Source organism: Lissotriton helveticus, chromosome 4_1, assembly GCF_964261635.1.
Source record: "Lissotriton helveticus chromosome 4_1, aLisHel1.1, whole genome shotgun sequence".
In the NCBI taxonomy this organism is placed as follows: domain Eukaryota; kingdom Metazoa; phylum Chordata; class Amphibia; order Caudata; family Salamandridae; genus Lissotriton; species Lissotriton helveticus.
Genome location: NC_136063.1, coordinates 1,570,608,335 through 1,570,752,513, shown reverse-complemented (window position 1 = coordinate 1,570,752,513; position 144,179 = coordinate 1,570,608,335). Strand labels below are relative to the sequence as shown.

The following is a 144,179-nucleotide window of genomic DNA, read 5'->3' as shown; positions in this document are numbered from 1 at the left end:
TTGTTGTTAATTCGTTCAATGTTTATGGCTGGTCACTCAGAGGAGTCCTGGTCAGGGAGGTGGGGTTACAAATCTTGTGTTTTCTTTTGACACAGAGATGAAGTTTCCTATATATAATTCAGTGGTATGGCCCTGTACTGTACTGGTCTCCTGATTGTCGATGGGGCATTTGTCGGGACCCGCACACTGGAGTTGTGGGAAATGGGAATCATGCAATACGATGCAGAACTACTTACCACCATACCCGATGGGCACACCTACAGGCCATATGACCGCACACTATATCTTGCTGAACTGGAATGTGAAGGGCATGGCCACTACCACAGAGATGTACTGGGTGCATACATATCTTAAGCGGTGTTGCACACATATAGCTTTTTGCCGGAGATGCATTCGACACAGGCAGACTTATAAAAAGTCCATGCAAAATGGAGGGGGCAGGTGTATAGCACTACGGCATCCCATACGCAAAGGGGTTCATGAGATAGATTGCCCCGGGGGTACCAATTGTGAAAAACATGCACAGAGTTGACACTGAGGATAGGTAGTAGGTGGTGGAAGGACAAATGGATGGTGCTCCCCTCATGCTGGTGGTTGTTTATGCCCCAACACTATTCACTCTACTTTTTTAGGGCTCTTCACCCCAGCTATTTTCCGGGACCCACACAATCCAAACACATCAGGCAGCAACTTTAATTGTGTTCCAGATGTTGCCCAGGGCTGCTCCACCCCTTCGCTGAGCGGCACTATGTGTGTCAGAGTGCCACAATACTTTCAGGACTCGATGGTTAACAAGAGCGTGTTCGATATGTGGCGCTTGCACCATCTGGACACCAGTGGCTTGTTTTATTGCCTGGTCCATGACCTCCAAACTAAACTTGATCTTTTTCTCTGCAACGAACCATTGGGCACGAAGATAACTGTGATGGAGTCCTTGGTGCGCACCCTCTCAGATCACTGCCCACTGCTGATGACATTACAGCTCTGGGTATTCGAGACCAAGGTACTTCAGAAGCCCCCTTCAGGGAGGCCCTTTCAATACTAATTACACAATATTTCGAACTTAACACAGGCACCACCCTCTCCAGGGTGCTGAAGTGGGATTTCCACAAGGTGGTCATCAGAAGGCAATGCATTGCCACTACGTCAGGGGGTACGTAAGGCCCTGCACACGAAGCTTCTGGACATGGAGCGGGAGTTGACACTACTTGAGACCAAGGTGTCATGGTGGGCCGATAGAACGGAAAGACACAAGCAGCTGAGAAAGAGTCACAGGGATCTAGATGCGCAGTAGGGGAAACATGACTATTGCCCTTCTCCATGCGAAAGGGAGCGTTCGGACAGGCAATTGGCATGGCTTGTTAAGAGTGCCAGGCATACCCATCAGTAGGAGCAATCAAGTTGGGGGGGGGGGTGGCATGGTGGTTAATACACAAGTGGCCATTATTGCCGCTTTTGCAAAGTACTATCACTCCCTGTATGCAGCTGTAGACAGCCCTCGTTAACCGAATGAAAGGGTTTCTTCATGGGCTACTGTTACCCTGATTGATTACACTCTAATGAGCTGAACTGGATGAACCCCTTCAGATTTATATGATACGGGTGGCTATAACCCAAATTGCATGAAATAAAACTCTATGTACGGATGGAGTTACGCTAGAATATTATGCCACCTTCAGTGCACACCTTTCCCAAATTCTCTTTGAAGTTTTTGAATAAGCTAGAAAGAAGGGTCAGCTCCCAGACTCGCTCCGTAAGGTGCTGATAGAAGTGTCAAAACCAGTCCAGGATCCCCCCCCCCCGAAGTCCCCTGATATTGGCCGTTCTCCCTATTAAATGTAGACTATAAGATATTAGGGAAGGGCCTTGCTAATTGGCTGTTTCTAACACCCTAGCGTAAGTAGATCAATGTGGGTTTATTCCAGAATGCAATTCTTTTCGCAACATACGATGACCACTTCATCTGATGAAATCTGCCTTAAGTGAGACGGGGGAATAGTTGGTGGTGTCGCTTGACTTAGATAAGGAGTATGACATACTGGGGTGGGATTACCTTCTGGCAACTCTGGAGGAAATCGGCTTCAGGTCGGTGTACCTTAATTAGATATGCACCCTCTATAAGAACCCGATAGTACAGTTGATATCTGACAGCTTTGACATACATAGCTGCACCAGTGAGGGTTGCCACCTATCCCTGTTGATTGATTTGTGTCCTGACCATGGAGCCCCAGGCCTGCTGCTAGAGCTTGCAAGTGCAGCTTTGGGGTCTCCAAGTACGTGACAAGCACCATCTCATCTCTTTATAAGCACATGATGACCCTATCTATCTGTATGATGCCACTGTCACACTTACAGCCCTCATGGAGACCCTGGAGGAATTTGGAATAGTATCAGGCTTAAGATTGCATTGGTCTAAGTCTTGCCTGTTCCGCCTCTCTCCAGTTCATGAGTATAACAGGAAGGCCCTGCTACGGTTTGGGCTGGAATAGCACCTTGACATGCTGAAGTACTTAGGTGTACAGATCTACCATTTGGATAATGACTTGTGGAGGGCAACGTTAACATGGGTAGGGTCCCAAACTACATCTGTAAATCCCTCCCTTATGGTTGTCCTTGCAGCTGTCCCCGCTGGGCTGGCGGGTAATCGTCAAAATGCTTATCTTATCATGACTCCTGTATTCTTTGCAGCGTTACCACTTTCCCTCACCAAGCGCTTCATTCAGGACCTCCATGGTCTCCTGCTGGAGCTGATATGGAGCTCAGGCAGGAGACAGGTGGTGCTCTTCATACTCTAGTGCCTGCTTCATGAGGGTGGTTTAAATTATGAGTTGTACTATGCAGCAGCTCAACTGCAGTGGCCGATGTGCTGGCTGGGCACAGCCCCTTGACCGGAGAGAGCAACTATTTACAGGCTCCTTAGTTGGACACATATATATGTGGCTGTTGGACCCCAGGGCTCGCCCACCACATGAGACGCATCAAATAAAGATAGGCCATTTGTGCTGGCATGCATACGAGCAAGGCAACGGGTCCCATCCTCCATACTCCCCACTGATCCCACTTTGACAGTTGTTGGCGCTCCAGGAGGTGACCCAACAACACCACCACATGTCGCCTTGGAGAGAGGCAGAGATTGACCAAATGGGTGACTTTTTCATTGTGACTGCACTAATCCCCTTTTGGAGATTATGGACACGTATGGCATTGTGGCAGGCCATTTCCTGATATATCATGGCAGACAGCATGCGATCACTACACTACACCAACACTGCACCGAATCCTGTCCCAAAGAAAAATATTATGGCAATTATTGTTGCATTGCACTCGTCCCATTGTGAGTCGTATGACAGGGCTAAAGACCGATGAATGGCGGACCTCGAGATGCAATTCACAGACAGTCTCTGGACCCAGGTGTTACAACATGTAAAGGGGGTTTCACGTAATCCACACTTCTATTACACACAATTTAACTATTTGCATCAGGGACACCTCACACCGAAACGCATCAAGCACCTGTTTCCTGCAGCATCCTCTGCATGCCCTAGATGTAGAGCAGATGAGGAAGGTTTTTGACCACATGGTCTGGGAGCACCGGGTGATGGAGCGGCCCTGGAGAGAAGTCACAGAATTACTTCCACTTTGCTAGAGCACTTGGTCCTGCTGATCCTGGAATCATGCCTACTAGATCTTAGACCCAAGACTAAGAGAGATAAGTACTTTCATTGATTCCTTGACCTAGCCATAATACTCTTCAAACGGCAAATCATCATGTCCTGGAAGGCTCATACAGCCACCGATACACCCTGTTGGCTCTCCACATTGCTCAAATGGGCAAAAGCTGACCTGGATGTCCTTACATTGGCACGTAGACATGGAGGGGGGATTCTAGAGATGGGTGCTGGGATACCTATATCAGAAACTTAGAGGCAAAAAAGTACGCACGTCCACCCTGAACCCTGACCACTACCCTAGGTCCTTCTGTCCCATCCTACAACTCATACGATGAGCCATGCCAGCACATGAGATAGCGGGACCATGCCCCTATAAGGACTCCGCATAGGTAATACAGCCACACCAACACTGCCCCTTACAACCGTGGGTGTGGTTCTCAGGCCCCCCAGAATTGTTGTCCTGGCTCGGAGTGACCACTGGCACTGGCCTGCAGGATCTTATATCTCCATGTGTGGATTATCCTGTACTGGCGCGTGAACGTTCCTGGGTGTCCTTCCAAATCATGTTGTACCCCCAGGGACTATTGCCACGATACACCATACTGCCACCCATGTCAATACAGGGGCCTTCTTCATTATGACATGCTACCACACCTGAGATTGGAGGTGTGACATGTCTAGGCTAATCTGACAAACACAAGGAAATGACTAATGAGCATGGAACATTTTCAGACACTCACTCCCAGTCACAGATCTGGGTTGAATTCATCATCGTTCTTTAGCTCATTTTCCCACCTCAGTTCAGACCCAGGCATGTGCAAATCAGTCTTGACCCTGTTCCTCCTGGGAACAGTCCAGCCCAAGCTGCCAAGCCGGGTCTTCCCTGGACCGTAAGCAAGCATCCTGGGACTGGTTTTGTGGTAGGAACTGGGGTGGCGAAGTTAGCTAAAGAACGATGATAGATTCAACCCAGATCTGTGACTGGGAGTGAGTGTCTGAAAAGGTTCAGCGCTCAGTCTATCATCTCCTTATGTTTGCTTTAGGCTATTGTGACTCCACCGTTTACATTTGTTAATTTTGTTTGATGTGATATCGTTTGTGAGTGGCACTTTGGAATTGTCACCATTATGGTTTTTTGTTTCTTTTTCTACTTGTGCTAAGACCAATAAAGAAATTTGTAAAAACAAAAAAAAGGTTATGTTCTCAGTGAGTCCTTGAAGTCCCACAATCTTGCCACTGGGTGGATCAGTCCTTAAAGAGGACCATCAAATCACTTCAATAACTTAAGTCTTGTTTCCATTTTTTAGGTGTAGGTGTAGGTGTTGGACCTTTCATCCATCACACTGCAGTTTCACACTTTGCCAGCACTCAACTGGGTGTTCTACCTTTCTCCAGTCTATTGCCCTGAGTTTGGGGAGTGTGCTGTATCCTAAAACCTCACACTACAAAAACACTCCCACTGATTGTGTGGATCTGGAATGCTGTTCAAATGCAGCTAATCTCATTTATATGCCTAACGTCATTGCAGTGAAGGCTCTCTTTAATAGAACAATACATAGTAATAGGCAAAATACATAAAAGAACAAGTTCCAAATATGCAGGAAAATCAGTAAGAACTCAGACAGCATCACTAGTAGCATAGGAAAGACTTCTGACTCACCCCCAAAATCGGGCATTTATGTATGAAATCGCCTGATGGAACAGTATGAAAACTGCTGAATCATGGTGCGAGGAAGACAATACACGTTCAACAAATCAGAATACAGGCTTTAAAAACATCGTACAGCCTGACTACCTAAGCACTAACCTACTATGTGAATAATGAATACTACCTAACCCTGCCTATTGTCATCCGGAGGTGTCAGAACAAACTAGTTACTGAAACAACAGTAACCATTGTGAATAAATGCAAGCTAGTATTGAAAATCAATTGAGGCCTAGTTAGCCCGGATGCCACACTCTAACAGGTCATATCAAATCGTTTCAAATGCAATAGCATCAGGTCAGTGTAAATGTGTACATTTGAGTGCTGATTAAGATTATCCAGATTGTTAATAATGCACAATTATTTATTAATACACGATTCCTCAGCTTGCTTGCTAAGAATCTCCTTTCGTGCTCTGCAACCTCCATGTAATTGCTTAATGGTTCATTCAATCAGTAAAGTGTGGCATAATTATGATCCTGTGTTTAATCTTTTCCAGCTACCTATGATAATTTTTAAGTCATGTTAATCATTATCACAGCAATTTCAATGTCTTCGCTTCCTTTGCTAAGCCCTTACCTACAACATACACTTTAAAGGCCTACCAAAATGTAGTTATCCGCAGCACAGAGACCAGGTTGAGGTCCGAGTGTTCAGTGATTGCTTTATGCTGTTCATTTCTGAAAGAGACATCTAATTAGAATTCCTGTTTAGATCTCCATGTTCCAGTATGTCAGGTACCTTGCTTACAGTCCTGTAATTAGGGAGTTTTCTGATAAGGATCTGCGTGGAATGCAAGGGTGCCCAATCTAGGACATCAGGCCCATAAACACCAGCCGATAGTCTATTTTTCAGTTTGCATCGTGCACTGTAGGTTAATAATTATATTGTACTGTGGTTGGATGCTGTGGTAACTAGAGATCCAAAAAGTCACTGTGTTAGACCTTGCATCTTTTGGCGTGTTTCCCCAGGGTTTTTGCTTTCTGACCTCCCGGTTTTGACTCTGTTTTTGCTGGTTTTATGTCTCTGGGCACTTTCTCCCTTCTGTTCAGTGTTAAAGTGCAATTGCTCCTGTTGTAAAATGTGTTATATATTGGTGTTTCCATGATTGGCATATTTTGTTCACTAGTATGTCCGTAGTAAAGTGTACTAAGAGTACCAAGGCCTGTAAATCAAATGCTGCTAGTGGGCCTGCAGCACTGATTGTGCCACCCACCGAAGCAGCCCTGAAAGGGGGTCTCAGACCTGCCACTCAGTTGTCTGCACGCTGTTTTTAACTGATATGTTGACATGGCAAGTGCACCAACTTGCCAGGCCCTAATCTTCCCTTTTCATACATGTATGTCACCCCTAAGGTAGGCCCAAGGTACCCCTGTGAGGAGGGTGCTGTGTATGTTAAAGGTAGGTCATGTACTGGTGTGTGTGACATGTCCTGGTGGTGGATTACAGTGTGTTTCGTTTTTCCCCGCTGCAAGGCTATCTGTCCCATAGGAAAGAATGGGAGTTTTACTTATAACATCCTATAAGCATAACTTGCCATTAAGAAAAGATAGGGAAATGGAGTTTAGTATGCCTGGACTCAGAGTGTAAAAACACATCTTTTAGTAAAGATTTTTATGTTCTGTGTTTGAAACTACCACTTTTAGAAAGTAAGTATTTTCTTACTTAGCCATCATATGTGCCTCTGCTGGGTTAGTGGATTGACTGTCTGGCTTTGGAGTGACAGGGGCTGGGGATGTGCATTCTCCTCAGACAGCTACTGGGGAGTCAAGGGGTGTCCTGCCTTTCCTGGATGAGTTTGGGCTGGGCTGAATAGACCTGGGCTGCTTTTAAAGTAGTGGGAAGAGATTCCCTTGCACCTCAGTGGGCCTGGTCTGCTTTAGACAATGCTGTCTACGCCTCCTGATGGGAAGCTGGGCCAGAGAGGACCAAACTGGTTTGGACTAGGCCCAGATACTCTCTGCCTGAGAGAGCAAAGGAATTTTGAGTACAAATACTGGGGCCCAGACTTTAGAACTCACTGGAATCAAGGAGCCTGCCAGGAAGAAGAGCTGGAAGAGCTGCCACGAGGAGTACTGCCTCTTTGCAGTGTTGTTGCTTTGTTGGGTTGGCCTGCAGTTGCTGCCTCTGCCTTGGGCAGTGAAAGGACTGGACAGAACTTTCTTTACTTGTGCTCAGTATCTCCAAGGGCTTGAAGTAGAGCTTGCCTTCTGTTCTGAAGTCTCAGGGACTGCAAAGACTTCACCGACCTTGGGGTACCGCTTCTGTACCAGTTGACACAGAGAAGGGAAAAGCAACTCACTCCATCGCTGGCTCCGTGTCCTTAAAGCACTACAGAAGGCACTGCCGCATCTCGCACCGCAACACTGGTCTTACTGAGGATTCCCCCACCAAGCTGCTCCTTTCACCATGAATTGTGGGCACCGCCCTCCACACCGCCTCACTTTACTTCGCCGCCCTTGCTGCCTCCTGACTTCTAAACCGTGAATGTATCGTGGCTGGGGGCACCGCTCGTAAAAAGTAGACTCATTATTGTTTTTTCAGTGTCACGATGTCAGAACTGAAGCATTTGCAATGTTATCTACAACGAAGGTGTAGTTGGTGCTTATTTATCATATGCAAATAAGAACCATTGACAAAGTCAAACGTCCTGGCTTGTTGTAGGTGTAATGTTACTTGTTGTATTAGAGGGATCTGAATTTTCTCTAGTGGAAGTTTGAAGGTGGCGCAAAGGGTAATATGCCTGCTGCATAGAATGTGTACCATGCAGATCACAAAGTGCATAGAATGAAAATTGGTTAGCTGGTTACTACTTTTGTCAGAGAGGTAATTTTGTTACTTGCAGTTTATACATTAAAATCCTTATATAGTACAGTAAACTATTAACTGTCATCAAAGAACTTCATGCACAATGCAAGGTATAGATTATAGCGCTATGATTTTTTTCCCCAGCCATTCATTATCCTAATGTTGGAAATAGGGTTAATTTGGGTATAAAGCAATTCTTATTAAAGAGAAATCCTAACCATGATGTTACATTTTAAATTTTGGGCTTGTGCTTCTCCAGACAAAGCACTCTTAAACTATGCTGCCTATGAGTATGAATGACATGTTACTCCTATACCTGGCAGTCCTCAGTCATATGTAACATTTATTATACACTGATTTGGAGACCTATGATTCATTGTCTCTGTTCAATATGTGTGCAATGTAAAGTACACCCTACACTGGTATGAGAGGCGCTATAAATCAAATTAAATACATCTCAGAGAGAGTGGTAATGAAGACCTTGAGGGACACTGTTAAGGAGTAATTGTGAGGGAATCACTGGCAGGGTTGCCATTCGGGGCGCCAACAAACATTGTCACACGGGGCACCAGCAGCGCTAAGGTTGGGTTACTGGTGCACATAGCCTTTTCTGCAGCACACAGAGACCTTACAGTGCCACACACAGAGGAAAAAAGTTAGAGGGAACATTGATTGCAAGATGTAGTTTCTGTGGCCGTTACATATCAAAGTGGTCCCTTGAATTACCTGGTTCATTTACTGATGGGATGGCTGGCAATCTGAAAGAGCTTTTACTCAAGGTTGTCGAGTTCCTTCTTAATTCAAGGTTGACAACATTACTTAGGTAGATCCTGTCAATCAGTTTTTCACTTATATTTTTAGATTAAGTGTCATACTCCAAGGAACTTAAATTACTCCTATTCCACAGAAATTGGCCCACTGGTAGATTTTTGCAAGTGCCCAAGGATGGAAAGAGAGACAGTAAAGTAAGAAATTTCCTGAATTTTTGAAATGTAAAGTGGTTTGCAAGACTCAATCTTCTGGTTTGATTACTAGGTCAATAAGTGTTGCATATGTGTTACTGTGCGACACTGTAAAGTTTAAGTCTCTTGAGGACAGGAATTTATCTGGTCTGGTTTCATGCAAGAACTCCTCTGATTTTTTTATGACACCTTTGGGGGAGTTTAGAAGTTTTTCAAACCGTTTTCTCTGAGCAGGCAGACTGAACAAGTGGAATACTTATGTTCACAAATTGGCTACATTTTTGCTCACCCCCAGTCATGGTACCAGTAGCCATATCCACCCAACTGGATATTTCCAGGGAGCAGGGACTACCCTAGCAAGTAAGGCTAAGAGCAGCAGATGCACTTTATAAACTGTCTCTATGTGTAGCTCCTGCTTTGTTCTTTGATGGGATGCCACACAAACAAAAAGCATTTTACTTCAGCATAGTGGATTGTTGATTAGTGGGTTAAACCCGAATCAAAGATCCCAGGTCTACGTTTTTCATAATAGCATGCACCATTAAACATAGTATGTGCTATGTGCATCAGCAAGCTCTTCCCTGACTTTGTGTGACTTAGCATATTTCAGCCTCTTTCTCACCACCGAGGCCCACGTTGCCACATGAGGACCTTGTTTTACATCAACAGCATCACTGATAGACCCACTCTATCACTGTGTCAGGAGGTGCCGGCAAGCACAACTTGGTTGTCTCAACCTCAGTCCTTTGTACCACATCCTTGCTTGCTGTTCCACCTACTGGAATCTAGAATTTCTTTTCCACACACAATTTGTTTGAAAGTCAATAGAAAACTTCACAAAGTTGCACAATTGGATGCTTTCTAGAGGTTTGCATGCAAAATCTGTTATGGTATGTGGATTTGTATGGTGCAACTAATCACTCATGAGGGTCTCCAGGTGCTTGAGCAGGCATGTAGGCATTAGACTAATGGTGTTGGGTGTTCGGCCCACAGAATTTGTTGATGAGTCAGGCTTCATGTGTAATTCAAGGAGCTCCTAATGTTTTAAGGGAGATCCTGAATGCGATATAGTAAAATGCTCGGCCTCCTGTTCTGCTTTTGTTGATGTGGGGTATGTGTGTGAGTTAGAGTGATGCTAAGCATATGTGTCTGGTGTTTTGGTGGAAATAAATGTGGTTGTTCAGGTATGTTAGTCTAGTGTTGTGCAGTGCCTTGTATGCCTGCATGAGAAGTTTGAAATGACTGCATATGCGGCTGGAGAGCCAGTGGAGCCCTCCAAGATGTGGTGAAATGTGGATGTGTCGTGGGAGGTCAATAATGAGTCTTGTTGCAGTGTTCTAGATAGTCTAGAGTCAGTGGAGGAGATTGTTAGAGAGCCTGGTGTAGAGTGCATTGCTGTAGTCTAATCTGCTTGTCATGAGGGCTTGCGTGACGGTGTGTTTGGTATGCAGGGCCATTTGGAGATCTTGTGGAGCATGTGGAGAATAAGGAAGAAGGAGCTGACTGTGTTGGCATGTGCTGTCATGTTGAGCTTGTTGTACAGATAAATTCCCAAGTTTCTGGTGTGGTAGGTTGGTGCAGGTCTGAGCTGTGATGGGTACCAGGTGGAGTCTCAAGGAGAGTTTTTGTTTCAGTAGTTCAGCACTTCCGTCTTATCGCAGTTGAGTTTCAGGCAGTTGGATGCCACCTAGTGTGCTACGTTGATCACGCAGTAGGAGATGTTGGCTCTGATGGACTTTTCTGTCAGAGAAAGGATGAGTTGGGTGTCATCAGTGTAGGATATGAGGGAGATGCCTTGTGATCTGATGATGTTGGAGAGTGGTGTCATGTAGATTTTCAACAGGGTTGGGCTAAGGGATGAGCCCTGATGGTGCAGATCAGGTTCTTGGATTCTGATGTGTAGGGTGGTAGTCTGACCCACTATATTCTTCTAGTGAGGAAAGAGCTTATCCAGTTGGGGGCCGGTCATTTTTGCCTCCATTGTGCGGTTTTCTGATGAAGGTATGGTGGGACACTGTATCAAAGGCAGCAGATGGGTTGAGTAAGATGAGGGCTGTGGTCACTCCATTGTCCAGTGTGATGCAAATCTGGCCTGTAGCCATGATGAGTGGCATTCCTGTGCTGTGGTTGCTACAGAATGCTGATTGGGTGTGGTCCAGTAGGTCGTGGAGTTCAAGATAGTTGGCCAATGGTTTTTTGAGGAGGGCTTGGCCGCCCAATGTTTCCAGTCTTCTGGGAAGGTGGCAATTTGATGGAGGTGTTGATGATGTGGGTGAGGGTGTTGATGATTGGGGGTCCTCCCACGCTGTAGATGTGATGGGAGTATGGGTCCGTTGGGGCACCTCAGTGTACTTTTTTTATGATCGCTGTGGTATCTTCTTCAGTGATTGTTTTCCATTCATTCAGGTGTTTGTCTCAGTTGGTGGTTTCCGGTTGACAATGAGATCTTTGAGGTCTGATTGTTGTTCAAAGTTGCTGTAGATCTTTTCTATTTTGCTGTAGAAGAAGTTCAAATGGTTGTTGCAGTATTTCTTTGATGTTGTGATGGTGTGGGCTATGACCAGGGCGGTGGTGAATTCTTTGACAATCGAGAAGATCTCCTTTCAACTGTTGGGGCTAGCCTCTATGCAAATCAAATCAAATCAGTCTTTATTTCGATTTTTTCATTCATTAAAGACACAACAAATCAGTACAGTGCAAACCTACACAAATGCATATAATATATTTGCAAAGTGCTAAAAAGTACTTTTTTTAAGTTCATAAATTGCTAAAATATTAAAACCAGTAACAAAGGATAGATTAAAAATGTTTTAATTATGGTTGTGTGTCACAGACTTTTCCACAGTGATATATTGTGAGTGACCTGGGTGATACACATTTCCAAATGCTCATTTCCATGATTGAGTGAACTAGAAGACGGCATCTTTTCCAACAATGCCGGTTTGGATATGCTGGAAGTGCTACCCCTCTCATGGTCTGATCATGCGGCCATTCTTTTCTCTCTCCGCCTAGGATCCGGGAATCCTGCTGCAGTTGTACCAAGGGAAAAGATTGCTGTCAGGGTCTGGAAAAATATAAATGGGGAGGAGATAGGGAAGTTCTTGACATCAAATGTGCCCAAATTTTCAGCAAATGTTGATAAGGCAGAGGAATTGTACACAAGGTGGATTGAGAATGCCTGTGATAAATTTGCGCCGATAAAATCTTTTACTCCCAGGAGAGCGTAGCCATTGGCACCTTGGTATTCCGACCTTCTGCAAAAACATGAAACAGAGTATAAGAGGCTTGAGAGGATCTGGAGAAGGGGTTATTGTCCAACCAACAAAGAAAAATACAAAGGAAGTCTTATTCTCTATAAGCAACAGATTCTGGAGGCAAAAAGGCCTATTTTGTTGAGCAAATGAGAGGGCGAATTCCTCTTCTAGAGAACTCTTCAGGACCATTACCAGACTGACAATTCCAACTAAGCCCTGCACGCATAGCAGTGCAGCTCTGTGTGAGTCTCTGGCCTCGTCCTTCAGGAATAAGGTTGAAGGGATTTTCTCCTCCTTTTCCAAAACCCACGGAGAGGCGGTGGTAGCAGCAACCAGTATTGGACAAAAAACTAGGGAGCTCCAGGATAGTCTAGATCGGTTTAATCCTTTACAATGCTCAGAGGTTTTAAACCTACTGTGTACAGTTCGGTCTGGCTCTCCCAATGATCCTTGTCCACCTGCAGTTCTTAAAATCTGCCCCGAGGTTATCACCTCCACTCTTATACCCATGCTCAACATGATCATGGACTTGAGTGAGTACCCCAGGAAGTGGAAATCCGCTTCGATACTCCCCCTTTTAAAAAAAAAACAGCCTGGATGCTAAGGATCCCAATAGTTATAGACCAATATCCCGTCTTCCATTTACGGTTAAGATACTAGAGAAGGCCATCAATCAACAACTTAGCTTGTTCTTTCAGAAGACCAATGCCCTAGACCCTACGCAATTTGGGTTTCGTGCAGGTCACAGCACGGAACTAGCCCTTATCAAGGCCACGGAAAAGGTCAGAGCAGCACTGGACCAGGGAGGGGCTGCTGTGCTGATTCTGTTGGATTTGTCGGCAGCCTTCGACACGGTCCATCATGTAGTGTTGATGGACCGGTTGGCGGGGCAGGGCTTGGAGTCTCCTTAAGTCCTTTTTGACCGACAGAACTCAGACAGTAGACCTGGGGGTGGATAAATCAAAGCCTTTTGCCCTTCCCTGTGGTGTGCCGCAGGGGTCCTCCCTGAGCCCCACGCTCTTTAATATTTATGTCAGCCCTCTGGCGGCCTTGATAAGATCTTTCGGTCTGCAACTTACATCGTATGCAGACGATACTCAAATTGTGTTATCACTACAACGAGGGTCTCGAGTGGATATGACAGCGAGATGCCATGACAGTCTAAAGTGCGTGGCGGAATGGATGGCTTCCAACTGTCTTAATTTAAACGCCGGGAAGACTGAGGTTATTTTGTTCAGAAACAATCCCAACATTTGGACCCCTGATATGTGACCAGAGGCACTGGGAAGTCCACCTATCCCTACTGGGAAGGCCAGAAATCTGGGTGTGATTATTGACTAAAATTTGGATTATGGAGACCAGGTTAGTGGAGTAGTGCCGTCCTGTTTTCATATCCTTAGGATATTAAAGAAAAGAAAATGCTTCTTTCCAGTGGAGGGATTCAGGACGGCTGTCACTGCCCTTACACTGTCGCGTTTGGACTACTGTAATAGTCTGTATCTTAATTTGAGAAAGAAGCATGAATACAGATTGCAGTTGGTTCAAAATGCGGCAGCAAGACTTCTGCTCTGGATCCCCAGATATGTTTCAGTACGTGAGGGGCTTAGGCAACTACACTGGCTGCCGGTACCAAGGCGTGCTCAGTTCAAGGCTCTGTGCACAGTCTTTAAAGTGTTGCAGGGCACAGGCCTAGAGTTTTTGAGCAGTGGTATAAAATGGTATGTGCCGGGCAGAGCGCTTCAATCAGCCGACGGCAGATTGGTTGCGGTGCCACGTGTAATAAGGGCCAGATGGGGAGGATACAGTTTCCTCCTCAGTGCTGCAAAAGCCTGGAACAACTTGCTGGGACATCTCAGAAATGCCTCAGAGCAACTTTCATTCCGAAAGGGGCTTAAGACCTGGTTATTTATGGAATAGTCCCCCCCGTTATAGCTCCGGAGTCAGTAGGCAGCGCCAGGACGCCTTTGGGCATAAGTGCGCTTTATAAGCTCATAAATAAATATATAAATAAATAGAACACATCCCTATTACACATCAACAGATAACCATAAAATGGTATAAGTTGTATGCATAAAACATTTCTGTTATGTGTGATTGCCACTCGTTGCACCTTGTTTCTTCAAATTGTTTGATTGTGTCCCCCACGCCCAGCTCAGGAACTTGCCTGTAGCTATTACTATGTGTTCATGCGTGTTGGTCATGAGAATACGAAATGCATGTATGCTGGATCTACTGCCCAGGTTTTGGCAGATCGGCTTAAGCCATTTGTCTCTAGGGCATTTGTACGCTGGACATGTGAACAGGATATGAGGGATTGACTCAACAGGCATTTGACATGATGGACATATAATATCCGTTGTGTTTTGCCATTTTGTAGTAAATGGTTTTATTGCAAGCAAGCCAACCCTAAACTGATTGCACAATTTCCTGTCACATGGTTTGGTTATAAAGTTCCAGTAGGCCTTGAACTGAGTGCTATGCTTATGCTTCAAGAATGTTTGCGAGAGGGAAGTATTCTGGACGGGTAACATACACTTTAATTTAGCCATATTCCTATAGATCTCCTTAAAGGTTTTTTTTTATGGAAATGTGCTGCCTCCTGGATCCTCCCACAAGTGGCTGAACCCCATGTCCACCAATGTACCCTTGATTTTGTGTAGCCATGTAATTTTACAAGATGTGTTGGCTTCTCTTACATGGTTTAATTCATTTGCATAGGGTAACAGCTCCGGAGTAGTCCAGAGCCTTCTCCAGTATGCTATGGGCCGGCAGGGACTGTGGTTCAGTGTTGCCCCTGAGGTAATCAGTTTCAGGGACAGTTCTGTTTACATTTCACGTTTAACTAAATATTGTATTACCTTGAATGCGGACAGCAGCTTTCACGTGGGCTGGGCTTCGGTCTGGCACTTAAAGCAACATTAGCTTTACACAAAAGGAGTATTCCCGCCCATTGCCCAAAGCTCTAATAAATGACACTAAATATAGAAAAGAGTAATGACAAACTCAGACAAGCATCAGTCGAAGAGAGGTGAGGCGCGAGAGTGTAAATATGGGAACAAGGCTAGTGATCCTTACTTCCTACAGTGTTTATTATTTTATTTACCCCAACAAACACGACTGAAGGAACTATGAATGATGTCACTATAACACGTAAGGTTGGCATTTAAACTGCGGGAACGTTCTTGTTTAGGTTATCGAGGGCTGTATTGTGATAACTTACACCAGTGCAAAAACAACACAGTGTAGGAGAGTAGGATATGCTCACTATGGTTACCCCCACTTTTTGCTGGTGTTTCACTGTTTTTTTTAATTTAATCTGGCTGAGGCCCTGCTAACCAGGACCCCAGCCTAGCAGCTTCCTCTCTAAAGTGATTACATGTACATTAGGTACACTGCAGATTGGTTACTGGGTTACCCTTGTGAGTCCCGAGTATATGGTATCTTAGGTACCAAGGGCATAGGTACCCCAGAGGCCACCAGGGGCTGAAGCATGTATTATGCCACCCCTGGGAAGTCTTCCAAAATGGCACCATAGGTCTGCTACTACAGCCTGGGTAAGGTGGTGCATGCACCCCTTATTAATATATAGGTTACCTGTATCTACCTTTAATCACTGACACATACAAACCTATAAGTCACTCCTATGGCAGGCCTTATCATTCCTGAAGGCAGAGTGCTTGGTTTTGTGTGAGAGGGTGCCCATGCATGAGCAGGACCCCTCTGCAACTTTCGGAATCTATTCTCTGAGGCTGTTCTGTGATGCAGCCAGACCATATACTCTTAAGTGCATTATAACCTCCCAGACAGGCTTTCGCGTGGAGGGAAAAGACACGTATACTCTTACCTAACCGGTAATAGTTTAAAAGAGCCCCAGCATCACAAAATGGATGCTGCAGCCACAGACATAAGGCTGACCTCCTGCTGCTGGACGAAACTCCGGCAGGGGAGGCCTGAACAATAGGTTTCCTGTCACAGGGAGGTGTAACCACCTCCCAGACAGGCTTTAGTGTATTGGGGCTGGGTGGGTGCCTTCATAGAATGCTTTTCAGACAGTGCTGGGGCACACTTGGTGTCCCTGTGCATACCCCAGTTCAAACCAGTTGTAGGGGCACTCAGCCCATGCTCGGGCATGAAACTGGACAAAGGGAAAGGGGTGTAACTACCCCCCTCCCTGGAACCTCCCATAGGTGGGTCCCTAGAGTATGTCCAACCCCCTAACTTAGTATAAGTATGGGATCCCAGTCCTTAGGACAAAACTCTGCAACATATATCCTGGAACTTTGACATTCTACATCGACTAAAAGATGGAAAAATCTCCCTTGGGGTCAAGGAGTGACTCCCCTGTTCACACAGGCACCAAAGAAGCATCTTGCCAGTCTGCATTTCCAAGGCTTCTGCCAGAACCCGATGGATTTGCGACTCAGGACATAGACTTCCAGACTTCTCAGAGGCTGACACGAGATCCCAGCAAAGCTGAGACCCACTGCCCTCAAGAGTGACGTGGGACTGGAACTCCTGGACCGGTGCATATTTGCAAGTGCATCAACTTCCCAAGCTTTCCAGAAGCAGTGCATTGGACTACTTGTAGTCCAAGCCCCGAGCACCATTTGCACCAAAGATTGTAGGTCTACACTCCACAAGTCTTCCACGAGCCTGCTTCTAGCATTTCTGCTTGAGGCCCCTTCGCGATCCCTGGTCCTTCGACTGGTTGGTCCCCAGGAAGGTAGCTCTTCTGTTTCTTTGGCTTCCCTGGTTTCTTCAGATGTTCCCTGACTCCCCTCCAACGGGTGAGTCCTTCAGACCTTGGTGGTCTGCACCGAAGCCAATCTTTGCTTTCTGCATGGGTTGCTGTTGCCAAGGCTTGTTGGGTCTAATCCGGAAACCGATTCTGCAGCACTCAACATCCTTTGTGGTACAGCTCGAATCCAGCTCCTGGTTGTCCTCGACGCCTCCTGGTCCTCGTGGATGAAGAGTCAAGCTTCACCTTCTTCACCTGACATCACCCGACATCGGTGGGCATCTGTTCATCGCCTTCCTGGTCACTGGCTAGTGACTCAGACTCTGTCCCCTCTGCTTCCAGCTTCCGGTGCTCCCGTGGGTGTTGACTTTAGAACCTCCTAGTTCTAAAGGGGTTTGCTCCAAGTCCTCTTCTAAGTGTTCTTAATCTGTAATTTCACAACCGCGACTTTCCCCCTAGAAGTTAATGGTGATTCGTGGCTGTGTTTAGACACTACACGCGTCCCCCGTGGGTCCCCTGTGTTACTACCTTGGGTGGTTCCTGGTGGCCCCAGCGGTTCTCAAGGCCTTGTATCTATGTCAGTCGTGGTTCTTATACCACTTTCTTAGTATATTTTGCTATTTTAAAAATAACTTTAAAATTTTGTGCTCTACTGCGCGCTCGCGCTGATATGATATATCTAGCGCTAGGCGCATTTCTTCGTTCCAGCCTGTTCTGGGGGGTTACTCTCAGCATAGTTTCTTACCTGTACTATAATTGTGTCCCCATCCCCACTTGAGGGAATTAGAGCGCTTCAGGGGCTTCTTGGGCTCTTGGGGAGGTCGCGCTGCGGTGTTTGGAGCCGCCATTTTGGGTGAGGGTACCAGGGTGTGCCGAATAGCAGGCGCCATCTTGGTTGGGGGGCTAGTGGTTTGACTGCAAGACTCGTGTGCCTGGAAAGGGCATAAAAACGGAACTTCCTTCACTATCAGGTCAGACTTACTTGACCTTCGCGCGCTGAGGCATTTGCTGCTCTATTTTGCTATTTTAAAAATAACTTTTAAATCTTGTGCTCTACTGCGCGCTCACGCTGATAAATCTAGCGCTAGGCGCATTTCTTCGTTCCAGCCTGTTCTGGGGGGTTACTCTCAGCATAGTTTCTTACCTGCACTATAATTGTGTCCCCATCCCCACTTGAGGGAATTAGAGCGCTTCAGGGGCTTCTTGGGCTCTTGGGGAGGTCGCGCTGCGGTGTTTGGAGCCGCTATTTTGGGTGAGGGTACCAGGGTGTGCCGAATAGCAGGCGCCATCTTGGTTGGGGGGCTAGTGGTTTGACTGCAGGACTCGTGTGCCTGGAAAGGGCATAAAAACGGAACTTCCTTCACTATCAGGTCAGACTTACTTGACCTTTGCGCGCTGAGGCATTTGCTGCTCTATTTTGCTATTTTAAAAATAACTTTTAAATCTTGTGCTCTACTGCGCGCTTGCGCTGATAAATCTAGCGCTAGGCGCATTTCTTCGTTCCAGCCTGTTCTGGGGGGTTACTCTCAGCATAGTTTCTTACCTGCACTATAATTGTGTCCCCATCCCCACTTGAGGGAATTAGAGCGCTTCAGGGGCTTCTTGGGCTCTTGGGGAGGTCGCGCTGCGGTGTTTGGAGCCGCTATTTTGGGTGAGGGTACCAGGGTGTGCCGAATAGCAGGCGCCATCTTGGTTGGGGGGCTAGTGGTTTGACTGCAGGACTCGTGTGCCTGGAAAGGGCATAAAAACGGAACTTCCTTCACTATCAGGTCAGACTTACTTGACCTTTGCGCGCTGAGGCATTTGCTGCTCTATTTTGCTATTTTAAAAATAACTTTTAAATCTTGTGCTCTACTGCGCGCTCACGCTGATAAATCTAGCGCTAGGCGCATTTCTTCGTTCCAGCCTGTTCTGGGGGGTTACTCTCAGCATAGTTTCTTACCTGCACTATAATTGTGTCCCCATCCCCACTTGAGGAAATTAGAGCGCTTCAGGGGCTTCTTGGGCTCTTGGGGAGGTCGCGCTGCGGTGTTTGGAGCCGCTATTTTGGGTGAGGGTACCAGGGTGTGCCGAATAGCAGGCGCCATCTTGGTTGGGGGGCTAGTGGTTTGACTGCAGGACTCGTGTGCCTGGAAAGGGCATAAAAACGGAACTTCCTTCACTATCAGGTCAGACTTACTTGACCTTTGCGCGCTGAGGCATTTGCTGCTCTATTTTGCTATTTTAAAAATAACTTTTAAATCTTGTGCTCTACTGCGCGCTTGCGCTGATAAATCTAGCGCTAGGCGCATTTCTTCGTTCCAGCCTGTTCTGGGGGGTTACTCTCAGCATAGTTTCTTACCTGCACTATAATTGTGTCCCCATCCCCACTTGAGGGAATTAGAGCGCTTCAGGGGCTTCTTGGGCTCTTGGGGAGGTCGCGCTGCGGTGTTTGGAGCCGCCATTTTGGGTGAGGGTACCAGGGTGTGCCGAATAGCAGGCGCCATCTTGGTTGGGGGGCTAGTGGTTTGACTGCAGGACTCGTGTGCCTGGAAAGGGCATAAAAACAGAACTTCCTTCACTATCAGGTCAGACTTACTTGACCTTTGCGCGCTGAGGCATTTGCTGCTCTATTTTGCTATTTTAAAAATAACTTTTAAATCTTGTGCTCTACTGCGCGCTTGCGCTGATAAATCTAGCGCTAGGCGCATTTCTTCGTTCCAGCCTGTTCTGGGGGGTTACTCTCAGCATAGTTTCTTACCTGCACTATAATTGTGTCCCCATCCCCACTTGAGGGAATTAGAGCGCTTCAGGGGCTTCTTGGGCTCTTGGGGAGGTCGCGCTGCGGTGTTTGGAGCCGCCATTTTGGGTGAGGGTACCAGGGTGTGCCGAATAGCAGGCGCCATCTTGGTTGGGGGGCTAGTGGTTTGACTGCAAGACTCGTGTGCCTGGAAAGGGCATAAAAACGGAACTTCCTTCACTATCAGGTCAGACTTACTTGACCTTCGCGCGCTGAGGCATTTGCTGCTCTATTTTGCTATTTTAAAAATAACTTTTAAATCTTGTGCTCTACTGCGCGCTCACGCTGATAAATCTAGCGCTAGGCGCATTTCTTCGTTCCAGCCTGTTCTGGGGGGTTACTCTCAGCATAGTTTCTTACCTGCACTATAATTGTGTCCCCATCCCCACTTGAGGGAATTAGAGCGCTTCAGGGGCTTCTTGGGCTCTTGGGGAGGTCGCGCTGCGGTGTTTGGAGCCGCTTTTTTGGGTGAGGGTACCAGGGTGTGCCGAATAGCAGGCGCCATCTTGGTTGGGGGGCTAGTGGTTTGACTGCAGGACTCGTGTGCCTGGAAAGGGCATAAAAACGGAACTTCCTTCACTATCAGGTCAGACTTACTTGACCTTTGCGCGCTGAGGCATTTGCTGCTCTATTTTGCTATTTTAAAAATAACTTTTAAATCTTGTGCTCTACTGCGCGCTTGCGCTGATAAATCTAGCGCTAGGCGCATTTCTTCGTTCCAGCCTGTTCTGGGGGGTTACTCTCAGCATAGTTTCTTACCTGCACTATAATTGTGTCCCCATCCCCACTTGAGGGAATTAGAGCGCTTCAGGGGCTTCTTGGGCTCTTGGGGAGGTCGCGCTGCGGTGTTTGGAGCCGCTATTTTGGGTGAGGGTACCAGGGTGTGCCGAATAGCAGGCGCCATCTTGGTTGGGGGGCTAGTGGTTTGACTGCAGGACTCGTGTGCCTGGAAAGGGCATAAAAACGGAACTTCCTTCACTATCAGGTCAGACTTACTTGACCTTTGCGCGCTGAGGCATTTGCTGCTCTATTTTGCTATTTTAAAAATAACTTTTAAATCTTGTGCTCTACTGCGCGCTCACGCTGATAAATCTAGCGCTAGGCGCATTTCTTCGTTCCAGCCTGTTCTGGGGGGTTACTCTCAGCATAGTTTCTTACCTGCACTATAATTGTGTCCCCATCCCCACTTGAGGAAATTAGAGCGCTTCAGGGGCTTCTTGGGCTCTTGGGGAGGTCGCGCTGCGGTGTTTGGAGCCGCTATTTTGGGTGAGGGTACCAGGGTGTGCCGAATAGCAGGCGCCATCTTGGTTGGGGGGCTAGTGGTTTGACTGCAGGACTCGTGTGCCTGGAAAGGGCATAAAAACGGAACTTCCTTCACTATCAGGTCAGACTTACTTGACCTTTGCGCGCTGAGGCATTTGCTGCTCTATTTTGCTATTTTAAAAATAACTTTTAAATCTTGTGCTCTACTGCGCGCTTGCGCTGATAAATCTAGCGCTAGGCGCATTTCTTCGTTCCAGCCTGTTCTGGGGGGTTACTCTCAGCATAGTTTCTTACCTGCACTATAATTGTGTCCCCATCCCCACTTGAGGGAATTAGAGCGCTTCAGGGGCTTCTTGGGCTCTTGGGGAGGTCGCGCTGCGGTGTTTGGAGCCGCCATTTTGGGTGAGGGTACCAGGGTGTGCCGAATAGCAGGCGCCATCTTGGTTGGGGGGCTAGTGGTTTGACTGCAGGACTCGTGTGCCTGGAAAGGGCATAAAAACAGAACTTCCTTCACTATCAGGTCAGACTTACTTGACCTTTGCGCGCTGAGGCATTTGCTGCTCTATTTTGCTATTTTAAAAATAACTTTTAAATCTTGTGCTCTACTGCGCGCTTGCGCTGATAAATCTAGCGCTAGGCGCATTTCTTCGTTCCAGCCTGTTCTGGGGGGTTACTCTCAGCATAGTTTCTTACCTGCACTATAATTGTGTCCCCATCCCCACTTGAGGGAATTAGAGCGCTTCAGGGGCTTCTTGGGCTCTTGGGGAGGTCGCGCTGCGGTGTTTGGAGCCGCCATTTTGGGTGAGGGTACCAGGGTGTGCCAAATAGCAGGCGCCATCTTGGTTGGGGGGCTAGTGGTTTGACTGCAGGACTCGTGTGCTTACGGCAATTTAAGATGGTAGACTCTAAGGCGCGCAGCGTAGGCGCGCAGCGGGCTCACAGGCGGATCGCCGGAGGTTCGCCAGAGGTAAGCCCGTTTGCGCCCGTTCGCGCACAGGACGCGCCGGACGCCGGACTCTCTGCCTGCCAGGAACGTACTGCCCCATTATACTCCCGTGACGATCTCATACGCCTGAACACCGGCACTCTTTTAAACCGTGGGCATAGATCCATCGGTAGGCACCCAGATTCTATAACCTGCGGCCTGTTGAATGTGAGATCGCTCATTAAGCACTGTGAAGAGATTGCGCTACTCATAGAGACCTATGATCTAGACGCACTCTTCATGACTGAGACCTGGACCACATCGGCTAGTGCGGTGGAATTGGGAACAGCCTGTACCCCGGGTTTTAAAATAATACACAATCCCAGAGTAGGGGCTAGAGGAGGCGGAACTGGACTAATCCTTAGAGAGACATTTAACTTCTCTCAGCTCAACATCAAGGCCATCGTTGGATGTGAGGTATTCGGCCTTTCCATCAAGGGTCCAGGAGGTGTGTTATACACGGGGCTGCTATGCTACAGACCCCCAGCAGGGACGCTATCCGCTGTGCCTGAGCTTATAGATTTAATCTACGACCTGTCTCATTCCCATACTAGGCTGGTGGTGCTAGGAGATTTTAATCTTTGGCCAAATGGTCCGACTAATTCCGCCTTTGTAGAGCTGGTCCAAGCCTGTCGTAATATTGAGCTTTCACAGCTAGTACTCTCGCAAACCCACTCCAAGGGTCATATCCTTGACCTGCTTCTTGCCGACGCAGGTCAAGTGTCTGTGCAGGACGTCATACCTCAGGGCTGGACTGACCATGCTCTCGTCCTTTTCTCCCTCCCCTGTCCAGTTGTCACGGCGGCAAAGGGCAGTGTGGGTGGTACTAGAATGGGTAGACAATGGTCTAGACTTCTTACGCAGCCCGCCCTGCCTAGTCTGCTGCCTGAAGGCTTCGCATTCGGAGACACGGTGGACAGGAGTTATGAGACGTTTTGTCGGCAAATCTCGACCTCTCTGGACTCTCTGGCGCCGATGCGTAAAATCAGAGCTAGGACCAATCTGGCTATGCCATGGTACTCAGAGGAACTCCGGCAGCTCAAGCTTCAGTGTAAACAGGCTGAGCGTGCTTGGAGGAAACAGTATCTGGAACCATGTAGAGCTCGTTTTAAACAAGCTCTGGCGACCTATAAGGCCCAGATTAAGCTGGCCAAGGCCAGACACCTGGAAGAACTATTGCTGGCAGCTGCAAACAAGTCTCAGGCCCTATTTAAGATCGTAAAAGATCTGGCCCATCCAGCTTGTACTAAAAACAACATACCTGCCTCCCAAGCTCTCTGCGACTCGTTGGCACAGGCCTTTGAGGACAAGATTGTTACCATCTTAAATAATCTTGCCTTGCCATCTGGTCAGACTGTGCATTATTCCAACTGTGCTGACAGTGTGGAGGAGGGCGCCAGGCTAGCGGAAGTGAACATCCTGCCCTTACCATCGTTCGAGGATTTCTGTGCATTGGCCGACGGTATATCTTCAGGCTCACCGTCTGACCCACTCCCACCAAAATTCTGGAAGCTGTTTCGGGAAGAGCTTTTTCCACCTCTTTTTTCCATCTGCTGCCAGTCCCTTAGTTCGGCGCGGGTCCCAGATAGCTGGAAACTGGCGGTTGTCTCTCCATTACTCAAGAAGGAAAATCTGGACCCCGCCTGTCCAGCTAACTACAGACCCATTTCTCTGTTGCCATTTCCTATTAAGATTCTTGAGAAATGGGCCACTAAACACCTCTCCAACTTTCTCGAGGTTAACAACTGCTTGGATGTGGCCCAGTTTGGCTTCAGACCAGCGCACGGGACAGAAGCGGCTTTGGTGACCGTTCTTGATGACCTGCGAACGCGGGCCGACCAGGGTCGAGCAGCCTTTCTAGTGCTGCTCGGCATGTCGGCCACGTTTGACACGGTCAGCCATACAATACTGATCAGGAGACTGGCGGAGGTCGGAGTATCTGGGTTGGCCCTTGAATGGCTGGTGTCGTATCTAGATCATAGACACCAGCTAGTGGCCATACCACCCTTTAAATCAAACACCAGAAGGGTTGGTCAGGGCGTACCTCAAGGGTCAGCCATCAGTCCCATTCTTTTCAATCTCTACCTCCGCCCCCTGATCATGTTGATTAAATCCTTTGGCATAACGGTCACCAACTACGCTGACGACACCCAGCTCATCTTTTGCCTCGAGAGCAAGGATGGGGTGTCTCAGGAAGCCTTTCATCGCTGTATGAACACCACGGCTGAATGGCTGGGCAATAACTCCCTGCAGTTCAACAGCGCAAAAACTGAGGTGCTGCACTGCTCCCTGGACCGTATCCCCAGACCACTTCCCCTGGATTTCTGGCCCCCCGATTTCCGGGGCGCTAGTCTGCCCGCGGACTCGGTCCGTAATTTGGGGGTAATGTTCAGTGCTAGCCTGCAGCTTGATGCATCGGTGAATCGAACGGTGGCCACCTGTATGGCGTTGCTCTGCTCGCTGCGTAAGATTTTGCCCTTGCTCCCGGCACAGGTAAGACCAGAGGTAGTGCGGAGCATAATTTTAAGTCGCATTGACTACTGCAACACACTACTCTTGGGAGCTCCGGCTAATCTAGTCAGTAAACTACAGCGGGTGCAGAATTTTGCCGCCAAACTGGCCCTCTCACGTCGACGCCTGGATTCCTCTGCTAAGGCACTTAGAGACCTCCACTGGCTACCAGTTTCCCAGAGGATTGATTTTAAAGCACTGTGCCTGGTATTTAGGGCCCTACATGGGCAGGGTCCGCTCCCTTTGCGGGACCTCTTTTCTTGGTACACCCCTTCTAGACTGCTATGTTCAGCCTCATCTCATTTAGTGGTCGTACCTAAGATTCTGAGGTCCCGAACTGGCGGCCGGTCCTTTAGATTTACGGCTGCAAGATTGTGGAACTCCCTTCCTCTAGGTCTGAGGGGTCTGGAAAACTTTTATTCTTTTAAAAAAGCCCTGAAAACCCATTTGTTTCCTAGGGCAACGTAAATGTATCTGCTGCTGGAAAACATCATGTATGTGTAAGTGTCAGGACAGTCTAAGCGCCAGGATGCCCGTCCGGTGACAGAAATCACGCTATATAAGTACATCTATACATACATACATACATATGGTTTGGTACGCCCCTAGGGCTCCACATATATTGTGCTAATTTACTGTGTGCTAAATAAGTTTACTGAAAGTACTTTTGCCTCTAGCCTCTTAAAGAGACTAGGGGGATGTGTTTAGAATAAATACATATATTTTATATATATACCTGGTGTGGTCCTCCTTTCATTTGGCCATTCATGAGATTATAGACTGGTAAAACAAGCAGCTTTACATTCCTTCAAGACTTAGCCTGAAGGCTGCTCTCCACAGCTACCATTACGATAGCTTTCTGTATAGGTTGTCTTTAAACCTACCATCAATAAGGGTGGTTTGGACTGGTGCAAGGTGCCCACTAGAATAGTGGACAGCCTATGCCAAGCCAACTTCTCACACACGGCATATCCATTTCCACCACTGGCAAAAAGCATGTGCACGAATGCCCTTCTGGAGCTGCCATACTGCCCTAAAAGTCTGTCCGACCCTGGCACCCCAGAGAAAAGCAAAGTATTATTTGATGGCCACCACAATCTTTAATATGTTACAAGTTCAGTTTGCATATCTTACCTGCCTGTTGCAGCAAAAAATGTCTGCTTCGTATGAGTGCATGTAAATCAGAGCCACTTCTCCCAGCTTTGGACGTACAGGCAGCATTTCCTCCTCCAATCACCTTCTCTCTGTAATAGAGCAGCTTCCTACGAGCTGCTAAGCTGTATGAGCTGTGTGTTTTTTCTTGTGTACTTCGCATGTATCACTTGTGTTGCACAAAATATTACTTTTGATAAGCGGGCTGAATGTAATAATTGAGTAGACACTACTATAGTGCAATATTTTTGATAGCTTACAAAGCGATGGAAACAGAATCTAAGCAAAAAGTGACTTCTTGAACTAGCTTTGGAATAATAATGTTCACGAATTAGGTAAAAATTATTTAAAGGGGACAAAACCTTCGAGTTTGAGTAAGAATGCAAATGAACACAGGCACAGGGAATTAGTAGGTGTTTAATTGTAATGCATTTAGGGTGACAGGCCGTAGAGCCTTTGCATAATAGCTTCCACTCAGCCGTGGCCCGTGGAGGGAGTTGCGGTGGGGCAGAGAGGCGGGGCGGGGGAGGGGCAGGGTGAGGGGTGCTAAAAACCAGAATATGGATAATTGGAGGTAAGTAAACAATTTAATTAATAAAACGAATTTTGTAGCGCGCGCTGCATCGTATTTTGCGATGCAGGACACGCTACGAAATTCGTTTTATTTATTAAATTGTTTACTTACCTCCAATTATCCTTATGCCGGTTTTTAGCACCCCTCACCCTGCCACTCGGCTGCTTCAACTCAACATTCCAAACAAAAGCTGGCATACAAATTGACCTTTTAGACAATTGTGCACGACTGTGCTTATCACTCTGGTACTGTTTCTCACACAATAAAAGTTTATAATTCCCTCTTGTATGTAAGTTCTTCTTTGTGACTGTTCCTAGACCTGTGCGTTTTTGCTTGCATCACTATGCTACTATCACTGAAATTGTGATAGTTGGGTATTGTCACTGGACGTCATAATTTAATGTCTGTCAGGGGGCCGTAGAGGTTCTCGCTGCTCAAATGGGAGTAATTTCTGAAATGTACATGTTTTTCATGTCTTCATTGCTTAACTTTGCGCGCCAAAACGTGTCCCTCATTGTCATTGAAGTGCTGCTCATTAATTACACTAAAATTATGAAAATGTCACACAGCAATCTGAAACCTTGCCAGCTATGTGCTTGAACTAAAGTAAGTAGATATACAAACACAGCTCACGATGAAAGTGCCACAAAGGCATACATGGTTTTTCTCAGACACACAATAATATGCTCACATACCACAGACATATTAGCGAACATAAACTTGAAAAACATTTCAATGAAGATTTTACTGTAAATCACTTTGTAATCGTGCTTCTTAAAAAAACTCTGCATTCGGGAACGTAATAAGCAGTTGGAGATGGCCAAGAAAAGAATTGTAATACGTGCTAATTTCAACACCGTGAATTATTTCCTCTTCTGTCTCCAAGACGTAAGGGATTCAATGGCTGTATGCGTGCATTTACATCAGCAGCTCTGCTCGGCGCACTGCTCGTTTTGCCTGCCTGAGCCGAGATTGGGGTGGGCGGGGCTACTGGGGGCTCGTCCGAGCTCTCCAATAGGCAGGACGTCCGGAAACTGCCGAAGAGAAGGGGATACTCGATCCCGAGGGGATACCAGATATTACACAACACCGGTACTCAGTACGTACCCACAGTACCGGCCTATTTAAAGCACTGGGAGAAGTATCACTTAGTTCTCGACACCAGTGACCAGCCCCCTCCTCACATGGGGAAATATATTTTTAGCTGGCAGGACTGGAATCCCCTTATGCTGTAGCGATTGTGAGCATATATAAATGGAACCAATCTGCTGTTCCTTCCTACAGTGCACCGGATTGTATCGGAAGACAAAACGGAAGCGATATCACGTGACACTGACTCCAGGATATTGTCAAATGAAGTCCTTCTTCAGTTGCCACGGCGCAAGAGTCTGATTTTACTGTTGTAACCGGTTCCTGGGCCGAGTCCTCTTTTTGTGTCTACCCTGCTTGTCAGTGGCGTGGGTTGCTGTATGCATTATCCAAGGGCACACGCCGAATTCAGTCGATTGCAAGAGGATGGCTCCCATACCTTCGCTTTCGGTTTGTCTTCTCAAGGCTGCGTGGCGGGGTGCGCTGGAGGCTGAATTACGGATCTTGCAGGTTCTGGGGCTGCACCGACCACCTGGTGAGTGTGTAGTCTGTGTGATAGGCAATCATCTGGACCTAAACCGATTAACACGATTGCTCGACTTTATTGGCCACGTTGGTCGAAGTCTCTTTCAAGTTGGACTCTTCACTCTTGGGATGCCCACGATGTAAATTTTACACATAACTGCATAGCTGCCAAGGTTTCAGATTTGCTGTGAGTGACATTTTCATAATTTCAATGTAATTATGAGTGACATTTCAACGGCTATGAGTGATATTTTCTCGCAAGCAAAATCAAGCAATGAAGACAAGGGTAACAAATAACAGAAATTGCATCCATTTGAGCAACAAGAAACTCTAAGAAGAACTTAAAACCGCTGAAAAGCACCAGAAATGGAAGGGCAATGCCTGGAGACAGACTGCTGTTATAAGTTAAAGAGGGCAGGCTGGTTCTGCAGCAGGTCTGAATATGATCTAATTAATCCGGTCATTCATGACGGTGCATCAGACCATCCTTCTTTTAAGCCAGCCCGCGCCAACTGGCACCCCCCCTGGCTCCTACCCTGGCATTGGCAAACATTAATAATGGCATACTAATGCATTACAGCACTTTGAACTCGAGGCCGCTCTCTGACAATCGCGCCTCCACTCCAAGAAGTTAAAGACCCCAACTACACTGAAATCATTAAAATGTCACACAGCAATCTGAAACCTTGGCAGCCATGAACACGGTCTGATCTATTAATCACCTGCTGTCTAATTAGAGTCAGACTAAGTCAGCTGACTTACTCGGGCCGCCCAGCGCTGCATAAGGCACCGGACATTAAGCATCAGAGAATCAGTGTCAACGAGGTTAAGACACACTGATCCACACCGTCACTGAAGTACATTATACGTCACAGCTCAGGCTGGTTGTATTTAAAAAACTTCCAAGTTGTTTCCTGTTTTACAGCTCCGCTGCACGGCTCAGGCAGTCAACCAGACACTGAGGGCCGGCCATAACTGCACCAGATCACACAAGCTGCAGGCACAGTGCCGCCAGCCGCCACTTGCTCACCTCTGCTAAAGTTTAGTGACGGGTGCAAATGCATTCATTAACCAACAGCAACTGATACTAAAAGTCCTCGACACTCGCAAGACACTTACTGTTCTTAGCAGCGAGGCGAGACCAGCGGAGCAATTTGGTGAAGCCGACGCGATTTTCCTCAACTTTACAATAAAATCTATAAAGAAGTTAACTTGAAATGTGAATTTAAATGGAGGAATCACATCCAAACTAATTTTACTAGCAAGCCTTCTTACTACGAATTGGGCACATAACCATAATTTGAAAAATAACTATTCCTTGTGCTTTGTTTATTTTATGTACATATCGTAATCTGCAGTGAAATAACCCAAAACGTTGTAAAGAGAAAAGTAAATCTTATTGCAGTCAGATTTCTGCCTTACTTGACTGGAAAGTGGTGTTCAAACGGTTAATGACACTGTCTGTGCGTCCTTGGCACATGGTTTAGGCCAGTGTAGTGTACTTGACAGGCAGTCCCTTGCTTACAATCCCAGTGTGCGTCAACTCTAGACTTCTCCCCAGGGTCCGACTCTGTCCATGCAGGCCCGGTCGGTGCTACATTTCACTGCTACCCGCACCCTCCAGGGGCCTCCCGGGACTGAATTACTGTGTCTCTGCCGCTTCTGGGTTTCTAGAGTCGGGCTGCTGACCACAGCTAGAGACTGGGTTCTAGTTTCCCACAAATGAGCGAGGAGGCTGAGGGCGATGACTGTCACGATCCAAAGCCGCTTGCGACCGGGATGCATATCGGTGAGCGAAATTAAACTTCACACTGGGTCTCGGCTCCCCACCTGTAAAGCAGCCAAATAGCCTTTGTCCTCCCTATCTTGTATATAGCTGAACGCGGCATGCCAGGGGTTTTATTGCGGCACTGTGCACCCCAGACAGTGACAGCAGTGAGTGCACCCGAGACTCATTGACTCAGATAATTGAGGCCCCCGCTGCTTCTGCCTCACTGGACTTCCTCTTCCTCCGGACGGCACTAGTACGGGTCACATCAGGATTATGGCCCCCCAGGGTGTGCACCAGTAGAAATCACTGCTGAGGGCAGGCCACGTCGGTAATTGGGCGCGCCAGCAGTGTGTCAAAGCGACGTAGCGCTGCAGGCATTACATATGCAGCAGCCAGGCTGGGCAGACATGTGTTACATTGTAGCTCTCAGCCCCTCCAGAGCTGAGAGGAGACAGACTTTCACGATTTATGAATTTACTGAGCACAGCATGCAGCTGCTGACCGCACTACTCGGAGCAGCAGAGAACCGGTGCCTAGGTGCCACCGGTGGCGCGTGCTTGCGAGTGGCTTAACCCCTTCCATGCTGATGACGGCTGGGGGCCGTCATGCATCACGGTGGGCGTTTGCTGATGACGGCTGGGGGCCGTCATGATCCCGCCCACTCTTCAAAACGGCCGTGCAGCGCGAAAATTCGCCACGCATGCAAGGGGTTAAAATGCGTGACAATGCATTTCAGTGCGGTGATGCGGATCACCACACCGAAATGCGTGAGCGTCACACCTGATGCGTGATACTTGGCAGGCATGTAACTGCTTTATCAGAGTGTAGCTCAGAATCTTTTTATTCACTTCTTAACTAAGAAGTGAACGGCCGATTCCGATGGGATGTCAGCCAAGCTATAGGTAAACACAAATGAGAACAAAGTGTGCATCCAGTATTTTCCACTGACTCTAATTATGTGGTAATAAAGAGCCAAATTATACGACAGGCTAGACCAAGTTATGTTGCAAGGAAAGGCAACTTATGTGGGCATTTTTTTAGGTCTTGCCTACGCAGCGCGCATCCGCTGCATAGGAAACGACCTATAGAAATTGATTCCGTTTTGTTGCCAAAAATGTGCATGCATTGCATTGCTTTGAATGGCAACGCATGCACGTTTGGCGATTCCCTTGCGGGAGCGAGCTTTCAAACCATCTGTTTGTAATTAACAGATGGTTCCTGCTCGCTCCCGCAAGGGAAACAGGCGCAGGTCCCCTTCTCTATCCCCTCCCCCTGCAGCCACTCGTCACACTTATTTATTAACTTCGAATGCGAGGCGCGCGCGCTTGTTTCAGGGCTCGACAAATCACTCGCCCACTCGCATTTGCGAGGGAGAATGGATGAGGACCAGCTATTTGTAAGTCCTACTAGCCCTTTCTGGCGAGTAGGAAGACAAACTTACTTTTGTCCTCTGTCTTTGAAAACTGAGCAAAAGTGACAAGATAACAAGATTTAAAGGCATTTTTATTGCTCTCAAAGGGACTGAGCAATAAAGATGCCTTTAAATCTTGTTAACTTGTAACTTTTGCTCCATTTTCAGAGACGGAGGTCAAGTTGGGTCGAGGGGATTTTCCAAGTTACTAGACCTGCAGGACTAGTACAATTTTTCAGATTTGTCGAGCCCTGTTGTTTTTAAATGGTACTGGAAAATTGTGCTGCTGCGATCTATTTAATCTTGCCTTGAAAGCCTGTGCAACGTTTGGGTTTGATTTACCAACTTTCATGTGTGAAAATGTACAACGGTATTCTGCATGAATGAGGAAAAATAGTGCAGCACAATAGCAAGAGTTGCACTCTGATTAAGCTATTGGCAGCACTGGTGCTAACAAGCTATTTTCTCGCCATGATATGGCTTAAAGGTGTACCAGCACCAATTTGCACAAGACTTGCACTTGAAATACAACTTCCAGTGCAAATTTCAATGGGAGGCCAACTGTCCCAGGCTAAACCACCTAAAAAATTGTAATTTCCTTTAAGTTACATGTAGGGATATATGTTCCTTGGTTGAGCTTAGTTTCATTTGGTGCTAGGGGTTCACCAGAGCCGTGCCATGCTTGTTATGTTAGTAGCTCTGACTCTACATTAATTCCATGAGCGTTTGCGCTATTCCTGCCCCATATTTAGTGTTTTGCACTGACAGTAGGGGAGTTTGTGCTCCGTGCCGTAAAGCGACTTCGGTGAGGCGGTCACACTTAAAAGTTGAACAGCGCTAGCGCTTTTGCCACTTTGTGGCACTTGTGTAAATCTGTGCCTTAGTTTAGAGTCGTGCGATGTCCCCAAGTCACGTGCGCCCTGAAATACCAAACAACATCACTCAGAAGCACAAACACTAACCATGAATGAGGGGCGCCAAGTGTGCTTCTGCAATGAGATGCTGAGTTCGGTGCTAGGATCAGCAAACCTCTGAGAGAAAATAGAGAGAGACTATTGTAGCACAGGGTATGCAGCTGACCCCCGGGGAAGGCTTGATAAAAACAAAAGCTGAAGTGAATTCCACTAGTGAGAGAAGCAGAGCTCACCTACCTTAACAGCATCACGAGGTCCGCATCCCCTGAAAGACGCACCAAGCCTGACGTCCCTCCGAGCGGATAAACTGGATCTTATCCCTGTTGGGGGAATCAAATAGTTCCAGGATGACTTTGAGATGCAAGGCGCAGATGTACAACAGGGTGGCAGCGGGTAGGTGAAACGCAGCCCAGAGGCGTGCCCCGGTGGTCGCTGCCCCACGCTGAGCCCAGGTGAGGGGCTCACGCCTCTGCAGTAGAGGAGGCTGGACATCTCATCTGTTCTTGTGTGATCGCTTCCCCTGCCGCAGCTTCATTGATACCCGGCTGCCTCTAGTAGAGCATCTGCAAAGCCAATGAAAACCAGTGCCTGAAGTTCAAGGCAGCCGTGGCCCTGCATGCCAAGCAGCTGCAGCACTGGCCCTACGGGAAGGCATCACTATTCCAAATGTGAACTGCCCGTAGTCCTTAGTAAAGGTGTGTGGTGTTGAGCAAGTGGCAGTGTTGCAGATATCAGGTAGGGGGATGTTGCCTAAGAAAGCTATGGTTGTCCTTTGTTAGGGGTAGAGTGCACCCAGGGCAGCACAGGTAAGACCCTCTTAGCTTTGCGGTAGCAGGGTTGGATGCATTGTACTATCCATCTAGCTATGGCTGCTTTAGAGATGGGATGACCTCTGTGAGGCCTTGCAAAGAAGACAAGCTGTTCAGACTTCTGAAAGGGCTTGATCATTTCGATGTAATTCCCAAGAGCTCTTTTGACATCCAACATGTGCTGGGCTCTCTGCTACTGAATCTAGCTGCTGAATTTTTTTTATTAAAGTGACATGGTCATACTACCTTTGGGAGAAACGTACGATTGCTTCAAAGATTGGCCCTATCCTGGTGAACCTGGATGAAAGGTTCTTTGTAAGTTGAGTCCTTGTGGCTCACTAATACGTCTGAGGGAAGTAATGGCCACTTTAAGCTACCTTCCATGAAAGGGAAGGGGTTATGAGTGTTGAGGTTCAAAGGGTTGCCTCTGAAGGACTACATTGAGGTTCCACATGGGGGCAGAAGTATTCCACAAGGTATGAATCTCTTAAAACCCTCCAAGCCTAGATTAGTGGAATCCTAAATAGCGATGAAAGTTCTTTGTTTTGCACATAAAATGCAACAGCACCTAGGTTTTAGGCATATGGATGTGTAGAGAAGGCCAGACGTTCGCAGATGTAAAAGGTAGATGATGTCCTGAAAGGCCTTTGGAAATACAGTAGTGAACAATCTTTTCCCCCTTTGCAGATGAACAGGTTTGTGTACGGAGTCTACATGCTTCTCGCAAAATGGTCATGCATTTCTGGGGGAAGCAAAAACAAACACTTCAGGTGACAGATTGCTAGGTTAAGCTGTCTGGGGTGAGGGTGTCCGATTTGGCTTTGGCTCTCCATGAGAAGGTCCAGTCTGGGCAGAAGCTTCTTATGAAGGCTGATGAACGTCTCCAGGAGCATGGAGTATCATGGGTGCTGGCTCAAGTGGAAGCCACCAGGACAAAAGTTAAGGATGCCCATTGACTGTGGGTGTGGGTACCTGGAGGCACAGTTTGGGCATTTTGCATTTTTAGGTTGACAAATATGACTATTTGTTGAGTGCCCAACACTGGAAGTACCTGTGTAGGACTTGATGCATCATGCTGAACAGGTCTGCAAAGTTGCTGCCCACCCCCGTAAGGTGTCCGTTTAGGTTTATATGTTGTGGCAGATAGCCAAATGCGAAATCCCCTGCAGTAGTGTTGATAGCTGGGAAGTGTGCATGCCATCATGTTTCAGAAGTACATGGCGGTAATGTAATTCAGGTAGATGATGGCTCGACCATTGGTTTGAGGGGCCACAATCCCTATCCAGTCATGTTGTTGAGATGAGCATCCCAGCCTGAGAGAGAGGCGGCTGTGGTAATGGTCACCTGTAGAATGGGGTCTGAGAAAGGCCTGTCCTGCAAAATGTTGTTTAGGCTACTAATACAGAGAGCAGTGAGCATTGGCCTTTACCAGCACTATATCACTAGGCATGCCTCTAGACAAGGATGTCCAGCTTAGGGCCCAGATCCCTGACAGATTTTCAGCAGAACTACTGAGATGTAAATGAGATCGATTCAGTCTATGTAAATGTATCTTGCAGCGATAGCCTGAAAATCCAGGATGATCAGACCCTGCTGGGCTTGCATTAGATACCCCTGCACCAGAGAGGCAGCACTAAAAGTAACCTTGATATGTACATGTCTCAAAGTCTAGGGTGGCAGTAAAACCTGCATCCAGAGTAAGGTCAAGACTAAAGAGTTAGAAAGACATAACTTAATTTAGCCCAGAGTACCAGTTTTATGATGATATAATTTATTATAGGTCAAAGACCACATGAGCCTACAGGTTGAGAACCATTATTTTTACAGCTTTCTTTGTATGTACAAATCTAAATAGCCGAGGTGGTAAAACACTGAAACAGTCCTAGTTGGCACTTGACTAATAGGTCATTATTTCCAGTCTGCACCTTGATGAACTAGTCTCGTCGGGCTTCTGAAAGAAGTAGCTCTCCACCTGCCTGGAAATAGCTCTACTGTGCAGCACAGGCTAATACATTCGAAGATTTTGCTAGGCTGAATATGCAATCCAAAATTAAAAACTGAAAAACATTGAGGCAAAAATGTCTGCATTTCAGAATTTATATGCTGATGTTTGAAGAAAAATTGTTTGATTTGAAAAATATATTTAAAGTGGATATTTGAGTGATAAAGTGTTGGAGTTACTTAGTGTTAACGTTACTTTGACAGGAGCATTGCAGCTATGGCCGTCATGTATTAACCGCTGAGAGGCATTCAAAATCGATAAAGCCTGTTTCTTCCCATTACTGCTGGCAACCTTGAAATAATAACAGCGGTAATCTTACATGGAGTGCCCACTAATGTAATCTGGTCTGATGTGGTCACTATTACCACACTAATATTAGTAACTGTGTATGACTTCAATTGAAAACAAGTAGTTCTTATTACAGAAAAGGTTGGTAGACCCTGTATTTAGACTTTGCTTGTTCTCACAAGACAAGGAGAGCATCACATTACACGCAAACGGCAGAGTCACTGGAATGCGTAACAGTAGTGTCAGTTGGGAGTGGCAGGCACAAACAGCCTCCGTTTAGTCTGGTAATACCTGGGCAAGCTTGGAAAATTACAGAATTGCTTGCATTTTATGCCACAACTGGAGGCTTTATACTATCCAGACTACCTTCTTTGCAATTGTACCAAAACACACGTTTTACTTTGGTTAATGTTATTGTAATTCAAAATCGAACACACAATCTGAGTGGCTTTTACAATATACTGAATAGGGCTGCCTGGCTCAATTCAGCATTTGGCACTCTTAAATGATCTTTCCTAGGCTCTTGCCTGCCTCCTTCCTTTCTGCTGCTCCTGTCCGGTCATCATTTCACTGATCCTATTGATGGACTTGCCTCACAGCTGGACTGTGAACTTTTTCTGCAGTACACTTGAAGGTATACGATGAGCCTTTAGACTGCTGTAACCCAACCTACTTGCTGCGTTTTCACTACATGCACTTTAATGGATTGTTCACTGATAGGTGAGAAACAACAGGACCATTTTAGCATCCCAAACACTGCTTGAAGCCACAACTTTAATCTAATGTGATCAAAGTACTGTGCACAAATGGTGATCAGTTAAAATCAACTCTGACCCAGCCCTAAAAGGGCCACTCCAACCTGAATGAATAGGCCACACCCCATGAAAATATGATCAACCCCAGTTGCTTTTCTCTCACCAGTGAAGTGCAAGTTGAATCCCTTTAGCGTAGCTTTGCAAGAATGAAATGCATGTGCACAATACTCCAGTGTTGATTGCACATCTATAGGAATATCTAAATTTAACTATTTAGATCCAAAACAATCAAATACTTGAATAATTGTAGAAGACGATTACATATTTGTTTTGTGTGCTGTTGATCATATTGGTCCAAATTGGTTGTGGGTTAGTTAGGTAAGTCACTTGGCCACCAGATGTCAAAAGTACCTCACTACTGTGATGTGTGCAAGGCTACCCAGGTTGCAGTTACTACATCACCTTTATATTCCAAGGAAGCAATTGTTCTAACAAAATTTGAGTTAAAAAACAAGCATTGTCAACGCCAATAGGTCTCAGCAATGCAAGAGTTATTCTCTTTTGTCAATGTGTTTCAGCATTGCATGGCCAGATGGTAAGTGTTCCCCAGGTAGATGCAGCAGCCAAGCGCCTGCAGCAGAAGCACCATTAATCCGTTGTGTAACCACGGGCATAAACACTGGGGGTTGGTACCACCCCATGAGGAAATCATAGCTCGCATGCTTTGGATACCCAGCACTCCGCCTGGAGTCGTAGTGAAAGAGGCGCCGCTATGCCCATGCTGCTGTGCCCTTGAAGGCTACCATCCTGCTGTGGAATACAACGTCACCGGAATGAGACAGAAACATACTGCATGCCGCCATCTTAGAAGCTGTACGGAAGAAGCATTATTCAAGGGGCAGCCAAATGCAAAAAGCGTCACCAAAGCAATGAGAGAACACGAGAAACTAATAATAATAAAAAGCGTCAGCAAAAGCAATGGGAGAACACTAGCAAGCAATAATAAAAACAAGCATTGGCATAGCCAATAGGTCTCGCTTTTAGGACCTTACAAGTATTTAGTTATGCAGCACAATATCCGTGGTGCAACAACATCAACTGTTGCATGGCTAAACACTTATAAGATCCCAAAGGTGAGACCTCTTGGCTATGCCAATGCTTGTTTATCTTGAAACCGGATGGATTCAAGCACTGTAGAACACGAAAATGTGTCATGAGAAAGAAAACTGCACATTCAAAATGTTACTCAACAAATAATGTTTTTGCCTATCTTGGAAGCACCTGAAACACACCCTTTTTTCACTGTGCTTTCTAACTGTTGGAGTAATAATTTGTGTGTAGAGCCCATACATGTGCTGTTTATATAATTAAAAATGCACCTGCATTACTCCGTGTATTCAAAACCTCTTGTAAAGCTGATCCTGACGAACGGCTTTATTCGTTGTCCATCCTGTATGAATACAACATTTTCCAGCTATCGCCACAAGAATTTTTGAATCTATTAAGGACACTGAGGCGAGGATTATGCTTCTCAATTCTTTACTACTCAAAAAACAGCCAGTAAAAATACAGTAAACATTGTAAAAAAAAACGACATATCCCATGAACCACGCCTCCATTATCAACCAATCAAATGTGTCCTGAATACACAAAATAGAGGGGCACCATCTTTTTATTTATTATTTATTTAACTTTTAAGGCGCACAGCTACCCACACAGGGTTTCCCGATACCAAGGGATGGATTAAAAGAGTGAATAGAGAACAAAAAGCAAACTATTGCAGGAAAACCCATGTCTTGAGGTCTTTGCGAAAGTTGAGGTAGTTGGTTTCAGTTTTCAATGAAGTCGGCAGGGAATTCCAGATCTTCGCACCTAAGTGGGAGAACGAGCGACCGCCCATTCTCACCAACTTATATCTTGGAATCACAAAATCACCTTTGTAAGAGGACCTGAGAGAACGTGTGGGATGATGCATATGAATGAGTTCCTGTATATATAAAGGAGCAGTGCCCTGCTTGATCTTAAATATATCACAGAGAGCCTTAAACTTGATTCTGCTTGCAATCCTGAGCCAATGAAGGTCCAGGAGCGACTGGGAAATAGGGGCTCTACGCGGGATATGACATAGAAGTCGTGCAGCCGCATTTTGCACAACCTGAAGCTTTCTAAGAGCTTCCTGACCCAACCCTAGATAAAGAACGTTGCCATAGCCTAGGCGCGAGATAACTAAGGCCTGGACAACTGTCCTTTGTGTGGAGACAGGGAGCATCCAAAGGATTTTATGAAGCCATCTCAAGATGGTGAAACATGTGGAGGCCACCTTCACCACTTGCTGCCCCATAGAGAGGTTCTCATAGATAAGAAAACCGAGGTTGCGAACATGGGCAACAGGTTGGGGAAGAGGACCCATTTCTTGAGGCCAATGTCGGGGGCCCCATAGGTCCTTACATTTGCCCAAGATGACAACCTCAGTCTTGTCTCCATTCAGTTTCAGAAAATGATTACTCATCCATTCTGAGACTTTATACAGTCCCTGTTTAAGGGCTGAGATTTTACTGTCTTCCACAGCGGAAAGAGAAAAGATGATTTGTGTGTCATCAGCGTACGAGAATAAAGAGAGACCAGCCTCCTCCACAATGGTGGCCAGGGGTCTAACGTAGATATTAAAGAGTAAAGGACTCAAGATAGACCCCTGGGGCACTCCATACGCTGAAGAACATATTTTAGAAGGAGCTTTCGAGGAGAAGACCTGAAAAGTGCAGCCATTAAGGAAGGAGGCAAGCCAGGCCAAAGCGGGACCCTCCGCTCCCAAAGACCGAAGAGAGGCAAGGAGAATGGAATGCGACACGGTATCAGAAGCAGCACTCAGATCAAGTAATATGAGTGCAGATGACTCTCCGCGATCAATACTGTGACGCAGCCTCTCAGTGACTCCAAGAAGAGTCGTTTCTGTGGAGTGGTTGGCCCTAAAGCCGTATTGGGACGGATGCAAAAAACCCAGACTCTCCACACAATGAGTTAACTGATTGGTAATATGTCTTTCCAAGATCTTGGAAAGTACGGGAAATAGAGAGATAAGCCTGTAATTAGACCGTATCGAAGGGTCTGCTCCAACCTTTTTTAAGAGTGGAATAATCATTGCGTGTTTCCATTCAGGTGGAACAAAGGCATTTTTCAATGAAGAGTTAAGAAGCTCTTTTAAAACATTAAGGGAGTCTGGGCGGAATTGACGCAGTATTTTAATTGGCATGGGGCATCGAGGAGAACCCGATTTTAATACTTGCTAAACAGTCATAAAAAGTTTTTTCATCGAGAAGTAACCAGCTGCGAAGTTTAGCTGCAGCGTCAGGCTCACTTAAGTGAGTGGGGCCGAAAGTCAACACAGATTCAACAGAAAGAGGAGAGGAGCCCAAGATACCATAAATAAGCTCAACCTTCTCGATGAAGAAATCAGCAATTTTGTCGCATTGGGCCTCATCGAGGGTCGGTGGGGTGGGGGTGTGTGGGGGGGGAAAGAGTAGTGTCAAAGCCTGTTAGCTTTTTTACAACCCAAAAAAGAGTACACAAGCAATTTTGGGCCTGTATGACAGTATTGGCAATGTAGGTGGCTCTGACCGATTTACATGATTTGTGATACTCTTTAAGGGTTGTTTTATAATCGGCTTTGCAAGCTGGAGAGTAAAATCGCCTCCATTTTCTCTCAAGGACTTTACATTTAGATTTCATAACCTTAAGGTTCTCTGTAAACCACGGGGCAGGAGGACGATGGGGCATGGTGTGTGTGAACTCAAGAGGCAAAGATATATTTACAGCTGCAGTAAGCCAATATGATACGGCAAGATCAAGTAAAGGCAGTGGTAGAGTAGTGTCCGGCAAGTTTTTAGATAATAGAGTGTTAAAAGCCTCAACGTTTAATTTGCCCCAACGTCTAAAACTCTCATGCGAATCAGTGGAAACCCTGTTCTCAACCCCAGAAATAGTCAGGTGGAATTGAACCGCAAAATGGTCTGACCATTCCAAAGGGAGAGCAGGAGAACTACAGTCAAAAGAGAGATTAGAAAGAATAGGATCAAGCAAATGACCTGCCGTATGAGTGGGTCCTGAATTACGTAAAGTGATATTAAGGGCCTCCAAGTCAGACAGAAAAACATTGCTGACATTACATTGAGGATTTTCTAGATGTAGATTAAGATCCCCAAGAATGGTAAAATTAGCAGCTTTCAGCAAAAGGGGAGCAATGGCATCAGAAAAGGAAGCTGCCCAAGTACCTGGGTTCCCGGAGGACGATATATCAGGAGGCCAGATTGGGTCAGCTGCGGATTCACTGCAAGTTTAAACTAGGCAGCTTCACAGCCCTAAAGAGGCAGGGTTTAAAATTTGCAGCTATATATAGCTTTAAAAATTACCGCAATGACTCCTCCTTTTCCTGTGTCTCTGTCCTTCCTGACAATAACATAGTCAGGAGGGAGAGCAACAGCAACGTCTGCTCCTGAACTGACATGCAGCCAAGTTTCAGTAAGAAACAGAGCGTCCGGTTTCTCCGTGTTAAGAAAATCAAAGATATTATCTTTGTTTGGGGAGGGACCTACAATTAATGCTTCAGAAACTGAAGCAATGATGAGCAGGAGTCAGTATTTTACGACTCATTACATCCTGGGAACCTGCTTTAAATATTGTCTTGCTTTTAAGTATCCTGCCTAGTGAGAATCCGCAATAAGAGCATTTAAAACCATGCATGGGAAGGACACATATATTACACTTAGAAGAAGGTCTGTGTCTAAGTGACATTAAATCATTAACAGTGTTACTTATCAGTTTGAGGTTACTTACAGGGTTTTGTGCAAAATCTCTGGCCACTGGACGCGGCAGGACGCGGCAGGGCGCAGACGGGCTTGCCTCTGGCGCGCCCGCTGCGCGTTAGCATCTGCCTTTTTAAATAGCAGGACAGAACAACTAGCGCGAGAACAAAGATGGTGCTCGCCCGGAGCCCCCAAAAGTGAAGAGGGACTACCTGTGAAACGCGGGCCACCCGAAAACACCTAGAGGCAGCGTGTAAGTAAAATAGCAGCAATGAAGTTAAAAACACAATTAAAACAGTAGAGGAGTTATAAAACGAAAGTATCTGGCAATGTGCAAAAGGAGCAAAGTACTCCGATGATTGATTTCAAAGTGCGAGTATGCGGGTACAGGAATAAAAAACGACCTGGGCACAGCACAATCAGCAAAATAATCATTTGTGAACTCCATCTTGACTGCCTCTTTCTTTGCAATAAGCAGTCTCAAGAGTCCAGTAAACAAAATAAGCAACAATTCTGACTCAACGGAGAGCAACTTCCAACGAGTCAACTATCCACCAGGGACGCTAGCATCCTTGTTAGGAGGAAAAGCAGATTCAACTCTGTTTGGAATCCGTTCCTGAAAGTAGAAACAAGTTTGAAAAACATGGAATCACCAATATGGTATCAGGGTAGGACAAAAAACATCATACATTTAATGTATCATACACAACATGACAGTTGTAAATCTTACCTGTCCCAACGGGTGGGATAATCCTCATCTACGTGTCCTTAATAGAATCTAAAATTCTTGTCGCAATAGCTGGAAAATGTTGTATTCTATGGCAGGACCGGAGGCTTAGATTATGCTGTTTAAAGCTGACCAACAACAACAGAAGAAACATGAGTAATAGGTTTGTAATAAAATATTTTAAACCTTGAGTCCAAAGACCAATCTGCAGCTTTTAAAAAATCTTCTAAACGAGAACCCATATTAAAAGCCTTAGAGCCCATAGCAACTCTAGTGGAGTGCGCACCATACACAGAAATATCAATACCAGCTTCAGCCATCAACCACTTAACCCAACGTGCCAGAGTGGCCGCTGAGACTGGGCAAAAAGATTTCTGGATTCCCAAGAGTAACTGACGCCGAGGGTCTGATCTGTGAGCTAAAGTACGTTCTTCATACATTTTTAAGCACTTCAAAACACATAATTTCTCATTATGAGGGAAAGCTGGATACTCAACCGAACGAGACATTGTCTTAGTTATCCTGAAATGATGAAAGAAACAACTTGGGGAGAGAAAACCCTTCCTGCCAAGTCTAAAGCATGAACATCAGACACTCTTCGACAGGAAATAAGACACAACAACATAGTGAGTTGAGCAGATAATTGCTTTAAAGATAAATCTTTATTGTCCGGCCATGATTCTAACAAAGAAAGAGAACTTTTGAAATATCCCATAATGTTGTGTTTCTGAGTCAAGGCAGACGAGCGACTCTGATGCCTTTCAACAACTTACACACCATCTGGTGCATTTCCACTGGTTTTCCATCAATATGATTATGTCCGGCCGATAAAGCCGACCTGAAATTATTACAGACCTATAAGACAGACCTGATTCAGCACATTCAGACACAAAATTTAGTATTACCTTCAAATCAGATCCCATGGGATCCACCTGTCGTTGAAGGCACCAACCCATCCATGGCTTCCAGAATGCAGAATATCGCTTGCGGGTGGATGGAGCCCAAGCCTGTTGTATAAAGTGGCAGCCACCGATGAAAGACCCTTAATTCGTTCATGTCTCCGGAGAGCGTCCAATCTATGAGGGTTAACTGATTCTGGAGGACCAGAGAACGTTGCCGTTCCATGCCTCCATATGAGCTTGCCACCATTGCAGTTCCTCTTGAGCGTCTAGAGACAGAGTGATTAAATGATCGTACGAGAACCTTTTCTGTAAGTAGTGAATCTTGAGGCATTGTAGCGCCCTGTAAAGAAGAGGCCCTGGGAAGATCGCTTGAATCGAGGATGCAAGGAGACCTACAATCCTCGCCAGGGACCTCAGCGAGATCAACTGCTTCGACAGAGTTATTCGAACCTCCCTCTTTATGGATTTGATCTTGGATGCGGGGAGGAGCAACTGGACACTCACTGAGTCGATATGAAAGAATAGGAAGTCTACTAGTTGGGACGGTATAGTCATGGATTTTATGGTATTAATCACAAAACCCAATTTCTGCAATAGTGACATTGTCCATTGTAAGTGGGTGCACAACAGTCTTGGGTCTTGGGCTAGGAGAAGCCTGTTGTTGAGATAAACGATCATGCGGACGCCCATCTCTCGAAGCCTTTTGGTCACTGGCTTCAGCAGTTTGGTAAACACCCACAGTGCTGAGTAGAGGCCGAAAGGAAGGATAGGTAACGGAACCACTGTCCCTTCCACTGAAAATGGAGATATATCTGATGGGAGGGACAAATGGGGTCCGTAAGGTAAGCGTCTTTCAGATCCAGGCAGACCATCCAGTCCCCTTCGAGCAACGAATCTCTTAAAAGATGGATTCCTTCCATCTTGATATGACTGTATACCAGAAAAGGATTGAACTCCTTGAGAGTTAACACAAATCTCTGTCGCTTCCTCCCTTCTTTTGAACCAAGAAGACATTGCTGCAAAAACGTTCGGGAACAAAGAGTCCCACAGCAATAGCCTGCTTTGCCAAAAGTTCTTGAAGTTCTGAGTCTATAAAAGATTGTTAATGTAGGGAAAAATGGAGAGGAGTAGGGGGAGTTACCTGACAAGGGACATCGATTAACTCTATTTGATACCCCTGAACAGTGTGAATTATCCATGCATCTGATGTGATCTTCGTCCAATTGTACAGAAAATGCATTACTCTGCCCCCCAGAGGAGGCGTAGGAAAGAGAGGTGGAATTACCTAAGTACTGGGTATCATTTTTTCTGTATCCTCTGTTGATGCCCCTGTTGTACCGGCCCTGGAAACCCCTGGATGTGGTGGGGTAAAATCCGGCCTGGTCAGGTTCCTGGGTGTATCCCCTACGTCTAGGGGCGAAGTCACGCTGGGGACTTTGTTGACTGAAGCAGCCGGTCGAGCATCCCCTGCCATGACCAGCCCTGCCAGAAATGGGATGGAACACCCTCTTGAGAGAGGACTGTGACTTATCCAGCGACCTGAAAGTGTTGCCAAATTTGACAATGTCTTTTACAAAACGTTCTCCGAACAGTTGCCCTTCAGCTAGGGGCCTGGTTCTGCAGAAGCTAGTTCAACGAGCTGAGGGTCGATTTGCAGGAGGACTGATTTGTGTCTTGCCGAGGAAATGGCGCAGTTGGCATTGCCTAGGAGACATATTGCCCTCTGGGCCCAGCCTGCAAGCACCTCCGGGTGGATAGCTGCTCCAGTCTCCTGCGCCTGAAGCGCTAGTTCTAGAATCTTGTCCAACGGGCCAGATATGTCCAACAATTTGTCCTCACAAGCCCTAAGGGATCGGTCTACGCCCTTTTTGGGATCTTTCTTATATTTCTTTAAGAATGTGTGCATGGCTGGATCTATCTCAAGGGTCAAGGAAGTTTTATTTGCCAGGTCGGAGCGGGGACATTCAGATATCAGGCGGGCTTGCACCTCCTTATCAAAGCTCTTGCGCAGGTTAGCCTGCATGTACGCTGCCACTGCCGGGGCGGGAGCCCAATCTGAAGAGCGGGGGTGCACAATACTGGAGGGGTTAAAGGTGAAAGAAGAAGGTTGGGCAGGGTAAAGGGAGTGCTTGCGCTTCTTGGCGCATTTACGTGGGCACGATTCTTGGGAAGAATCAGTATCGTTATCAGTGTCAGTCGTGGTAACAAAAATGGAAGGGTCCGGAACAGGGGAGGGGATCAAGGGGTTCGGGCTATAATCCTGCTCTCTATCCTACTGTAGTTTGGGATAAATATGAACATGGGGCCACAGGAGACCAGGGGGAGGAATAGGGGAGGTGTTAGGACCTAGCCGGTAGCGCAAATAGCGCGCCGGTGCCTTTGACGCAACCCCTCGCAGCAGCGAGTTAAACTGGCAGCAGAAAAGTGGGAAAAAATAAAGGAAAGGGGAGAAAGCGCTGAAGAGAAAAGGGTAATTAGGAATCTGTAGCGCGCTGAGCGCAGCACGAGCTTCACACAGTACAGCAGTATCCACAAAGCAGAATGTCATGAATAACCATATAAACACGTATAAAACAGTGATTATAGATCAAGCAAAGTCTCCCAGAGTAATGTATAAGCAAAATAACGAGGCACTTATCTTGACTGCGGAGCAGCAAAGAAAGAGGCAGTCCAGGTCGTGCCTTGCTATTTTGTGTATTCAGGACACGTTTGATTGGTTGATAATGGAGGCGTGGTTCAAAGCCTCATGGGATATGTAGTTTTTTTTTTACAATGTTTACTGTGATTTTATTGGCTGCTGTTTGAGTAGTAAAGAAATTGAGAAGCATAATTTGAGCCTCCGGTCCTGCCATAGAATCTGAGAGCAACTCACCTTAACGAAATTGCCCCTCAGCGCCATAATGTACATTACACATTCATTATGCTAGCGCCTGGCTCGGAGAAAGGTACAGTCCCAAGACATTCAACCTTATAAATAGAAGTAAAATGATTGGGACTTTTCTAAATCCTGAGTGCCCTCATGAAATAACTACTTCATTGAGAGTAGCTTCTATGATCTCACATATACTTTCACAAAAATGAAACAAAAATGTTCCTGCCAAATAAGGAATTACTCATTCCTCCTGTTTGAGCTATGTTTAAATATGAAATAATGTTTTTCATGTTACAGGTAAAAGTCCTTCCTTAGCTTATCAATTGAAAGCATTAATACTAACGGAAATATTTCTGTACAACCTGTTCATCACCTGCGTAAACAATCAAAAGTTGGAAAGCACTGAGAGAATGTTGGCAGACCGTTTACTAGTTCGTTGTTCACATATTATTAATTACTTTACTAACTTTTTATTTGCTTGAACTATAAAAAATGTTTTAAATCTGTAACGTATGCAACAGATGTTGATATGTGGCAAGTGTGCATATCTGTATTTAGGTGAAAAATGCTGCTGGTACACAATTTCATAATTCCCCGCCACCTGCTCTTTGACCGTTGTGTGTCGTTTTCGATTTAAAGGTACATCTCCTGGCGAGGGATTAGCAAGTTCATCAGTAGGCATAGACCCTTTTTGAAGTGTGCTGTATCTCCGTTTGGTGCCTCAGCTGTAAGTGCTGTTTCATAGCGTAGTCACTAGTTTCTAACGGGACAATCAGTCAAGGATTTGCAAAGCGTGGCACATCACACATGAGTGTCTCAAGGCGCTGAAGTTCCTAGCTGCTTCGTGGTGATCTGTTTATTCGAACAGTCAGGCCTTGCTTTCTTTCCTGAATTCTCTGAGCGATGAGGTGGTCCTGAGGTGGAGGGGATGCTTTGGCCTCCAGGTGTGAGAAGGAGCGTCCTCCTCTGTTGCCTCGGTGGATCCGGGGGGTGTCTGCGAGTAAGTGGAGGTGGATCATAGGTGTCTGGTCGGTTGGTGGAAGGTCATGCGTTTGTTGATGTAGGCTTGTCCTTCGTTGTGCAGGACATGTACCCTTAGATCTTATTTAGGCCTTGCACTTGAGATGACTCAGGCTATTTTTTAACATCTTTTTCCTGCGATAGGCCAACATGAACGTTTTGTAGAGTTACTCGTATTGGATTCTGAAGAGCTGATACCGTCCTGTACAACTGTTACCATTGGCAATTGTTTCAGCATTCGTCAGCCCTTTTGATTCTTGAACAAGTTTCGGCTACAGTTCACCTTGGTCATGACTTTCAAGGGCACAAACCTTGATATCACAGCTCCCTTTACCACAGTAACCACATTATGAACTGTGATTATAAGTTGCGCATCCTCATCCCTTGCTGTGTCATGTCTGTGCGTCTTTAATGGCGTACTCACCCGTTACACATGCTAAAGGTTAATAGGCCATTGTCCCTTTGGAGCATTTGTGCACACAGTTGAGGTGTTTCTAAAGCTGTGGACTTATACAACCTTGAATTACTTGAACCGTCATGTAGTGAATTGCTTCCACTATAGTGAACATGCTTGCCAACTTTCTTAGCTTTTTAAAGAGACCAATGGGGTGATGTGGCTTTCTGTATGCTTGTCACAGCGTAAACTATTCATAGTTGACATCGCATTGACGATCTCCACATTGTCACTTCCTCACCTCTGTAGAATAATTATTGATTTTTCCTTTGTTGCAGAGGTGAAACCTAGGTGTGCACACACATAGGCCACAGTACAGCGGGCAGCTTGCCAAAACTAGTAACTGAGCCTTTTTTTTATGGTTCACATCTGTTTATTGTAAAGAGGTTTTTAGAACGGTCCTAGTTGCATGTTTAATGAAGCAACATAATATTTAGCGTTCAAGGCTCAAAGTCCACTCGACCGCTCGCATAGTCGAGCTAAATTTAACAAGGTCGAGCTGTTTTTAGGTCCTACTCGCCCTTTCTGGCGAGTAGGAAAACAAACCAACTTTTGTCCTCTGTCTGTGAAAACGGATCAAATGTGACAAGATAACAAGATTTAAAGGCATTTTTATTGCTCACAAAGTTAATGAGCATTAAAGATGCCTTTAAATCTTTATATCTTGTCACATTTGCCCCGCTTTCAGAGACGGAGGTCAAGTAGGTTGCAGATGGGTCGAGGACATTTTTTAAGGTACTAGTCCTGCAGGACTAGTACCATTTTGGTATTTTTCGAGCCCTGGCGTTTTTTAACTTTATAGAAACCACCGCAATGGAGCGCACACCGCTAGCCCCTCCTCCGGATCGCCCCTCGGGATTCTGGTACTTGTAGTTCAATAGTGGATCACCCAGGTGGGTGCAAGTCGGTACTTGTTGGACTGATGAATCTCTAATGGTTAGGGGTGGAGGAGAAGGCCGCCAAACAACCGTCAATGGCCTCGATGCCCGAACCGGCACGCAGGGCAGCATCCAGGAGCCCGTCGGCTCAAAGCTCAAGGGAGCCAATTAATAGAAACCACCGCAATGGAGCGCACACCGCTAGCCCCTCCTCCGGATCGCCCCTCGGGATTCTGGTACTTGTAGTTCAATAGTGGATCACCCAGGTGGGTGCAAGTCGGTACTTGTTGGACTGATGAATCTCTAATGGTTAGGGGTGGAGGAGAAGGCCGCCAAACAACCGTCAATGGCCTCGATGCCCGAACCGGCACGCAGGGCAGCATCCAGGAGCCCGTCGGCTCAAAGCTCAAGGGAGCCAATTAATAGAAACCACCGCAATGGAGCGCACACCGCTAGCCCCTCCTCCGGATCGCCCCTCGGGATTCTGGTACTTGTAGTTCAATAGTGGATCACCCAGGTGGGTGCAAGTCGGTACTTGTTGGACTGATGAATCTCTAATGGTTAGGGGTGGAGGAGAAGGCCGCCAAACAACCGTCAATGGCCTCGATGCCCGAACCGGCACGCAGGGCAGCATCCAGGAGCCCGTCGGCTCAAAGCTCAAGGGAGCCAATTAATAGAAACCACCGCAATGGAGCGCACACCGCTAGCCCCTCCTCCGGATCGCCCCTCGGGATTCTGGTACTTGTAGTTCAATAGTGGATCACCCAGGTGGGTGCAAGTAGGTACTTGTTGGACTGATGAATCTCTAATGGTTAGGGGTGGAGGAGAAGGCCGCCAAACAACCGTCAATGGCCTCGATGCCCGAACCGGCACGCAGGGCAGCATCCAGGAGCCCGTCGGCTCAAAGCTCAAGGGAGCCAATTAATAGAAACCACCGCAATGGAGCGCACACAGCTAGCCCCTCCTCCGGATCGCCCCTCAGGATTCTGGTACTTGTAGTTCAATAGTGGATCACCCAGGTGGGTGCAAGTCGGTACTTGTTGGACTGATGAATCTCTAATGGTTAGGGGTGGAGGAGAAGGCCGCCAAACAACCGTCAATGGCCTCGATGCCCGAACCGGCACGCAGGGCAGCATCCAGGAGCCCGTCGGCTCAAAGCTCAAGGGAGCCAATTAATAGAAACCACCGCAATGGAGCGCACACCGCTAGCCCCTCCTCCGGATCGCCCCTCGGGATTCTGGTACTTGTAGTTCAATAGTGGATCACCCAGGTGGGTGCAAGTCGGTACTTGTTGGACTGATGAATCTCTAATGGTTAGGGGTGGAGGAGAAGGCCGCCAAACAACCGTCAATGGCCTCGATGCCCGAACCGGCACGCAGGGCAGCATCCAGGAGCCCGTCGGCTCAAAGCTCAAGGGAGCCAATTAATAGAAACCACCGCAATGGAGCGCACACCGCTAGCTCCTCCTCCGGATCGCCCCTCGGGATTCTGGTACTTGTAGTTCAATAGTGGATCACCCAGGTGGGTGCAAGTCGGTACTTGTTGGACTGATGAATCTCTAATGGTTAGGGGTGGAGGAGAAGGCCGCCAAACAACCGTCAATGGCCTCGATGCCCGAACCGGCACGCAGGGCAGCATCCAGGAGCCCGTCGGCTCAAAGCTCAAGGGAGCCAATTAATAGAAACCACCGCAATGGAGCGCACACCGCTAGCCCCTCCTCCGGATCGCCCCTCGGGATTCTGGTACTTGTAGTTCAATAGTGGATCACCCAGGTGGGTGCAAGTCGGTACTTGTTGGACTGATGAATCTCTGGTTAGGGGTGGAGGAGAAGGCCGCCAAACAACCGTCAATGGCCTCGATGCCCGAACCGGCACGCAGGGCAGCATCCAGGAGCCCGTCGGCTCAAAGCTCAAGGGAGCCAATTAATAGAAACCACCGCAATGGAGCGCACACCGCTAGCCCCTCCTCCGGATCGCCCCTCGGGATTCTGGTACTTGTAGTTCAATAGTGGATCACCCAGGTGGGTGCAAGTCGGTACTTGTTGGACTGATGAATCTCTAATGGTTAGGGGTGGAGGAGAAGGCCGCCAAACAACCGTCAATGGCCTCGATGCCCGAACCGGCACGCAGGGCAGCATCCAGGAGCCCGTCGGCTCAAAGCTCAAGGGAGCCAATTAATAGAAACCACCGCAATGGAGCGCACACCGCTAGCCCCTCCTCCGGATCGCCCCTCGGGATTCTGGTACTTGTAGTTCAATAGTGGATCACCCAGGTGGGTGCAAGTCGGTACTTGTTGGACTGATGAATCTCTAATGGTTAGGGGTGGAGGAGAAGGCCGCCAAACAACCGTCAATGGCCTTTTAACTTTATATTTACCCCTGATGAAGGGCTGTTGAGCCCGAAAGGCATTGGGTTGATGAGAATATGACTGGCAAGGATGAACAATGTATTCCTGCTTGCTTCAAAAAAAGACCTGGATAGGCCTATCTGTAGCATTTGAAGCAATGGGAAAGCATAAATACCTTATGTGTGAATAGAGAAAGAAACAAAATATATTTGACAAGAAATGGAGTAAAATGTATTAAAATGGATTACTAAATCAAGAATGGAGTCTTGTAAATACTTTTGGATATTGCTTGTGACTGACAAGGGAGCGCAACTGCGTTCCACACCTAACAAATGGATACATTCGTGCCATTGGGGCAGAGGCACATGCCAAGTCTGCACCCAAGAGATAAATATTTGTATTTAGAGCACCTGTGAACAAATAAGTAAAAGCCAGAGTGCATTCTGTCACTTACCTGGACACATGCCTATGTGCCAAGTCACTAACCACTTCATATGATATTTGTAAGTCACCCCTACATTAGGCCTGACAACCTAAGGCAGTGTGCTTAATATTATATTTGAGGGCGTACCTGCATGAGCAGATATGCCCCGGTGCTGGACAGTTCGATTGCTGTCAGTGCAAGAGAATAGGGAAGCAATTTTAAAACATGTGCTGGGCACTGGTGAAAACGAGTTCCCCAGCTACATGATGGCTTCACTGAAAATAGGAATGTTTGATATCAAACCTCTCATATTGAGGAACCCACACTAATTCCAGTGTTTAATTTGTCAATACATGCCCCCAGAGGGCACCTCAGAGGAGCCCCCTGAAACTGTGCCAACTGTTGACTGACTGGCTTTAGCCAGCGTGACACCAGAGGTGAATTTCTGACCCCCAAGGGTGAGGGCCTTCCCTCTCAGGAGGCCAGAAACCAGGCCAGCCTTGGCAGGGGATGTTAACAACTCCCTTGCACGAGATGACCTGCAGATTAGCCTGCCATGGCAAGCTCATTGGCTACTACCTGGCACTCCCTCGAACACCACTGAATTTAGTATTTAGGGGAGACCCTGGCACCAGAGAATCAGATACTGTCGACCTAAGAATAGAGGGGACACCGAAGAGTTGCCAAAGCATGGAAGAATGAAGAAAGCACCTGACTGGGCTGCAGCACCGCCGACCTGTCTGCAACCCTCGTCGAAAGCTGTGCCAAAGTCTACTCATCCTGAAGCGGTTGACTCCAGAAACTTGGGAGGATGCCTGCCTTCGAAAAAGACTCAAAACCTCCCGTCAATAGTGAACCTGTTCTGAAGAAACTCCAAAGAAAAGACCCTGAGGTCTCCGGATCCACCAAAACCTGACACCTGAAGCAACCACTGCACCTGTCGCCTCTGGCCCAAGGTGAAATGGGCCAATGGTGCCAACAAGGTTCTCCAGCCCTCCAGAGCTAGAGTCCATTGTGGTTTCACCGCTCCTAGACTGCAAACTCCTCACGCAGAGCCCCTCTACAGTGACCGCTCCAGTAAAGGGAAAATCCCAATGCTTAAAGACTCCTCTGCACCCATCACCCCTGTGCCTTGGAGAAAAGGACCAAAAGTGTACCATTACCCATCAACCACCCACCCACCCCCTCTAGCCGTCCCCAGCATCGCAAGGCCTGAGCCCCCTCGCTGGTTCAGTCCAACTGGCTTCCTAGCCAGAGCCTGCAGCCTCTTTTTGCAGAGACCAATTCCCGTTGAAACGCATGGGGCAGTAGATGCGGTTTGCACCCTGCACCTGTCCGTCCATGTGCCTCTGGTGGAGTACTGTTGGTGCTGCCTTGACCGTGCCCGCCACTCACCTTAACTCCTGTAAGTCAATGTACTATACCTGTTTGAAGAACTTTTCTTTCCTTCCATAGGAAAATATTGCTGAACTTAGAAATTGCACTGTGTCCACAGTGAAAAAGATTTTATATTTAAAAAGATACTTACCTGAACACGTTTTCCTCTGAAGCCTAGACATATATAAAGATACTTGCTATTTTTTTCAAATTGTTGTGGATCTCCTTCTTGAGTCGTTTTATCATTTATTGACCATTGCACTCCTCTGTGTTAAGCCTAAGGCTGCTCGACCACACTACCCCCTAATAGAGCACTTTAGGATTGCATAGCAAGCCCCTGTCCACTAGTAAGGGAACCTCTAAACTCTTTACACGGTATATCAGATTATTGATATATCACATAAAGAGCCAGCTTCCTGCAGCCATGTACCAGCTACCTACCCAAGAGACGCCATCCCCCACGTCATAAGTAACAAACCGTCTTATAATCGTTTTTTCCACAGGATTGTATTTTTTGAGGAGGTTACAAGTACAGAAAACACTTCTTGTGGACCGGCTGCACATCTTTGCCAATAGTAAATTGATCAATTATTTTTTTTGTTCCGGTCATTGCAAGTACTGAGAGCATTGAATATGGTATCAAAGTGTAACCAAGGAAAGTATCCATTCGCAGATTAACTTCAAGAGCTCTTTGACCTGGGTTTCTCTGCTAGCTTTTTGTATCTGAAATACGACTATATTTTGACATCAAGAATATGTGAACTGATTTTGTGTGTGTTGTTCCTCTGAGAATTTAGATCACTTGGCTTGTCTAATGTTTAGTGTGCCCTTCGTTTAAATATGCAAAGTGTTGTGCTCTCATTTTTCTCTCACCACCGGGTGAACCAGTGCTAAAATGGGGACAATGGAAGAAAGTGTATATGCACTATTGAAATTGTGTTGTGTTGTGTAACGTTGTAGCATTTGCATATCATCCACTACCCCTATGTACCTACAAGGATAACAAACTACACGTGCAGTGTCTGTGCTTGGAAGGTAGTTGATTTTGTTTTGAGCCTATGTGAGAAGGGTTTTCAGGTTGTGCGTAATGACCTCAAAGGGACTTGTATTGTGTTAAGGGGTTCAAAGTCTGGCGGTATGTGAGAGATATACACTCCATTTATAATTGTAATAAGGACTAAAATATAACTGCAGCTACATTGCACCAGCCTGGCCATTGGTCCAGTGAGATGCTCAGTTTGTGCACTCCAAAAAGGAGAGGTGATCAGAGAAGCCCAGCTGTCTGTTTGCCAACATGTGCCAGGCAGAGATGGTGTTGAATGAGTAAAAGGATGCTAATAGAACTGGAAATGATGACATGCGCAGTTGCCATGCACAATTTTTAAAGGCAAGGATACTGCCTGCTGCTAAACAGGTATACTCCATGAACAAAGAAGGAAGTGAAAGAGCAGTCAAGGCTGACAACCTGAGCAGAAGCTGCAAAACTTTCCTAAAAGGCTCAGAATGTACCTAGGCCAAAGAAATTAAAAAATCTGAGCAGGAGGTTAGATCACCAAGCCCCTGTCAGGCTTCCAAAAGCACCCAAAGCTAGTTGGGGCATGGCTCAGACCCTAGCCAGACTGGCACTCTGCATATGCAAGGTTGAGAGACCAAATGCTTGCTCGGTTTCTGCCCTGACAGCACAAAAGCACATTGGTGTGCTTCATGTCCTCCTCTGTCCATGTGAGCCTAATAGGTTTATTAGATCCCAGAGACTCTTGCACTTTCTAGTTTACTTAAGAATGTATCCTCATCAGCTTCTAGACTCCCCCCCCCCCCCCGACCACTTCCACGATTAGTAGTGACATAAATTTCAGGTTAAAAAGAGTCAATGTGTGTTAAAACAATTTACCCTATTTCCATTGATTTGGCCTACACAGCAGCATGGAACAGGTTTTTTTACCTTCTTTTTTTTCAGCCTCTGACATGTGAGCCATGACTAACACATACGTCTCCACAAGTTAGCTTTCCTTCAGATCTCCTCTGTCTAGCCGAGGAACCTCCGAACTTTAAGTAGTGAGAGCTACTTCTGATCAGTTAAAATATTCAGGAGTTACTAAAGGCTGAACAACTTGCGCATTGTTACCAGACATACCCACGCCCAGCTTCATTGACTTTAAGGTTGATGTCCTTAGAACCAAATATTATGGTTTGAAAAAATAATAATAATTTGAATAGGGGCACTATGACAGGCCTGCCATGTGCGTCAGTGAGAGTGTGGTCTTCAGGGATGTATGAACATGTGTGCGAATGAATGGGATATATATGTGTATGAGTGACTGAGAGCCTGTGTCATATGTACTTGTGGCACAGAACATACCATTCATCATGAATGGTACTGCTACATTTATTACAAAGTATAGAACTATTTGTTAAATTATAGAAATTTGTAGTGCAGAAAAATGTTCTGCACAAATGTTCATGATATGGAAAACTTTTCTGCACTTTAAATTTCTCCAATTTAAAAAATGACTGTACTTTCAGTTCTACATATGACTCGGTGTCTATTGGCCATTAGAAGCAAGAGGACTGCTGTTTGTAAATCTGACACTTTAAATTGGGAAATATTAAAAATGAAGATTTAATCTGATCACTATGGTAACTTTTCATTTTCTCGCATTTAAAAGCATTCAGAAACAAATTAAAATTCTCATGCTCCAATATTGAGTTGACAAGGACTTTTACCTAAGAGTTAAATACTTCACTGTTTTAGTTCTTCCCCTCTGTGCCCCAGCCCGGGTCACAAGTCTGAGGCTATCTCCAGCCTGATGATTAAAATGTAAAAGAAACACAGCCTTCCCTTAACTTTAAAAGTAAAATCTGACCCTGTGCTGTATCAGAAATGAACTTAAGGCTGTGAGCTACTCTGAAGCTGATAGCTTTTGATTGACTGGTTGGAGACACCTGGGCCCGTATTATACACATAGCGCATTTTCATTGTTTGCGCCGGGCGCACTTTTTAATAGGTGGGCCCAGCGCAAGAATAAAAATGCACCGCATTATGGTGAATGCGCTGCCCCAAGGGCAGCCAGGAACTTGCGCTGCCCTCAGGTGCCATTCCTGTGAAAATCCGATTTGTGTTTTCACTTTGAAGGGGGAATAGAGATCCTCTTGCAGGTGGGTCATGATGCAGTGAGCGACTGCGCCCACCTGCAAGGGGATGTCTGGATGGTCCATGGACCCCCTTTAACCCCCACCAGAGGTCTGCCATCAAGGGCGCACGGTCAGTGCGCCTCCTAACGGCTTCTTTGCCTCTGTATCCGTGTCTGTAATACAGGCGGGCGCAGAGGCGAAGGCAAACTGTTCAACCTAAACATGATGTAATGAAGGACCGTCTCAAAATGTCGAAAAAAGATATTGTAGATGCAGTGTTCTTGGTCACATCACCAACAACAAAGAGTATCCAGCTTGGAAGGAGAAATGCACACAATGTAAATGTATTTTTTCAAAAATTTGTAAGAGTGAGCAAATATATAAATGCACAGAATGTGAAATAAAAGTTTGTCCAGGTTGTAGTTAAGAGAAAAAATGGACCACTGAACAAAGTAAAGATAGATAGAACAGCTGTAGAAATTTTCCAAATCTGGAGCTCGACTGACACTAATATCCAAATAAACGTACAAGGAGATAATTAAAGTGTAACGGTATACAAACCAGAGCGTTTACCCAGTGGATTTTGAAAATAAACTGATCAAACATCTTGGATATTTTGTAAACTTTCCAGAGAAAGGTAAACCTCCTGGAAAGTTTGTTTCAATTAGAAGTGAACTCTATCAACCCCCCTGCTATTGAAAGAAATGACAAAGGGGAGATAACTATCATGTGAGGCAAGGAATGTGGTAACATTTGAGGAGGAATTTCCGAGCTATTCATCAATCATTTGGGAAGTTTGATGGGTTACATGCATAAAGTAAGATTGAAAGGAGAAGTTCAACTAAAAGTGAGCGAGGTAAGAAATACACTTACAAGACACATGGCCTGCTGCCAAAGAATTAGAATGGCTAATTGAAGCAGGTAGAAGCCATAGAATAGTTTTGCCCCTAAGATGACAGCACGAAAGGGGGGCGAACATAAGTATGTACATTTACGCAAATTGGTAAATGGGCTGTTGTGAAGTTACTAGTTTCCTATGTAATCGGGATGATAAACATGCTAAGATGTGAAAAATGTTTGGACTATCGACTTATCACCCACCTATAGGGTGAGGCTACATGCAGAATCTAGAGACTTTAGAGCATTCATCAGTCCCAATGGCAAATAGTAAGAATTGGGAATGCTGTCACAGATCCAGTCAGTATGTAACAAGGAACAGGGGTTCACCAAGTCTTGATGTTCTCTCCTACCCATTTTAACCTCTACCATAAACCCCTTCCCATAGTCAGGAACTTATAAGTCCTGTTCCACCTATATGCTGATGACTCCCAACTCTACCGGAAGGTCTAATGCCCAAAATACTTCACCTGCCCAGCCAGCTTCTTGAAAATGATATTGGCTTGGATGGCAAACAACTACCTCAAAGTAAACCCAACGAAAACAGAATTTCTTCTAATTTCTCCAAAGAAAGATTAATTCTTCTATCCAGGACAAAGTGAAACTCCTGCCGGACATCAACCACCCCTTCATCATTCAGAATGACAAATCCCTTGGATCCACCCCAGCAGACCAGCTAACTTAACATGCAGAGCCATATCTCCTCCCTGGCTGAGAATACCCAGTTCCAGCTAAGACTGTTTTGGGGAATTGAGGAAACTCATCCTATCACAAGATCTTAAATCTGTCATCCAGGTGCTCATGCTTTCCAGGCTAGAATATGGAATTGCACTCCTTTCCGGCATTCCCAAAATCCATCAAGGTTCACTAAGATCCGTCCTATATGCAACAGCCCACTTTGTGACAAGTCGCAAGAAATTCAACCATGCCTCCCCATTTTGGGAGTTCCTTGGATGTGTGTGTGAGGAATTCAAACTGCTACTCTAAACAACTGGACACTAGACCTTATTTATTGCAGCGCTGCATCAAACAAGACGAAAGTAGTGATCTTCGGCAAGGACATCTCACCATGGGACTCTAACTGGTGGTCATCCAAACTCCGACCCATACCCAGAACCCATGCCAGGAACCTCAAAATAATCATCAACGGCAAACTGGATATGACGGTACACGTTGATGCAGTCACTGCATCCTGCTTCTACCCCCTGAAGATGCTAGGGAAGCTCTTGAAATGGCTCCCAAGCAACACAAGAAAAACTGTCACTCATGCCCTAGTCACCAGGAAGTTGCACTATGGGAAAACACTCTACGCTGGATCACCATGCATCTCACTAGAAAACTACAGATTACCCAGAACTTGGCAGCCAGACTCCTCCTCAACCTCCCACACAGAACTCTCATCACATCACACCTCAGGTAACTACACTGGCTTCCAAGACACAAATGTGCTCATTTCAAACTCCTAACTCACATGTTCAAGGCACTCCACAACTCTGGCCACACCTATCTGAACAGTTGCATCCCCTTCTACCAACCATTCAGACGCCTCCGCTCTGCAGGACTCCTACTCGCCAACATTCCACGCATACACAAAACCAGATCAGGAGGACTGGCATTCTCTTACATCACTCCTAAAGGGTGGAACAAACTCACCCTCCATATCATAGCCTCCTCTCTCTTCTTGAATTCCACAAGAAGTTGAAGACCTGACTTTTCAACTAACCAACCTACCAGAGGGAGAGGCAGAGGCAGAGGCAGAGGCAGAGGCAGAGGCAGAGGCAGAGGCAGAGGCAGAGGCAGAGGCAGAGGCAGAGGCACAAACTCACCCTCCATATCAGAGCCTCCTCTCTCTTCTTGAATTCCACAAGAAGTTGAAGACCTGACTTTTCAACTAACCAACCTACCAGAGGGAGAGGCAGAGGCAGAGGCAGAGGCAGAGAGAGAGAGACACACTTCCTTTGTGGGTTATAGTGTGCTATACAAATACACATAACATAACATTATTTGCTCCATTCAGTGGCTTTCCATAGAGGTGAGAGCTCAATTTAAATTTGCCTGCACCCCTCATAAATCTCTTCACTCCCCTTTACCCCATACCTGTCAAAGAAACTGAAAATATCAAGCTCTAACCTGTATTCTAGGGGTGGGCCGAATTTGCAAATCTCCACGAACACGCGGAATTGCTAGTTCGCGATGCTTTTGTCCTGTTTGCATTTGCGGTTTGCGTGCTCTGGGGGAATATCTGGCGAACACGCATTTTGAGAACGCGAACAAGCAAACAATTTCGCAAAGTCGCAAACGCAGAATTTTGGGCAATTTCGCGTTCTTCGCAGAACGCAAAATTACCCAAATTCCGCGACCAGAACGCAATTTACCGCCCAGGCCTACTGTATTCAAGAAATGCTCTATTATTCCTCCCTGCCGGCCTACCACCTTTTATACACAAGCGATACATGAACCAATCCTTCTCTGGAAGGTCTGCGAGAATCTGGAACTCCCTCCTGCTGATTCTCCACCTGACCACGCCATGTCACCTTAAAAAAAGACATCAAAGTTCTTCTCTTAGATCAACACTTGACCTAAACCACTCCTAGCTTCTCTTGCTACCAATCTTAACCTGCATAAACTATGTACTGTTTCACCTGCTTTTCAATGCTATGTTTTGCTATGAATGTGTCCGGTGCTCTCCCTCCCGGTAGAGGCTAGCCCAGCGTTCGCTCCACTTTAATGTGCCTGTGTATTGTTTTATTTGGTATTTATGTGGTCTGGCTTTATTGTGTAGCACTCTAATGCCTCTGGGCCACGTCTGCACTTTATGAAATCACAAATAGAAAAGTATGGCAACTAAGTGGTTATGAGATGCTACAACTGCTGAGTGCAAGAAACTCTTACTTTGCTTATTGCAGGGCATGCCGTTATCCTAGCATGCCATGACTGTTTAATCATGTTTATTCATTTGACTTGTAGTCTCAAGAAAGGACTAGCTTGGTTGTGTTGGCTAGACTCAGAGGGTACGTCTGTAGGCAAACCATTTGGTTTGATCATGAAGCCCTCACCCACCAACCTAGTTGGTGGCATGCTTCATCATCGGGCCCACCACAGTGACACCGAATGTGTCCCGGGTGTGCTGCGACTCCAGATTACTGAGGAGCTGGTATACTTACTGAGTGTGCTGTGACAAGTGGGTGTGAAAGTGATGTTTAAAAGCTAAGCAGTGGGTCCCAGTTCCCGAGGGTATAAAGATAATTTTAATGTCTGAGCCCCTGCTAGCAGATAAAAGGCTAGTGGACGTTATGGAGTGAATTATGAGCTCCTACGTCCTATTCATTTGACTTATCAATATGCAAACTCAACTAGAAAGAGACTAACCTTATTAGGAGCAAACTTGTTTTATTGTTATGTTGCCACCACAAGATTGGGCATTTCAGATTTTACAATAGAAACCATGCATCGTCACAATTTGCACCTCACTGACAGCAGTCACATTTCTATTTGTCAGAGGTCGGAAATCTACAATAGGAACTGCATGCCTCTTTGCTTCCAACTACTGGTATACCGCATAACCTCACGTTGACATTAGCTAATATTTAGACCACACCTAGTACATCTTTCTTGGTCCCCAAAGTTCATGGCTATTCCTTTGAAACATGCTCATATACCCTGTCATCTGCTATATGACCTGTATGACCACATGGAGACATTCAGACAGTGCTTTTAGAAATTAGGCAGGTTAATTCTTGATCACCTTAGTCAGCCTTTCTGAATCCATGAATGCATTCAAAAACTCTCGCAAAGATTAGCTTTGCGAAGGTACAGGTAAATATTAGGCAAACTAATAATACAGGCATAGAGTTCTTGCATGTGGTTTTGATGTTCTGCAGTTACTTTTTGCTTTAAAATTGCACAGTTTGAATGGAGCATTTTCACCACTGCTCTTAAGAGTACTTTATTGCCCAGCATCTTTATTTCCTTCTCAGACAAATTCTACTCAACATGGCCTTATTTTCTTTGTCACTGTTGGGAATGCACATCACATTGACCTCTTACTGGTCTCCATTTGCTGTTTTCTGGTTGAAACTGTACTGCAGTTAAGCATCCTGCAAAGGAAGATCAGGTGGACAGTGCACATTTCTGAAGAAGAGTCTAAGGGCCTTATTACGAGTTTGGCGGTCTTTCACTGGGACAGCCACAACGGCGATCCCAGGAAGGTCGAAAAGCCTATGGTGAACCTGCCCGCCGGACTATGAGTTAAATCCACGGTGGGCTGGCGGTGGAGATGTCATGGCGGCTGGTATGTTAGGCTCATAGGAGAGCCTGCAGCATGTATGTGCACGTTGTGGGACACACCATGTTGTGCATGCCACACAGTGCACGCACGAAGGTGCAATTGAAGGGGGGGGTGCAACCCCACTGGCACTCCCATGGCCAGGTTCGTCCTGGGGCCCTTTTAGGGCTTGCTTACCTGTATTTCCACCACCCTTTTCATGGCAGCGTGCCCGCCATAAAATGGGAGGCGGAAATACATGTCGTAATATGCTCCCCAGTGCCTGCATTGGCACCACCAGCATATTTTGAGCCTTTTGAGACTGCCGTCGCAGAGGGGGAATCCTGAATCCTAGCAGAGGCGGCAATCTTACCGCCACAATCGTAATATGGCGTTGGGACTTTGAGGGTACAGCCTAACTATGCAAATGTTGGTCAGCAAAAGGGTCCTTCTTTCATCTTCCATATTCTAGTCTAAGATGTTGCTTTATTTTGGAGTTTTCTTTGTATGAAGCTGGGTGCAACACATCTGAATTTATCCAGCCATCATCAGACCTGTGAAGTAGGGAATCCACTTTTGTTTTGGCCAGGAATTTTCTTATTTTTTTTGCCTTTCCCGGAACATATTTTTCGTTTTATCCCTCTGTGTTGTGTGACTCCACCATTCAGTGACACATGTAGAATTCCAGGAATACCATTGATATTTGCACAGAAAATGTACCACTGGCGTGAAAATTAAATGCCATATGTGGGTTACAGAGAAGAGAAAGGTGGGGAGGGTAGCTGAAGTCAGGTTGGGTGAATGCAGGGGGTAGGCACATTTAACAGCAGAATGTCCGATGGTTGCTATATAAAATAGGAGGATTATTTTCCATGGCTCACTTAATATAATTACCTCACAGAAGTGCATGTGTTAATTAAGGTGAAACTAAGTATAATTTGTAAGAAGTTACTATCATTTAAATGAGATTATTACCACACATTGTGAAATGATTTTTTAAATGTATGTTATTGACAATTTCAGTTTCCCCTGACGAAGGGCCAATCTGGGCCCGAAATGCATTGGGATATAATAAACTGCTTCTGAAGAATACAGCATTTGTACATGTTCTGAATTAGAGGTTCGGATGGCCCACTTCGAACATGAGAAGCTTAAGGAAATTGCTTTTCTTGCATGAAAGTTTGGAATCTGTGAAGAGTGAAAAAACTGAGTACGAATTGAGTAAACAGGAGTAAATTGGTTTGAACATGGAAGAAAACATAGCGCAAATGCAACTTCGGCAGTGCCAGCGGTTTGGGGTGAAAAGTCGCCCCTACATAAATGTGTTACAGTTTTCTACGTGCAGTTTGGGCTAAGCACGTCACCAATGAGCACGCAACAAATAAATCTACAGATAAACATGGGGGAATACTACGTTAACTAAAGGTGTGCAATCCAACCCCAAACATGTAATTACACAACTCACATATTTGACCAAACTGTATGACTCCAGGAAACCGTATTACACTCTCTGTGCAGTAATTTTACAACCTCTGTAGTGGCACAGTGTAAATTAAAGTGTTTTTGTATGTAGGAAACCTGCTTTTCTTGATATTAACTAATTTATCTCAAAGAGAGTGTTAAAATTCTACAGGACTGGGTGCCTCATATTTAAAAGTGGGATATACTAAAAAGAAAGGTAAAGTGTTTCACCAAAGTGAACGTTGCAAAAAGCTGTCCCTGTGAATGTAAAGTTTTTCAGGAGTAGTACTAGTTAGGATTAAAAGCCTATGTTCTATAACTTCGCGTGGGAAAAAGCCATAACTTTGACTCAAATCTACTTTTTTACTTAAAAATCAGACTCCATGGTGATACATTTAATTGAAAATAGCTTTCAAATACTGTGCTTTGTGCTGCCTGAGAGCAAACTGGTTTATGACTGGTTTGCCTTGTAGTCCTGCCTTAGCACTAAAACATTCCAGATTTGCTGATCAAACTGTCCTCCTGGAGGACAATATAACTGCCTTTGGGTGCACATAGACTAAAGTGGTGTCAACAATTACCAGATAGCAGAACTTGGTTATATGCGGGTGGCCATGAACAGTTGGCAAAACAAAGGGTAGTCTTGACAGATATTCCTTTTGTAATGTCGATACCAAATTGGATGCTGTGGGGAACTAAAACCATTGATGCCCCGAGCCACGGTCCGCTTTCTGCCTGTTGTCCCAGCAGTAATGGAAGAGGAAATACCTTATCCCCATATTGTAATGGCTAGAAGGCAGGGCAAGGCTTCTGCTGATGGAGACTTGCCAGAGTCGTTTTGTGATAGACCATGGGACGGTTTGCAGTAAATGGAGAAAAGAAGTACTGAAAAAGGAGGTTGGGGTTGGCAGTTGGCAGGAATGTTTTCAGGATTAGTTTTAGGGATTTCTCCTATCACTGGCTAGCGCACAGGATAATACTAGCACCTTACCACCAACACCCCCTCAGAACATTCTTGGTCCTGGGAAGAAACATCTAGAAGAAAAGAAGATTCTGCCTGACAGCAGACTGAAGAACTCCTGCTGGCACCCAGTCCCAGAAACAACTGTTCAAGGGTCAAGTGGTTGGCACTCTGTTGCTGCTATGTCTAATCAAAAGGCAGAAGGCTGCCTGCTTTGAAGAAGCTTCTACTGACCATTTGTAATTGAACCTTATAAAGTCTAGCTGGAAAGAAATCTAGTGACTTGAAGGCGTAGGCCTGTAAGAGAAACAAGGAGTGACTTCTCTAGAATTGGGTTTTTTGATTGTTGCATTAAGCAGCGGCAGAGCGGCCTATCCCCCACTGGAGCTGCAACTGAAGTTCCATAGAAGAATACCAAGAAGACTGAAAATCTTTAAGTTCCCCTGAGTTGGAGATTTCTGCCCCTGAATACCCAGCCCTTTTGATCACAACAGTCGCTAGTGACTTTTTGTTTGTGATGCAACAATAATCTCCTGTCAGTTTTTGGGCAGTGCACATAGACTGAAGGCGACTTGTACATAAGCATTTTTATTATTAGTGCTTTACTATTTGAAAAATGCATACTACTGACTCCCCTTTTCTGATTTTAACCATTTTTGTTTCTATTTAACTCAATACATTTTTCTTGATTATTCAAAGTTATTTTAGGAATTTAAATGTGTTGTTTTAACATTAATGTTTCCAAGTGCCACATAACTCGATACACATTTCTCTGACACAGTGCCTGCTTCCTGTGCCACAGCTGGGTTGGTATATGCAGATATTCTTACAGAATTTATTTGAGTTGGTAATCACTTAATGAACAGGGTTCGGATGTATTGGTTTTGCCAATGCTTGATTTTCAGGTGCTTGGTCAGAAGGTTGACGGTCTATAGTGTGACCACTTCTGTAATTGTTGGTTATAGCATGTGTGGTATAAAAACCTGTTCCAAACAAAGCTTTGTGTATGTATGATGGTGTTCAGAGGAGTATAAGACGGGCTGGCAGTTGGTAACTGTTTAAAATTTTTGTTGAACATATTCCATCTGGTAGGCATCATTTCATATGGAAATAGTATTTTTAATTTTCTTCCTAAAATCAAAGTAGTTGTCCTCTTTCAAATTTTCATGGTAATAAGGTGACTGGAAGTAACTAGAAACGCTGCTAATTTAGCATAGCATACTCCTGGATTTTGGACGTAAACCTAGAGTGCAACAAAAAAAATATTTTTTAATCGGTCCCTCTGTGATTCTGCTCATCAGCCATTCACCATCAAAATACAGTGAAAGTCATGTACGGTAGAAAACAATGAATGAAGGATAGCAAAGTGTACAGTACTTAAACATTGCAAATCGTGTACCCTACAAACTGTATAAAACTGCTTCATATTATCCACGAACTATTAAGTTCTATCCTATCAATTTACCTGTAAGGTAATGGTTCTTCCCTGCCAGGAGTAGAATTCTCTCATTGGTGTCCGCTTTAAAGTGAATGGTCTAGGGACACTATATTTATTTCTGATTCTCTTTTTTCTAACCCAGCTCCTGCATTAGTTTTGCAACCCCCACAATGTATTCCTTGGGAAGAAGGATCCGTTGCTAAAACAGAAGAAGACCCTAGTTTTTTAGACAGCATCTTTTGGATGGCAGCACCCAAGTCTAGACGTACAATTGAAGTCAACCGCACCAGGAGGAGAGCGCCACAAAAACTTGTGAAATTAAAGGTAAAGTTATTTTTTGGGGTATCTGCTTTTCTGTTGTTTCCTAAAATACCAACTTGTGCTTCAAAATGTAATGTTTCTTTAATATTCCTTCCGAAAGTGCAGCACATGCAGATGTTTTTCAACATAAATGTAATTTGAAACCAGCATTGGCAATGCAGATAAGTCTGGCTTATGAATGCAAGCTAGAGCTAAAAATCTATGTACATTAATGACTTCTCTCCTCGCATCTGTGCTGCTGCCAGAGAACATCACCATACATTATCTAGTTATCTAAGACTTTAGTAGCATTTCAGTGTCTGGTATGTGCCCATGAAAGTTCGAGCTCAGGCAGCTGGATAAATGAACAAAATTATCACATCTGTATGGAGGTCGAGCCTTTTTTCCCCTGTGGAAGCACACAACTCCTGCCCAATCAAAACGTACTCCTGGCTCCCAACATGTGAGCGTCGTCAAAACCCCTCTTCTTATTTTCACACAATCTTCTGGCAACAGCTGTGCTGTCAAGACAGACCATAACAAATAAACATTGTGGAAGTCTTTTTACCAAGAAGAATAGCCAAAATGTCAAACTGAATAAGTACTAAAAGCGGGTTAAAGAAATCTAAAGCTGTGTGTATAAGAGAATGAACCAAAGAAAGTGCCTGGAGGGTTTGGAGCAAAAAGAAAACTATGGACTAAATTATGAGGGAAACCTGACGAGGGAACAGTGATCAGGTAGGAGTCAGATAATGAATAGCCTTCTAATACTAACTAGAAAATTAAACTGCATGTAGGGTGGGTGCGAGCAGAGATAGCCCTGCACTTGCTTTCTGGAATGTCATAAGGTGCACACAGTTTTGTTAGGATTACAAATAAAGCGGTATTTAGGAAGTCAGACAAAGAAGACAGACTTGTTGCATTTAAATCAGAGGGCATTGGCTGTATTTTTCTGTGAGTAGGCTTCTGAGAGGTTTATTTATTTATTTATTTATTTATAGAGTTTTGTATAGCGCGGACAAGACCCGTGGGTATCAGAGCGCTTAACATGGAAGGAATTACAAGTAGACATTATAATAGCAGTAAAAAACACAAATAGTTATGAGGTAGAAGGTAATATACTGTATGGCCATGATTAGATATATAATTCTTAGTGTCTGTGCAATTAGCATTAGGTGATGAACAAGGCTTAGCTTGCATCATGGTAACAATCCAAGTTCGGTGAGGTAGGGTTATATGGCAATCAAGTGCATATCAAGGATGATATGGATAAATAGATAGGGTGAGGTAGCGGTTACATAGATTATTTCTGTGAGATATAGTTATAAGTTCACAAGCATATGAGGTAGTTATAGGTTCACAAGTATATGAGGTAGCAGTAACGTGTCTAGCCTGGCTTGACCATGGAAAACAGTTAGTTATCAGATATTGATCCTCCAATTTTCATGACGAGGACAACCCTCTGTTAGCGTCAATGATCCTCCCAGTAATTCGTCGGTTTCTCTATGTAGGGTATTTACTCATCAAGTGGGTCTTCAGTTCACGTTTGAATGTTGCAGTATTTTGAATCTTCCTGAGGTTTGGAGGGAGTGAGTTCCATATTCTGGGGGCAGCACCGGAGAATGCTCTGTTGTAGGTCTTTATCTTATGGAAATAGGCTGGTCGCAATAGTAACTCTTTTGTGCTTCTAGTTGGTCTGTTACCTCCTGATAGCTTAAGTTTCTTGGCTAGGTATCTAGGCGTGTTGTAGTGAACCGCTTTATGTGTAATACAGGCCATCTTCATTTGAATTCTGGCCTCGTAAGGTAGCCAGTTTAGTGCTTTCAGGTGAGGAGATATGTGATCGAATTTCTTCGTTCCCGTGATGAGTCTAGCCGCTGCGTTGAGGCAGGCTTTTAGAGGTGCTGTGGATGTTTTCGGAAGGCCAGATAATGTGGTGCAGCCGTATTCAATCCTCGAGATAACTAGTGATTGGATAGCCAGTTTTAGGTCCATCATTGAGATGAAGGGTTTCAGTTTTCTTAGGTAATTCAGGTGGAAGCGGGCGCTTTTGGCCATTGAGTTAATGTGTTCTTTCATGTAGAGGTTTTCATCTAGCGTGATACCTAGTGATTTAGCTGAGTTAACTAGGGTCGGGGTGCAATTTAGCGCCGTCACAAGTTTAGTCCATTCCTTAACTTCAGATTGGTTCCTTGTCGGTGAGATTAGCAGGAATTCTGTTTTCTGGGCGTTTAGTTTCAGATGGTTCATTGTTAACCATCGCAAGGCTCTCATTAGTGTCTTGTTTATTCGGTCAATGTCCTCAAGGGAGGTGATCTTCATGTATATTTGCGTGTCATCTGCATACATATGGTAGGATATCTGAGATTTTTGAAGAATCTCTGTGAGAGGTTCTACATACAAGTTGAATAGATCAGGGGATAGCGTTGAGCCTTGTGGGACCCCGATTGTATTGGGAGTCGGTGAAGATATTGCTTGGTTGACCTGGAATCGCTGAGTCCTGTTCTGTAGGAAAGAATTGAACCATTTCAGCACGTTTCCGGACAAGCCCATCCTGTCATGTAGCCTGGTCATTAGTACTTTGTGTTTTACCGTGTCAAATGCTGATGATAGGTCTAAAAGGATCAATAGGCATGTTTGATTTCGGTCTAGGGCCTGTAGGGCGTCATCGACAATATGCAGAATCGCAGTTTCAGTACTGTGCCCTGCTCTGAAGCCTGATTGGCAATCATCTAATAGCGAGAACTTAGCGATGTGTTGGCTTAGTTGGCCCTGCACACATTTCTCAATGAGTTTGGCCAGTAGAGGGATGTTAGTCACTGGTCGATAGTTATTTAGGTCTGATGCATCAGCTGTCGGTTTTTTGATGATAGGTACTACCTGCCCTGTTTTTAGGCAGTCAGGGAGGTGTTCTTAAAATTTGCATTGTGAGGATGTAAAGCGCAAAATGTTCTTGGATCCTGTGCGGTGATGAAAACCAGATTAGAAGTGAAGGATAATGGACTGAAAATAAGACATTCATGTTCAAAGTTTGGTTTAAGAAAATGAGACTCTCCATAACTCTGAACCAGCTAAAAGTTTCTGAAGTGAAAAACAAAGTGAAAAACGAAGACGATTCTATTGTTCAAATAGTGGTATAAGAAAGGCATTGTGGCACACACCTTTTTGTCTTGCAGGGAACCACCATAAGCAAGCATTGCTGCAGTGTCAGCTTGGGCAGACTCCCAGTAATCAGCTGCAACCTTGCCACAAATCTCGGCCAACAAGTTTGTGTGTGACTGCCATGCCACATAGGAAATCTGCTTTATATGAGAGGCGGGTATTTGAGTAAGATGCGGCACGCTTGCAAATCTCAGCGTGCAAATAACCGATCTGTAAAATAAATTAACCAGGATGAAGGAGGGATCCCAGGGTGCTCACGATTTGAATTTGAATATAATGGAAAATGTAAGACCGCTGAGGGAGCATTATAATAGGTGTGATAGGTACTCCTGTCAGTCACCATGACCAAGTTTACATAGAGAAGGTGACAAACCTGGTAAATTCCTTGCTTGGTTGTTTCGGAGAGAAATGAGCAGAACCCTGATCTGGGCATGGTGAAGGATTTCGACAGACATATACTAACGGTGTGTCCTACAGGTATTTGAGAAGGATGATTGGCCTACAGGAGAATCTTACTGAGGAGCGAATTGGAGAGTAGTTGATGGGCAGGATTGCCTACACAGTCAAGTAGTGATGGGACAAACTAAATAAGGACTTCAACTAAAAGAACCATTGACTGGAATGCAGGGTGCAAAACACTGGACTTGCATGGCTTCCCTCTAGGGTTTAATAGGTGCATGCCAACACTTCTGATGGAGAAATTACTGTAGGTTTGGGAGGAGGCCCAAGAACTTAAGCTATTACATGGTCTCATTCAGTAATCGCTGATAATGATGGTACCCAAGCCCAGGAAAGACCACATTAATTTTAAGGGGTTTATGCCATTATCGGTGATTAATCCATACATCAAAAACATCAGTAAAACAATAGGGTAGACTCCTGCGGGTGCTGCCAGATGTAATTCACCAAGGTTAGTCTGGTTTTGTGATAGCAAGGTACATACTACCATATTTTTGATGAGTTACCCACATAAAACATTCACTAGAACACAGTGAGGATGAATGTTTGGCATCTTCTCTTTATCTAGAGAAGGCATTTGAATATATGGGGTAGAAATTTCTTTTTGAAGTTCTGATGGCCTATAATGTTGGCCCCTGGTCCCTCGGTTGGATGTCACTGCTATACTCTGGAGTAACAGCCAAGGTCAAGACCAATGGTGTGATCTCAGGGTGCATGGGAACTGTAGGTGAGGTACTAGGCAGGGGAGGTCACTGTTGCTGGTCCTGTTTACATTGTTCTTTGAGGTAATTGCATCCATCCTTTGGAGAAAGTTATGGGATAACGCTATAAAGGTGGGCAGTACAGTGCATGCTCTCTCACTCTTCGTGGTCAACATTCCAGTATACTTGTTCTGGCACAAAATCAAGGCTGCTCCAGCTGCTAGAATAATTTTGTGATATGTCTTGGTTGAAGATCAGTTGATCGAAGTCTAGATTGTTTCCCTTGGGTGCCCTGTCTGGAAAACAGAAGGAGAACTTCTCAACCGTAGGAATGTAAAGGAAGACTAAATCTTTGAGGTCCCTGGGGGTACAGGTCGTGCACACTAGGTAGGAGGTCCGCTCTCCAAATATGAGGCATTGATGGATGGGGTGTGGAGATATAGAACACTTCTCGAACAAACTGACAGCATCACTGATGGGCAGAACAATCGTGGTAAAAATATTGGTCCTCCAGAGATACCGGTGTATTACAGAGGACTTTGCACATAATCATCCAGGAATGGATTGCTGCTATTACTGTTAGGCGGCAGTGGTAGACCCAGCATAAAACAAAAAATATATATACACCCACAAGAATAAGGAAGGCCGAAGCTGCGAGATGCTTTTGACCTTATTATAGAACATTTCAACTCCAGCACCTACCACAGTGAATGCTTCTCTCTTGCCCTGGAGCAATTCTTGCTGGCTGGTTGTCATGCGAGGTCCTCTCTGGCCATAATGATTATGAAGCCGAATGAGGCAATAACAAGAACTCTAAAATTGGTAAATTGATGTAACCGGTCTTGCAGAGGGTGGAGATAAGAAATGTTGATGGTGGTCCCCCAATTGAAACGGACACTAACATGTGTGATTTCCCACATTTTGAAATGGTACAGCATCAAGCAGGTGGAGCACAGTGGATTTATCTATGAGTCACTTTGTTGCAGGGATTCTGCGCTAGAACAGAACTCTGCTTGGGACCAGAGAACATCAATATGTAGGGACTAAGTCACCATATTACCTCAGTATCTATGATTCTGAGTCTGACTAACTATAGTGCCTCACTTGCCCTACGAACCTTACCAGAGAAACAAGTAAATTTGCACCCCAGAACACAACCCTCTCGGGGGTCGAGGTAACAGGACACACCCTTTCGCTCTCTCACTCGTACTTATCCACAATAAGATAACCGGTAGACATGAAAGAAATTTAGAATATTTATTTAAACTATTGTGCTCTGAAATGCTGTTCCACAATTGGAAAACAAATGCATAATAAAAATACTGTTAGCATGGTTAATAATCTATGTACCATGAAAAGCCTTGTCATTGTATTGGACAGTGTGGCCTAAACCCCCCTCCCCTGCTACTAAAGCAAAATGATTATATATAAAAGATCTCTGGGATAACTGGCAGACCCCGTACCTTAGCATACACCGATGGAGGTTCTACATCTCAGCAGATGCAGTGCTCTTGTCTTCGAATTCTCGTTCCATGTATACGTTTTTAGCTCATGGGCTTGTCTGTATGACAAGACATGCATGTACACAAATAGCAGCTGCACTCTTGTGTTATGTCTAGGTGCTTGAACCTGGCCAGAAAGAATAACAAGGGACATTGTTGTCTGACCTTGTCGGTGGTGTTCAGACTAAATCCCAGGAAAATAACAGAATGGGAAAACAAATGCTGGTTCCATGCGAAAGTACTACATGGCACAATGGCAAGCATGCTTATATAGTAACGTGTGCAAAGGAAAACGAGGCCTACTACGTGCACAATTAGGCTAACCTAGGGAAAATTGGCCATGGACGAAACATACAACACCCTCCCCTTGGTTAGGATAATAGCACTTGAAAAAATACAAGATCTGATAAATGTAATCAGAAAGTAACCATTCTCAAAGTTTAGTTTCAGAAATGTGAATGACTAAAAACTAAAATTAGAATTAAAAGTCAATTTGGAAAATAATCAAATTAAAATGCTTCAGAGGAATCATTGGTGTCACTCGCCATTTCATAGGCCAAAGACTCCATGAAGGAATCTAATTCTGCACATGATGATTGGTCAACAGCCCAAGCCATGAGCTCCAAGGAACAAACCTGCTCTCCGGTCAATCTGCATCCATGATTAAAGAGCCTGTCTGCTGTGATCCATGCGCTGATGCACCATCAAGGTCTGAGAATTCATCTTAATGCCAAAAAGCACTTTGTGCAGTCCCCCCTCCGCGCCCCCCCCCCCACCAAGATCTTTTAGGGATGTTATTTAATACTCATTGAACCCCATATAAAGGGTTCAACCAACCATGCCCTGTAACTAATACTCTAGCCGTTACGGACTGTTTTAAGTCACAATTCATTCTCTACACAACAGAATTACCCTTGGGTCTATATGGAGAAGAAAAATGCACTTGCACACCCATGGCCTCCATCAAATCACGGTACGCTTTAGAAGCAAATGCCGGACCTTGGTCCTAGTGGAATGCGCAACATGCATATGTCCCGATAAAGGCTTGCAAGTCTTTAATAACAGTTCAAGCGTCAGCCCAGCGCTGTGACCAAACCCAGAGGAATCTAGAGCAAGAATCAACTGCAACCAAAATATATTTAAATGCAGTATCTGAAGTCAGTGGACCACAATGATCTAGGTAAATGCAACCAAAAGGCTGGTTGGAAATAAACAGATTTGTCAGTGATGAACGAGACACAGTGGAACTTTTTGATTTGTTGACAGATGTCACAAGGTAAATCTTATTTTCTTGTTTGATGGTATAAGCCTTGCTTTCTGGTTTGTTGGTATAAGCCTAGCGTTGCTGTAAGAGCAAGATAGTGGCCACAACAGCATAAGCAGAAGCCACACCTTCGTGTGCGGCCAACATTAAATCATGTCTCCTTTGGGAATTACATGACCAACTCCAGGAATAGTTACTGAAGGAACATTTTGATCATTTAAATGAATGGAATATTTTGAAGTAAAGCCCTTCAGCAAAGGGTTGCTGCTTTTAAACGCATTCACAGCAGCCAAGATATAATTATCGATACAAGTTTTAGAGCGTGTTACTGCTGCTATTTTAGCTGTGGCTATTGCAGATTTGGCTGCTTCATTAGCTAGGGAATTCCCTGCGGCACGTGTTCCCACACATTGATGATTCAGTGTATGTATAAAATGAGTTTGTGGCAACCTATCCTTAAGATTTGACACTTTAACCGAAAGCTGTTTGTGCTTTGTGCTAACCTTGGAATCCCTAAAATCCTTTTGACTGCAAAAATGTAAATTATCTTTGAAGGACGGTACACAGTAATACGAATCACACACGGTAAGGTTAGAGAATTCTGGATCTGTATTATCAAGCTCAAGTAGTAAAGTCTTCAGTTTAGCCAACAGCGAAGTACAGTCTCCAAAGGACTGTGTGCGAGTAGTTTGCAGGTGAAAAATGCCATCCAACATAGAGCCAATAACGATGGAGAGTGCCATAGAATATTGCTTCTAAGAACTTATAGCAGGTTGAGCAGAACCATCAGTATAAATGACAGACTGATATTGACCAAGAGGCAGGATCGAAGAAGTTGAAGGATAAACCTGTTTATATTGCAAAAATTCTTGTGTTTGCAAGGAAAGGTCAAAGACTAAGTCTATATCTACGACTGTTATGGACGCAGTCCATTGTATCCATCAAGGATGGAGGGCTTTGTTGTTAGGGATACTACTTTTGATGACTGCCTGTATGACAGGCAGAGGAGAGAACGCATTAATGTGTTTGAGCAAGTGACCTTTCTTTTAGAATAGCCATCTGTACAGCCGTCAAAACAAAATTTAAGTAGAAGCAAAACGCATTTCCGCATGGGCATATAGATTCGATTCATATATAATGGATACCGTTTCACCTTCATTAAAGGTCACATATGTAAATCCATTTCCACCTGGCAAAACACGGTTAACCAAGTTAGTGGTATTAACATGTGTATGCAGGCTACATGTTTCAAGTAAATCAGACTGTAGAGTGTTTCAGTGCTTTTCACATCCAGCAGGAAGTGGAAAAATCAGGGCGTATTAAGGCATAAAAGGGTTTAATATGTTGTGCATAATAAGGTATGTATGTTCTGTCGAAATGTAAGAATCCTAGCAGAGACTGACATTTTTTAAGAGTACTTGGAGGCTGCAACTCTGAGCACACTTTTCTAGAAAATGAGGGGCAAGACTTTTACCCTCATTACCCTGCCTCTCCTCCCGCCAAGCCGGGTTCAGGCCCCTGCACTCTACGGAGAAAGTGGTGATCTCGGTGATGGACAGGCTACGGGAGGGTATTGATACCAAGATACCTCAAGCCCTGATACTTTTAGACCTATCCGCCGCTTTTGAAACGGTGGACCACTCCATCCTTCTCAGCCGTGTCAGGGCGGCGGGCATTGAGGGCTTGGCCTTCTCGTGGCTCGAGTCATTTCTTGCCGGGAGAACCCAGGCGGTCCATCTAACCGGTTTTGCTGCGGCCTCCCGTAAGGTTGAGTGTGGGGTCCCCCAGGGCTCGTCACTCTCCCCCCTTTTATTTAATTTATACATCTACCCCCTCATTTTTATGTTACAGCAGCTGGAGGTCACGGTGTTCAATTACGCCGATGACCTCCAGCTAATCTTTAATCTTTCCCACTCTCCCTCATCTGCCCAGAACGTCCAGTCGGTGATGAGATTCATCCAGGACTGGATGAACTGCAACCACCTCAAACTCAATCCAGACAAAACTGAGTTGGTCTTGACTGGAGGTGGTTGCAGTCCGTGGTCCCCCTCTTTCTGGCCCCCCTCACTTGGTGTCCCTCCATCTCCTGTACCTAAAGTCAAGACTCTTGGGATTTTTCTGTGCTCACAACTTTCTATCCACTCACACATCAGTTCAGTTGTCTCCTCTTGTTTCTTTTCTTTAAGAATAATTAGGAAAGTCTCCCGCTTCCTTTCTCTCCCTGCTTTAAAAATCATTGTGCTGGCCTTGGTACTGTCCCGTATTGATTACGGCAACGTAATTTACAACGGGGCCCCCGTTTACGCGATCCACCGCTTGCAGCTGGTACAGAACCAGGCTGCGCGCCTGATTCATGGCCTTCCCAAATACCACCGGGCCAGCCCACTACTAAAAGCTCTACACTGGCTGCCGGTGCGGGAGCGTGCCCTCTTCAAACTCGGCTGCCTCACTTTCCAGGCCAGATCAGGGACTGCCCCTAAATTTATATGCTCTGCTGTCATCCCCCATCTCCCCGGCAGAGAGCTTCGCTCCTCCCATGCGGCCCTCTTAGCCATCCCTCGATTTAAGAAACAGAGGGTGGGTGGTGCGAGGTTCGCTGTCCTGGCCCCAATTTTCTGGAACTCCCTTCCCGTTGCCCTCCGCACCTCGCCCTCCTACTCCCAGTTCCGGAAGGATCTTAAAACCTTCCTATTCACTAAAGCCTACTCTGTTTAACCTTCTCTTACTGCTGCTACCCTCCGTAACGCAATAGCGCCATGAAACCGCTAGGTATAAGTGCGCTGTACAAATGTTTTTAAATTCAAATTCAAATTAGTAAGTTCATATTCCAAGAAAAGTACACTGAGCAAAGCTATATAAGACTTTTGTAAGTTAAACTTGAAACCAAGATAGGCAAATCGCGAAAATATACGATCTACTCTTGCCAAGAGGGGTTTCATTTATCGCCTGTCAAGTAGATATCATCAACCTAGGAAAGTACATCAGGGTCGAGTTCATGAAGGATTGACACGTGTCGCAAAGCCTCCCGGGCTGGTCTTATAGCCCATAGGAAGACGGCGCCTTTGAAAACAGAGAATGTTAAACCCGGACCAGTCACGGCTCTCTGGAGCCAAATTGTGAGTGAAAAAAATGTGACTGAAAAACTATTGGAAATGCCCATGGTGGTTTTATATTTTTTTACAGGCTACATCATTAATCTGGGCCGTACTATAAGTATTTTGCGCCACAAACATGCTAGTATGACTATTCAAATGTCTATAATCTAAGACAATTTTGATAGGAATTATCAGGTTTCAGAACCGTAAAAAAGAGGATTATACATTTTTAAGACACCGGGTTCAATTACACCGTGGTACTCCTAGTTGGGAAAGAATTTCTTTAACAGGCGCCTTTGCATACTGTTTAATAGGATACTGTGGTTGTACCTGAGGTGTGGACCGCATAGGAATAATATGGTAAGGAGAATCGCTCCAGTATGGTTACTATAAAGTTGCAGGGGCCAGTGCAAGGGCCCATTCAGAGGCTTAAGCTTGTTGAACCTCGTCAGGGACAAGGTGCGAGTAAGAAGTACGAACAGCACCCTCACCTTGGGGACAAGCAAGAACAAAAGGTGGGGGCCAGTTGACCTCTGCCAAGAGAATGTCATAAGACGTAGTCAAATTGTCCCAAAATATTGCTTTAATTGTGCGTTTAACGTTGCCTTCAATTTGTATATCCAAATGATATAGTCTATCTGGAGTGGTGACATGAGTATCCACGGTTTTAACTGTAAAATATCAGTTGCTTTTGTTACCAGAAATTGGAAGAGATTCAGGCATACTATGGTGAATTCTGCCTCACTGTCAAGGAGAGTCACCGCCCAGCTCCTGCTAAGGAGTAGGGTTTTCACCATCTGTGGCATATTTAGCAGTGTATACTGCAATTTTATTTTTTTGAAAAGGGAGTTTATATGGAGAAGGTCTATCCTCCTTTTTGATCTTCATGTCAGACGAGCGTTGTGTCCCGTTTCAGTGTCACTTACTCTTCTTGTTTGCGATCAGATCACCAGTCCAGTGGGTAAGCATAGGAATAATTCTGTGCTGGTCTTGTGGTCCCGTAGGAGGCAACACAGCTTTAGGTTGTTCAATTGTTTAGGCGATCCAAAATGTTATATCTTCACGATTCGTGGGTCTTTTGCCCATAACTGAACGAACAATTACAGGACTAAACACAGGCCCTACCAGTTGTTGGGCGTGTCCTTGTATGTCAAGGCTAGCTGGACCAGCTAGCAAAGCATGGAAAATAATCACCAATGCAGGCCAGGCGGTCCCTTCAATACTAAAGGGACTCATTCTAACAGTCCCAAGGACTTGTGGGAGGGTGCCATTAAAACACATCTGGTGTCCCCGGATGGTAAGACTAGTTTCAAGACTCGCATTTGGACGATATACATTAGGTGCCTGCAGCATAGTGTATTCATGAAAAGTATTGTTATTAGCTTCCACAGCCAGAAATATGACCCAGGAATAAAAAACCTCAGATGTATGCTGGGTCTGCTTCTACAACAAAATCATAGGAGCACCCGCATTAGGGATTCCATGTTGTAACAGGTGCTGAGTAGCTGCCGGACGGCATTTAACTGGAATAACAATGGGCTGTGCAAAAACGAATTAAGGAGAGATTCAAAGTGTAGCACAAAAAGGGGCTAAAACCTTTTAACATGCAAGCTTAAAAAAACGAATTAGGTGCTCCCTAATAACTCTGGAGGAGAAATCCAGAGCACCATGGGCTTCTCCGATAAAAAGTGCCAGGATATTGTGGACAAGCACTACACTGGGTTCCCGCAAGTCAGTACCAGACCAAACGTTGGCTGCACCATGTTGCAGGAATTCTGCTCTAGAACAGAACTATGCTTGGAACCATAGAAGATCAGTATGTAGGGACTGAGTCACCATACCACTTTAGTATCTATGAGTCCGAGTTCGACTAGCTATAGTGCCCCACTTGCCCTCCTAACCTTAACAGAGAAACAAGTGAATTGGCACCCCAGAGCACAACACTCTCGACCCTCTCAGGGATCGCAGTAACAGGACTTACCCTTTCGCTCTTTCACTCGTACTTGTCCACAATAAGATAACCAGGAGACACGAAGGAAGTCTTGAATATTTATTTAAACTATTGTGCTCTAAAATGCAAGTTACGTGACACAACTGGAAAACAAATGCGTAATAAAAATACTGTTAGCATGGTTAATAATCCATGAAAATCCCTGTCATTTAATAGGACAGAGTGACCTAAACCCCCTAACCCGCTACTAAAGCTAAATCATTATATATCAAAGATCTCTGGGATAATTGGCAGGTCCCGTACCTTAGCATACACACCTTAGCATACATACCTTCTACATCTCAGCAGACGTAGTGCTCTTGTCTCAGAATTCGTATTCCAAGTGTGTATTTTAGGCTGATGGGCTTGTCTATATGAGAAGACATATATGCACATAAACAAAAGCTGCGTTCTTGTACTATGTCTAGGTGCTAGTACCTGGCCAGAAAGAATAACCAGGTACATTGTTGTTTGACTATGTCGGTGGTGTTCGGGCAAAATCCCATGAAAGAACAGAACGCAGTTCTGTGTGTAAGTACAATGTTGCACAAAGGCAACCACGTTTTAGAAAGTAACGTGTGCAAAGGAAAATGAGGCCTACACTGGCACAGTTAGACTAACATAGGGAAAACTTCAGTGGGCCATGCAAGAAACCAGACACCCAACCCTGGGTCAGGGTAATAGCACTTGGACAGATAACTAAATATGATGAATGTAATCGGAAAGTAAACCTACTCAAAGTTTTATTCCAGAAATGTGAATGACCAAAAAGTTAAATTAGAGGTAAAAGTCAGTTTGGAAAAATAATCAAATTAAAGTGCTTTGGTGGAATCCATAGTGTAATTCGCCATTTTATAGGCCAAACAATCCATGACGTAATCTGATTCTGCACATAATTATTGGTCAACAGCCCAGTTCATGAGCTCCAAGGAACAAACATGCTCTCTGATCTCAGCCAATGCTGAGACAGTTACCGGGCAACCTGCATCCGTGTTAATAGAGCCTGTCTGTTTTGATCCATGCGCTGATGCAACAAGGTGTTGTGATACCATTGGCTGACAAATGGTTATCACAACCATTAACGTAGTGCTCATGATGTCGTGTACTTTTTTTGCTCAGAGCTGGACTCTATCAGGCACTATTTTTTAATGTTCTAAAACTCCATAAAACCTATCTATAAAAGAAAAAGACCAAACTCCTTGAATCACGGGCAAATAAAAGATCTCTCTGGAAAAAATGTATTGAGCTTCTGTGATGTCAAACAGGTTCTCGGCAGATAGTTAACTTGCTTACAGGCTGTGTCCCATGCTTTTTTGTTTGCTCCACCTCCCTAATCTTGCTTTGGGACCAATAGAACCTCTATTATCCCACTTGCACCATGCCTAACATTGTTGCCACCACATCAGTTTGTGCTTTGTGCACATGTAGTAAAAAATGGACTTGCGTTTTTGTCAAAATTGTCCTGTGCTTCAGCAAATGTGAAGCTCTGTCTCTTAGATTGAGATCTCCAAGAGTTACTCATCCTTGCTCCTTTCACTTTACTATTGAGATGTCCTACTCAATGTTCGTGAATGGCCTGTATACCACAATGGTGTGCCCGTCGCGAAAGTGGGCCTTTTCATTACTACTTCGACCACTCTTTTCAGTACCTTACTTAACGGTGTTGTAAACTATTTACAAACATTTGGAATGTTCAGCCCTGTCATGAGATGATCCGGTACTGAATTCTTACAATATGTACTCCACAGCAGGCTCTTCTCCCAATTACTCTCTCATCTAGCCACCAAACTGAATGCCGTAGCTGAGATGCCATGCACTAGAGCTCATTGTCTGGCAGACCCAGTTCCCGACTTTCCCAGGGCACTTTCAGTGTGTCATGGCGGAAAGAACATTTTGTTTGAGGAAACCCTTCCCATCACTGATCGAGGATGTTTGAAAATTTAACTGAACATGTCAGTCCTTTAAGTACCACCCTTGTTAAGTGTATGCTAAGGTTCTTTGTCATGCAGTACCTGAAAGGCCCATCAGTGGAAAAACATAAATCATCCTCTTGGTTGCTATTGTTATTTAAAGCTCTTAACCCAACCAATGGAAACAGTCTACATTTGTCCCAGTTGGTACATAGGTCTGATGTCTCTTCCAAACAGTGAATTCCATCAGAAGTAATGGCACTGATCCCTCAGAGTTCCTCAAATAAAGGCTATCATCCACATAAATGGATGTAATGCGAGTCATATTTTCCACATTAATGCCCCATTTCCACAGACTACGTCTTAAATGACATATCCACAGCTCTATTGCTGTCTCAAATAGTAAGGGTGAAAGTGGACACCATTGTCTTGTTTTTAGAGCCCAGTTGTTACATATCTCATATCCTGGCTTTACACTGGCAGTCAGCTTTGAGCGCTTCAGCTTGACATATTTTAGGTATGCTGCACCAAATCACATGCTGTCTAGCATCCTCCAAATAAACTCTTCTACTTTAGTATCCGACACCCTTGCCATATCCAACACCGCCAAACCACATTTTTGTTTTCAAGATGACATGCTCTGCATAGCTTGTGTGTGTGGTGCCTCAAATTTTGCATACTGCTTTCGATGTGCTGTGAACCCACACTGGTCACTACTGACCAAATCTTCAACTACTACCTATAAGACAATTCCATAAGGCCTCGCTTGAAAGTTTCCTAACTCTGTTAAGTGTTTATAATGGAGAGTGAGTGGTAAGATCCAACATCTGTTGGATTCCTGATTGCTTTTAGAATTAATGTTAACAGTGCCTTTCTTATAGTGAGCTTCCCATTAAATCCCTCCTGATACACCTCATGTATAGTAGTCTGTCACAGAAAGTTTCTGCAATTGACCGATAAAACAGACAGTAAGCCAAGACTCCCTGTGAGTTTCTATCTCGACCGCCTTGATTGCAGCGAGGAAATCCTCCTTGATCAGTGGTGCAACAAGCATGCTGCTCTGCTCATCCATAAATGTTGGCAGGGCAGTTCCATGAAAGTAATTTTGAATTTGATGCTATTGTATTTGTACACCTCAGCAAGAATAACATGCCTTGCTAATGGCCACTTGAGTAACAATTTCCTTTGAATTCTCTTGCACATATAGTACTTGTGCCTGTGGCCTCTCCCTTTTCAGTTTTCAGACTAGAAGCTGCCCTTGCTTGTCCCCTGTGTAGGTGCTGTGTGTATGATGTGTCAGTGAACCTTTCCAGTGTGGTCCATGTATAACCACGTTGTCTCCAAAGCGCCACCATCTCCATTTTTCGGTTGGTTTTTCTGGTTTCTGGTTTGCTCGAGCAGACATTTAGTGCCACACATCTTACCCTGGCAGCCTCCACTTATGCAGCACATTGAATACTTCCCATTAATTTGCTGTACTCGCGGCTTCCCCTGCCCCTCCAAGTTATATTCAAAATATTGCTCTATGCCAGTTAGTAGTTTCCCATATTCTACCTAAAGAGGGGTGTGATCAGACAATAACATCTACAGGTACACCACACTGTTGTATTTGAATCGATTTTGTTTGCTTGTAGTCTAGTCTAGTCTGCTGAAGTATTGTCAACGTGTGGCAGGAATATACTCTTGCATTAGTTTCACACAGTCTCCAGATATCTACTATACCCACTTCAACCATAACCATTATCGAGCTGTCCTTAATCACTGCTTTGGGAATCTACCTATTTGCCTATTGAGAACACAATTTGCGTTTCCTGCCCCATATGTTTGTTCGCAATATAGGCAAATGTTACATCTAATAGTGCTGGAAAGAACTGTTTGCCATCTAGGTGTACTGTGTATATATTTATGAGTAGATATCCTACTCCTATAACATTCCATATAATAGTCGGCACCTCGCCTGAAGATCCGCTGTAGCTTATTTCTTTTGAAACATAACTCTCACATAAGTCAGCCCTCCTAGTGTATAAATAGAAATTGCTGCTGCGTACAATTTCCCTCACAATTTGCATGTAGCTTTTCAGCATCCTCTAGGGCTAGATGAATATCCTACAGCATGGCGACTGCAGTCCCACATCTTTTCAAATAAGAACTTACCCTGCACTCTTAAGCTACTAGTTGATGCCTTTACCGTTCCACATGACTCATTTTATCAGTCCTCCCATTCCCCTGCTAGTTCATTCCAATTCACTGCTGCCCTCTTATTCAGTACAACAGCAGGTTTTGTCTTGAGCGACAAATGTACCACGCCCCATCACCCCCACATCCTGTCAGCCCCATCAGTCTTTTTAAGCCTGCGTCTATCCTGATTTCTTGCACTGGAACAGTTATTCGAACAAGTTTATTCCTCTCCACCCATGTGTAGCTACCTATGAACTATAAACCTATATCCAAAATCCTGGGGAAAAAAATGGATTTCACTCTTCACAACCACATTCCTCCTGTTTCTCAATAAAAAAAACCTTTATGGCATAATACGGCCTTGAAAAATCATAAATATTTTACCAGACCTGCAGGTCTAGTGACTTACAATCTACGTGACCTAACTGTAAAGCGCTCAACCAATAAATTGGTCTCAAATTGTGTAATCTTAGGAAAATATTTTATTTCACAAAGTCACAATTTTCTTCATTGTAATATATGAGAGCACCTTCAAATATGTGGGTTTAGCATTTCTGCTGTCCCCAAAACTATTTTGTTTTAATAGATTAAACGTTTGCTCCATGTATAATACGACTTTAGCCCTCGTTTAGGGTATACATGGCCCCTGACTTGCTTCTTAGTTTACTAATAGCATTGTGTTGTAAACAAACAAGGCCCATATGTAGTCGTAGAGTAGGTTACATGAGTAGGTTCATTAAGTCACAAATACAGGATATTCAGATGGTAAATATTAGAAATTCAGCTCCACCAGGAGCAGCCTCCTTGCTGCTCAGCCCACACACTATCAACCACACCAGGCACTCCAGCATTCCATTACCTCATTAAGCACTCCAACATTCCACAACACCTCATTCATACTGGCTGAGCAGCAGGGAACAGGGAACTAAGGTAAAGGATGCATAATGAGAATTCAAGCCACAACACATCTCCTTCCCTTAGGAAACACAATTAATAATATAATTACAACAAAAGGAAAAAAACCATACAGGTCCTGTGACATTAGATACATTACAATTACAACAAGGTAGCAGAATGCAGGACTAGAAGAATGAAGAGGAATTTCTACAAGATTACAATGGCATCAATGTAGTAGAATACAGGACTAAAAGAATAAAGAGGCAGTTCTACAAGATTACAAATACATCAAGGTAGTACCATGTGACGAAATACCCTCACTCACCCCTGTCTGCACACAACAGAGGGTACCATGTACACACCATCCAGGGCATATGACCCTTCAACACAGCACTAGGGTACACAATCCTACAACACAGCACTAGGATGCATGGTCCTTCACCGCAGCACTATGGTACATGGCCCTACAACACAGTACTAGGGCACACGACCCTTCAGGTCTGTACTAGGGTACACGACCCTTCAACAAACACACAAAATATTTAAGCACACGAGACAGGCAGAGCATAAAACGACAAACTACCCCTTGCCAGAGTACAATACTATATAATCATTCAGAAAAACACTTGCCAAACACCATGACAAGACACGGGTTAAAACTCAAGATACCCTAGTGACTGCTTTGAAGAGTCGTGTACCCTACTCCCATGTTGTAGTGTCGTGTCCCACTCTTGCGCCATTGTTGTAAACAAACGAGGTCCACATGTAGTCGTGGAATAGGTTACATGAGGAGGTTTATTAAGTCTTAGTTACAAGATACTATAGAACAAAATGTATCCCTTCCAGAGTGTGACCACCTCCTTGAAAGCTTTAGTAGGACCTATGGTATACCGCGTGATGGCATACCCACTATTAGGAGTGGAAAGGGAAAGGTGACCCTTTTCCTTATATAACCCTCACTCACTCTAGTAGTGGCATGCTTCGTCATCACTCAGACTCCTAATGGTCAGGTATGAATTTCCCCAGTATAATATCTATTGGAGATGGTTTTGTTTCAGCTTCTCCATGAGTGTTAATTTCCAGTCTTTGGGCTGTCCCAGTTCCTACTTGTATCACAGTATAATAGCCAATATTATTGTTTCGGGTATTGCTTTGTGTATGCCTGCCTTTTGTGTGCTCAGGGAGCACTGTCCTACTGCTTATCAGCCCACTGTTCTCCTTCAACACCTCACTTGTGTGACAACTCACGCAAACTTCAGCATATTTGAGCTCATGAGACCTTAACTCTGCTTGTAACACTGGTCGAAGAAACTGCCTCCGCTGTGGAGTGTAAAGAGTGCAAAATAGAATAAAGTGCTTAATGCATTGGTGTGCAGAATCTTCACAAGGGCAAAGAGGATGTGATGAAAACCAGGTGCCTTGCACTGGGAATAATGCAAAAAAATATGTAGTTTGGAGGAGAAACCTGATCTGCAAAAATGTTTGCCTCCCATTTAAAATTATTTGTAAATATAGTGCAGGCTATGCACAGGACTGTTGAGGATACTCTCCCGACTCAAAGCTTCTATTCGCCATACGGGCCAAGTTTATATGTTTGTAGAAAAGGCCTTTGACTCTACCAGATGAAATGCTGCAAGCACTGCCTGGGTTGGAAAAGTATTCTGGTACACCCAGCTTAGTAAAATTGAGTTTAACAAACTTGAGCCATGCAATGTCCAAAACGTTATCCAGAGTCAATCAGTAAGTACTGGTTCGAGGCATGTGGGCTGCTGAATTCATATCTATAGCATAGATTGCCGCCTAGTGTTGGGTCCGGATGATTGCACATTGTTGTCCTTGAAGAGTCTTCGAAGTATCACGAGATAGGTGGCTCCTCCCCTGGACTACAGTGCGCATGGGCATCGACTCCATCCCCAGATTGTTTTGTTCCGCCATTGGGTTCGGATGCATATTTGATCACTCAAGTTCGGAATCGATAGAAACTTTCTTTTCGGAAAGGCCTTCCTATAGCGTCGGTATTGTCTTGCGTTCGGTGCCCAGCTCTGTTCCGGCTCAGTTCCCGAGTCGAACATCCAGAGGAGTCGCGTGGCTCTTCGGTGCTCGAGGCCCGGTCAACGCAGCCAGACTTATTCTACGACACATCATGGAACGGAGCCCCTTCAAGAGATGCCCCGTGTGCAACTCGAAGTATCCCCACATCGATGTCCACCCGATGTGCAACAAGTGCCTGTCGCCGGATCACGACGAAGCCAACTGTATGGCTTGTTCTCGTTTTTGCTCCAAGAAGACGATTCGACTTCGGCGCGTGGCGCGCCAGGAGGCCCAGCAGACGGCCCCTGACCCGGTGAACATTTTCGAGGGGGAAGAAGTAGACGAGCAAGAAGATCGAGAGCCGATTTCGACTCCAGCGGCAGAGATCGACTCCAACTACGACGCAGACGTCGAAATGCTCGACACAGAAGACGTCGTCGACGAGGTAGGAGACGACAATGAGGCCTATGGGGCCATGGAAGATAGCTCAGGTGAAGAGCTATGCCCCGTTCGAACAATAACTAAGGCTCAGGTCGAGTGATCGCCACATGGCCTTACCCAAGATCTTGCACCTGGATCCACGGTCTCGCCTCCGGGACCGGCTACGGACACTTCTACGGAGCCGCCATTGGTCAAATCGAAACCGAAAGTGAAAGCTTCGGTTTAGACAAAACAGAATGTGGTTGAGACGCCGTCGAAACCGAAAGAGTCTGTCGCCTTGGTCGGCTCCACGTCTTCACACCTGTCGGTGCAGACGAAGCCTAAGAAGGTGGTCGAACCGGTGAAGTCGCGCATGGGCGTCGAACCGAAGACTGGGCCATCAAAACCGCTTGTCAAGGTCGCCGACCCGAAACCGTCGGCGCCGAAGGCCGTCGACACTGACAAAGGCCTCGGAGCTCCGAAAGCTGTCGATCCTGCACATCGGCCCGAAAAGGCCAGAAGCACTGTCGCCCTCGAGTCTGCACGTGGTGGTGGATCGAGAACTCCTGTCGGGTCGACAAAACCGTCCGCATCCTTCACAAAGCAGGTGTCTGACTCGTTGCAACGCATCAAAGACAAGGCTTCCGCGGTCGATCCGAAGGATACTTCCGCCCCGAAGCCCGCAGCCAAGCCTCAAAAGTCGACGGCGCCGATCCAGTTCACGCTGCCACCGAAAGTGGCGCCGAAGGCGTTCGCGCCCACGACGGTCGTCGACGCGTCCATGAAGGTGTCCACGGGGCCGAAGCCTACCCCTGCAGTCGTCGGCACAAAGCACCGTCAACCTCTACTGGAGGAGCAGTCGGAACAATTTATCGACGCCGACACCGGTAAACTTTCCATCTACAAGCGAAAGATCACACCGGAACAGCCTATGGAGTCCTACACAATTCCTTTGAAGAGGAAAAAGGCTTCCACGGATTCCCCTGTTCTTGTGGAACTGATTACTCCACGTGCTCAGGACACTGCTCCAATCTCGCCCACTTACTCAGATGTGGAGGCTGGGGAGGGGGACGATGAGGAGTACAACTACCCTGCCGACACTGATCCGGAGGATCACCATGACACATGGGCAGATGCTGGGGACCCGGGGGATCCGCACACTGCCCCGGACACTCAAATATATACTATCAAAACCTCCCCTACTGAGGATTCTGCGGCATTTAATGCATTAATTGAGAGGGCAGCTAAAAATCACAACGTCCAGCTACATGCTGACCCTGTTGAAGTGGATTTTCTGTTTGATACCTTTTCCGCCTCTGAAAAGACTGTCAAGACTCTGCCAATGCTGAAGGGTGTCTTGAAACATGCTGCGGACATTTTTAAAGAACCCCCACGTGCCAGGGTTATAAACCCCAGAATTGAAAAAAAGTACAAGCCGGCACCTGGCGACCCTACCTACATCAAGGGCCAGTTGCCGTTGGTCTCCCTGGTTGTTTCGAATGCCCGGAAGAGGGCAAATTCACAGACTACTGGTGATGCTCCTCCCCCTGACAAGGAATCTAAGGTGTTCGAGGCATCAGGGAAGAGGGTGGCAGCTCAAGCGGCCAATATCTGGCGTATTTCTAACACACAGGCGCTCTTGGCCAGATATGACAGGGCACACTATGATACACTTGAGACCCTGTTACAACACTTGCCAGATGAGTATAAGGAGGCAGCAGAGATGCTCTTTCAAGAAGGGAAGCTCATCTCAAATGCTTCTATCAAGTGTGCACTGGACGCAGCGGACACCGCGGCCAGGGCCATTAACACCAGTGTAATGTTGCGGCGTCAGGCCTGGCTCAGAATCTCCGGATTCAAACCAGAGATACAGACCACCATCCTCAATCAGCCTGTAAACCCTGATCACTTATTTGGACCTGAGGTGGACACCACCCTGGAAAAAATCAAAAAAGACACAGAGACTGCGAAGTCTATGGGGGCTCTCCAGTCAAAGCAGTTCAGGGGTAGTACTTTTCGTCGCTCAGGCAATAGAGGTGTTTCCAGAGGCCACATGTCCCAGCAAACACAGTACACTAAAAGCGGTGCACAGACCTCTTACAACAAGCAGAGTAGAGGCGGTTATCGTGGCAACAGCACCAAGGGCAGAGGTCGTGGAAACAACAACTCCCGATCCTCCGCCGCCAACAAACAGTGACGCCTTGCCACTGCCCCCCGACCATACAACACCTGTCGGGGGGAGACTCCAACAGTTCCTGCCAGTCTGGAAATCCATCACCACAGACAGGTGGGTCAGAAAACGTATTCAGTACGGTTATTTTCTGGAGTTGACATCCACTCCACCCAACATCCCCCCAAAGCACCGTCCTATGTCAACAGAGCATTTGCACTTATTGCAGCAAGAGGTGCTCGTCATGCTGCAAAAAGGGGCAATCGAGCTCGTGCCAGTGGAACAAAGAGGCTCGGGAGTGTACTCCCTCTACTTCTTGATCCCACAGAAAGACGGGTCCCTGCGTCCCATACTAGACCTCAGGCCCCTAAACCAGTACATTCTCTCAGAACACTTTCATATGCTCACGTTGCAGCAGGTTCTTCCGTTGCTCAATCAGGGGGATTTCCTCGCAACATTAGATCTAAAAGACGCATATTTTCACATTCCACTACATCCGTCACACAGACAATACCTCAGGTTCACCATTCAGAATCAGCATTACCAATTTAAGGTCCTCCCTTTCGGAGTGACCACAGCGCCCAGGGTGTTCACAAAATGCCTGGCGACGGTGGCTGCGCACCTCCGGAGACGAAACGTTCACGTCTACCCTTACCTGGACGATTGGCTTCTCCAAGCAAAGTCGGCACAGCAGTGCGCTGCCAACATGTCCCACACCATTCACCTTCTTCACAATCTGGGATTCTCACTGAATTATCCGAAGTCACACCTTCAGCCCGCCCATGTGCGGCAGTATCTAGGCGCAACAATAAACACTCTGGCAGCCACAGCACAGCCAAATTCACTGAGGATCAACAGCATTCAATTGCTGATCCAGAAATTCAGACCACAACACTCGCTTCAAGCCCGGGTGTTCCTGCAGTTGATAGGCATGATGGCCTCCTGCATTTTCATAGTCCTGCACGCCAGACTATATATGTGTCCGCTTCAGGAGTGCTTAGCACGTCAGTGGACTCAGGCTCACGGACAGTTGAAAGACCTAGTGTTGGTGACCGGTCGTGCATACAACTCTCTGCATTGGTGGACTCCACACAACCTTTGCAAGGGACGACCGTTCCAGGAGCCTGTTCCACAAATCATCCTAACAACGGACGCATCTCTCCAGGGATGGGGGGCTCATGTACTCCACTACACAGTGCAGGGACTTTGGACGTCACAGCAAAAGAAGATGCACATCAACCACCTAGAGCTGATGGCAGTCTTCATGGCAATGAAGGCCTTCAAGATACATCTGTGCAACAAAGTCGTGTTGATCCGGACGGACAACATGACCGCCATGTACTACATTCAGAAGCAGGGAGGTACACACTCTCCACAGTTGTCTCATCTAGCTCAGAGCATGTGGAAGTGGGCCATTCAGAGGAACATCTTCCTCATGGCGAACACCTCCCGGGCAAAGACAATCAGATGGCGGACCTGCTCAGCAGGTACAGCCACCAGATGCGCGAGTGGGAAATACATCCATCAGTGCTCCTCCCGTACTTTCAGCAGTGGGGTCATCCAGAGATAGACCTGTTCGCCACGAGGGAAAACGCCAAATGCCAAAGCTTTGCCGCCAGGTTCCCGCACCCACAGTCGCAGGGCAATGCGATAGGGATGAACTGGTCAGGCAAATTTGCATACGCTCTTCCCCCAGCACCTCTAATACCGGTGGTGGCATGAAAGCTAAAGCAACACTCGATGACGCTCATCCTGGTTGCTCCAACGTGGGCCCGCCAACCATGGTACACCACGTTTCTAGAACTTTCCGTGGTACCGTATCAAAGGCTGCACCTCACACCCAGACTTTTGACGCAGAGCCATGGCGACATTCAGCACCCAGATCCGCAACAGCTCAACCTGGCGATCTGGCTCCTGAAGTCTTAGTTTGGCTACCTCAGCTTACCTCCGGACTGCATGGATATCATACGGGAGCCAAGAAAGCCCACCACCAGAGCATGCTACGCAGCAAAATGGAAGCGGTTTGTCCTTTATTGCGTGGACTACGACATTGACCCACTTGACGCGTCCACGCACAACATCATCTGTTATCTGTTACATCTTTACAAATGCAATCTGGCATATGCTTCCCTTCAGATACATTTATCCGCCATAGCGGCTTATCTCCAAAACAGGCAGCATCTCTCCCTTTTCCGAGTGCCTGCCATTAAAGCTTTTCTAGAGGGGCTCAAACGAGTCATTCCTCCCAGGACCCCACCTGCTCCTGAATGGAATCTTAATGTGGTACTCACCCGACTGATGGGTCCACCTTTTGAGCCCCTACATTCATGCGAAGTTCAGTTCGTAACATGGAAAGTGGCTTTCCTTATAGCCATTACGTCACTGCGACATGTTGGTGAGCTCCAGGCGCTCACTGTACAAGAACCATTCATACAGATTCACTCCAACCGGGTGGTGCTGCGCACTAACCCTAAATTTCTTCCAAAGGTTGTTTCCCAGTTCCATGTCAATCAGACTATTGAACTGCCTGTGTTCTTCCAAAATCCAGAGACGGTGGCTGAAAGAAAGCTCCACACTCTTGACGTCAAACGGGCTTTGATGTACTACATTGATAGGACCAAAGATTTTAGGAAGACTAAACAACTCTTTGTTGCCTTTTCTGCCCAGCACAAAGGCAACCCCATTTCCAAAGCAGGTATAGCCAGGTGGATCGTTAAGTGCATTCAGATTTGCTATCAAAAGGCTAAGCGCACTTTAACGATCCCCCCCAGAGCCCACTCCACCCGTAAGTTGGGGACCTCCATGGCTTTCCTTGGAAATATCCCTTTAGAAGACATTTGTAGAGCAGCCACATGGTCTACCCCACACACATTTACGAAACACTACTGTGTAGATGTGCACTCCAAGCAGCTGTAGGGCAGGCTGTTCTGAAGACATTTTTTCAAGCATCTGCAGCTGGCACAGGCGGCCGCCGCTAATGGAGGGACTGCTATATATTCTATGCTATAGATATGAATTCAGCAGCCCACATGCCTCGAACTGAATATGCTACTTACCAGTATGCATCTGTTCTTGGCATGTAGGGCTGCTGACATTCATATCGCCCACCCTCCTCCCCGGCGCCTGTAGCGGCTGCAGAATTTACACTTACTCTTAGCATGGCCATCGCTCACACTGTTACACTCCATCTTCGCCACAATGGCTAAAAACAATCTGGGGATGAAGTCGATGCCCATGCGCACTGTAGTCCAGGGGAGGAGCCACCTGTCTCGTGATACTTCGAAGACTCTTCCAGGACAACAATGTGCAATCATCCGGACCCAACACTAGGCGGCGATCTATGCTATAGATATGAATGTCAGCAGCCCTACATGCCAAGAACAGATGCATACTGGTAAGTAGCATATTCATTTTACAAAAATGAGCCTTGGTGTATTTCCATGACATCCAACTTGGACACAGCAAAGTACTGGGAGTGGGACCTTTAAAAGTTATGTGTCTTCACAGTGGCGGTATGGAGAGACATGCGATGGGCTGTGATTTCTTCCTATAAGGTTTTCTTTCACTCCATGCCGTGTGCTTGGTCTAGTTGAGTATCCTCTTTCAGAGTTTTCTTCAGTCTTTCTATATTCACCATTACTTTTGGGGTTGTAAATAGAGCTTTTCTTATGTATTCAACCAAAATTTCTCAAGAACTCTATTCAACCCGAACTGAATTGTGGGCCATTATCAGTTAAAATATAATTGCTCTCTCTTAAAGTCTACTTCTAGTAACTTAAGGATGCCAGATGATGAAACATCCAATACACAAGCAACTTCAACCCATCTACAATGTGGACCAAGAAGTACAATTGGAAATGTAGCATAGTGTATATCCATGGCAACCTCATCCCAAGGATGTTTTGGGAGTCTTCTACAAACTAAGGGCACATGTCTATGGACTCACACCTTATCCCTGGTGTTGCATTCTGTACAATGTCATACACAGCATTCAACTTCCGAGGCAACACCAGGCCACCAGAAACTGGAACACAGTTTTCACTATAACCATGGGTACCTCATGAGCTAAGGGAGTCGACCTATCACTGAGTCTTACAGGGGCAGAAGCCAGGTACCTCTCAACAAGAAAGCCATTGTCATCTTCAAATTCAGTTACAGAGTAAATTATCCCCGAGCCTTTAAGACAGCGTGATGCATAGGCAATAAGCTCTTCAATCCCATTTCTCTTTTGAAGTAATACAGCTCTAACAACCTTTGGGCTAGAGTCTGTGGCCAAAATTATTTCAACCCCAGACACAAATGCCTGCAAACTGGGTGCATGCTGTAAATCTCCTTTCAACTCCAGACATTACTTCTTACATCCTGATTTCCACTGAAACTCCACTTTTCTTTTCAGTAGTGATTTTAAACAGTTTTATCAGCATGGTTTTTGACATATTTGTTGTTGTATATAGTCATACCTAGGAATGAAGCACATTCCTCCTTGTTACATGGCTCTTTCAGATTCACAATTGTATAATCTAAATGTTTCTTCCGTCTAATGCTTGTACCATATGTTTGATGTCCTGGATAATTCAATTCATGAACACCAAATCTGCACTTGTTTTCATTAATCGTCATCCTTTCAGAAACAGGGTGTATCTTTTCATCATGTTCAGCTTGATTACTCTGTTGATGCATGGTGGCAATCTTGGTAACAACAAACACCCAACAAACCATATAAGACCTTCAAATTACTCTTAAAAAAACGAAAGTAGAAAAAACAAGCCCAGACCATATTCTCCTAAATGTATACGCCCCTATTTGGCGTTATGAAAGCAGTTAACTCTTAAAAGGCATGATCAAGTTCTATCTGATAGGTAAGCAGAAGTTTGGTCAAGAGTGAAGTCATTTGCCTCTGCAAGTGTTCTAACCAATTCGTCAATGTTAGGCAATGGAAATCTGTCAACAGTTACCTTACAAGTGAGTGCTTTTAAATCGATGCATAAATGTATCTTTCCACTTGTCTTTCTGGCTTCTGTCATGGAAGCAAGCCACTCCGTAGCTTCAACCGACTCCATGACCTTCAAATCAATTAGCTTTTGTAAGTTGGCTTTTACATACTCTTGCATACTCAAAGGGACAAGTCTCACTTTTACTGCAACAGGAATTGCATCCTTTTTAAGCCTGATGTGATGCTATAACCCTTCAAAACCCCAGTTCATGTACATTTTTGGGGGCATTTCTGCATAAAATCTGCTGCCTCCTGTTGCATCTCATGCATCCGTACGTGAGGGTTCATATTAGGATCTAGATTGACAGCTAGTAGGTTTTGATGTTGCCACCCAAACAAATTATCACCTTTGATGGAGAATTATACTTTTCGTACAATACACGGATTGCCTGTATCCAACTTGGCATCAAAATAATTTGCCATCTTGATGGAAGGTTCCCCATAGTCTTTTGGTTTAACATCTAACTTGCACAATGATGCTCTTCTTGCAAAGTTTTTTGCGAAAACATCTCTAGAAATTATGGTTAAATGCAAGCAAGAGCCCCATCTCAGAAGTACATCTGAGGAGTTTATCTTTACAATCTCAGAAGGATGTTCATGTTTAGAATTTTATTTTTTTGTACCGCTTTACCTTTGTTTTTTGAGAATTTGATTTTACAGCATTTCCCAAAATGACATTTCGTTCCACACACATTACAAATAACATGTCTTGCTGGAAAGTAACTTGTATTAGCTTTGTGCTTGTCTGCCACATCTAAACATTCTTTTAAATTTCGCCTTTTCATCCTCATCCAATTTTTTTTTTTTACCAAACACTTTCTTCAACCTTCTCTTGAGCAATAGTTTGAGTGTTGCTCAACTCTGTCACACAACTAACCATGTGCTCAGCCCTCTTAGCTATAAAGAGGACTGCTCAAATGTAACTTTGAGCCATAGTTCTTCTCTAATTGTTTGGCTAACAGAACAAATTGGTCCTGTATCCTTTCGTCCGTTCCACCAAACTTACACATGAAAGCAAGTTTCCTGAGACTAGTAATGGACTCTTCTATTGATTCGGCCTTCCCTTGCTAACCTAAGATCAAAGTGATACCTCTCTATAATCATAGGTAATGACAATCCAAAACATCATAAAACAGCTGGAGTTTTTAATCTCAGCTGTAGAAAATAGACTCACTCTAACAAAAGACCCTACCAGAGATAGCCAGCTCTTCAGGAAATGGATTAACACACTCGGCCTAGAGAACACTTACGCTGGTCCTAGGACAAGCACTAGAAAGCTTTCACAGGAAAAGAGGGCATCTGCTCCGTGGTTCTCACCGACCTTAAAAGAAGAGCAGAGGAAAGTAAGGGCCTTAGAGCGAAGATGGGGCCAAAATTACGGGGAAAATTACCGAAATAATTACAAAGCTGCGCGCCGCCAATACCATAGTATGATAAAAAATTGCAAAAAAGGAACACTATACTGAAGCTATAAATAACAGCAAAAATAAGCAGAAAGAACATTTCAAAATAGTTAGTACCTTTATGAACCCTAAAACTATGCAGAAAGACATCCCCCCTTTTCAAAGTCTATGCAATACAATAGCAAATTTTTTGGAGGAAAAAATTCACACTCTCACCAAGGAGTTCCCCCACTTACCGGCCCAAGGAGAAACATAGTTCAGTAGAGCTTACATAACCACGGCCTGCATGTCTACTTTTTGCCCGATTAGCCTAGAGGAATCCCGGACAGCAATTTTGGTAATCAAGTCAGGTTCCCCTTTTGATCCCTGTCCGCCTTTTGTCCTCCATACAATGGTGGACACGGTTAACCCCACCTTAAACAGCATTGTGAACTCCTCACTCCACCTAGCATCAGTCCCGGATGAATGGAAACTAGTAGCGGTAAAACCCCTACAGAAAAAACATCTACCAGACCCAACAACACTGGCAAATCTACGTCCTATTTCTCTGCTCCCAGCTCTCTGCAAATTGACAGAGAAAGCAGTGAACAAACAGCTCACTGCCTTTTTGGAGGCTAATAACATCTGGCAACCAAACTAAGCAGGCTTTAGGGCTCAACATTCTACGGAATCAGCCCTCATTTTTTACCTCCGAAACTCTACGAGCTGCAATGGATCAGGGAAAGAAGGCTGTCCTGGTACTCTTGGACCTGTCCGCGGCTTTTGATATGGTCTCACATACCATCTTGGTGGACCGTCTAGCCGCGGCTGGGATAGCCGGAAATGTGTTGGGCTGGATTAAAAGCTTTCTAGCAAATAAGCGACAAGTAAGGCCAGTTTAGGTCAGAAGAAAAGCGACTCAGTTCAGGAGTACGACAGGGCTCCTGTCTGAGCCCTACACTCTTCAATGTATATATGGCCCCCCTGATTGCACTTATATCATCCTTTAAAATTAATACCATCTCTTATGCGGATGATACGCAGCTCATCCTGGTACTGGATGATGTCACCAGTGCGGCTGCAATGAAGCTTAAAAACTGCCTCAAAGCTACGTTCCAATGGATGAACAACAACTATCTGAAATGCAATTCAGGGAAAACTGAGATTCTGCCATATGGGAAAGACAATTCGTTTAATCCCATCTTATGGTGGCCGGAAGATGCAGCTGCCCCCCCAAACACCGTCATGTCAGTTAGAAATCTAGGGATCCGATTTGATCCCTCCCTAGCATTTAAACAACAAGCAGTAGCTGTGGCAGGTACCTGCTTCGGTATCGTAAAAGGACTAAGAAAATGTTTCGACCTGATACCGCTTCCAGCACGAAAAATGGTGGCAGTAGCACTAATTACATCACGCCTTGACTACTGCAACAGCCTTTATGCAGGGACAAACAAGACAGTCGGCTATAAGCTACAAATGGTACAACATGCAGCTGCAAGATTGGTGCTGAGATGGAATAGGAGGTCGTCAGCCACAGCGGCAATAGACGCCCTTCACTGGCTGCCGATAAATAAAAGGGTTCTTTTTAAAATCCTCCTAATCACTTTCAGGGCTTATCACGGAAGAGGACCCAGCTACATTCAGAGCATGTTCAAACACTACACTCCCTCACGTAATCTTAGATCTGTAAAAGCCAACCTCCTTACCATCCCCTACTTCAGACTAAAAACCAAAGGAGGAAAGGCTTGGCGGTCCTGGTGTCCAAAGCCTGGAATAAATTACCCCCGCCCCTCCATCAAATCACATCGGAGATAGCATTCAGGAAGACCCTCAAAACATGGATATATAGCCTATCCGACGTCCAATGCAGAAGCCTAGCCTGAGTTGATATACCTGACCTTACCCTAAGCTGACTCAACGCGGCGGCCTGTCATCCCTGCCTAGTCTATCTAAGTGCCAAGATGCTCCCTGGAGTGAAGGCGGCGCTATACAAGAACCCTATCACATTACATTACATTACTTCAACATGCATATTTTGTATTCATTCAAATGTCTTTGCACTTCTGTACTCAGTTCAGACAAAGTTTCTAGCACCTCTTGAACTTCTCCTTCCAGACAGTGCAATAAAAAAAGAGTACTCGCACTCTGTACTGAGGTTTATGCGACAGACCCTTGCATAGTTAACAAATATAATCTTCCAGCTCTTCCACTTTACAGATGGATCACCTGGACTAGTCAAGACAAACTAAGTCGTTACATTCTCAGTTTTTTTTTTATGTATTTGTTATTTATTTATTTTTACCTATTTAAAAACAAAAAAGAAATTAGTCTGACACATCAGCCCCAACAACTACACTACATTGTGATGCTAATAAGTCATAGCATGCCAATCACCATAGTACAGGCATGAGCAGTTTGCCCACTTGGTCAGAAAGGAGTGCTTGTCAAGGGAGTGTGAGATTTGAGCAAATCTGGATGATGCTGAATTTCACAAACGGTTTGGTATGCCAGTCACTCAGCATTAATGGCACTAAATGCAAATATGTTTATATTTCGTTTTTTGCTCCTCTGAATTGCAAATTACTTCCCACTCCCAACTCCCTGCTCCTCCACATTCAGCCTCATCGTCTCCCTTTCTCAAAAACTGGTGATCTCATACATGACTGTACTGCCCTGTAACTTCACATCTTGCATGCTGGTCAAACAGCAAAGGATCCTCGCGGTGAGTGCAAACTTCATCAAAACACCAACCTCTCCATTGGGATGTTTGGTTCCACTCCACGTCCTTATCCTCGTGGTCATTGTAACAAGATGGCAAATTCCAACGGCATGCGAAGAATAGTGCTCTTTAAACCCCAAGCAGCTTCCAGCCAGAATTACCCGACACCATTTAAATTCAACATTCCACTTTAGCATTCTAATCTAGCAAGTTGTGTGCACAGAACTCGAGGCATTCAAGGTTCTATGCTTATCGCAGTACTGGATAGGATGCCACAGTGCAGGGGCAACACTGTTACTCCATCTTCCATCTGTTCCCAGCATTGTGCTGAATTTCTGTGCATAGTGCTCAGGAGCCAAGTAAGGGTTTATATAGCAGTCTGGACTACCACTGTCTCCACCATTCACCAGAATTTTCAAGCTCTTGTGGCCCTCCATATTCATTGTATCCATCCCCGACGCTCCGCTTGCTCCCTTTCAACCATCACGTCTTCTTCTCTTTTTAATTTTTTTTTTTTTAACTCTTTTTATTAACAAACATCAGCAAATTGTACAGTACAGAGGATCGGGCAAATTATACATCACAATAGATATGTGTGGAAGGATATACATATATTACAATGGAGAGGAAAATTACGGGAAGATAGGGTCTTCTTGTTCAATGCTACGAGGTGGTGTACAGATCTCTCCTCTATAGCTATTCCACGGACCCCAGACGTGAGGCCACTTCTTGGGCACCTCCTTGCCAGATATACCGTTTTTTCTCTGAACATACACCAATTGAGGTTCTTTTCTCATGCCTCCAGGGTGGGCGGATGTGCCGCCCCCCATAGTTGAGCAATATTTCTTTTGGCTAAGGTGAACCCCAAAGTGTCCCACTGCGTCTGTGACGTCCTCTTCTTAATCATGCCTGAAGGTTATGTACGAAGTCATTCACCACAGGGTATTTAAAGGAGTTAAAGGGAGCGCCACAGGAATGCTTCTATTCGGCTATCTTGCTAGTTTCCCCTTTGATGCATATTACATGGCAAGAGGAGTAGCAGATTCTGTCATTCTAGAAATCGTGCAGGAGAAGATGGAAGTTTATTTTCAAACAATAAATAGTATTTCCTAAAAAATGGGATGCCTATGATATTATTGGAGGCACACACTGCATAGTACAAAGGTAGTATGATTTTTTGAGACTCAATTGGACTAATATCAGATGGAAGGAAAGATCTTTCAGACTGACAAGACTACTGAAAGGCAGCTTTATTCTAACTCGTATAGACAGAAGTTAGGGCAAAACAATATTGCAACTATGTTGTTCCCTGAATCAAAACAGACCGGAAATTCTAAAACCGTTGAGAAGCCAATATGTGGCAGGAACATAATGGATGCCATAAAATTAGAATTAAATAAGTAAATTAACACCATAAACACGCTGGTGACAACTGAACACTATTAATACAATTCAATTAAATACACAATAGTTCGTCCGTTTGGGCCATAAAAGTACACATAAAACATATGCAATACAAATATTATAAAACAAACTAAATAAAATGTAAATGAACCGTAGTGGTATTACTTAAAAACAACAACAAAAATATAATAACGCCTCCCGGTGCCAACTACAGTCAAGAGATATTAACTGCATTATGAAGAAAGTATACGTTTTCTACTTAATATCCACACAGACCCAAGAAACATAGCAACAGGGATAGCAAGGGATAAACTAGAGTCTGTCCTCAAAATACGAAGTGCAGCTAGATGACTGTGCTGGCCAAACTGTCTACAAACGGGAGCTAACCAGTGTCTGCCGGGTCTTGCATATGCGGGACTGGCAAAAAGGACATTGGATACACTCTCAGTCATAACAGAGAAGAGGTGGCAGGAGCCGATGACCCCTGCAGACCAGCACTTTGTGAAAATCCTCAACTGGAGAGTCCCCGCTCTATATTGAAAATATAATTTTCTGTTGCTTGGAACTGTAACTTGATCCCAGTATGCCTCGTATCCTATCTGGTCTTTGATGTCCAGGAATTCTCTGGACGTTCTAGGAAGATCTTTTCAGCATGGAACGTTGGTCTCTATTGCCGTCCAATAGCGCTTTTTCAAGGCCGTTTTTGATGGAAAGGTGGTAATGCCTGGATTCAGCCAGAGTTCAGGAGCCCCAATGTCATATAGTGACTCCTTAATGTGCAAAAACCAGGGATGACCTCATGTAAAGCCGAGGTATAGTGTGCACATTCAGGAGTGGACCATAGTTGCCTCCGTTATAATAGGGGACGAAGTTTAGCTTTAACATTTAAACGTTTAACTCCCAAGTCAGAGAACAGTGGAACCAAAAGAGTGGTAGTGGGGAGAAATGCTACTTTACAATAGAATTTGTTTTCAGTAGTAGTTAGTGTAGTAGTAAGTGTATCTATATGTGTGTGTGTCCCCATACTTTGCCCCATAAAGAACAAGCCTCGTAGACTTAGTTAAAGAGGTGCTATACAAAATATTATATTATTTCCCACAACAGTATAAACTTACTGTTTCACAAGTACAAAATAAATTAAAGGGCCCTGGCCATGCTATTATTTTGCTGCTTAAACAATAGTTGAACTTATGCTCGAAGAAATATATGCAGGTATCTACTCCTCTCAATTCACAGATCTACAGCCTTCACAAGAACCCCAGCGTCCGGTATGATTTTAGATAGAGTTCCGCATTCTGCATTCAAAGTGACAAACTAATCCCACAGTACAAAAAGAACAAGCGTGGCACATATTTCTCTGTTCAAGCAGCCAAAATAAGGAACTCTTTAACCCCAAACATAAGATCCACGGATGACCACCTTATTTACAGAAGACTACTTAAGAGTTGGCTCTTCCCCCACATAACCACCATACTCAAGCATAAATATACAGCATATCTCTCTGTATATAAGCATTTATTTGGACTATAGATATGTACCTATATATAAGCATTTATTTGGACTATAGATATGTACCTACATATGTGTATTGCTTTTTATAAACTTGTATAATAATTATGTTTTTAAAAGTATAGATATTCGTTAGTTCTGATTAAAAATGTACTTATTACTTAGTTACATTAGTCTGTTTTAACATGTAAATAAGTGCCTGCATAAATAAGTAAATCTTTTATCATAACTATTTATCCACCGATGCTTCACTATTGAATTACACAAAATAAAAACACATTAATTTAAAGGATAACAACACTTGAAAGCTGGAGTTTTATTAATTGCAACTTTAATCTACATATATTAATTTCCTTATGCATTTATATACCTTCCATGTACTTATGTGTCTATATATTTATTACTTTGCTTCTAATTCAGCATATCCAATGCCCTACCGTATTTCTCTTCCTATATCTCTCGCAATATGTCCCCTACACCCACTCTGACTCATCTCAAATCTCATTCTACTACTGTTTTCAATGAACTACCTAATTTCTCACCCTATACATCTATCAGTACATCCTCTACCTCGACTGTCTCATTCTTCCAAAAACCCATTCCAGTGCTATGATCCCCAAAATAACCCTTTCTAGACTCTTCCTTCCTCTACCCCTCCTTGCATCATCTCATACCTCTTTTACTATTCAGATCTCCAAACAAGCCTTTTTAAACCATTTCCTTTAACGCTTCCTGTAGGAGAGTAGGGTCTGCTTCCTATGGTCACCCCCACTTTTTGCCCTGATCCTGTTTTTTTTTACTCTAGTGTGGCTGTGGGCCTGCTAATCAGACCCACGGCCCAGCTGTTCTCTCTCTAAATTCATACCATGTACTTTAGGTACATATCCAATTGGGTATTGGGTCACCTTTGTGAGCCCCTGTATAGTGTACCATAGGTACCCAGGGCATAGGTGCATTCAAGGCCTACCAGGGGCTGCAGCATGTATTATGCCGCCCCTGGCTGGCCATCCACACTGACACAACTGGCTGATCACTCAGCTGGGGCAAGGTCGTGTAATCACCCCTTGCTTAGGTATAGTATCCCTATACCTACCATTATATATAGACACATATATACCTATAAGTCACTCCTATGGGAGGCCTTAACAATCCTGGAGGCAGAGTGCTTGGTTTTATGTGAGATGGTGCTCTAGCATGAGCTGAGCCTGTCTGCAGCTTTCGGAACCATGTCCTTATAGCTGTTCTATGATATAACCATACCATATACTCTTAAGTGCATTATAATCCTCACGGTTAATGCTAACTTTGGTTTGGCTTTATCAAAACATGTTGTGTAAGGTGTCATACGCTTTGGAATACTACCCTCCCCCCCCCGCCAGTTCTGGCGGTGGGGGTAGCATTCCACCCTTCTAGAGGGAGAAGACATGTAGTTGTAGCTTTACCCGGTTAAAGTTAAACAGAGCCTCAGCATCACAAAATGGATGCTGCTGCCACAGACACGAGTCTGACCTCCTGCTGCTGGACGTAACTCCGGCAGGGGAGGCCTGGACAATAGGTTTCCTGTCTTGGGAGGTGCTTGCACCTCCCCAGACAGCCTGTAGTGTATTGGGGCAGGGTGGGTTGAATGAAATGAGACACTGCCATGGGCACACAGGGTGCTCCATGCATAGCCCGGTTCAAACCAGTTGCTGGGGCACTCTAGCCCCAGCTCTGGCGCGAAACTGGACAAAGGGAAAGGGGTGTAACCACCCCCTTCCCAGGTTCCACCCATTGGAGGGACCTAGCAGGTAATCCAGCCCCTTAGATTGGTATAAAGCTAGGAGCTGAGTCTAGAGACTTTAGATTATCCTGAACTGAAACTCTGAAACGAAACTCTGGACCTTCGACATTCTACTGCAACTAGAAGACTGGCGAATCTCCCTTGTGGTCAAGGAGTGACCACCCTGTGCAAACAGGCACCACCAGTAACTTGCCGGTTTGCTTTGTCGACGCTCCAGCCAGAACCCAAAGACTTAGCGACGCAGCCTCTGGACTTCCAGACTTCTCTGACCCACACCCACAGCAAAGCTGAGACCCGTGGCGGACACGAGAGACGTGGGACCGGACACCCTGCAGTCCGTGCTTTTTGCTAACTGTGCAGCTTCTGAGGCGTCCTCGAAGTTGTGCATTGGGGTTTGAGAAGCCCCAACCCCGAGCAGTAAGTGCACTGAAGCTCAGCCCTCCACACTCCACGAGTGCCGCGTGAGGCCTGTGCCTGCATTTCTCCTCGACGCGTCTTCGCGGTTGCTAGCCCTTTGCCTAGTGGCCCACCTGAAGACATCCTTTTGAATCAACGCTGCTTGCCTGGTTGCTCTGGGTTTTCTCCTGCTTTCCTGTAAAGGGTAAGCTCCACAGACCTTGCTGGTCTGAACTAGTAGCCGATCTTCCCTTCCTGCGTGGGTTGCCTTTGCCAAGGTTTGTTGACTCCAATCCGGAAGCCGACACCGCCAACAGCGAGATCCTTCATGGGACAGTCCTTATCCAGCTCCTGGTCATCGTCGACGCCTCCTGGTCCACGTGGCTGCAGAGACAAGCTTCACTTCTTCACCTGATTGCATCTCGACATCGCCTGGTTCCTTCCTGGATCCTTCCTGGTCACTGGCTAGTGACCCAGACTCTGTCCCCTCTGCTTTCAGGTTCTTCACTTCTCCGATCCACCCTTGGATCCACCCGGACATCTTCCTCCTGGTCGCCTGCAGCATCTTCTTCCAACTCTCCATAGGATTCGACAACGAAACCCGACACGAAAGAACACCTATGCACCCGGCTTCCCTGGGTGAGGAACCTCGAGTACTCCGGTGCTCCCGTGGGTAATAACTATCCAAGTGTCGTACTTTAACTGGGTTTTCCCGTACTCTACCCGGAAGTGTCCGAAATCAACCACTTTGTAAACTTTACGTTCCCATTGAAAGTCTATAGTAACTCGCGTGTGTGTTTAGACACTGCACACACGCATCCTGTGGGTCTCCTACTTCCAGTCCTTTGGTTGATCAGTGTAGCCCCAGCGATTTCCTAGGCCCTAGGCCTACTCACCTTTCCTGCAGTGGTTCTTATACCACTTCTTTAGTATATGGTTTGTGAGGCCCCTAGGGCAGAATTGTATTTGTGCAACTTATAGTATACTTATTGAGTAACTTGTGCTGTATCTCGAACTCTGACCTCATAAAGAGTGCAGAGGGGTTGTGTTAGAAATAAATACGTATATATTGGACATATACCTGGTGTGGTGTCCTTTCATTTGGTATTCAAGGGATTATTGTTGGTAAAACAATTGGCTTCACATGCTCTCTGAAGTGTTAGCCTAAGACTGCTTTGTCCATGCTACCACTAGGATAGCTGGTCTATAAGGTTGACTTTACAACCATCACCATAAGGGTTGTTTAGACTGATACAGGGTGCCCACTAGAATAGTAGACATCACATATCAGGCCAACTTCTCAGACTTCCCACTCCACCTCCTCACCCCAAACCCCCTCTTACTATTATGAACTCCAAAAAAGAAAAGTAACAAAAAATTCTAAACCATTACCTCTTCTATTCCTCCACTATTCCTTTTCAATCTAAATAACAGACTAACATGCCCACCACTCAAATTAATTTCATATTTCCCTATACTAATTCCCCACTAATCCTGTTTGGGTTCCAGAGAAGTGTGCTGCTCGCAGAGAAGAGCTTCAATACCTCATCAGGGGTAAGCAGCACTATATAAATGCAAGCCTTTTCTTCTTTTATCCCTCCACTATCCTTCCCAATCGAAATAACAGACTAACCTATCCACTGCTCAAATTACTATCATATTTCACAATACTAATTCACTACCAATCCTTTATGGGTTCATGAGTAGGGTGCTACTTGTCTATAAAGCTCTTCAACTCCTCCTCAGGGAGAGTAAGTGCTATATAAATGCAACTACAATACAATATTCATTCTAGTCAATCACAGAGTGCAAAGGAAACTCGAGAGATAAAGTGGAAATATGCGTTGAAAGAGAATAGAACAGCAATTTAGCAAAACTTTGTCGTTCTAGATCTGGGAAATGTAATCCCGAAGTTTGTATGCAACTGCTAGCCCTTATCAGCGTGCTATAACCCAAAGTAGAATGGAATGCTAAATGTGAATCTGACTTGTCATTGTTACTATATTGATGCACGTGCCACTGCACAAAAGATGCATGTAGCCTGGGTACCATCCAACATGCTGCAAGGTAATGAAGAGACTAGTGTAAAAAGCACAACTCACTCCAAAATGCCTCTTAGGTCGTTTTTTTTTTTTTTTTAATACTTCATTTTGAAAAGTTAGTTGACCTGCCAAAATTTAACAAAGATTGAGTTCTTTATCGCATCTGATAATTATCGCATGATTTAAATAAAACCAAACTCGTAATTCCGACCGGTGTATAAACGGGGGTTTATGCACAGGTCGAAATACACCGACCTGCTCGTAATTCGGCCCAAAATGTGAAAAGAAGTGTAGAAAAAAGAAATTACGCAGCTCGTTTTAGAATTAAAAGTGTCTCTGAAGAGTATCGTATTTATCATGTATGAGACTCACGATTAAGTGATTTAGAATCCAGGACATACAATTTAAAAAGAAATTTAAAGCGTTTGAGATTGCGCTATGGTGCGAGTGTCCTGATGAAGAAAAAACTGCAGTTTTGGAATCCGTGTCTGATGAGTACATGAGTTTGTGTTAATAGCGAATCAAAAAAAGAATAAGAAGGAACTGGTAGGCCAACGTCCTCCCCTAATATCTATCAAATGTTTACATGAACAATATCTGGGCAACGTTTTCACCTCTTTTAATAACTGAGTTCAGTCGATTTCTGAAAGCGAGCGGTCTAAAGTGGGGGGTGCAGCATAGCACTGCGTGTGTAGTAGTTTTAACTTTTTTAATCCGTTTAAAATGCTAGTCGAATTTTAATTTAAAATCTACAAATTATTCCGGAGATGATGAATTATGTGGCGAATGCCCAAAAGTCATATAGTATGTGGAGAACTGGCTGCCCAATCAGATTTTTCCACCATCTCTGATTATAAGCCACGACGTCAAAGCATTATATAGTCCTCTGAACTGAAAACTAATTCTGATGGTGGGTGTTGGAGAGGCAGTGTACCAAGGAGCTTTGATGACTCGCCAAACTTTGAATTTGTTCTTGAACACCTAGATGCCGGATACCTGTGTTTTTTGTTTTTTTTACCTGGGGAATATTTTGAAATTACTCCAAAACTACCCAGAACCCAACGTCAATCATTGCTCATCCCTTAATTGCATTTCAGATGTATTACCGAGGCATTGGGATAAAGGACGTGAATGTATTTATGATTATCTTGAACTGATTGATGAGGAAAGCTGGACTGTCTGGATGCCGAGAGTGGCGACTGTCCCTTTGCCTGGAGGCTTCCTATGAAACATTCTTACCGTGTGACCGTTGTATATTGGGTACAACACCCCCCTCGTGCTGTGATTACAGTCCATTTCGAAATAGTAAGGAAAGTATATGTTGATGTCACCAGCTCCGCGCAGTGCATAACAGATGTTCGGCGCACACAATAGCAGCTCGTACAGATTGAGTCATTGTTGAAGGGAAAGGTCAGGTTTGTCAAGCTCTTTCACGGCTGCTTTGGTATTACAAAAAAAGTCATGAATCTTGAACTGCAAAGGCCACATGTCGCCAGTGCAGAGTGCTTGGGCAGTCCTGATGTATTGTTTCCATACCGAACAATCCCAGTGGAATAAGCCCGGTCATGAAATGAAATGCAAGAACAGCCCACAAACCCGCTTCCTCTCTATTCCCCTGTTGACTGTATTCTTGCCTGTGACCAAGTCTTTGGCAAGCACATGCATGCATAAGTGCTTGCATGTATGTGTGTGTGTGTGTGCGTGCGTGTGTGTATGTGTGTGTGTGTGTGTGTGTGTGTGTGTGTGTATATATATATATATATATATATATATATATATATATATGTATATATGTATATGTGTGTGTATTACCTACTGGCGGTCGCCAGTAGGTATATATAGTTAGGATTTTTTCTCTATGGGATTTTTGAAAATTCTATGTCTAATAACTTTGGCGTTTGTGGACGGAATTGGCTGAAATTTTCAGGAAAATGGCACATTTTGTTTCTGAGCAGCCCTTGAAAATTTGGGGGGGTTCGTCAAGGGGGGGCCGAGAAAAAAGGGGGGTCCCAAAACGTGTTTTTAACATTGAGTTTTCCATAGGGCGGTTGGCCTCACTTTTAGCCCGAACGGCTGAATGGATTTGCATGAAACTTGGCAAAATTGTAGGGACTGGTAGCCCGATGTGCCTTTTGTAGGTCTCAATATATGTGCTACAGTGGATTTTGAGAAATTAACGTTTAAAAAAAGATATATATCTGTAACAGCGGACCGGGCAGCGCTCCAGGACGCGTACTTTTCGCGCAACGGAGCTTTGTGAAGCGAAGCTGATTGGTTCTCCGGCGTCTGTCAACATTCCAAACAGTCCGTAGCGGCCGCCATCTTGTCTCTCTGTAGGATCAAGAGACAAGAGGAGGCGAAAGCGAAGGGGCAAATGACCATAAGGGGGAATAGTAGATCCTCGCTGACCCCCTAGGTTTGATGTGGAGGTTTTAAAAGGGCCCCGCGGGGCAAAAAAAATAAATAATAATAATAATCGAACGGCTGAATGGATTTGCACGAAACTTGGTAAAATATTAGGGACTGGTAGCCCGATGTGCCTTTGCTAGGTCTCAATATATGTGCTCCAGTGGATTTTGAGAAATTAACGTTCAAAAAAAGATATATATCTGTAACAGCGCTCCGCTTCGCGTAACGGAGGTTTGCGACGCTGATTGGTCATTCTGTCACTGGGCTATAGTTGGGCTACATCTGGCTGATATTTGGGCTACATTTGTTTTTTTTCGTCTCTGGCGGCCATCTTTGGGCTACATTGGGCTACATTGGGCTTCATTGGGCTTCATTGGGCTACATTGGGCTACATTTGGGCTCCAACATATATATAGGCCAATGTAGCCCAATATATATTTTTCAAAGTTAATTTTCGTAAAAACCACTGGAGCATATATCTTGAGACATAGCAAAGGCACATCGGGCTACCAGTCCCTACAATTTTGCCAAGTTTCGTGGAAATCCATTCAGCCGTTCGAGCTAAAAGTGAGTCCAACCGCCCTATGGAAATGAAGGAAATGAATGGGTAATTTGTAATTAGCAAATAGCTCATCGCAAACTAGGAATGGTAAAGAATCGCTATTTATTCCTTAAAGTTCGCTATTTAGGAAATGCAAAAAACTTTGATGATACATATGGCGGTTCATCTCTAACAAGATAAGAAGCATAGGGATAGATTTATGATGACTGGCGCATCACCAGGGATGTGTTAGTCATTCTGTGCCGCTGTTCCGTCACCTATGGTGTGCTGCATTTACAATGCGGCGCATCATGGGGCAAAAACAGCACAGATGCGTGATGTATCTGTGCCGTAAAGGTGGCGCATTGCTGGAGTTGTATCGCAAGTGTGATGAAGCTCCAGCAAGGGTCGGAGGTGCCCCTGTCGCAGGGTTTCTGTTCTCACACAGAACTGTGGACAGAGGATTGGAACCTCGGCGAATTAGGGTGTCCCAAAACTCACCTTAGTAATCAAAAACCCCTTAGCAAGCTAGGTACAGTGTCACATTGGATATAACAAACTCTCAATGTTTAGACAATCCAGAATATGAACTTATAGTACCTCAGGATACGTGGAACTCATGAACACTCGGTCGTTATATATTTCTTAGAAACCAGAACATGGAGTTAAGAAGAACACATGTGTATTTGAAATGTTTATTTACTAATGCCGTCTTCTCAGGCGTAGTATCTTAGATAATACAAGTACACATATTATCAGTAGCAAAATTACCAGCATAGTTACTAGTACATAAAAAGCGAATGGTGACAGTATGTTAACATGCTGTAAATGAATAAGAGTTAGCAACACTTATAAGCAGCCGCGGGCCGTGGAGGGAGTTACGGTGGGGCAGGGAGGCGGGGAGGGGCAGGGTGGAGAGGGCTCCACCCTGCTTCTCCCCCTCCCCGCCTCCCTGCCTCACCGTAACTCCCTCCACGGCCCGCGGCTGCTTATATCTCACCCTCCCTAATACACATATTATATTATTTGCTAAGGTCTCTTTGTGTTGGTTTAGGGCGTGCCCATACTTTAGTGTCTTAGATTTGAAGGAATCACATCAGCATACACCAGCTCTCTCTTCATGTGAACCGCATCAAGTGTTGTGTATGTGTGTTCGGCAAAGCAATATAAAACCCGCCTCATGCCCAGAATTGGCAGAAGTTGCACTTATGTTATGAGTATGAAGTCGTGGAGATCAGACCTCATAACAATTCTGTATCGTGTTGTTCTTGAAACTTTAGCACTCGCTGTACAGATATAGTTTAACAAGCAAAGCAGATAGTAGAGCAATAACATATTATTCTCATGTAAACCACGATGAACTACTAGGTTGAAAGCTAAAGCAACAACTAAGTGTCGTGTGCAGAAGTTGCAAAAAAGGAAAAATGGCGTTTAAACCGGTAATGAGCCCATGCTAACTTAACACGGTGTAAAGATATCCAGGACCTAGATGACACCTCCCCATGATCCGGAAACGAACTGAATAAGATAATAGAAGTGCCATCTCATGAGAGCAGATTGCAAGTTTATATGTGGACGGTCCGCAAGGTAAAGCATTAAAAACTAGGAAAATTTAATGCTAAAGAAAAATAAAACAGCCAAGTACTTTATCGAGTCTTAAGCCAATAGGCAAGGTAAATAATAAAAACTTGACAAATAAGTCAATGAATTGTCAATGAAATGCTAGTACTCAGCATATCAAACATGAAAAAGGTCTATGACATAACTGTGTATGCAAAATAAGCTGCAACAGCCTCCAATAGGAAGTCACCGTCTTCATCCGAAAACAGTTCAGCCATCCAATTTAAAAGCGGAAAAGAACATACGTGCTCTCCCAGCACCGGATCCTCTATCACCATCAGAGGACAGCTCGGTGGGTTTTCAAGAAAGCTCTGTTCCAAGAAAGACTGTGTTGCCGCCAGTAAATTCCAGGGACCAATTAGTCCATGCATCAATGCCACAGCCATAATCCTTTCGCCAGGACAAACCAACTCGTGAGTAATGATAGGAGTCATCAGCTGATTAAAGTCGACGTCAGGAGAAACCGGTCCGCAGAGACACAAATCAATGGCCCAATCGAAATCACAGGTCAGGCAGTGAAATACAGGCTGGACACAGGTGCAGTAGGAGAATCGAAAAGATAATCCATATGCCGTGCTTAATATCGCCAACGGCATTGTGCCATAATATTCTAGCATGCGATTGCGGAACAGTGTCAGCAGCTGCAGGGCGGGAGGTTGCATAGGAGGGACATCCATATTTAAAAATGTAAAAAAGCACAAGAGCGTCCGCTGGTAATGCAAGTAAAAATGGCAATCCACGAAGCAGAGTGGAAAAAATACAATGAAAGAAAGCAGGGATGACTCCAAAGATTTTCTCAAATGAAGTCACGAGACCACTGGTAACAACTTTAAAAAAGTGCGCCAGGGCCTTTGTGGAGGATGCGTTAGAGATAGTCCGAACCATCTTGCTGAAATGGAAAGGCAAATCTGAATTGAAAAGGGTCTGCACCTCTGTACGGGTGTTCGCTATGTGAAGCACGAAAGTTTCACGGGCCGAACTCAAGGCCACCTCTCTCTGAGACAAAAGAGCTCTTATTCTTGCCATGCCGTTGAAATCTGCTCCCAAGGTTGGTATTTGTGGCGAGATTGAAAACTCCCTATGTTCATGTGTGGGAGGAAATAGAACATTTCTGCAGCAAATAACCCGTTCACTTACTGTTACGATAAAAGGAATACTTTTAATTAACCCAGAACAATCTTCATTATTGAGCATCAAATAACTACCATTTTCCAACAACTTGAACGTGGGGATGATAGCAGGAACTGGCGTGCCTTGCAACACGCAAGCCATATTTGGTCGGTGTTTGTTGCATGAACCGTGTAACTGTATGTGCCTACACATTAGTGAATGATCTGGCGTCTCAGTGCATTCCTCTCCATTCAGATAAACTTCTTGATCATCTTTGAAACATCTGTATGTGTATGGAAGCGACCAGACCTCATGAAGAAAAGCACTACCTAAAGGTTCATAACGACCTATTGGTATATATTTCATACAATTTGAAAACTTATATAAAGCAAAAGGCAGCGTTATTAAACCGTGGATAAGGCACGTTGCCAAAAAACCCGCAATCCTCTGCTGATGATGTCACTGAGCATGTCATGAATGATGTAATATGTGACATCATCAGCAGTGGATTACGGGTAATAGTATCTCTAGTTTACTCCCCTATAGCTGTCTTTCTTTTAACATAAGTGTCTGTTTCCTTCCCTTATACTTACTGTTTTTGGTTCGCTTCCGGTTCGCGTACCGGCGAGCGAACTGGGAAGCGAACTAAGAGAAATAGAGGTTGGCACAGTTCCAAATATTGTACCAATTTTTTAATAACGGGGAGGTAGTTCTGAAAAGAACTTTTTTTTATTGTTTTTGTTGTTTTATATTTTTTTTATTATTTTTCGGAACATTTTTTTACTTTTTTTGAATTTTTCTGAACAGTTTTATATTTTTTTGGGTTTTTCTTGGAGGGGGCAATGAAAACGATTCATTGTAAAGGGCTCAACAGGAGCAACAAAACAAAAAAAAAGTATTTATTATTTTGGGCGTTTCGTACAAACTTGCATATGATAGTCAATAGCTCTGTTGATCAGAGTGATGCTTCTTTCTCCGTAGCAAATGAATCCATCGCAAAATACGCAGATGTGTTTTACTTCACCAAATTTCATTTGTATATTTGGCACCATCTCCCTGCCCTCTGGTCCCGTTACTTCCGGTACAACAGATCTTCTGGCCATAATAGGGAGATTATCTAGGTCGTTCCGAAACTGTGCAGCACTGTAGTTGTTAGGATGCCACCTAGTCATATGGCGATGCATTGTGTAGTTTCCGAAACTGTATTTTTTCTCGGTTCCTCTGGACAGTCTATCTTGACATATAAGGCAAGTTACGTATCTTGCATTTACTTTTTTCTGACCTTTGGGAATTTAAAAAAATTGCCAAATGAAGTTTTCTTTCCGGTGAGACGTCCTGGGCTGCTCAGGCAAAAACTGCCTCTCTTCGTGCTCGTCGTCCTGTTCCTCTTCTTCCTCTTCTTGTTGAATTATAACTTGAGCAGGTGGTCCACTCTTCCTTGGATGTGGTGGAGGTGGTGGGGAAGCACCAGCTGAAGCTACTAAAGAAGCCATTGCTCAGTGATCACAAAGGGTCTTTCTCTCACAATGATGAAAGTCAGAGTGAGGAAAGAAGGAGGGATTTTCATCATTTGGGAAAAACAAGAGTTCTCAACCAATGAAAAGTGTTCATTTTAGATTATATGACCTAGTCTTACATCATTAGGAAACCAAAAGTGAAATGAACCAATGAAAAGTGTTATTACCAAGTCACATGACCTGCTGTGTTTACGTAAAGCGCTTTGCAGGGCCTCCCGGTTTGCTTCCAGAAACCTGCGCTTTGCGACTCGCTTCGCGTACCAGTTCGCTAACGTAGCACGTCATATGACGTATCACGCGACAACGCGAAACGTCATGCGGACGGGAGGCGTCACGATGTTGTTTTCTAACGCGGCAGTTGCGGTAAAGAAACGTTTACCGGCTCGCGGTCTATTTCGAGTGTATCTAAGGTTATATTAGAGTCTGAAGAGGTTCATCGTATCATCACATGAATGATGTCATCAGTGATGTGATCAGTAATGTCAAATGAGATGTCATCAGTGATGTCATTTGAGATGTCATCAGTGATGTCATTAGTGATGTCACTGACCATGTCATGAATGATGTAATATGTGACATCATCAGCAGTGGATTGCGGGTGCGCGATATATAGTTAGTGCAACTAACTATATATGGAATTTCAATGGTTTGTGTGAGTAAAATAAGGTTTTGTAAATGCTAATTCCTAACTATATATGGTCTATAACCTATGGTTTTTTCAGTGAATTTTCAAGGTTTTGTAAATGCTAATTCCTAACTATATATGGTCTATAACCTATGGTTTTTTCAGTGAATATATATATGTATATATATATATATATATATATATATATATATATATATATATATATATATATATATATATATATATATATGCAAAAAAGAAGGAGAGAACTCTGGGTAGTTCTCAAGTTTAGGTGGAAAGCAGCCCCTTTTGAGCACTCTCAACACCAGCGACACTCTAGATCTGCTCACCTCAAATGTCTGTTTTTCTATCAAAGTTTTTAAGCATAGGATTAGCACAGTGCTATCCACGCCGAGATAGAAAATTACAGTCTTTTGCAATTCATACAGCAAAGTCTTTAACCATAGGACTAGTACAGGGCTGTCCTTGCCGAGCTGTAAAATTACAAAAGCCATTTATCACTCCAGGCACAATATTACAGCTTTGAATTAGTGAAATACCAACTCAAGCCAACCTGAAATGAGTAAAAGCAACCCCTGACACAGTGTTTCGCTCTAATTAGAGCTCTTCAGAGAGGTATAGCTTTGTCCAGACACAAGGGAGCACCCAGTATTAAGTCAAAACAAAACCCATTCAGGCATAGAGTGACGCATAAATTATGCAAAAAAGGAGAGAATCTGGGTATTTCTCAAATTTAGGTGGAAAGCAGCCCCTGTTAGAGCACTCTCAACACCAACAACACTCTAGATCTATATATATAATACTTATAAATTCAACAGCAAACATCCTTTTTTCTAATGTTTCTATACATTCTTTGGGTTTACCGCAGGCATGATGTATGACCCCCCCCCCCTCCCATCCAAATCAACCCAATTTATACAGTGAACCTAGGAGCCCCTAAAGAGATTGAACGTAAATTCTTCATCCCAAGCACTATGCCCCTCCAGAAGGTAGCTTCTGCTGTTAGGGCCTCAAAAGCTTCGCTTCTCTATGGAAAAAGTCTGATTTTAATGGGCCTTTCGCCCCCTCACTAAAAGCACCTCTCAGCTACTGTTACCACGACATCACATCTTTGGGCCTGGCTGAGTGATGTTGCTGTAATTCTTGGCCTTGTCCACTCGGAGCCTGAAAGAACTGCCAGAGGCCCGGTCCAGAAATAGGAAGGGAGATAAATTGCCCCCTTTTCACTTTGCCAAACGAATCCCTTCTTCCTCCATCTCACCAGTTCACCCTTTCCCAAAAAGGCCTGGACCGTGATCAGATCTTTAGAGGCAGTCATATAAAAAAGGAGCTGTATCCATTTCGCTCCCTTCTCCCTCCACCCCAAATTCTGACTAAACCCATTGTTACCCCTAGCTGTGATGTAGAACATGCAACTTACAACGTCTCCACTTTAATTCAGTGCACACACTATCTAACCAATAATGACAGCATACTTGACCTCTTGCGTGCTCATAACGAGCTGAGCTAGTCATGACCGTTACGGAACGCCCATGCGGGGATAATTCCCCCGCTGTGCTGGGAGTTCCATTGGAACAGGCGTGGTCGTCATCAGCACAGCGCCACCGTGCTGCATGACGAGCCAAGCTCGTCATGAGCACCGCGGCTCAGCGCGCGGCCCCCCTCTCCGCAACGTGGAAATTCGCGCCACGGCAAAGGGGCTAAAGCCACCTCCGCGATCCCTTCCTTCCCCACTTAGTCGTAGGTTACCCTACTTCAGCAGACTGATCCTCAGCACCTTCTAGCTCGCCGCCTGCTGAATGTTGGGATGTGTTGCATTGCGGTGGTTCCGAAGCAGAGCTGCGAGTGATGCATTGTGTTGCGTCTGTTCAGCTTACAAGACTACAGCTGGGCTTTCAGAGCACCTTCAGGCCCACTTTCAAAGGGCCATGACTGAGCTGGCACCAGTTGGGGAGGTAGGACTCACAACAAACAAAGTTCAGGTGCTGGGTTCAGGGTGGTTGGAGCTTTTTCTGTCCATGAGGCTCCTTTCAGGATGCCAGCCAACTAGCCCTTGGGGTCACACTGGTAGTCCTGGATTCAAGATACACGTCCAGTCCTGATCACTCGGGCAGCAGGGAAAAAGAATAGCAGTCCTTGTTATAGAGCAGCACAAGAGCCCTATTGAGTCTTCCACAGGTCCAGAGTTGTACTAAGTGTTGGAGCTGAGGGTCCAATATTTATACCTGGTGCCCACTCTGAAGTAGGAGACGGTTCTGGAAGTTCCCATCCCCAGAGGTGCTTGGAATTTCCTGCCTCCTTGCTCTGGCATCAGCTTTTCTGGAGTGACAAAAGACTAATGTCAAACCGTTGTGGGCTGTCTAAGGCCTACTCTATGGGTGATATATATGTATTAAAAGGAAGCTTTCAGCCTGGTAAACTGTTTATATTGCCAGGTCAAAATGGAAGTTTAAAACTGCAGATACAGCCTGCTGTGGCAGGCCCGAGACCTGTTTAAAAGGCTATTTTAGTGCGTGGCATGATCAGGGCTGGAAGCCCATTAGTAGAATTTCATTTACCTGCTCTCAGTACATGCTAAGGACTTACTAATGCATTAAATGTGCCAATTGGGTGTAAGCCAGTTTTACCATGTTGAAAGGAAAGAGCACAAGCACTTAAGCACTGTTTAGCAGTGCACAGACTCCTAAAGCCAACAAAACCGAAGTCATCAAAAACAGGAGGATTGAAGGCAAATAGTTGGGGGAAACTATGACAAGGATGTCAAGTTCAGTACCACCGACCTGGCCTAGAATTTTCCAACTTTCCCTTCCCCAGTGGAACCTGTGTGGTCTGTGGTGCTGACATTACCCCAACAGATGCTATTCAGCAGCCTGAAGAAACCACCATGGTAACTTACTCCTCGCTAACCCAACTCATCACTCCAAACTAGTTCCTTCAGTGATGGCGTGCTTGCAGGGAGGGGTGCACAACCAGTGGGTGGCTTCTTGGAAGTGCCATTTAATGGTGGAGAGTGTAATGTAGCATCTAGAATAGGAAGTCCCACTTTTATAACTCCCCACATTCATTTTTTGCACAAGAGGAAGGACCATAGAAGTAGGGAGATGGACCCACACTGAAGATGAACTCCTGTCTAGAATGTGGAGTACCACTCTATACTTGTATTCATGTGACTTTTCTTGGACTCTGTCTCCAGAGCTAGTGGTGCTATCTCTCTGCCTCCTCTTGGGGACCATAGAAGGTGGACTTGCTAAGGGTCCTGAAAGAAGGAGGATGGGGGGGTTCTCTTGGTTGTCTGGCTGGTCTTTTGGTGGGAGCCACAGGAGGGTATACACCAAGATACTGCTGGACACTCAGGCGCCCTGCAAATGGCTGATGGCCTGGGGGCTTGCAGCATGCAGACAGGGACAGAGAGAGAGCTGCCTTTTCAATCATGAAATGTGGCTCCATTCATGAAGACCCCAGGTAAGAAGACTGCCAAGGCTGTGCAGGAAACCGGTCCAGTCTCTGCTAGCCAGCTGCTGCTGAAGAGGAGAAGGCAGCAGGGCCTGGCTGTAGAGAAAGCATGAAGAAAGAACCTCAAACTGGTGAGACACGAGTCCCCACAAGAGCACTCCTGGTGGCTCAAGTGCACCACCAAGAGTAAAACAAAACAGGACCTGTTTAAATCAGGCCAGCATGGCCCGAGATATCCATAAAAGTTGCAGTCAATTGTGTGTGGCATGCAGAAACACTCACAGTGGGTGCTCTGAGGCATGGATGAACACAAGGAAATGATGGCCGAAGCGCTGAAACGTTTCAGACACTCACCCCCAGTCACAGATCTGGGTTGAATCCATCATCGTTCCTTAGGCATGGGTGAGCCTCCACCTCAAGGGAGTCCTGTAGAATATGTAAATCACCCTGGAAAAACGTGGCCAATGGGTCTATCTTTGAGACCAAGAACACTGTTGTGGAGGGGGTGCTTCCGGGTGTTCCTTGCCCCCACAGGGAGGACGAAGTCTGAACTCTACCACTGAGGGAAACCCTGTGCCTATTCTATGGCCCTTTACAGTCGAGGTCCCTTCTCTGCACCAATGCCGAAGGAGCTCAGTCATGCTTCTAAGCTTTGTCCTCGCTTCTGAGGGAGTGGAGAGCGGACAGTCGGCTTGCGTTTCTGGACGGGTGAGGACCGGCCTGTTCCGTGCTGTCATAGTATGTGTGTGTGGGTGCCCTCAGGGAGTGGCAGGGGTACCCACACAATCGCTGAGGCTGGTGCGAAAAAATATTTACTGGTACATTGGGAGTTTGCATCAAATGTCATCAGAGAACAGCCTTGGGGCAAAGAGGAGTTCCATAGTACACTGGGATGGCAATTTCTCAGTTTTCCCTCCGTTTTTTCCCAGAAGGAGCAGTGGTGCCACAGTGTTGTACTGATTCTGGGGGGCTGGTAGGATCAGCACATGCCTAGCCTCCTCCATTAATGCCTCGCCATTAGTAATCCCACATGCAGGGATAAAAGTGACACCCTAAGCCTTTTTGGGTGCTACATTATTAAGTATGTGTAGTATTATGATGTATGGGGGTTGCTGTCTCACAAACTGTTAATGGTGCCTCAGACTTACTGGATATTGCCGCATGTATGGGATTGATTGATCACTGCATTCTTTCTTTACCCCTTGTAGTCTGCGAGGGTATTTCCATTGGCTTTCTGCCTGCAATTTTGTACATGGTTATAATGCGTGTAATCTTTATTTGTGTTTTTTTTGTGTGTGTGTGTGTGTGTGTGTGTGTGTGTGTGTGTGTATATTAAAAAAGTATATATTAAAGCACCGGCTGAACGTAGATTTCTTGAGTGGTGTGTGTTGTGTTGCTGAACTCTGAGTTTGTAACTCATTCCACTTCCCTGGTTAAGCCATAGCCTGCTCGGTCTCACTTCCCTGATAGGTAAGTGCTAAAAGGGGCTCTGGGTTAGTGCGTCTGAGGGTCCTGCAGCATGCCTGAAGTGAAAGACACCCGTTGTCACAATCGGGGGCCCAGTAACTGACTGTCTTGGGGCACTCCGACAGGATTTCTCGCAGCACAGCTTTGTTATCAAGGCCAAATGACTTACGTCAGTTCGTCTTGGTGGAAGGCAGCCCCCCCCCCGAGCCGGTCACTAATTTCCCACAGAAAATATTTTTGCTCCAGTCCTCTGGCCTCTTGGGTCACCGTCACAAAGTCCCAAGACATTCAGTATTAGTTCTTAGCCACCTCTTTCAACTTTCCTCTTCTACATTTACACGTTCCAGGTACAAACTGCTTGTCAAAATGTGAGATCAGAAGTGGCAACTCCCTGAGCATGCCCCTGTCCAGTTTCAGGTGATGAACGTTGCCCTTCAATTCTCCTAAAGCCGGAGGAGTCGTGGGATCCCACCGCCAGGGGCATAACACAACCAGTGCACTGCCCATTGCCTGCTTACATGATGTCAAAGATGTGTCATGAACCTGGGTTTCACTTCCCTTGAGCACAGCCCCTTTCCTTACGCCAAAGGCAAGAGCAAAGATCATAGTGGGGTCTGTTGCCTTCGAGGCTTCTGGCCATGGCCCACGAAGGCCTGTTTATATCATGTCATCCCTGGTGTAGACTTACCCCTACCTGCACTCTCCCCACTTACTCTCCCTACATTCAGTCCTTCCTGCTGACACACAAAGGCACTCATCAGAAGCCTTCCCACAAGCTGAATTTTAGGTTAAATGCTCTCAAAAAAGAAAGTCGATAAGCCTATACACATTTATGGCATTCCTGCCTGCAAATTGACTTATTTTCCAGGATGTGCTACTTGGGTGTCTGCTAACCAAAAAGGCAAATACTCTTTGCTTGATGTAGCTCCCAATTTTCCAAATATGATGAGTTTTCTCGTTCTAGCTTCCTGGACATTTTTCCTAATTGATTATCCCAATTTACCAACTTTGCAAACAGGCAGCGGGACTGTGGACCCAATGAACTAGCTCTCATAAAGGTTTATGAATCTATAGAGAGAATCCTTTATATGCCAAATGAGAGGCGTGTGCTTGAATATCATAATCCTGCCAGAAATGTTTTTGGGGGTTTCCACACCTCTGTCACTTTGCTCTCCCTCATCTTTCCGTTTTCAAAGATGGCTACATTTGTCAGTAATTAGACTTACTCACAACAGGCACGTCTGATGGAATCATTTTACCAGCATTGCGTTTTTGTTCTTGAAGGAGATCAGAATATTCTGATTATTTTCTATAAAGAATATTATACTCACTTTCTCCACAAGGTTTCACTGACATGGAACTGCTCTGGATTTCAAGTGTACGGACATTGGCTTCTGGTATGGGATTATTTAAAGCATTTACAACAGACTGTGGAGAACAGTGTCAACAGGCCAGATTATTGTAAAATCTGGTAGCCTAATGAGATTGTCGTCAGTTAAGTAATTCTGTAACTCTGATTTGATTAAGACAAAGTTGGGTTTTAATTCAGTTTTTACTCAACATAAGTAGATGAGATAGTGACGGTGCTGGTGTTTGCCTGACGTGGCACAAACTCATGGATAGCAAAACTCTGCTGCATCCCTACGCTGAGTCAACCTTTGTAAAACTCCTGGCCTGCTTCTTTAGTGCACCTTGTGTATCCTCTTTGCATACATATAAGGATGAGTAACATTTTCTCCCTATACCTGAGCGCACAGATTTATTTGCACAAGACATGCACGGCATGCTCTTTCTTCAAACACTTGGTAGGATGGAGTTAGGATGGAGGTAGGATGTGGCTCACAGTTGCAGAGTGTGGTAGTGACTGAGCCCCTATTCCAGCTTTGGCTGCTAGTCATGTATTGTGCCTCATCCATGCACACTTTTGGAGCACGGCAAAACTTAGAACAAACCCTCAACAATTGTCATCTCACCAAGCCAAAACAAATGTCACTTTTTGGGTATCATTTATCCATTATGTGTCTCTTGACTTACTCCTTTTTCAAATGATGAAATAAACATAACACAAGACAAAATGGCGTAATTAGTTTGAGATACTCTGTACCACCTCAACCCTTCTAAGGATATCGAAAGATCACCTGTGACTATGATAAATGCATTCTAACCACAACAAACACCGTAGTGCCACCAAAAACACTGCAAACCCTTCAAACGCGGATTTTTCTGATACCCAATTCACCTGTCTATGTCTCATATTCAGTTAACTAAGCTAAAATCAATAAGAAAGAATCACATGAATCCCATTTTAAACACCAAACCTTAATACATAGAAAACCAAAGCTCTTCCTCCAACAACTCCTTGCGTACTGTATTTAAACACGTCAGCGACAATACGACATACACATGCCTTTCATCATCTGCACACTTGTGTATGTCGAACTGTAATACAAGTATGCCCTTCTTCATAGAAGCAATAATATCCATTCTAGACAAAACATTTCCTCTCTCCAAGCATTTGGTTCCCATAGGTAAAAAATCTTCACCATCACTTTTTCACCCACTTCTTTAGTGGAGCCAATATGATCCGATATCTGAAAGCAACAAGATCTTTCCAGGACAACATTCCTGCATGTATCAGATAAGCAAATGTACATCTTTTTTGAGACAGCATGGCTATATTATTTATCTGTATGTAAATGTCTCTTGTCCAGCTCGTCAAAACAGGACAGATTATCCCATTCTCACCAAAACAATTCTGGACCTGAGTAACGATGCCAACTACTGGTTTGTAACTAACCTATCATGGCTTAGCAATGCCACTGAATGTTGCTTCCAGTCAGTTAAGCACATTTGTCAGTAACAACCAACACCTCACTATCAGTCAGGTTTCAGACCAGGTCCTGTGTTGTAACAGGTACCTCAAATGTACTTGGCAACATCTACTGCGTCATCGATGAAGGAGCTTCCAACACCATTGATCCTCCATTGATGGTGACCCCAACACCATTTTAGGCTGCTAAATGTTCTTGAACGCAGAATGGGCATTCATAACAAGGTCCTAAATTGTCTCACTTCACAACTCTGTAGTTGCATCAGTCTGTTAAAAATTGGCACTAACCTCTCCTCTGATGTCAACGAAGAAATGGAGAGTTAACTATGAGGGACAGCAAAGAGTAGAATACAAAACAATACTCGCTAGCTATAAAAAAAATAATATCAGAGAAAAGTAGATATTTTGTCCAAAAAATTAATGAATCAAAAAACTCTAGCAAAACTCTTTTCTCCACTGTCAAAAAACTTTAAAAAATAGAAAACAACACGCCAGAAGAAATATCACCTGATTTTTATAATACTTTGGGTCATTTCTTTGTAAATAAAGTCTTGTCAGTCTACGATTCTTTTAAAAAATACAAATCAGATAAAACGAATCGAACAGATAAAGTCATGGCTCATACACTAAATTTTAAGGAACAATCAGTCCAACCTACAATGTTCCAATTCATTATTCCAACAAAAGACCAAATTCAGAAGGAATTACTCAATATTAACTCAGGCAGCCCAACAGACCCGTGTCCGCCTAAAATAATGCACATTTGTTCAGAACAAATGAGCACTGTACTAGCAAGTTTATTTGGCCAAATAATTGATAACAGCACCTTTCCGGATGACTGGAAAAAGCAGTTATAGACCCATAGCTAGAATTCCTTTCGCTGCCAAAATATTGGAAAAACACCTGAATAAACAACTATCCCGTTATTTGATTGACGGTAACTGGCTGGATGACTCTCAGTTTGGCTTTCGGGAAGCACACGGAACAGAAACTGCTCTAATCACAGCAGTAGAAGAACTCCGAAAAGTGATGGACAATGGAGCGAAGGCCGCCTTGATATTACTTGACTTATCGGCGGCCTTCGACACGGTAAAAAAAAAAAAAAGTCCACATTTGTAAAGCGCACAATCACCCGTAAGGGTCTCTAGGCGCTGGGGGCCGTCAGGAAGATTAAGCGAGCTATTGCCCAGAGTCACATGGTGCTGGGCTAATCTGCCGCCGGAGCCGGGGATCGAACCGTGATCCCCAGATTCCAGCGTCAGTCGCCCTGGCCGCGGCGCCACACCTCTCCCACCTCTCTCTCTCACCTCTCATGACGGTCAGTCATGAAACTCTTTTACAACGACTAAAAACAGCAGAAATACATGACTCAACGTGTACTCTCATTGAAACCTATCTTGCTAATAGAACCTTTACAGTAGAAGTAGAAGGAGCGAAATCTAAAGCCTTTTCTCTACCATGCGGAGTTCCGCAGGCATCATCATTAAGTCCCACACTTTTTAACCTTTATGTTGCCCCACTTGCAGAGATAATAAGAAACTATGGTTTCACCCCAGTGTCATACGCTGATGACACTCAGATTGTAGTGACCATCAATAAAAACATAGAAGAAACAGCAGAAAAATTCCAACATTGTATGATAAAGGTCAGCCAATGGATGGAAAGGAATTGCCTGAAGCTCAATGGAGACCAGAGTGAAGTGATGATAATAGGGGGTGACACGAACATCTGGTCCCCCGCCTGGTGGCCCAAGGACATGGGCAGATGCCCTGAACCATCAGAAAAAGTGAAGAATTTGGGCTTCACTCTTGATATGAATTTATCATTTGAAGCTCAAGCCAACAAGCTGTCATCATCACTCTGGTACATCTTAAAAATGATAAAAAAACTATTTCCATATCTACCACAAGAGTCTCGTAAAACAGTAGTTACAGCATTAGCTTTAGCAAGACTGGACTATGGAAATGGTCTATATGCCGGAGCCAGGAAAAAGATCACAGATAAACTACAGCGTCTACAAAATACAGCAGCTAGACTGGTTCTGGACGTACCCAGGTTTGAGCCGATCAGACATAGACTGAAAAATCTACACTGGCTACCAATTGAAAAGAGGGTGACATTTAAATCACTCTGTCTAACATATAAGGCACTTCAGGGAAAGGGTTCACCGTTTTTGAGGGACCATTTGAAACAGTATGAACCCATGAGACCTTTAAGATCGGGCCAGATGAAATTAATTGCTGTTCCCAGATTTAAAAGAGCTAACTGGGGAGGAAGAAGTTTCCTGATACATGCAGCACGTACATGGAATCAACTGCCTTTGGAAATAAAAAACTGTCCATCTTTAGAAACCTTTAGAAAGGAAGTAAAAACATGGCTTTTTTTCGAATAAACATCAGACTCTGACATATGGCTGGAAAGGATTTATCTTAGCGCCAAGACGCCCATGGGCAATCGTTGCGCTGTATAAATTTACAAATCAATCAATCATGACTTGTGGAGTCCCTCAGGGCTGCATTCTGACCCCAATATTGTTCGACCTTTGTCTGGTACCTCTCTGATATACAAAAAGTCTGGAGTCCGCATACACCAATACACTGATGACACGCCACTCAGCTTAAAAACATGGAGTTGACAAATATCCTCTAACTGAAGTCTTAACTCTAGAAAATACAGCTCTAGATGTTACACAAGTTCCTCCTACTAAACCGGGTTCTTACACATAGTTCTAAGGAACAAAAGCAAACCTGTGATCTCCCCCCTGAACAAACTCTTCTTTGACGGCTTATACCGAACTAAATGTTCATCTGTGAAATACCTTGGGTACACTATGGAAGGCACTGGATGAAGCTTTAGGTAAACCAGGAATTCCCAAAAAAGGCCTGTGCTCAGACATAAAGCACACACACCTCAAATCTACTGCAGTCCTGGTCTTCAAAACGTCTAGCATATATGACAAACAGGAGATTAATATGCAGGTAGGTGAATGTAGAAATAGGTCTGCCCAATACCTGGTATGTGACATACTTGAAAGGAGGCATGAAAACGAGTGGAGCAGAGAACTGTATTAAAATATATGCTCCAGCTTCTTCATTCCTACTTTGTATTACAGCATAGGATTTATTATTATTATTCACGAATGCTAACTTTTTTTTTTTCACAACAACATTTTATTGATTTTATCGATCAGGTAAAGCATAAATGCAGTCCTCCACAGTCAGGAGAGTCCTGCCACAATATTAAACATATAGGAGCATGATGCAGGCCCAATCAGAAACAACCCCACCCGTCCCCTCCACCACCCAGCACCCCCCAACGAACCCACTACCCACCCCTTATCCCTCCCTAACCCCGTGCACGTAATCATCGCCGGTCACTAGTACTCGTTCGTATCCAGTAAGAGAGCTAGCGTCTCCTCAGGCCTACTGCCCGTCCATCGAAACCACTTCTTCATCCGGTTCCACTGGGGGATCCAATGTCAAACCCCTATATTTCGCCCACCTCTTCCAGATCTTGAAATGCTTACGGGGGCACACTCTCGCTTCGAACACCGGGCGCTCCAACCCCATACAATAACCAATCCCTGCCTTCCAAACACTCAACGGGGAGGCCCGCTCACTCTTCCACGCCCGCGCCAAGTCTCGCTTGGCAACGACAAAGCCCAGCAACAACAGATGACGCTTGTAAACGTTTCCCCCAACACCCTCTAGTATGTGGAGAAGGGCCAGACGATGGGTTCTGGGAAGAACACATCCCAGTACCTCCGATAGACAGCTCCATACACCCCGCCAGAACCGGGACAGACCAGTACAGGACCACACAGTATGCAGCAGCGTACCCATTTCAGCACCACATCGCAGACACTTCGGGGACCCAATCAAGCTCGCCTTCCACAATCACTCTCGCGTATAGTAGGCCCTATGTAGATATTTGAACTGAATCAGTCGCAGTCGCACCGCGATAGCTGTACCCCGCGGGGACTCCAGAGCTTCCCTCCAATCATCCTCATCTAGTGGGCCAATATCCCGCTCCCAGGCTTCCTTCAATTTAAGGAGGGAGGAGGAGCAGTGACTGACCAGGGTGTTGTATATGCTGGACACTTTCTTATCGCCAAGGTCTCCCATAAAGACCTTCGCCTCCAGAGGACCGAACTCTGGCAGCGACTCCAGGCCCACCAAGCTAGGTTCAAGCGCGTGGCGGAGCTGAAGGTACTTAAAAAATTGGGTGTTGGGCATATGAAACTCAACCCTGAGCTCTTGAAACGACTTGAGCACCGTGCCGCATACGACATGTCCTAGCGATGAGATCCCAATTGAATCCCATCCGCCAAACCCAACAGTGAGGCTAATGCGGGGAGTTGCCCATTATGCCACAGAGGGGTCTCAGCCGTCAGTCTGCCCCACCAACCCATGCGGCGCAGCGCTTGTCGCCATATTGTAAATACCACCTGTGTGGCACGGGGCAGTCGCCGCCGCAGTCTGGCCGAGTATAGAATCGTATGCAAAGTGTGGTCCCCCATCAGCGAGCGCTCCAAGGTGTATGCTGGGTCCCCTCTATCTCCGTACCACCATTCGTTTAGGACTAACAAGTGGGAGGCCTGGTAGTAGGACAGCACGTCCGATGTCGCAAGCCCACCACAGTAAGTGGACAGAAAACACGTACGCAGTGCCACTCTGGCGGCGCCCCCAGCCCATAGGAAGCGTCCCAATGCCGAGTTTACCTGCCGAAACCACCGGGGTGCAATCGGATGCGGGTGATTCTGCAGCTGATATAAAAGGCGTGGAAGTGCAACCATCTTGAATATCGCAGACCTACCAAAGATAGTAAGGGGCATCCGGGCCCACGTTTTAACGTCCGACTGAACTTTATCCCAGACTGGTACCACATTTCGCTCCCAAGAGATCGACGCAGATTCGGACAAGAACACACCGAGGTATAACAGGCCTCCAAACGCCACCTTCAGGGCCGACGCCCAGTGGCAGCACGCGCTCCATCGCCCAGTACCCACAGGGTGGACTTACGCGGGTTAAGGTACAGACCCGAGACCTCTCCAAAGATGCGCATAATTTCTAACACCCGCGGGCCCGACCTATCCAGGTCTGTAAGGAAGAATAGGACGTCGTCCGCATACAGCTCAATCCTATCAGTGCGTCCCCCGTCCCATCTGAAACCCTGCAACTGCACATCAATGCGCACCCAGGAAGCTAGGGGTTCCATAACTAGCGCAAATAGGTATGGGGACAGCGGGCAGCCCTGACTGGTCCCCAGACCGATTGGGAACCGCGCGGAAACCGCACCCGAGACCCGCACCGCCGCTGTGATGTCAGTGTAGAGCAGCCGAACGTATGAGATAAAAACTGGGCCCAGATTAAGGCGAGGCAGGAGCGCAAACAGGTAGGCCCAACTCACAGAGTCGAATGCCCTATCTATATCGGCTAGGAACAGTGCTGCCCGCTCACCCGTGGCCCCCATCGCATCTATGGCCGTCTGTGCCCGTCTAACATTGTGTCGTGTCGCCCTGTGCGGCATAAAGCCTGCCTGGTCCGGATGAACAAGATCCACCACATAAGGGAGAAGCCGGTTCGCCAGCGCTTTTGCCAGTAGTTTAGCCTCTGTTAAGCAGCGATATGGGGCGATACGAGCCGTGCTTAGCAGGCGGCCTACCCGGTTTCTGAAACACCACCACCTCAGCATGTCGCTAGTCAGCAGGCAACCGACCCAACTCACTTGCAGCCTCCAGGACCACCTTGTAGTGAGTCCCCAATTGGAGCTGGAATTTCATGTAGAATTCGCACGGGAAGCCACTCGGCCCGGGCGCCTTTCCCGTGTTGAGCTGCGCCAGAGCGTCTCCCAACTCCTCCCCTGTAATAGGGAGGTCCAAGATCGCCCACGTCTCGTCCGAGACAGCGCTCGGGGGCAGGTCAGCAATAAACTTGTCCACTGCTTCGGCTGGGAGGCAATCACGCGGCGCATAAAGGTCCGCGTAGTATCGCGCGAAGCTAGCCGCCAGTTCTACTGGATCCGTCATAGTAACTCCAGCATCATCCATGAGTCCAGGCAGCGTAATCGGCTGCATGGTATTCTGACACAGTCTATGGAGCATAGTGCACGACTTGTCCCCCCATTGATAAATCCTACTGCGTGTGGCGAGCCATGCTTGCCAAGCTTCATCAAGCAATACATATGCATAGGCCTGTTGCGCCTGCAGGAGTAACCGCACAGCCTCGCCACCTCCCTCCCCTTGGCACCGCCGCTCGAGGACCCCTACATGCGCCGCCGCAATTATGGCCTCCCTGCGTCGGCGGCGAGCCGCCGCGCACCACGCTATGTCCACCCCACGAAGCGTGGGCTTCATGGCTTCCCAGGCTAATGACACCTCTGTGTCCTCGCCCAGGTTCTCCTGCCAATAGTGGGCTATCGCCCCCCTCATATGATGGACATAGTCAGCTTGCTGGAGATGCCACGGGAACATTCGCCACCGGAACGGCTGGCTCCGCCTGCACAATTCAACATCTACAGCCACTGGGGAGTGGTCGGACAACCCACGAGGCAGAATGGCCGCCCCTCGCACTCTGCTTAGGTACGCACTGGGTACAAACACACAATCCAGCCGTGAAAAGGAGCCATGCACTGCCGAGACATACGTATACTCTCTGGCCTCAGCATGCAGATGTCGCCAAGCATCAACCCAGCCCAGGCCATCCACCATCGCACGCAATCGGGAGGGGGCGGCCACCGCTGGCGCCCCCTGTAGCAGATGACGGTCCACAGTCGCATCTAGCACGTCATTCCAATCTCCATCCAGCACGGCCAGGGACTCCGGGACCTCCGCCCACACCGCAAACAGCCTTTCAGCCAGAGACCACTGCAGAGGGGGAGGGGCATAGACACTCCCAAACACAACAGGCTCCGTACCTACCATCCCTTTCACAACAATATATCTGCCCTGCGGTTCCAACCAGAGTCTCTCATGCACATACGCTAGTCGTCTATGGATCAAGATGGCGACCCCCCTAGGGCCCCTCGAAAAGCCGGCATGGAAAACCTGGTGGTAGCCAAATCTCTGCAGACAAAGTGCTTGAGTCCCCATCATATGTGTTTCTTGTAAGAGCAGTACATCCGCCCCTTCCCTCTTTGCCCATCGCAGGACGGCACCCCTCTTTATTTTATCTAGCATTCCCCTGACATTCCAGCTCAATATGCGCAAGGACACCCCATGGGGCCCCGGGGGCAATGCATCAACCATGTTCCCAGGGAACACAAAGCAAAAGCACCCAATAGCAGGCCCGAATACATAGCACCAGCACTAGCTCGGCATGAAAATCACGTGCACAACTAACTAAACATCCCCCACCCGCACCCCCCAAAACACCTCCCTGAACTTCCCATCTCTCAACCCCCGCCCCCCACCCACCTCATAGAACACAGAAGTATCTGTCACGGCATGGGCGACCTCGGGCCCAAAACAGAGCGCCCAAGGCCAACCATACCAATGGATCCCAACTACCCACTCAACCATTAGGAGCCCCCCCCTTACCAAAACCCGCCTATGAAGGAGGGATGCAGCCCCTAAAATGAAGCACCCCGAACCCCACCCCGCAGCCCCACATCATCCCCAACATGTATAGCGAACAGTGTCAAGGTATCCAGTTCCAAAACTAGTCGGGCAGCAGGACATACTAATCAGCCACTCACTGCTAAAATCTACCACAGCAATAGGTCACCTTGCACTCCAACATCCTTCAATGGTCCTTGTTAGTTTGGTGCGAGTCTGTAGGTGCTGCATCTCTCGCCCCAGCGTGAGAAGAGGAGCGCTGCCGTGACCTAGAGCTCCTATGTCTAGGTCGGTCCGCTCCGGAGAGGAGCTCCTGGAGGAACCTGGGTTCAGGCCCGGTTGAGCATGTGGCCGAACCCTCACGAATGCTAACTTTTAATATGTTTCACACCTCCGAGTGAACTGTAGTTTGCTTTTCATTGATGTGTTTTATCACTGAGTACAGAGGTATCATTTTAGTGACATTAGAAGGTTTAAACAATCCTTTCCCCCGAACCTCCTTTGCCTTCCCAAATGCTTGCGCTACAGCAATCTTTTCAACTGAAAGACTTTGTGACATTTGAGGGGATAGAGGGCCAATGCCAGCATGAGCCAGTCACCATCCTAACTGAAGGCATCGACATAACTCGGCAGTGGTGTCATTTCTCTGGTGATACATTAACCATTCGATAAATTGAACTCAAGTTCCATTTAACGACGAAAGTGGGATCATCCCCAGAGGTCCCATTTTTATGGCAGACTGTTGCCCTCTGAAACAGATTAGCAAAGGTGTAGTTTAGTCGGTGAGATTGAAGGGATGTGAATCTCAAATTTCCTAACTAAACAAGCCGTGGGTTGCAGGGTGAAAGGGTAAGATGACCATGGTTCGATATGGACTGGTCCCAATAGGAGCATCGTCAGCACTGATTTGCATTTGGTGGCCCTCTGGGTCGGATTTAGAGGTTAGCAGACAGGTAATCCATTGCAGCAGCGATGGAGTACCCTGTACCCCCACCTTATTTTGAGTAGGACGAGCCACAATAGCCAACATAGAAAAATGTATTGTCATCAAATTTTTCTCTGATGGCCCAACGGCACAGGTAAGCTATCAAAACATCTGCCTTATTTAGACTATTTAGAGTGTATGGTCGAGTGGCTTTAAAAAAAATATGTTTATTTTGTTTTAATTTCTATATAGTCCTTCACTGCCAGGTTCTTCAAAAACAATCCCCAGCTCTTTGGAAGTTTGTTTTTGAAAAAGTTAACTTTTTGGGAAAAGTTTGATGGACAGCCTTTGTTTCATGGAGCCGTCCGTAAATGTTTCCTACATTGACAGGAACTGCTATGATAATGGTGATTCCTACCATCTTTAAATTTGACAGGCGAAGTAAAGGCAGAGTGGGGGACCTAAAGTCCTCTGTCACCCTGTCTGCCTTTACTCCCTCTACCAAACCCTAAATCAGGTTCTCTATCGAGAGTGACTCAGTGGGCAAAAAACAATGGTTTGGAATGCTGCCCAGTCATTGTATTTGAGTTCCTGATCCAAAGAATGAACAAGTTAAAAGCTCTTAGTAAATTCAGGAGGACAAGAAAAATCAACAAACGCTTTTCAAACCCGGGTTGGGCCCACACACCCATCTACCAAGCCAAGACTGCATTTATTTGTGGGTTGTCATACTGCAAACAAACCCCTCTCTGAAGCTACTATTTACCATAGTTTATTTTATATGACGGAACAGTAGAAATTGAAGATAAGAACATGGTTACCATATGTGTGCATTGTGCGGACAATATCGTATTATACTCGTTAAAGTGGTTATAGGTTCCAACAAATAATTTTTTTTCCTGATTTATTATTTAGCAGACTGGGCTTGTTTCATGTGCAAATACATTGTAATGTTCAGTGTTTTAGAAAAGCTGTACTGTGCACAGGTACTTTGAACTTGGATATAGTAAGATCCGGTTCTGTAGAAATTGAAGCTTGCAATGCTTATCAACAAAATACGTATTTATTCCAGTAACCTAGTAATTACAATGCATATCTTTTATCCTGGAACTGAATGTGGGTTAAGTGGTCGTATATTTGTAATGTTATGCAATTGTACTTTAATTGTATATAGCATCAAATCATGAAATGCATTAAAATGAGCTTGTGCTGCCATGGATGTTACTGATTACTATTAGACTGCCATGCTGTCTTTTATGTTAAATGCTCTCTAGTGAATATGTGACTCTTTGTTCTTACACGTTTTAATTTGCCTTTTTAGACCAATATAGATGTTTGCCCTGAATGTGGTCATCTGAAGCAGAAGCACATCCTGTGTGGGTTTTGCTACGAGAAGGTTCTTAAAGAGACTACCAAGATCAAAGAGGAGATTCGATTGAAGGAAGGTGGGCACTTCAATGTGGCCACTGTCGAGACGGCAATCCTCTATGAAGGAGAGAAGCCCACAGAAAGAGATGAAGGAAAGAGGATCATTGAAAGGAACCGGAAGCGCCCCGCGTGGTTCCCCTTAAATTGATTTGTAAACAATGTGTATTCGTGTAAAGATTAAAATAGAGAACTGTTCAGACAAGACACACTCTTAACACCGCAAATTATTTAACAGTGTTGTTTGTTTGGCTGGTGTATATTAAGTAAGAAGGGGTCTTAAATATTTTTTGTACGTTTTCAAATTATTCCATGACTTTTTGACTTTAGGGTAGGAACCTTTGATTAATTAAAACGCCATCTGCAATGTCAAAGATGCTACATTTTGTATGATCACGTCACCATAAAAATAGCTTCGAATTTGATATCTTGCTTTAAACTTTTTGAAATCCAATATTAACTTACATTAAGCAAAGTAGAGGGAAGAGCGGGAGAAACCGTGAATTTGATTTCTTCATTTTAAAGGATATGATTATTACGTGCCTGTAGGCAAAGTACACTTGTTTTTAATTTCTCTTGGAAATTCTTACTGTGTTCCAAGGTGTTCCCTCTCTCTCTCTCTCTCTCTCTCTCTCTCTCGCTCTCGCTCTCGCTCTCTCTCGCTCTCGCTCACCCTCTCGCTCACCCTCTCCCTCTCGCTCACCCTCTCTCTCTTTCAGCCTGACTATTTAGTGGTCAGTGATGTCTAAACCTTGGAAAATGTTCTAATGTAAATTCCTTCGATGGTCGTTTCCCTCCCTTACCTCAAGCTTCCATCGATCGCAGACTGAGCGAGTGAATATTCGCATAAGGAGAGATTATCAAACCAGCCCTTCCCATCATGTGCCCCAAGTAAGAGAAGGCTGGAGAACGTAGGGAATGAGGATTTGCTGGCCGAGCTTTCACTTATGGCAGAGTATTCATTACATTTTTGCTGTATAATGTTCTCAATGTCTGTCGCTCATAGGCAGAGATTATTCTTAAACAGTATTAGTGAATGCCTGAATCCTGCAACTATCCCACGTGAAAAGTGTGATAAAGTCGGGCTTTGTAGACATAGTTTTCAAATTTGTAGGTCCTTTCCCAATCTGCCTCAATGTGAGTTTGTATTCCGAAGAAAGACATGCGATGGCCCTAACGTGCTGGGGTTTTTCTCCCTGTACGTGGGGGCCATTGTGCGCCTTCCCTACCCAGTCCTGACACTCTTTGCATGGCAGTCCAAGGTTAGGATAACAAGTCATGGCGATCAAGCTAAATACAATGGGGCGGTGGCCACTGTGACCTGGTGTCCGAGTAGCAGACGGGCCCGCAGAGGCTAGACTGTGTAAACCCATTAATTCTGCGGCACAAAATAGGGTGGGAGAACAGTCAGCTTGGTACAGTGTGAGCACCTCAGATTTACACCAGTGCGTGGACTTTGCCAAACTCAACATATTACCCTTTCCCTTAGTGTATATGCTTCTTGGGATATTATTCCCGTCAGGAATGGGCAGATTGGAATTAAATACCCCAAATCTGACCCCAGTGGGGCAGAAACATTTAGTTTGTTTGAGCGGGGGTAGTGCAGCCTGATGTCTGGACAAGCTGGCCCCCATCACTTTTACTGTAAAGATCTTTCCCCATTAGGTGTGGTAATAAAGGTAACTTACCTTTATTCTACAGCAGTGTTTCACAAACTGTGGTTCACGGATCCCCAGGGGTCCGTGACACATTCCCAGGTGGTCCGCAGGCAGCAGTTTTAAAAGCACTGCAAAGTTCCTTGTATAATTAGCATTTTTCGGGCAACATTGAAGGTGTCACACCAGTAAATTAAGGTACCTGCTGGAGAGAGACGAGAGTTTTTTCCAGTGGCAGCTTTGACTTATCTAAGGTAGCACAGAGGGTTATTATGTCTTCTGCAAAGAACGTGTACCATGCAGTGACAGTGGGGCTATGGAGAGATGAGAGGCACTGTTGGAAGGTGATAGGGAATCATTGAAGAACCCCAACAAAGATTGATGCATTGTGGTCCATAGTTATACTATTCTTAAAAAGCCAATACGGTTAAATATATAATGATAAATGTGTTGTAGAATGCACTATTGTCTCCTACATTTTCTTTGGGGGAGAGCCTCCCATAGCCCCTTTGTAGTGGTCAGGCTCACTCACTGTGCTTGGTGTGTACCATATGGGGACTGGTCTGAAAAAAATTTGCCAGGGCTTTTTTGGGGTTTCACGTCTGGCCCTGGCAGGAGCAGGAGCTTCGTTCTGCGACATAAAACTAACCATTTAAATGTTAGTCACGGAGATGTAGCACCAACTTTCCCATTAAAATATTTTGTTTTTTGCAAGTTCTTTCAATTGAAAAATAATGCTAAAATCCTTAGTATTTTGAGTATTTGTTTAGTGTGCACACGTGTTTATTTTTTTAAATTACTGTTTTAGTGTTTGAAATTTAAATCGTACAAATTGCTTGGGGAACCCCGGCTTCCAGTGGTAACTCAGTCGGTGTCCTCAGGAGTCAAAAGTTCGGGAACCACTGTTCTACAGCAAGAAACATCTCGACCATTTAATGAAATATGAGGATCGTGGTTGCTTTCTGAGTTCTCCTCTTTTTTTTCTTTCTTTTCTATAAACTTTTTATTGAACAAAAACTCAGTGCAGATCTTACAGTCATAATGCAACAATTATACAGTCCAATGTTATCATCTCTTTGTTTTCAGGTAAATACAATTCAGTTATCTCTTGACAAACCCAAAGCTATCAGTAGCAAAGTCTATTCTTTAACCCCTTCCGCGCTCATGATGAGCTCAGCTCGTCATGAGTTACGCCGCTCGCACGCTCATGACGAGCTGAGCTCGTCATGTAACGTGGCTTTTAAAAAAACGCAGCGCGCTGCGGGAAAACCGCTAGCGCACATGCGGTTAATCTAATATCTAGTCCCCGCCCCCCCCCCCCATCTTGCCTTAGTACCCTTGATACGTCCTCCAATCCCCCAATTTTATCCCATTTGTGTGGACATCCTCTGGCTTTGAATATTACCTTCTCGGAGCACCAATCCCTTCTCCTCTGTTTTTAACCATTAACAAGAGCATCCATTGAGAATAAAGGATTTCTGGATGCTTTTAGTAAATTTTAAACCCAACACTTCGTGATGTAGTCTACTACCATCAGTTGTCCTGCAACATGAATGGCAACTGCCGGTGACAAGGTAATTCCCTGACCACTGTGCAGAGAACGGATCTCTGGTAAAGCGCCCCCCAGAGAGGCCATTGCACCCCACCCACCCCCATTGAGCAGCAGACCCGCTGATGAAGAATGCCACTTTGGAGGGTGAAGGTCTAAATATTTTATTGAGAATATTTATGGTGACCTGCATTTGGTTCTAGTAACCAGCATCTGGATCCAATAACCCACATGATTTAACTGCACACTTATTTTGTAAAGGCATTGAGTGTACTTTTCCCTGATTCTTTCATCACACCTCTATCCTGCAGCAGTGATGTACAGCTTCTGATATCTTAGGTGTATGCAGGTTGCACTTTTGGAGATGTCCTATGGACTGGTGTTGATGGACAATGTGGACCTGTTTAATGTCCTTAAATTAATGTTAAATCAATTTTGTATTCTGGCCTGCCCTTAAGATCTGCTGAGCCTCTCATTTTGAGACAACAGCCATGATCCAAAATGATTTTGCTGCTGCCTCTGCAGAGTGTGAAAAATGTGTTGAACTAGGTGCATTAATAGTGTACTTTTGTCATGTCACCAGGTTATGGGGAGATACACCGTTGGTAGCAGCTGATAGAAAGTGCAGAGGCCATTTCAACTGTATTCCTGTTAGAGGTGTATGCAGACCGTCTCCGTAGATCCATAGACATTATTACTGAGGCTTCACTTTCCCTCCACCAAGCATGTTTGTGGTGCACTTGTGATTCTAAGTGGTGTGCCGGGGGACCGTGTGTGGTATTTGAGGTGTGCATCCAAAAACACAGTATATGCAGCACACAATGATGGTTGCCTTTTTTGGATAGAATAGACATTCTACCCAGTTTTTTGCATTTTAATACATATTTATCTGGTTTTACGGCCTTTGCTCTTCTGTCCTCCGTTTGCCCAGAGATGGATTGCACCCACTGAGGATGTCTGAATTGTGGGGGTCGACACAATCCCTATGAGTTTTCTCTTTGTCTTATGAAAACAGTTTGGAAATTGGAGACTCTCCACTCAGTCTGTCCTTGATCTTTTGCAACATACATACCTTTGAGCATTTGGGGCAGCCCTACTGCTCCAGTTAAGATTTGAACTGCACCGCATTAATCAAGATTCATTTTGAAGGTCTTGGACATCTCCTGTTGTCCTAGGGACCCTCATAGTTACCCATAAGTGGGTCTAAATTTGCCATTCTTGATGCCTTGCTCTTCCTGTGATCTTGGCAGCTGTGTAGCAGCAACTTATTGATGTTTAACCAGAACACTTACTGTTGCTGCTCTCCTCTCTGGCTGGGACCTTGGACGATGAGAAGGACTGCATGTGGGAGACGGACACAGACTTGGATGACTTAAGAGCTATGAGAATAACGTCTCAAGGAAACGAGCCTCCCTGGGACCATGAGGGCTTTGCTTCTCTGTTGGCTATAACTGAAGCTTAGGATGTTTGTGTAACCAGAAGGTTGGATACATGCAGGAGAGATACAAGGACTGTGTCTGTGGTAAGCATCAATGTGCCCTTGACTTTTGTTGCCATGACTGGTAGGTGCCCACGTTACCCATTTCTAAGCCTTTGTAGAAGAACAGAGGGGTTTCCCCTTTTGCTCTAGATCTTTGGGTACTGATGGTAGTCACCTGTGATTTCAGTACCATTTGAATGCAAGCCCTATAATGCATGAACTCTCCCGACACATGTGCAAGGTCCCGCATGCAAAAGGTGCCTCGTCCTGTGTGGGCCCGGTGACGGCAAAGGAGGTAAGTTCACATGCCGATTGCATGATGGAGAAGAAGGACCCTTTGGGGGTCATATGGCCCAATATCTGAGATCAGTAGGCCAGCACCTCATTCATGGTATACTGCCCCAGGAAATGGCAGCCTCGCCACGAAGAAGTAGCCAGGGTATGTCACTTCCACCTTACACATGCCAATATAGTGCCCTCGTTACAGAAAAGCAGCGTATATCTGCCATGAGATGCCCAGTACAGGTTATCTTTTTACAAGCACAGTTTAAAGCACACAATTTAGCCAGGAAGAAATGCAACATCAACACGGATAGCCAACACAAACATGAATGCAAAAATACGGTCCGTTTGAAACGGTTAGCTGGTTAGCAGAGTAGATGTATGCTATTGTGGGTGGAGATTTATACCATGTTAGTGGGAATATATGTGTGCAAATGTTAACATGAGAAGGTTTTACAATCAACCCCACATATAAAAACAAGCATTGAAAATGCAATAGGTCTCGCAATAGAAGAGTTTGACGTTTTTCGTTTTGCAAATGGATGAGTGGCGTTGCGTGGATGAGTCTAGAAACAACAATGGTCCCCAAGAGTATATAAATTCAGAATCAGATAAATAATAGTCCACAATGGGAACTATATTGGCCACTGTCCAGCCGGACAGGGTAGTTTATTTTTAACAATGAAACAAATATCGGGGTTTGGAAGGGCACAATCCTGTACCGTTTTTGGGAACAAACAGGGAGAGTTTTTTTAGGCAAGAAGGAGCATGATTGGCCACTTGTAATTCAGTAGACATTGAAAGTAGTGCCAATAAAAGTGCTAGACACAGCGTAAATCAGACATAATAGTGGGGCTGTGAAAACACTTAAAACAAGTCGACGTTTCGATCCCATATGCTCAATGTTGCGGGACCATCATCAGGACTAACAATACATACATTTGCTTGCCTGGTATAAACAGTAAAACACACAACCGCCTATTAGGAACAAAGAATGGGGAGGAAGGTTGGGAAACAAAAGAAAGAAATATGCATGAACCCACTTAATTGTACTCGGAAAAAACTGACACTGCACTTGTAATCGGAACCGACTTATCGTGTTCATTAAATCCATGCAAGTGGTATCATTTGCCTTGGAACACGTGATTGTTGCAGTCCGTGTCTGTAGCCTTGAGTCACACAAGTGGTGAAGTGAGTGACATGTGCATGTGAAAAATAACATTTTACTTTGATTACTGGGATCAGCAAAATTCCTTAAAGATGCCTTAAAAATACATCATTATTACTAAGCCACTTCCACTCAGCGTCCGCATTTATTCAGCATTTGAGGGCACTCGTGTCCGCTTTTTGTATCATACATATTCGTGCTCACACATTCATCACCTCTTCGAGTGACCGCTTACCCATATGGGTCGGGGTTTTTTTTCAGGGATTGTTTAATAATAAGTTGAGATAGGTCCTCGTTTTGATATTTGCCTGAATAGTAGGGGATGACAAAATATAGGCAATATATGAGCGCTGCGGGTTCATTTGCATTAAATTCAGAGATCACGTGCAGCAGCAAGGGCTATTACCTGTTTGGTACAGGTAGTTCCGTTATGTCCACCTCATTCCCATTAGGTCGGAATTTTCTATGGGATAAATAATTACAGGGGCGGCTATCAGTCAGGGGATTTGCAACTTAGATCACAATTTTAGAGAGGGAAGGCGAGCTTACCTTGCGGTGGAGATTGGCCTGATAGGTCCGATACATTCAAAACGAGTCTGTAATAAAAACTCAGTTTCAGTATATGAAATGCGGGGGCCAGCATAGCGTTAATCGCTAGTCGCTCAGTCTGCTTACCAGTGGGAGGCAGTGCCTCCGTGGTGTCTGAGGTCCCTGGGTGCTCTGCCGAGTCGCAGTCACTGGGGCCAGACGGTCAGAACGCTTGATAAGCGTGCAGCATAGGAAATGGAAAAAGGACAAGGCGCACATGGGCGCCATCTTGGAGTGGGGAAATGGTCATTGGTGTCTACTGCAGCGAGGGTTGTAAGCGTGAAATTGTGCAATAGTGACTATAATTATCGACGCAGTGAAAGAGTGATAAAAAGTTAAAACATGAGATATTTACATTGGGTACACTTCATTAATCTTCATATGTAAAGATTTAGTGGCCATTAAGGCAGACTCATTTTCTCATTCATAAATACATAATCTCCAGTCCATCGAGATTTTGAGAATTCAGAATTTTCAAATTACACCATTCATAATAATGTAGTCCAGTCCTCAGCGTGATTTAGACCATCGCGGATAGTGTTAAACTGAATCATAATCCTCAGCTCCTCTCTGTTGAGCATCTGGGTCAGGCTTCCGCCTCTTGGTGGCGGTTTGACGACTTTCAAAACAGTCCATTTGACGTCATTCTCATTGTGCCCTGCTTCATTGTAGTGATCCACGAGTGGTGCATTGGTGGTATGGCACCTGATTCTACTCCGATGTTGGCAGATGCGGGTCTTCACTTTCTGTGTGGTCTGCCCTACATACATTTTAGGACAAGGACATTCAATGGCGTAAATCACGTTCTGCGTGTTACAGTTTGACAATGACCGCCTCTCATACGTGATACTATTGTGGGTGAAATCTTTACCCTCCACCGTGAAGTCGCAGACGTTACAGCCACCACACTTAACATGTCCTGTGATAGGGGGCAGTCCCCACAATAGGTCAATAGTGGGATTTTGGGCTGGGGATGGTAATGCCGCTCTTACAAGATGGTCCCTTAGATTTTTACTCTTTTTGAAAGCAAAAAGTGGTTTTTCAATATTCAGGGTACCTACATTTAGCGTTGGCCAATGCTTTAGGACTGACTTCCTGATTTTGTTGGAGATTGGTGAGTAGGTTGTTACACATGCAATAATCTCTTTATGGGTTTTATCCTTAGGGGATAGTAGCACCTCCCTTGGGCAATACCATGCGCGCTTTAGGGATTGTTTTATGATCCTTTTAGGGTAGCCCCTGTCTTTCAGTTTATTTGAGAGGGTTGAGGATTCCCTGAAATAGTCCTCTCTACATGAGCAGTTTCTTCTAATCCTAAGAAATTGTGAGTAGGGTAATGCATCCCTCAGTGCTCTTGGATGGTTGCTCTTATAGCTTAGGAGGGTGTTTCTCTCAGTCGGTTTTCTGAACAGCTTCGTGAGGAGTTTGCCTTCAGAATGGTATATAGTAAGATCAAGGAAGGGTATAGATTCTTTGTCCCACGTTAATGTAAACGTTAGGCCACAGCAATTGTTATTTAGCCAGTGGAGGAACTGGGTGAGTGTTTCAATTGGTAGGCTCCAGATCATGAAAATATCGTCTATATAACGCCTCCACTCCTGGATCCCGGAGTAGAAGGGATTGGAATCTGACAGAATGGAACCGGTCTCAAGTAGGTCCATGAACAGTATGGCCAGGTTCGGAGCAAAAATAGCCCCCATGCTGGTCCCCTTGATCTGTTGATAATAAGTGTCATCGAAGAGGAAAAAATTCCTAGTGAGGCAGAGTTCGAGTAGCTGTAAAATGAAAAGGGTCGGCACTCTGTGGGGACGTGGTCGTGTATCAAGAACCTTCTGAATGGTGAGTAATGCTGTGACTTGCGGGATATTAGTATACAATGATTCCACGTCCATTGTACACAATGTCTCAAGACGGGGATCGAAATCCAGATTTTCCACTAAATTAATCATCTGCATACTATCGCGCACATAGCACTTGGTGGATTGCACGAATTCTTTGATGAAAAAATCCACGTATGCTCCTAGAGGCTCTAGTACCGAACCACAAGCTGACACAATGGGTCGACCTGGTGGATTTTGTAAATTCTTGTGTATTTTCGGTAAGGTGTATATTACCGGAATACGTGGTGACTTAGTGTTAAGGAAGTGGAATTCTTTTTTATTGAGGAAGCCATCAAGTAATGCTTTTGATGTAATTTTACTTATAATGTCTTGAATTTGTTTAGTGGGGTTACCTGGTAATTTCTGATAATGATCAGTATTACTCAGTTGACGCAGGATTTCAAGTTTATAATTGTCTATCTCTTGGAGGACAATTCCACCACCCTTGTCTGCGCTCTTTATGACAAGATTTTTATTGGTTTTTAGTGTTGAGATGGCCTTCTTTTCATCAATGGATATATTGTATGGGATAAAAACCTTGGTTTTCTCAAAAGTATCAAGATCTGCTAGTACTAGCTTCTCAAAAGTAGTGACTTCAGGGGGGATCATTCCTGCTGAAGGGGAAAATGTGGATGGGGGGCGGAATGGAGTATTGGCCACAGGCACATTACTGGGGTGTAGTTGGAAAAAAGCCTTCAGTCGGATAGTTCTAAAGAATCCTAAGAAGCTCGGTATGAAGTTCCATAAAGTTTGGAACAATAGTAGGTACAAATGATAAACCCTTCTTGAGTAATTGTCCTCCAAGAGATAGACAATTATAAACTTGAAATCCTGCGTCAACTGAGTAATACTGATCATTATCAGAAATTACCAGGTAACCCCACTAAACAAATTCAAGACATTATAAGTAAAATTACATCAAAAGCATTACTTGATGGCTTCCTCAATAAAAAAGAATTCCACTTCCTTAACACTAAGTCACCACGTATTCCGGTAATATACACCTTACCGAAAATACACAAGAATTTACAAAATCCACCAGGTCGACCCATTGTGTCAGCTTGTGGTTCGGTACTAGAGCCTCTAGGAGCATACGTGGATTTTTTCATCAAAGAATTCGTGCAATCCACCAAGTGCTATGTGCGCGATAGTATGCAGATGATTAATTTAGTGGAAAATCTGGATTTCGATCCCCGTCTTGAGACATTGTGTACAATGGACGTGGAATCATTGTATACTAATATCCCGCAAGTCACAGCATTACTCACCATTCAGAAGGTTCTTGATACACGACCACGTCCCCACAGAGTGCCGACCCTTTTCATTTTACAGCTACTCGAACTCTGCCTCACTAGGAATTTTTTCCTCTTCGATGACACTTATTATCAACAGATCAAGGGGACCAGCATGGGGGCTATTTTTGCTCCGAACCTGGCCATACTGTTCATGGACCTACTTGAGACCGGTTCCATTCTGTCAGATTCCAATCCCTTCTACTCCGGGATCCAGGAGTGGAGGCGTTATATAGACGATATTTTCATGATCTAGAGCCTACCAATTGAAACACTCACCCAGTTCCTCCACTGGCTAAATAACAATTGCTGTGGCCTAACGTTTACATTAACGTGGGACAAAGAATCTATACCCTTCCTTGATCTTACTATATACCATTCTGAAGGCAAACTCCTCACGAAGCTGTTCAGAAAACCGACTGAGAGAAACACCCTCCTAAGCTATAAGAGCAACCATCCAAGAGCACTGAGGGATGCATTACCCTACTCACAATTTCTTAGGATTAGAAGAAACTGCTCATGTAGAGAGGACTATTTCAGGGAATCCTCAACCCTCTCAAATAAACTGAAAGACAGGGGCTACCCTAAAAGGATCATAAAACAATCCCTAAAGCGCGCATGGTATTGCCCAAGGGAGGTGCTACTATCCCCTAAGGATAAAACCCATAAAGAGATTATTGCATGTGTAACAACCTACTCACCAATCTCCAACAAAATCAGGAAGTCAGTCCAAAAGCATTGGCCAACGCTAAATGTAGGTACCCTGAATATTGAAAAAACACTTTTTGCTTTCAAAAAGAGTAAAAATCTAAGGGACCATCTTGTAAGAGCGGCATTACCATCCCCAGCCCAAAATCCCACTATTGACCTATTGTGGGGACTGCCCCCTATCACAGGACATGTTAAGTGTGGTGGCTGTAACGTCTGCGACTTCACGGTGGAGGGTAAAGATTTCACCCACAATAGTATCACGTATGAGAGGCGGTCATTGTCAAACTGTAACACGCAGAACGTGATTTACGCCATTGAATGTCCTTGTCCTAAAATGTATGTAGGGCAGACCACACAAAGTGAAGACCCGCATCTGCCAACATCGGAGTAGAATCAGGTGCCATACCACCAATGCACCACTCGTGGATCACTACAATGAAGCAGGGCACAATGAGAATGACGTCAAATGGACTGTTTTGAAAGTCGTCAAACCGCCACCAAGAGGCGGAAGCCTGACCCAGATGCTCAACAGAGAGGAGCTGAGGATTATGATTCAGTTTAACACTATCCGCGATGGTCTAAATCGCGCTGAGGACTGGACTACATTATTATGAATGGTGTAATTTGAAAATTCTGAATTCTCAAAATCTCGATGGACTGGAGATTATGTATTTATGAATGAGAAAATGAGTCTGCCTTAATGGCCACTAAATCTTTACATATGAAGATTAATGAAGTGTACCCAATGTAAATATCTCATGTTTTAACTTTTTATCACTCTTTCACTGCGTCGATAATTATAGTCACTATTGCACAATTTCACGCTTACAACCCTCGCTGCAGTAGACACCAATGACCATTTCCCCACTCCAAGATGGCGCCCATGTGCGCCTTGTCCTTTTTCCATTTCCTATGCTGCACGCTTATCAAGCGTTCTGACCGTCTGGCCCCAGTGACTGCGACTCGGCAGAGCACCCAGGGACCTCAGACACCACGGAGGCACTGCCTCCCACTGGTAAGCAGACTGAGCGACTAGCGATTAACGCTATGCTGGCCCCCGCATTTCATATACTGAAACTGAGTTTTTATTACAGACTCGTTTTGAATGTATCGGACCTATCAGGCCAATCTCCACCGCAAGGTAAGCTCGCCTTCCCTCTCTAAAATTATGATCTAAGTTGCAAATCCCCTGACTGATAGCCGCCCCTGTAATTATTTATCCCATAGAAAATTCCGACCTAATGGGAATGAGGTGGACATAACGGAACTACCTGTACCAAACAGGTAATAGCCCTTGCTGCTGCACGTGATCTCTGAATTTAATGCAAATGAACCCGCAGCGCTCATATATTGCCTATATTTTGTCATCCCCTACTATTCAGGCAAATATCAAAACGAGGACCTATCTCAACTTATTATTAAACAATCCCTGAAAAAAAAACCCGACCCATATGGGTAAGCGGTCACTCGAAGAGGTGATGAATGTGTGAGCACGAATATGTATGATACAAAAAGCGGACACGAGTGCCCTCAAATGCTGAATAAATGCGGACGCTGAGTGGAAGTGGCTTAGTAATAATGATGTATTTTTAAGGTATCTTTAAGGAATTTTGCTGATCCCAGTAATCAAAGTAAAATGTTATTTTTCACATGCACATGTCACTCACTTCACCACTTGTGTGACTCAAGGCTACAGACACGGACTGCAACAATCACGTGTTCCAAGGCAAATGATACCACTTGCATGGATTTAATGAACACGATAAGTCGGTTCCGATTACAAGTGCAGTGTCAGTTTTTTCCGAGTACAATTAAGTGGGTTCATGCATATTTCTTTCTTTTGTTTCCCAACCTTCCTCCCCATTCTTTGTTCCTAATAGGCGGTTGTGTGTTTTACTGTTTATACCAGGCAAGCAAATGTATGTATTGTTAGTCCTGATGATGGTCCCGCAACATTGAGCATATGGGATCGAAACGTCGACTTGTTTTAAGTGTTTTCACAGCCCCACTATTATGTCTGATTTACGCTGTGTCTAGCACTTTTATTGGCACTACTTTCAATGTCTACTGAATTACAAGTGGCCAATCATGCTCCTTCTTGCCTAAAAAAACTCTCCCTGTTTGTTCCCAAAAACGGTACAGGATTGTGCCCTTCCAAACCCCGATATTTGTTTCATTGTTAAAAATAAACTACCCTGTCCGGCTGGACAGTGGCCAATATAGTTCCCATTGTGGACTATTATTTATCTGATTCTGAATTTATATACTCTTGGGGACCATTGTTGTTTCTAGACTATAGCTACCCACGGTCCCCGGACAACCGATTGGGTTCCCTTGTTGTTGCATACAGACTGTTGCGTGGATGAGTGGCATTGCGTGGATGAGTGGCGTTGCGTGGATGAGTGGGGTTGCGTGGATGAGTGGGGTTGCGTGGATGAGTGGGGTTGCGTGGATGAGTGGGGTTGCGTGGATGAGTGGGGTTGCGTGGATGCGTTGCGTGTGTGAGTGGCGTTGCGTGTGTGAGTGGCGTTGCGTGTGTGAGTGGCGTTGCGTGTGTGAGTGGTGTTGCGTGTGTGAGTTGTGTTGCGTGGGGGGATGGATGGATGGATGGAGTGGGGGGATGGATGGATGGAGTGGGATGGATGGATGGAGTGGGGGGATGGATAGATGGATGGATGGAGTGGGGGATGGATGGATGGATGGATGGATGGATGGATGGATGGATGGATGGAGTGGGATGGATGGATGGATGGATGGAGTGGGATGGATGGATGGATGGAGTGGGATGGATGGATGGATGAAGTGGGATGGATGGATGGATGGAGTGGGGAATGGATGGATGGATGGAGTGGGGGGGATGTATGGATGGAGTGGGGGATGGATGGAGTGGGGGATTGATGGATGGAGTGGGATGGATGGATGGATGGATGGATGGAGTGGGATGGAGTGGGATGGATGGATGGATGGAGTGGGATGGATGGATGGATGGATGGATGGAGTGGGATGGATGGATGGATGGAGTGGGGGGATGGATGGAGTGGGGGGATGGATGGATGGAGTGGGGGGGATGATGGAGTGGGGGGAGGGATGGATGGAGTGGAAACCGGGCGGCAAGGGCTGTGATTTATAATGTGTTATGTTTAGTAGTAAACGGGCGTACGACATAGCAGGTATGTCCATCTTTAATGAATATGTAGGGCACAAATGACGTGATAAACAGAAGAGGCGCAGATTGGTGGTTGAAGAGCCCAGAGAGTAGTAAAAACAATAACAAAATATGCAGCAAAGGCTTCAAAGTTAAGAAAAGATGCAGGCACTGCTTTGGTATTGTGAGGAGGAGGACATGTAACCGGAAATACAATGTTTATAATGTAAAAGTTAAAATCAACAGGAAACATGAGAAATTACCTGGCTGCAGTGGAAATTAAAGAGAAACATGCAGACAAAGGTTTTATGCCGGAGGACACAAATGAACCAGGACAGGAAAGCAAATATTTATGATGTAAAACTATATTAACAGCAAACCTGCGAAACCATGTGGGGAAGGAGGATATTTAATAAACAGAGAGGTAGGTGAAAACATAAAAGAAACAGGCAGGCAAATCTTTCTGATTCTATAGAGGTTAAAACGCACGGGGACGCTTTAATTTGTAATTTAAAACGTTAATGTAGCAGGAGTTTAGAAGTGTAGATAGTTTAAAAGATTAAATAAACAGGAGTAAGCAGGCAATGAAACATAACAAGTGAGACGGAAAGCCAGAGGCCAGCATCAAACGGACAATACAGAGGGTCTGTTGCTTGTGTGCTCAGCCGTGACCTGCGCCAAGGAGCTGAGAGCGTTGGGAGAAGGGGGTGTAGTGCACGCGCTGGGAAGAGCAGCAGCAGGGAGGGGGTGGCAAATGGTTCTTTGCTTTGGACGCTCTGTAGTGGGGAAGGGGGATGGGGCACGTATAGGAGGTGGCAGGAAAAACAGGGACAGGGTAGAAGAAACAGTAAGGGGATGGGATAAGTTAAACAAGTGAAAAATGAGTGAGCCCCTTCATGGTTGTGTGTGACAGACACCTCCTTTATGCTGCAGTAATATCGGGGAATTCAGAAGTAACAAGGAGTGGGGGAAAGGAGCGGTGGGAGCGAGAGGAGACGAGATGCCAGCAGAGCCGAGGATGGGAACCCAGAGGCGGCCCTAAGGCTGGCAGCAGAGAGGGGAAGTCGGAGAGGCTGTGTGCGGGGAGAGAGGAACAGATGGCTGTGAAGCAGGGGGTGTGAAGGATGGGGGTGGGTGGGGAGCGTAGGGACGGCTCAGATGCCTGAGGCAGAGCGCACGATTTAATTTGTAATTTAAAACGTTAATGTAGCAGGAGTTTAGAAGTGTAGATAGTTTAAAAGATTAAATAAACAGGAGTAAGCAGGCAATGAAACATAACAAGTGAGATGGAAAGCCAGAGGCCAGCATCAAACGGACAATACAGAGGGTCTGTTGCTTGTGTGCTCAGCCGTGACCTGCGCCAAGGAGCTGAGAGCGTTGGGAGAAGGGGATGTAGTGCACGCGCTGGGAAGAGCAGCAGCAGGGAGGGGGTGGCAAATGGTTCTTTGCTTTGGGCGCTCTGTAGTGGGGAAGGGGGATGGGGCACGTATAGGAGGTGGCAGGAAAAACAGGGACAGGGTAGAAGAAACAGTAAGGGGATGGGATAAGTTAAACAAGAGGCTGGGAAACAAAGAACGTGTAGCTGGAGGGGGCGGGATGGATTACAGAGAAGGAAGACGGGTGGGAGAAATGTTCGAAAAACAAGTAAACGAGTAAAACAAGAGCACTTACAGGGGGCGGAGCAGGGAGAGCGGCCTTTGAAGTGCACTTTACACGGCCGGCCGGCAGTGAAACTGAAAGCATGGCCGGCCGCCGTGAAAGCCTTTGATGACGCAGCAGGGGGAACAGACGGCGAGAGGGTGTGAAAGCAGCAGGGGCAGGCAGGTGGCTGGGGGCATGTGCACGCGCTTTTAAGCGCATGCGCATTAAGCTTCAATTTCACGGGCACTGCAAGGAATCGCCACGATTCCTTGCAAGTTGGTTAAAGACTGTTTAAGCCCCAATAGTCTCGCAAGCTCGATGCGCATGCGCATCGACAGGCGAGACCTAAAAATATACAAAACAATACATCAATCAGCATGAGTAGCGTAGACACGATAAGGGGTTGGGGGAGGGGTGAGCAAAAACACAGAGAAGTGGTGTGAGGTAAGGAAAAGAAGCAACAAGGGCAAATACAAAGAAAGAAACAGATGGGAGGGTGGTGGGGGGGGACTAAAAGGGGACAGGAGTACAGGGAAAAGAAACAGGATGGGGCAGGTGGGGAGGTCGGTGTTTTATCTAGCTGTGTACCCCCTACGCTTTGCGCATGCATGTTTAGGTGGATCTTGGGTGCACAAGCGCATTATCTGACCCCTGTCTGGCTGTGTACCCCCTGCGGATAGTGTTAATATTGGTACCGGGTATTGCTCACAGCGTTGTTACACATTTTTCCCGTTTGAAGGTGAGTTGTAATGACATTATACTGTACTGATGGCCAATGCGGGCACGTCTAGAGTGAAGCAGACAGACAGAACCTGTCTATATCTGCTCCCCCGTGACGTAGGGGGGTACACAGACCGACGGGGGTCCACACATGGATAGAACACCGACCCGTGTTCTAAGAACGCAAGCGTGGAGGCCTGTTTGTGCTAACTGAGAGCCATGCTGACTGACGTCTAAGTCGGAGACGGGGGGAGGTCTAGATGTGTGAGCATCTAGACTTTGGAGACATTTTGGTCAATTGTGGGCATTTGATAAATGGATAAAATGTTACAACAACTACAATAAGAA

At 45.2% G+C, this 144,179-nt stretch overlaps 1 protein-coding gene across 1 annotated transcript; it reads left to right on the top strand.

Moving 5' to 3' along the window:
* Positions 1-27,829: 27,829 nt before the first annotated feature.
* Positions 27,830-127,927, top strand: MRPL32 (mitochondrial ribosomal protein L32). The gene is made up of 3 exons (XM_078688194.1): positions 27,830-28,026; positions 64,061-64,242; positions 127,617-127,927. The coding sequence occupies exons 1-3, from the start codon at positions 27,918-27,920 to the stop codon at positions 127,869-127,871; spliced, it is 546 nt and encodes a 181-aa protein (XP_078544320.1). The 5' UTR covers positions 27,830-27,917; the 3' UTR covers positions 127,872-127,927.
* Positions 127,928-144,179: the final 16,252 nt, after the last annotated feature.

Excerpts from the sequence above, each read along its gene's own strand:
- MRPL32 (XM_078688194.1), top strand. The coding sequence starts at position 27,918 with ATGGCTCCCATACCTTCGCTTTCGGTTTGTCTTCTCAAGGCTGCGTGG. Across the intron at positions 28,027-64,060 it reads GGGGCTGCACCGACCACCTG|CTCCTGCATTAGTTTTGCAA; the intron begins GTGAGTGTGTAG and ends TTTCTAACCCAG. Across the intron at positions 64,243-127,616 it reads AAAAACTTGTGAAATTAAAG|ACCAATATAGATGTTTGCCC; the intron begins GTAAAGTTATTT and ends TTGCCTTTTTAG.